Below are 144179 nucleotides of genomic sequence, written 5' to 3'. Positions count from 1 at the left end.
ACCCCAATCACAAGTTTCTACACTACACCTTTCATAGCAGGAACCCTGGAATCCTACACAAATCTCAGGGGTCCCAAAATTCTCCTGTTTTGAGCTCTCAGATCAGGCTTGCCACCAGTGGCAATGTTTTCTCCAAAGGAATTCCTGTTTCCAGCTCAAAATGCAATAAAATTAGTGTGATTTTGGGTTTTTAGCTTAGCACATGAGTTCTCAGCTTCCAGGAGGGCCATTAATCATCCTCTCCGTACAGCTAGATGAGAGGAGGTATTCCAAAACTATATGAGGAAGGGTCCAAAAATTTTTTTCTGATGTAACACACCATGGTATGAACAAAATTGAGACTCACCGGCCTGGAAATGTTGGGAGTTAGACACAAGGCTTCAGGGTTCACTTTATCAGGACACAAAAAACTGCATGCACTTCACTGGTACTTTGTGTCTGCTTGTTCTCCGTATCTGAGGGAGTTTAGTAACTGATTATTTTGGTAGTTATTTAATTGAGACGACCTCTTTATCAAGACCCTCTCCTCTGCTCCTTTTGAGGATGCAGCTAGTATAGAACAGAAGATCTGAGTTGCATATACATATCTTGGCTCCATAGCAGATGCAGAGAAGACAAAAATTATGCTTATTAGCTAATGCTTCTGGCCGATTTCTGCAGCTGCTTAATGCCACTGAAATGCAGTAGCTTGCAAGCTATAGTTTCTAATAGAGCTCTGGAAAATTTGCACAGACATTAAGAACAGAGAATTCGTTCTGCTGTCGTGTAGAATTAGTTACTCCTATGACTACATGGGGAAGAATAAATTCTTTTGAAACACAAAGAGGCTAGAGAAGCAGCTTTAATAACAGTGTATTCATGCACAGAGTGACTACAGGCAAAACATATGCACTGCTATACCAGAGCTACTCACATGCACGTACATACACACACACCTGCCATGTGATGCCATTCCTACCACACAGCCACATTCCCATGCACACAACTGCATTCACACACTGTCCCACACATCTCTGCATTTATTCAGATGTACATGCACATAAGCGCACACGCCTGCACACACTCCTACACATATACACATTCATGCATACTCAAGCCATAGGCACCAGATCTTTTGATGTCCATTGATAACGTTAGAATTTAAGTTCTTACTTGAAGGACATGGTCCAATGTTTTCCCAACAAGCCATATATGGTCAATATTAGAAGATCCATGCTAACAGAACATTCAAACAGCATTCTGAGTCGCATGCTATTTTGGAGCAACAGGCTCAAGCCACCCATTCTACCTGGAGACATCAGCCTCCCCATTCATTCATGTCTCCAACATTATCAGTTTTGTTTCGTGAGACAATGGGTCAGCTTCTCAGGCTTCATAAGGCACTTCTGTCTAATGGAGCAAAAACTGGCTTACGTGTTCATCTGAAAAGGACAGAGGGAAATCCTCACGTGGCATATAGTTTATTCCATGCCCCTCCCCTGCGTAGCCTTTGGCTTAAGGGAATGCTGCCGTGGATTGTACTCCAGCAATTCCTCAGGTGCCACAACAAGTCCACGTGGACTACTGCAGGTAGCTGTACATTATTTACTGCATTTATTGAAGCTGCTCTAAATTATTTTGGGGGCCAGGCAGACCCAACAATGGAGAAGCACAAAGATGGTATAAAGTCACCTTTCCTAGCCCCCAGGTCTTGCACCAAGCACAGCTTCGCCAGACCAAGGACTGAAGCCAATCTTACCACTGCAGGACAGTATCAACTTAAACATATCTCCTACTTTGGCACAAACACTTACTGGCTAGTAAATCTACATAATTTATCTATGTTATGTATTTATAAAATGGCCATTTATATATCTGAGTGCCTCCCAAACTTTAATGCATTTATCTTCAATTCCTCTGCAAGGTAGAACAGTTCCATTATCTCTATTTTACAGATAGGGAAACTGAGACACAGAGAGACTAAGTGACTTTCAAGATGTCACAGAGAGTGTTATTGGCAGAACAAGGGAATCAAACCCCAGCTAGCACCCCAACCACTAGATAATTCTTTTCCTCTTTGTCTTGGGGTCAGATGAAGTCTTATTTGCTATTTTTGGTCATTTGTTTCTGTGGCAAAGTTAATCTCAAATGCTATGTGGGTTGGTCACGGAGATTCCTAGCTTTTTATACATTGTCCTGCTGGGCTGATTAAGGCAGAGGCCAGATATGTTGCCTGAGAAAATGCAGTGATTCAGTGCTTCATCCAGGATATCAGAACAATCCTCTCTCTCAAACCTTTTCCCCAATTACTTGACCATATTGTATTTTAAAGTTTTGAACTCCTGCAAACCTAATTCTGCCTGCTACATCTTTGTGGTGGCTTCCAGAAGGGATTTCACCTGGGGTTGGCCATTATTGACCTGTAATGTCTGCATCTTCCTTTTTGTTTAATCTGTTTCACTTTTCATGTTAGACATTTCCTGGAGCTGCTGGAATTACTACGGTATGTTCCCATCATCAGTGATAGACTGGAAACAGAAATGGGGAGGCAGAAAGGGGGGAAACTCAGATTGCTGGTTGAGGTACAGAACTATATCCCCCTCAGCCACATGCAGCTCACATATGTAACATACCATAGATATCTGTGTGGTCAGTGACTGGGCTGGATTATTCATCATGGAAATGAGAGGAACTTGACAGCAAAAGAGGATGGACAGAGCAATAAAGATAAGAACCCATCCCATCAGCGAACACAACTGGACTATGGCTTATTCCACTGTTATTATGGCCAGATGCTATCTATGGTGACAGGCACATTAGGAAATACGTGAGAGAACATAGATAAGTTGAGACGAGTCTAACTGACTATTGTATATCAAGATAAACTGAAAACTGAGATTTTTGAATCTCAGGTGGCTTCTTTCTCTCTCTCTCTCTCTCTCTCTCTCACACACACACACACACACCTCCCTCTCCTTAATGGGAAGATTTCCTGATGTGGGTCATATGACAGCCCCTGTTCCCCGCCACAATCACCCTAGCAACTGTCTCCGGTACAATGACATCACGCCATCTCCTAGGTGACAGTTCCTAGTACAATGACGACATGACATCACCATAGCGATGCTCCATGAGGCCAGGGAGGAAATATTTTAAGTGGGTGGATTGTGGGGAGGAAAGCAGAAAGAGGCTTCTGTTGGAGGAAGCTGGATAAAAGATACCTAGGGAATGGAAGATAAAGCATGAGACTTGTAAGGAGAAAGAAAAGGGAGGAGGAAGAGGAGAGGGGGATGGGGAATGGAGTGGAAGTTTGGGGGAGGAGGAATCTAAGAACATTTTATGTAAAAAAATAAATAAATTCCACAATAAAGACACACTGATCAACCTTAACCGATGAATCATTTAAATCGGACTGTGGCTTGAGATATTGGAGCTTTGTGAGGAGGGGCCATGCAGCAGCAGGAGTCGCCATAGGAACTGTGAGAATTCCTCTAGGAAAGCGCTGACTGAAATGGGAGTGTAGTCACCCACAGTGCAGCAAGTCCAGTGCAAAGGAAGGGCTGCATCACAGTCCTACCCTTGACCATCCCCTCTGGGGAGCTGGTGTAGCAGTGACATTAACCTGGCAGTACTCATACTCCTAGGCAGGGCAACAGAGTGAAGGTTCAGTTGTCCTCCTCTCCCTACCCCTAGTGCATCCATACAGGACCAGGCACAATCTGACCAATTATTGCTAAAAATGTCCTGTTTCCATTGACTAGAAGCCCTTTCAGACCTCCACAGAGAGGGGAATAAAGAGGTTAGTTGTCCCTCTTTGCTCTTCCTTACCTTTCTAGATCTTTTCCCCCCTACTTACATATTTTTCAATGTTTGGGTTTGTTGAAAGTTTAACCTTAGTTCGGAATTAGCTTGCTTGTTAATTCTGGATAGTCTCAGATAGTGGGTAATATTGACAGCAGTCTCTTCAAGCTACAGATGTAAACCTCATGGGGAAAATTGCTTACCCTGGCACCTGGAACTCTCATACTAAGTGATACCACAGAGTGCCATCGGCGTACACAGCCTTGTGCAAAAGACAAAGAACAAATAACAGGTCCCTGCTTTTAGTCTAAAGCAATTAGGACAATGTCCTTGAATAAAGTTTAATGCATCAAGAGTTAGGGCCACCATAAACTTGCAGAACTCAAGAAGTCCTGACTTTAGCTTGGAGACAGAAAAACAACAATAACACATTTGTTTCTTAGTTCTAGGCTGACTTTGTGTTGTGTTGCTGTTGCACTGTGTTGTAACATCACAACATGATGCAAGAACATGGCAACAAATCACAACACTTTGGATATTCATGTTCTGAAAAGTAACTTAATCGTGGAAGCTAATTAAAGAAAAGATCCATTTATCCCCTCAAGCTTCTGAGATAGCAGATCCTACCTGTTTTTCAGCCTAGTGAGCAGACACTGTGATAAAAGCCATTTTTAAAGTGATGGGTTAAGAATGAGTGTATGCACATTTTTCCAGCCATGGAGGGCATAATAATAGCACTGAAGGCAAGGTTCTGTCATGACTTGAGGAAAATCCCAACTCAATTTCACACTCACACACACAGAGCTAATAAGGTTTCTGTTCACCTGTGTGCCCTGAAGATGCCTCCTCCACCTTTCCTTCCCACACGAGGGCTTAACAAAAGGACAAGAAAACTACCAAACAAATCTGTAATATGATAACGTGGCTGACTTCTTTGACCAAAAAGGACACAGTTCATTTCTGGTCATTAAAGAAACTCAAGTCACAGAATTCAGTTCCAGATTTCAACCACCACCAAAGTTCAGGACTTTTGGGATCTGAAGTTTTGGTTCAGGCTGTGGGTTTGGATTTCAAACGTGCCCAATGAGAGAGAGATTGTGGTGGTGATGCGGGGGGAGGGGGGGAAAAGAGGTTAGAAACAGGTTTTGGTTCAGACCTAACTCACAAAAAAGCAGAATGGAAATGTCAGTGCTATTAGAACTTGTGAAAATGTCTATAAATTTCAACTGAAAGTAAGATGGAGGATTGGGGATGAGCATATCAGATGTTTTGTAGCAACAATCAGTAACTAAACAACGTTACATCCCTCTGAACAGGTACTCCTGCACCAGACCATTATTATTTGAATTGCAGCAGTGCTTTTAACATGCTAGGCACTTTCAAAACACACACGCACACAGGCAAGTGTAGTATAGCCTGGCTCCTATGAGCAGTGCATTTTGAGAGACAGCCGTACTGCAGTAATTCCCACAAGAGTCTCATTGCGAAACTCTGCAGTCATCAGGCTGGAAGAATTCCAGGCGCTTAATCACAGACAGGGTGAGAGTGGAGAGAAAGAAAATCTCAGAGATAAGCAGCAGCACAAGGATGGAGATGGGGAATGATGGAGAAAAACAGGAAAAGGATAGGGGGAGAGAAAAGGGAGAAAAGGAAATCTCACATACTGTTGATGAACAAAAACAAACACCCTGTCTGAGAGACAGGGGCAGGAAAGCAGGGCCAGCTCAAATTCAGCAAGGTTATTTTTTAAGGCTTTCATTGTCCCCCTCCCTCCCTGAAAAATGCACTGAGAGAATAGCAAATTACACATGCCCAATGTACAATTTATGGCTATCCCACAAACAGAGTTCTCCTAGAGTTCTCCTAGCCCAGCCTATCACCCACAATTTTCACAAATTCCAAAAGCTGCCTCTGCAGAAGGAAAAGTAAAACGGAGATAAACTTAGAGAGCCCAGCACCAACACGAAGGGAGAAGAATGCAATAGAGAGAACAACAAGTGGGAGAAAGGGAAAAAAACATGTTTGACAGGTTTGAACTGTAAGGCTGCAGCAGCTGCATGAATGGAGACCTATGTTTCATTCCAGGCTGTTATATCTCCAAAATAGGTATTTTTAAGGACACAGAAATGGTGGCAAAATATAAGCCAGTTTCAGTTTTACTGCTGATTCCCTTAGATTTTGAGTTCCTATAAAGACAGACAACACCACACATGTGTACAACTAAGAATCTGCCAAAGGTTCAGCTCCTAGGTGGTGAGGAGAAATGGGCTAACCAAAGAAAAGAAAATTCACTACAAGGTTCTTTTAACTACATTTTCTTAACTAATTATAATAATGAATAATATATACAAATGCCTAATAAGTTAAAATTACCACAGCAAATACTACATTTTATATTTGCACATACAGGTATAATACAGCCATTAAGTATGAGCCAAATTCTGCTCTTATTTACAAAAGTGCAACTAAGCAAAATTTGGTCCACTAGATACCACAGAGAAAAATCCAACTTTACAAGTATGAGCAACATCAATTTAGTGTGATGTATTAATAAAGCCTAATAAATGTGGAGACTCAAAGCCTCCTTTATCAGTTGCTACAGTGCCTGTGGAGTTTTAAGTACACAGGAAATGTGGGTATATAATGCTAAGAGTTATTATTGTTTTTTTTTTCAGTAAGTGTGTATTGCAGTAGCAGAAAGTATAGGCTCCAGAGAAAAAGCCATTCTAGTTGGAGATTAGCACCCAGACATAATTTGTGACTGGCACTAGGATACACGGATGAAGAATTTGTAAAGTTTCCCACCAGATATACAATGCCATCAGCACTTCCTATTAAAGCCACAAGCAATCATTAGAAATGTTTTGGGGGAGTAAGCAATATACATGCCATATGAACAGAATAAATAAGCATTTCACACATGATTAAGACTGAAATACAAAGCAAAACTCAAAACCATCTCGGATACTCCCATTGTGAACCTTCTGCAACTGATACTAATCACAGTGACACTTCATGGCACAAATTGTGTGTCATGCCTGTGTGGAAACATATTGTGGAAACATATTGCATGAAGGTTATGAATAGCTATGTATCACTGTGGGCCAGGGATTATATGTAGCTCCAAGGGGAACAGTTGCCAGAAGTCTGTCAAAAAATGAAAACAGTGGGATGATTAAGGTGCATCACCCTAGGTTATAAACACCTAAGGAGGCACACATATACTGTTTCATTACCACCCCACCCACAAAACAGGCAAAAAGGGCTTTTGATTTTAAAAGGCTAGGTTTAAACTGACTCAGGTCCTTCTTTCTGAATCAGTAAGTGGACACGGCCCTCTAGCCAAGGTGGACTCCAACCCTTGCAGAAGTGTTGGAAAGACTTTTGTCTAATACGGCTCCACAAGACTGATGGATGACTCCAGGTATGTTTAGTGTGTGTCAATTTGTTTACTATTTTCATTATGTTTCTATTAATGCATTTACCTTATGAATAAATATACTTGCTTAGAAAGACGTGTGGTAACTTGTAACTATGAGCAATACACAGTTCACAGCCCTTTTATACTGTTCATAGTCCTTGGAGAGAGAGCAAAGGACAGGTACTGACCTTTTTAGGCAGTCTGGTTTGACAGGTATATCACAGTGTAAGGCAGGGAGCTGTGCAGCCTTAAAACCCCCTATCAGAAGGAAGAGATGTGGGACTCTGCCCAAAGAGGTGACAGCTGAGAGCCAGAAACCTTAAATGGATGTCTGTGAGGGTCCATAAGGGGGAATAGAAGTGTGGTTACCCTGTAACTGTAACACTTGTTAGCTGCAGATTCTTTCATCCTCAGACAGGCTAAACTGACCAGTTAAATATTGTAAATTCCAGGCTCTCTACATGTCCTACTGACTGAGAAGAACATGCTTGCAACAAAAGATTGCAGGTATGACAAAGTTCCTTCTCTACCTTGGTGGGTCCTGCTTTTATTGGCAGATTTGCTCACCTCAGTGATCTTCCCCCACAGTCTGGATCACCTCCTCCTGTGTCTGATCAGGAGTTGGGAGGTTTGGGGGGAACCCGGGCCCATCCTCTTCTCCAGGTTCCAGCCCAAGGCCCTGTGGATCACAGCTGTCTATAGTGCCTCCTGTAACAGCTGCATGACAGCGACAACTCCCGGGGCTACTTTCCCATGGCCTCCACCAAACACCTTCTTTATTCTCACCACAGGACCTTCCTCCTGGCATTTGATAACGCTCATAATCCTCAATGCTCCAGCAGCACACCCTCTCACACTCAGCTCCTTGTGCCTCTTGCTCCCAGCTCCTCATACACACTTCCTCTCCTCTGGCTCCCCCCTCCCTGACTGGAGTGAGCTCCTTTTTAAACCCATGTGCCCTGATTAGCCTGCCTTGATTGGCTGCAGGTGTTCTAATCAGCTTGTCTGCCTGAATTGGTTCTAGCAGGTTCCTGATTACTCTAGTGCAGCCCCTGCTCTGGTCACTCAGGGAACAGAAAACTACTCAGCCAGTGACCAGTATATTTGCCCTCTACCAGACTCGTGTACCCCACTGGCCTGGGTCTGTCACACAGGACAAAAAGGTAGGACATGGTGCTGACGGTCTGATTCTGATTTCATTTACACTGTGTAAGGGCTTTCCTACACTTGGAAATTTACTGAAATAGCAATTTTGGAATAATTATTAATTCCACTTTCAAAGTGGAGTAAGCTAAAATCAGAAAAAGGCACTTCTAATGTGGAATAAGAGTGCCCACACAGGGAGCTATTCCAGAATACCTATTCTGGTAAATTTCCAACTGTGAACAAGACTTTAAGGACTGACTGCACTGAAGACAATGAAGTTACACATCAGTAATACAATTAGTCTGAGATCAGATTCAGGCCCTAACATATCTCATTATGGAAATTTTGTTTCTGTTAAAAACTCACTCAAATCAAAAGAAAAAGTAGCATCTCTGAGGATATTACCCTGAAAAGATACGTAACATCTCAAGCTTAATTATCTATATCATATGAAATTGCTTAAAATTTTAAACTAATTTATCTGTCTTTTTTTGCTATTTGTTCACATTTTGCATGTTAATTTGGGCAAGAGAAACTTAAAAATTTCACTCATTTGTAGAGTTTGTTTTTAGTCAATTTCACTTTCAACTTCTCATTATAATCCAATATTGGCTTCGAAAAACAAGGAAACATTTGGGTTTTTTGTGGGGGTGGGTGGGCAGGGGGTAAAACTGATTTCCTCGGAATAAAAAAAGAAAGGCAGGAAATGATGTTTGTTTCTAATTATTTATTTATTTATTTTTAGAACAAAGCCTACACATTTGCCATCAAAATATAGCCTGACAATATTGCTAAGATACCCAGCTATTGGGCAGGCAGACCTCTACACCTGCGTGGAGCTCCTCTGAATTTAATGGGGTTCCATGCAGCTGAAGCAGTCCACGCACATGATATCACTTGCATGATCAGAGTCTTGTTAGACCCATAAAGTCAAACCTTCCCCTCTAGGTTATGGCTGCGCACTGTGTCAGAGTTTCAGGCCAGTAGCTGGCCAGCTGTCACCAAATATCAAAGAAAAGCTCAGGCATGGAAATAGGATAAGGGGCCTGTTGAGTTCATACCCTTTATTCTTCAGTTTCTAACTAGAACAGATAGATAAGCCTAAAACTGCACAATCAAATGTTTTTACACTCAATCAGGAAAATGAAATGGCTTAACTGTTTCTTTTCCAATCTGAATGTACATGTTATGGGATTTTCATAAATCCCATGAAATTTTAGATACAGATTGCCTTGTATTCCAGTGAGTGGCACTGGTTCATAAAATGAGGCAGACTAGTACTCTATGTTTGTAAACTTGAAATACTGTTGATTTTTATTATAAAGACATACTTTTTACAATTTCTTTTATTATGTTTGATACAATGTTAAATACAAAAATAAAAGAAATGTTAATTCAAGGAAAAAGAGAATTGCTAGGGCAAATAACTGAAAAGGGGAGAACTGCAAGACCTAAGATATGGAAGCCAGGACAAGAGTTAACTCAAGATGTCAAACCACTTTTGTGCACTAATGCTGGCAGATTCTTTTTATTTATTGGTATCATCAACCAATATAACTGATGAGAGCCAGCATATATGTTCCTTCCCTAAGGACATGCTGGATTTCCAACATGGCTACACTAAGTCACCATGCTGGCCAACGAACAAAATGCTTGGGAGACAGCTACACTATTTCCAGGCAAACATACTCATGCCTCCTGCTTCCATCTCTGAATTCAGGCTGCAGAAACAGTAATGTGAAATCTTTAATTCAGCACTGCTCTGGTTGCTATGGAGACAGAAAGCTGCTGCAGATGGTCCCTGATTGTCTCTTATAGTCCTCATAACACTCAGTCCCCTGGCAGCATACATCAAGAATTCACATATTCTGCTAAAGTATTGAGGTCCTTATTCAATTTATATTGAGCCCTCTCTCAGGCAAAACTCTCATTGAAGAATTGAGAATGTGCTAGAGTATAAATTAAGGATGCCAGAATTTGGGTCTCTAGTATTTTTTTAAGACACAGTAAACATGGAGACTATATGTTATTTTCTCATCCCAGATAGAGCACTTTCTCTGTATTTAATACAGCAGAGCCAGTGAATCTGTTTCTATGCATATTCACCAGCCATTGCCCTTTGCAGAGCTGGGCTTCAGGAAAAGACGGTTACTCACCTTTGTAACTGTTGTTCTTCGATATGTGTTGCTCATATCCATTCCAGTTAGGTGTGCGCGCCGCGCGTGCACGTTTGCCGGAAACTTTTTACCCTAGCAACTCCGGTGGGCCGGCAGGTCACCCCCTAGAGTGGCGCCGCCAAGGCGCTTGATATATACCCCTGCCGGCCCGCCCACTCCTCAGTTCCTTCTTGCCGGCTACGCCGACAGTGGGGAAGGAGGGCGGGTGTGGAATGGATATGAGCAACACATCTCGAAGAACAACAGTTACAAAGGTGAGTAACCGTCTTTTCTTCTTCGAGTGATTGCTCATATCCATTCCAGTTAGGTGAATCCCAAGCCTTACCTAGGCGGTGGGGTCGGAGTGAGAAGTCGCGGCATGGAGCACTGCTGAGCCGAAGGCCCTGTCATCTCTAGACTGCTGGACCAGGGCGTAATGGGAAGTGAAAGTGTGGACCGATGACCAGGTCGCTGCCCTACAGATCTCTTGGATCGGCACTCGGGCAAGGAAAGCCAGCGACGACGCCTGCGCCCTGGTAGAGTGTGCAGTCACACGGCCCGTAGGGATGTGGGCCAAGTCATAACAGGTCCTGATACAGGACGTTACCCACGAGGATATCCTCTGCGAGGAAATAGGAAGGCCCTTGACATGGTCCGCTATCGCCACGAAGAGTTGGGGGGACTTGCGGAACGGTTTGGTCCTCTCCACATAAAACGCTAGTGCCCGACGGACATCCAACAAGTGGAGTTGTTGCTCCCTGTGGGACGAATGGGGCTTCGGGAAAAATACGGGAAGGAAGATCTCCTGGTTAATGTGAAAGGCTGAGACCACCTTAGGGAGAAAGGCAGGGTGCGGTCTCAGCTGCACTTTGTCCTTATGGAAGACCGTATACGGGGGGTCTACCGTGAGAGCCCGGAGTTCCTACACTCGTCTAGCTGAGGTGATGGCCACTAGAAAGGCTGTCTTCCAGGAGAGGTAGAGCAGGGAGCAAGTCACTAATGGCTCAAATGGAGGACCCATGAGCTGAGCCAGAACGAGTTTGAGATCCCATGAAGGGGCAGGGGGATGGACCTCTGGGTAGAGACGTTCCAGCCCCTTCAGGAATCTTGCCACCATAGGGTGGGAGAAGACCGAACGGCCATCTCCTCCCGGATGAAAGGTGGAGATGGCCACTAGGTGAACCCGAAGGGAAGATATCACCAGACCCTGGACCTTGAGGGACCAGATGTAGTTCAGAATATTAGCGATGGAAATCTCCATAGGGAGAAAACCCTTCTCCGAGCACCCGCAGGAAAAACGCTTCCACTTGGCTGAATACGTAGCTCTAGTGGAAGGCTTCCTACTGCCCAGGAGAACCTCCCGAACCGGGGTAGAGCAGCGTAACTCGGAGCTGGTCAGCCACGCAGGAGCCACACCGTGAGATGCAGGGACCGAAGGTCCGGGTGACAGAGCCTGCCGTGGTCCTGGGTGATCAGATCCAGGTGAAGGAGCAGGGGAAGTGGGTTGGTTATTGAGAGGTCCAGCAACATGGGGTACCAATGTTGCCTGGGCCACGCCGGAGCTATCAGAATCACGCGAGCCCTGTCCCTGCGCACCTTGAGGAGGACCTTGTGGACCAGCGGAAATGGAGGGAACGCATAAAACAGATGGGTCGCCCATAGGATAAGGAAGGCGTCCGCTAATGACCCTGGCTCCCGACCCTGAAAGGAGCAGAATGCCTGGCATTTCCTGTTCTCCCTGGACGCGAAGAGGTCTATCCGGGGACGACCCCACCTCTGGAAGAGTGAGAGGGCGACGTCCGGGCAAAGGGACCACTCGTGTGAGCGGAAGGATCTGCTCAGGCGATCCGCCAGTGTGTTTCGTACTCCAGGTAGGTAGGAGGCCGTGAGGTGAATGGCATGGGCTATACAAAATTCCCAGAGCCACGTCGCCTCCTGACATAGGGGAGAGGATCTGGTGCCGCCCTGCTTGTTGATATAGTACATGGTCGTCGTGTTGTCGGTGAACACCGCGACACAGCGACCTTGAAGGTGACGGACGGACGAACGCTTGACAAGCAAGACGGACCGCTCTCAACTCCCGTATGTTGATGTGGAGGTCCAGTTCCTGGGGGGACCACAGGCCCTGAGTCCTCAGGGTTCCGCTGTGCGCCCCCCAGCCCAGATCTGAGGCGTCTGTCGTCAGGGACGCCGAGGGTTGGGGCGGATGGAACGGGAGCCCTACACACATGACTGACTGGTCTAGCCACCACTGGAGGGAGTCCAGTACCCCCTGGGGGATGGTGACAACTGTGTCTAACGAATGTCTGGCCGGCCGGTACTGCGCGATGATCCAAGATTGGAGAGGCCTCATGCGGAGTCGAGCATAGGCCATCACGAACGTACAGGCCGCCATATGGCCCAGGAGGGTCAGACATGTTCTTATGGAGGTCAGGGGGGCCGCCTGCAAGCGCAGAATGATGGCTGATAGCGACTGAAACCTGGGCAATGGTAGCAAGGCCCTGGCCAAGGTAGAATCCAGAACGGCCCCTATGAACTATATCCTCTGCGTGGGGAGCAGAGTGGACTTGTCCACGTTGACAATGAGGCCTAGGGCAGTAAAGAGGTTGCTGATCCTGCGGACGTGGTGGCAGACCTGCAGCTCTGATGTGCCTCGGACCAACCAGTCGTCGAGGTAGGGGAACACGTGAATGTGGCTGCGCCGAAGATGTGCGACGACGACTGCCATGCATTTTGTGAATACCCTCGGGGCTGTAGAAAGGCCAAATGGGAGGACCGCAAATTGATAATGCTTGCAGTCGACCACGAAGCGAAGGAAACGCCTGTGCTGTGGAAATATGGCGATATGGAAGTAAGCGTCCTGCATGTCGAGGGCGGCGTACCAGTCTCCAGGATCCAGCGATGGGATGATGGTCCCCAGGGATACCATGCGGAACTTCAACTTCACCATATGCTTGTTGAGTTCTCGCAGGTCGAGGATAGGCCTGAGGCCTCCCTTGGCCTTGGGGATCAGAAAGTATCAGGAATAAAACCCCTTGCCCTTCTCACTCTCTGGAACCTCCTCTATAGCTCCCTTGTTGAGGAGCGTCTGTAACTCCTGACGGAGGAATTGCTCGTGAGAGGGGTCCCTGAAGAGGGACGAGGGTGCGGGGTGGGAGGGGGGGGGTGATGAAAACTGTAGGCAGTAACCGGCCTGTACAGTGCGTAAGACCCAGCGGTCCAATGTTATTCGGGTCCACGTCTGGAGGAAAAACGGAAGACGGTTGGAAAACTGTGGGGAAGGATCCGAAGGGGAAACTGGTACTGCGTCCTCGGGCGCACCTTCAAAATGAAGGCTTGGGTCCAGGTGGGGCCTTGGAGGAGCCTTGGTTCTGCCCCCCTTGGCCACCCGACTGTCTGCGCCTACTGTTCCTGCCCCGGCGCCTATTAAGGTCCTGCCGCGGGCGGAACTGGGGATACGGCCGGCTTTGTTGCTGCTGGTTCTGCGGCCGGAAGGATCTGCGCTGCGTCACAGGTGCATGCATCCCCAAAGAGCGCATGATGACGAGATTGTCTTTAAGGCTCTTTAGCCTGGGGTCTGTCTTGTCTGAAAACAGGCCCTGGCCTTCGAAGGGGAGGTCCTGGATGGTATACTGGAGCTCCAGTGGAAGGCCAGAGACCTGAAGCCAGGATATGCGGCACATCGTAAGCCCTGAGGCAAGGGTCCGAGCGGCCGAGTCTGCAGCGTCCAACGAGGCCTGCAGTGAGGTCCTTGCGACCTTTTTGCCCTCGTCAAGAATCGCCGCAAATTCTTGACGTGCCTCCTGCGGCAACAGCTCCTTAAACTTGTCCGCCGCTACCCAGGAGTTAAACGAGTAGCGGCTAAGGAGGGCCTGCTGATTGGAGACCCTGAGCTGTAGCGCCCCCGCCGAATAGACCTTACGGCCTAGGAGGTCCATCCGCCTCGCCTCCTTAGATTTGGGCGCTGGGGCCTCTTGTCCATGGCGCTCTCTTTCGTTCACTGACTGCACCACAAGGGAGCACGGTGTCGGGTGGACGTGCAGAAATTCATAACCCTTAGAGGGGGCCATGTACTTCCTCTCAACGCCTCGCGCGGTAGGAGGGATGGAGGCCGGTGACTGCCAGATAGTGGTGGCGTTGGCCTGAATGGTCCTAATAAAAGGCAGGGCAACCCTGGTGGGGGCATCTGCGGATAGGATGCTGACCACCGGATCCTCGATCTCAGCGACCTCCTCTGCTTGTAAATTTAAGTTTTGCGCCACACGCCTGAGGAGGTCCTGATGTGCCCTGAGGTCGAGAGGGGGAGGGCTGGATAGGACGAGGTGCCTGCAACTGCCTCGTCGGGGAAGATGACGAGGAGACCCCTGGCAGCAGAGCGTCCACAGGGGGTTCTGTCTGGACCCGGCCCTCCGGCTGCGGAGGGAGCTCTGGGTCCTGGTGGGTGGACCTGTCCTCGCCTTCCGGAGAGGGAGGGGGGCGAGACAGCGTCGACTCTGGTGGTCGTCGGACCGCAGCAGGCCGGGGAGAAGTATGCTGCGGACCCTGGGCTTGATGGTACGCCCAGGGAGTCCAAAACCCCCACTGCTGTGGCCCTTGGTCTTGAGGTGGAGGGTCTTGGAAGAGGGCCGCGTGTCTGTCCAGGCCCAGCGTATAAATGCTGTCTGCTTGAGAGGAGACCAATGGCTGTCTCGAAGGCCATGGAGGTGCCGAACTTGGCTGATAGGTCTCCCTCAGTCCCGACGCCGACAATCCTCTCGGTGCCGAGGATCGGTACCGGGAGTCGTACCGGGAGCCATACCAGTGCTGGGACCGGGACCGGGATCGGTCTGGTACTCGGTGCCGGGATCCGGACCGCGATCTTTGTCTGATGCGGTGCCGGGATGGTACTGGGGACCGGGACCTGCCACCGGCTCGATGCCGGGAGGTCGACCGAGGAGTTGATCGCCGACGCGAACGGCTCCTAGAGACCCTGTGCCGATATGGAGACGAGCCAGACCGGGACCGTACCGACATCGACCTGCGCCGCGAGTGCGACCGGTGCCACCTAGGAGAGCGGTGCCGGGACTGCGAGTGGTGCCGAGAGCGCGAGCGTCCACGTCGTCGGGGCCTCAAAGGCGATCGATGCCTGGATTCCAGAGACGGAACTCTCAATGTCGGCTTGCCTCTGGAGATGACCGGTACCGGGGGTTGAGGCTGGGATGGCTCCGTCAGATAAATCAAGTCCCGCGCCGAGGCGAAGGTCTCCGGTGTGGACGGGACTAATGGCTCGACCCCAGATCTTAAGGGGGAGCTCAGAGTGGCCGGACTCGACGGACCTTCCGGACCCAGAGTCGACGGCAACCCTGCAGACGGTGCCGTGGCAGAGGTAGGTGCCGGGCGCTCCACTCGAGCCTGCCGAGATGGTGTCGCAGACGTCGAGGGTCTTTGGTCAGATCCCGGTGCCGGGGATGGGCGGTGCCGGGGCGTCTTTCCAGTGCCGGCGTGGTCCGGTGCCGGTGTAGAGGTGGTCGGCTGTGCGGACGGTACCGGATTCAGTGCCGCTTCCATCAAGAGAGTCCGCAGTCTTTGATCTCTCTCTTTCTTTGTTCGCGGCTTAAAGGCCTTGCATATGCGACACTTCTCGGCGATATGCGATTCCCTGAGGCACTTCAGGCTCGCGTCATGGGGATCGCTAGTAGGCATCGGCCTCTTGCAGGCCGAGCACTGCTTGAAGCCTGGCGAACCAGGCATGGGCCCAGTGCCGGGCGCCGGGAAGGGCAACGGCCCAACCTGCGAATAAGTTCTATAAACTATATACACTAACTACTAATTACTATACAACTCTAACTATATTATTAAACTATTTACAACTACAACTATTGACAGTAACAAAGGAGAGCTAGGGACGTGGAGGACAGCAAGCCGCACTCCACAGTTCCAGCAACCGACACGGCGGTAAGAAGGAACTGAGGAGCGGGCAGGCCGGCAGGGGTATATATCAAACGCCATGGCGGCGCCACTCTAGGGGGCGACCTGCTGGCCCACCGGAGTTGCTAGGGTAAAAAGTTTCCCGCAAACGTGCACGCACGGCGTGCACACCTAACTGGAATGGATATGAGCAATCACTCGAAGAAGAACCATTGGCACTACTGCAATGCTGATGCTGCAGCAACAAAGCTCAACCTGAGGGTAAAATTCAGAAGTTGAAATTTAGTTTCAGATCCTTAAAATGCCATAGATTTTAAGTCCCACTAATACATGCTCAGTTGGAATGGAGGCACTGGCTCAGATATTCGCTTATGCCATTCAGAACTCCAATCAATGCAACCAAGTGGGGTGAAAAAGTGGCTATGCAGCCATACGTGCACTCCCCCAATCACTAGGGCTGTCTCAGGTTCCTCTAAATTATGTTGGCTTACAACACCATCTCTAAGGAGCCATTATACCAACTACAGCCGCCTAAACCACAACATGCTCCAGCCACACACACTCCCACCCATGAAACGCCCCCTGCATTAGTGGAAGCTAGCAGAGTGCAGTGTGGAACCCACTTTACCTGCTGTGCACCAGCTAGGGATACCCCAACACTAGGAGATTCCTCACAGCTGCCCTGTTTGGACAAGCTTTATGTTCCCTTTGCAACACTGAAGGTGTGTAACAGTGTTGGAGCAGGGTCTAGGATCCAGCCTGTTGATTGCAGTGTGTCTTGAGCTACACAAATGTCTCATCAAAAAATGAAATTTACCTGCAGTAATGGTTACAACTACTGAAAGTATCACTGTGGTTTTTGAGGTTTCCACTATGATCCTACTGGAACACATGTGGAACCTGTGGATTTATTTCTTCCCTTAGACCCATTACCAGACAGCTTACCAGAACGGTCCAATTACACCTCTACCCTGATATAATGCTTTCCTCGGGAGCCAAAAAAATCTTAACGCGTTATAGGTGAAACTGCGTTATATTGAATTTGCTTTGATCCACCAAAGCGCGCAGCCCCGCCCCCCCCGGAGCACTATTTTACCGCGTTATATCCAAATTCGTGTTATATTGGGTCGCGTTATAGCAGGGTAGAGGTGTACTAGCAGGCTGCCTCCAAAGTGGGTTTGACCATTTTCAGTGGATGTCACAACACACCAAATATAGTTCACATTCCTTTAAATACGAAATTGCAGGCATGTAATCCTTCGGAAAATGGTCTTTAAGAATAAATGCATATATGTGCCAGTCATTAGATTGTAGATATTACCCTGCCACACCTTTCACCATTAATATACTCTGGGCTGTACAGCCAAATACCAAGCAAGAAATAAGCTCTCATGTGGCCACAGCTTCTAAATTGGGTCAGAAGAATTTATTTGCAATAGTGAAGTTTGCTAGAACCAGATATCATAGCAATCCAAAACATACTTCAACTACTGATAGCTATTCCAAACCTATGACCTTTAATATCAGTTGCATAAGTGCTGCCAGTGGAAGCTGATGTCTGCAGGAACGATGTCATACCATTAACCAATCAGAGCTTGCTGATGCTTAGGTCTGATTACAAGAAATATCTCTGGGAGTGGTACTTATGGCAATGGTAGCATGGATACAACATTGCCTGACTTACCTGGGGCATCTGAACACCACAGAATTTGGATGTTAACCATACTGTTTAAGCAAAGCTGCTTCACCATCCACTCAACCATCTGGAACTCAGGATTATTAACAGATGGATGGAAGGGTTTCTTGTATATTAATTCACATACCCAGCCTTTCATTTGATTGTGTCTTTAGATTGTAAACTCTTCAAGACAGGGATTCCCTTTTGTCTTTGTTTGTTCAGCATCCAGCACAATGCAGCCCCAATCCTGACAGGATTGTTGTGTGCTATGTTATAAAATATTTACTACTAATAATAATGAATAGAGAAAGAAAGATAAGGGAGAAACACTCAAACACACACACAATGTGGCAAAATCTAGTGGCAGATAACCTGCCCCTTATGGAATTAGGAGTGTCTAAATGCAGTCATATCCAAACGTTATAGAGGAAACATTAAAGGACTAGAAAACAACAACATATGTAAATACCATCCTTCACACTCATGCCCAACACTAATGTGCAACGAACTGTAGAATATTTAAGATATTGTCAGCTATAAGCAGCGTATCTTTAGCCTTCCCATTTATGACAAGAAAGAATAAGCATCTCTAATCGCAACAGACAGTGGCTCAGTCATGTCTTGGTTCCTATTGCCTCTAGTTTTCAACGGGGGGAAATCTAATAACTTGTTGATTCTAACTGTAAAATCCATCAGAGAGACTCCTGCAGGCAATGAGGATGAGAATCCTGGGCCTTGTTCCCAAATCAAATACTGATAGCCATGTGTCCTAGACTGATACGTGTCCCTATCAAACTAAGTTATTCTCAGCCACCACCCCAGATCTTCACAAGAGCCTGAAATGTTGAAGTCACAGTGGGACATACCCACACATTCTAGTATCTGCTCACGATTTTCTCCTTCCACAGGTTTTTACACTTTTTTCTTCTACATTATACCTTATGCATGGACACTCTTCCTGAACTGATCAATAGAGCTCCAGCCCTTACCTTCAAATCCCTCCTCAGGACTTACTTCTGCTGTGATCTCTACAACAAATCAGACAACATATGAAGCTAGGCTGAAGAGCACTTGGGAAAAGTCAATGTTTATGGAACTAAAAACAAAAAAAGCAAATGTGCATCAAATGGCATGTTTGATTTGTTTTCCTTCGCTTTCCCACCTTTTTATGCTGCTTGTAAGATTGTAAGCTGTCTGGGGCAGATACTCCGCCTACCACTCTGTTTGTACTGGGCCTAGCACAACTGGGCTTTGACCCCAAATGGATCCTCTGGGGCTTGCTGTAATATAAATATTAAATCATATATTGATATCAAATATGATTTCCCAACTGAGTACTTAATATGTCACAGAGGCATACCATACTACATCATTTTCTCTAACACGAAAACCTCTAGCAGTGACTGTTTTCCAAGTTGGTGATCCCATGTGAGGCATATAACATTTACTTTTCTAGGAAACGAACATCTAATTAAACTCTATCTTCTGAACAGCAAGCCTTATGAAAAACTGAAACAGATTGGAATTATACACAATTTCCAGTGGGAGTCAACTTTTACTGTGTCTAGCTTGAATACCAATGCAAAGTATGCTTGAAATAAATACCCCACCCTACTGCATAATGTCCTTAATAGTTTTCATGCTAACTAAATTGTGTCTTGTTTTCTCTTTATTTTGCAAGTGTGCAACAGGTTCAATCCTTTGGCCAATTTCTAGACTTGATTACACATTACAATCAGACAGTAATAAAACTTTCGAAGATTTTGCATGGTTCATGTATAAGATGTGTGTGGATGGCCAATTTCAAACAGGGACAAAATATGTCATTAAGATTGGTGCATCAAACTGCATCAATGAAAGAACAAGAGAGTCTTGTATAACAGCACCACTAGATGTGGAGCTGGTAGGCTTTTGTAACATGACTTTTAACCCCTGTGCATGTGTCCAGATTGGACCACATTCTTTTTGATATTAGAACACTGCAAGAGAAATCTTGAACTCTTATGAAATTTGGAGATGGGCATATTTCATCCTCTAATCTTCCTTTTAATTTCCATTTATAATTACCTGCTTAACATAAATCCCTCTTTTATATTGCTAATATAAACATTTCTGATGTAAAAGCAACGTTTCCAAGTTTAGATTTAAGTAAACACAACAGAAGGAATATAGGGCAAGGAAAACAGTTGATTTGCCGGTAGTACACTGAACAGGGAATATTCTTTGTCTTATGACATTTATGCCTAGCTGGATGGGCCTTTCACCTAAACAATTATTGCTATTTATATAGTACACTGAACAGGGAATATTCTTTGTCTTATGACATTTATGCCTAGCTGGATGAGCCTTTCACCTAAACAATTATTGCTATTTATATTGCAGTAGCACACAGAAGCCACAGTCAAGACTGGGATCCGATCATGACAGGCACTGTACAAATACATAGGAAGAGATAGCCTCTGCCCTGAAGAGCTTAAAATCTAAACAGAAAAAAACAAATGGAGAGGGGGCCGGATACAACTAGCAAAATGTTGGAGATACTAGTTAATGAAAAATAGTCTCAAACACAGTAAAAACATGAAACACTATAGCATATAGTCCCTCTACATACATTATGTTAAGTCTAATAAGCATGCCACTACCCCGGAATTACTACACTGACTGTAACCCTTCTATGTCAAACAAAAGTCAAAGACAAAACAAAATAAAACAGAAAAGCTGGGGTTAGTTATAAGCACAATAGAATAAGGCAAAAATCAAACAGATAGAAAAAAGGCAAATTATGATTTTTTTTAAACACATATTAGGCCAGGATTATTATTATTATTTATTATTTTTTTAAGACTAGAACTAACAAAATCTAATGGCCAAGCATCTCTCTGACCATTTGTCCAAAAGCTGAACCTAAAAGGGAAATCATTTTAAGATTGCCATGCTGCTAAGCTACAACAGGAAACCAGGATGGGATCTACTACTACTATTTCTCGGAATTCACTTACTCCTGAAGGCAGTCTGTGCCAAAAAAGTAAAACTTCTGTGCACAATATTTCAAAATTAAGTAAAATTCTGCAAAAGTTATTTGTCAAATAAATGTGAAGGCACCAGCATGGCACTGGGGAGTACAGGCCACTGGCTGCACAGAGGTAGATCACACTGCAGCGCCCTCTTGGGACATGGCTCAGCAGTGAGGCTGCACCCACCCTGACACAGCGCAAGGACCAAGCCTGCCCCAGAAACACCCCAGAGCCCTGCCCCTCCATGCCAGATGCACTAGGTGTGAGCAGGCAGGCTCAGCCGGGCAGTATAGAAGTGTGGAGGGGCTTAGTTTGGTGGGGGGAGGGAGATGCAGGTGAAGCTTGAGAGGGTTCTGTGTGGGGCCATCTGGGTGTGGAAGGCTCAGGGGGGGATCTGGATGCAGGGAGGATCTGGATGCACAGGGGCTTGTTGGGGGATTCTGGGTTCAATAATAATAGACTCTTCAGGGAGAGTTCAGGTGAAGGTTATTGGGGCTCAGCAGGGCAGGGTCTGGGTGTGGGAGAGGATAGAGTTCGGCAGGGGGGTTGGTGTGCAGGGTTCAGTGAGGAGCGATGCTGGGATAATGGGGCTCAGTGGGGTGGGGATCCAAGTGGAGTTTGTTGGGGCTCAGTGGAATGGGGATCTGGGTGCGGGTAGCTTGTTGGGGTGGTGCAGGGGGAGTGGAGTTCAGCAGAGCTTGTGTGTGTGTGTGTGGGGAGGTGAGACTTGGTGGGAGGGTCTGGATATGAGGGGGGTCTGGATCATGAGGGTTGGGGGAGCAGCTCCCCATACTGTGATCCCCTGCAGCTGAGGAGCGGTGGGTGGGGAGTTTGCAGAGCTTCCTGTAGCCTGGGGAGAAATCTGGGGGTGGGTCTGAGGAAGAGAAAGTCCTATCTTCCCCAGCCCAGCCAGGACTAGCAGCTGAGCCTGGTGCAGGGTAGGAGCCACGAGCTGGGTCTTCCCCAGTCTCACCCCCTCCTGCTCCTCCACAGTGATTTACCTCTCTGCCAGCTGCCCTGGGCACCCAAAATGTACTGCTAGGGATGGTTGCATGACTGCTTGTGTGGCTTCCCTTTGCTCCCCATCAGAAAGTAATTTTTCTGCAGGGAAGCAAATAAATCTGCGAGGGACATGAATTCTGTGCATGCGCATTGCCGTGTACTTTGCACAGGTGTAATTCGCTGTCCACTACCAAAAGAGCCATGGACATAATTAGAGAGAACTGAGGTGTTTTGAGTTTGTTGCCCAGAAAAGTTGAGAAATACCATTTTGAATGAAAAACTTGGTTTTCAAATATATTTTTAAGAGATGTGCACTTCTTACGTTTCAAGCTATTGGGTGGCTGAGTTGTGCTTAATGACTAACCTAAAATAGTTTTAAGCCTGAAGATGTTTCTAAATAATTGTTGTTCATCCATGTATGTTTTTCTTTCATTATCAGATGAAATGTCTCTTTTTCTCTAATAAATCTGCCCATTCAGCTGAGCTCTGAGGGAGCTTATTGGTTAAGAGCTAAAACAAAAGTATATTTCCTGAGCAAATCCTCCTATGGATGCCTCGAATTCCAAAACCAGAATCTATTTAAATTTATGTTAATGAAGTTTTGAAAACATTTTGGTTTCAAAACTGATGTGCACAAAGCAATAGCTGAATCATAGCAACGTAGTTAGAGTTTAAATGATCAGCGCCACCATCATTACCATGACAATGAAGTAACTGTCTGAAATAAGCCACACATAAAAAAAGCCTCTGCAACATTCATGGAGCAGCAGTAGACAGTATTCTGCTGCATTATCCGCTGTTAAAGCCTGGCCTGGCAACCCACTGTACAGTCACCAGTGATTTGCAAGTGGACCTAATTGCTGGGTCCCACGTGCTGCTAAAGCAACTGGGTCTGGATAGGGTCTATTCGCTGTTTCCAGCTCTGGGTCTATAGCAGTGGTCTCCAACCTTTTTACACACAAGATCCCTTTTTGAATTTAAGTGCAACCCAGGATCTACCGCACTCCTTCTCCAAGGCCCAGTCCACTCCACACACCCCCTCCACTGTTCGCTCTCCTCCACCCTCACTCACTGTCACCAGGCTGGGGCAGGAGGTTGAGCTTCAGGAGGGAGCGCAGGCTCTGGGCTAAGGGGTTTGCAGTGTGGGAGGGGGTTCCTGGCTGAGCTTGGGGCTGGGGGTAGAGGTGCAGGAGGGGGTAAGGGGTGTAAGCTCTGGGAGGGAGTGCAGGATGTGGGCTCTGGGAGTAGGGGTGCAGGAAGGGGCATGGGGTGCTGGCTCAGAGGGAGCTCAGAGCTGGGGTAGGGGCTTGGGGTACAGGAGGGGGCTTGAGGTGCTGGCTGTGGGAGGGGGCTCAGGGCTGGAATGCAGGCTTCCACTCGGGGGCACTTACCTTGGGCAGCTCCTGGTTGGCAGTGCAGTGGGGGTAAGGCAGGCTTCCTGCCTGCCCCGGCCCCACTCAGGCACCTCCTGCCCATCACGAGCCAGGCCACCCCCCCACACACACCTTGCCAGCCATTAGTGCACCACATGGGCACGCCGATCCTGGAAGGGGCCAACATGCCCCTGCAGCCCCTGTGGGGTGCACGTGGCTCTGTGTGCTGCCACTCTCTGCAGACACTGCCCCCACAGCTCCCATTGGCCACAGCTACCCATTCCCAGCCAATGAGAGCTGCAGGGGCAGTGCTTGCAGGCAGGAGCAGCATGCGGAGACCCCTGCCCCCTGGCCCCAGGGGCATGCTGGCTGCTTCCTGGACTGGCATGGGACTGTGGCAGGCATGGAGCCTGCCTTAGCAGCAGCAGCCCCACTGAGGTGCTGTGGCTGGAGATTGTGATAGACTGGGAGAGTCTCCAGGATCAACCGGTTGATCGTGATCGACTGGTTGGTGACCACTGGTCTATAGGGTACACTCCCAGGCGCAGACATCCTGTTTGACAATGACCCTCCTTGGGCCACAGCTGCTCAGCCACTTTACACCCCTCCCCACCTCAAATCAATGCTTGAGACATCCAAACCCTCCTAGTCACTTATCCAAATTTCCCCAGAGCTCCACCTAGGCTGTTGGCTCTCTGGGCTTCTAGATTAATCTGTAGGGGGAAAATACATCAGGAAAGCAAAGAACACTGGCTTAGCAAAGCAATTTGTTAACCGTAATCACTTTACTGTTAAAAAGCACTGAAGAGTTACAGGTCTTTGAAAAATAAGAAGGTCTGAATTACACTTTCCAATTCCAAGGTTTGTCAGCATTTCGGTCTGGGCAGAGTCCCTCTTGTCTTTAATCTTGCTCTTCCTGCCTACTTGTGGCAGTAGTTGGCCCTCTGCACAGAGCATCACTCGCTTTTAAAAGGAGCCTCTGTCTCTCTTGCCATGTGATCCACGTAGCATGCATGTCCCGTCCTCCTATGGACTCATATGTAGAAAATCCATTGTTCCATGGGGATAGACCAGTAGTTCAGAGACAGAGTCAATGGCAGGGCCGGCTTTAGAAAGTACGGGGCCCGATTCGAACAGTTTCAACTGGGCCCCAGCAGGGACGACTGAAAAAAAAAAAAAAAAAAAAAAACATGTGGGGCTTGTACTCACCAGGTGGCGCTCCTAGTTTTAGGAAGCGGGTCCTTCACTCGCTCCGGGACTTCGACGGCACTAAAGAACCTGCCGCCGAAGTGCTGCCGAAGACTTGGAGCGCTGCTGGATGAGTAAAAACTAAAAAAGAGCCTCTAGCCAGGAAAGGGATTCTCGGCCACTTGCCCGCCCTGGCGGCCATGACCCTAGCTAAAAGTGTCCTACCCATAGGAACCTAAACCCTAGCTCCAAGTGCCCTACCCATAGGAACCCAAAGGCTAGCTCCAAGTACCCTACCCTTAGGAACTCTAACACTAGATCCAAGTGCCCTATACATAGGAACCCTAACGCTAGGACGGGATGCCATACCCATAGGAACCCTAACGCTAGGACGGGATGCCATACCCATAGGAACCCTAACCCTAGCTCCAAGTGCCCTACATTTAGGAACCATACTCTAGCTCCAAGTGCCCTATCCATAGGAACCCTAATGCTACGACGGGGCACCCTACCCATAGGAACCCTAATCCTAGGGAGGGAAGCTCAACCCAAAGAAGCCCTAACCCTAGCTCCAAGTGCTCTACCCATAGGTACCCTAACCCTAGCTCCAAGTGCTCTACCCCTTAGGAACCCTAACCCTAGCTCCAAGTGCTCTACCCCTTAGGAACCCTAACCCTAGCTCCAAGTGCTCTACCCCTTAGGAACCCTAACCCTAGCTCCAAGTGCTCTACCCCTTAGGAACCCTAACCCTAGCTCCAAGTGCTCTACCCCTTAGGAACCCTAACCCTAGCTCCAAGTGCTCTACCCCTTAGGAACCCTAACCCTAGGGTGGGAAGCCCTACCCATAGGAACCCTAACCCTAGGGTGAGGCATCCTACCCATAGGAACCGTAACCCTAGCTCCAAGTTCCCTACTCAGAGGAACCCTAGCCCTAAGGTGGGGTGCCCTACCCATAGGAACCCTAACCCTAGCTCCAAGTGTGCTACACTTAGAAACCCTAACCCTAGCTCCAAGTGTGCTACCCATAGGAACCCTAACCTTAGGGTGCAGTGCCCTACCCATAGGAAACCTAACCCTAGGTCGGGAAGCCCTACCCATAGGAACGCTAACCCTAGCTCCAAGTGCCCTATCCATAGTAACCCTAACCCTAGCACCAAATGCCCTACCCATAGGAACTCTAACCCTAGATCCAAGTGCCCTATACATAGGAACCCTAACGCTAGGACGGGATGCCATACCCATAGGAACCCTAACGCTAGGACGGGATGCCATACCCATAGGAACCCTAACCCTAGCTCCAAGTGCCCTACATTTAGGAACCATACTCTAGCTCCAAGTGCCCTATCCATAGGAACCCTAATGCTACGACGGGGCACCCTACCCATAGGAACCCTAATCCTAGGGAGGGAAGCTCAACCCAAAGAAGCCCTAACCCTAGCTCCAAGTGCTCTACCCATAGGTACCCTAACCCTAGCTCCAAGTGCTCTACCCCTTAGGAACCCTAACCCTAGCTCCAAGTGCTCTACCCCTTAGGAACCCTAACCCTAGCTCCAAGTGCTCTACCCCTTAGGAACCCTAACCCTAGCTCCAAGTGCTCTACCCCTTAGGAACCCTAACCCTAGCTCCAAGTGCTCTACCCCTTAGGAACCCTAACCCTAGGGTGGGAAGCCCTACCCATAGGAACCCTAACCCTAGGGTGAGGCATCCTACCCATAGGAACCGTAACCCTAGCTCCAAGTTCCCTACTCAGAGGAACCCTAGCCCTAAGGTGGGGTGCCCTACCCATAGGAACCCTAACCCTAGCTCCAAGTGTGCTACACTTAGAAACCCTAACCCTAGCTCCAAGTGTGCTACCCATAGGAACCCTAACCTTAGGGTGCGGTGCCCTACCCATAGGAAACCTAACCCTAGGTCGGGAAGCCCTACCCATAGGAACGCTAACCCTAGCTCCAAGTGCCCTATCCATAGTAACCCTAACCCTAGCACCAAATGCCCTACCCATTGGAACCCTAACCCTAGCTCCAAGTGTACTACCCATAGGAACCCTAACCCTAGGTCCAAGTGTACTACTCATAGGAACCCTATAACCCAAGGGCAGGAAGCCCTACCCATAAGAACCCTATAACCCAAGGGCAGGAAGCCCTACCCATAAGAACCCTATAACCCAAGGGCAGGAAGCCCTACCCATAAGAACCCTATAACCCAAGGGCAGGAAGCCCTACCCATAAGAACCCTATAACCCTAGGGCAGGAAGCCCTACCCATAAGAACCCTATAACCCTAGGGCAGGAAGCCCTACCCATAAGAACCCTATAACCCTAGGGCAGGAAGCCCTACCCATAAGAACCCTATAACCCTAGGGCGGGGTCCCTTACCCATACAAAACCTAACCCTAACTCCAAGTGCCCCACCCATTGGAACCTTAACCCTAGCTCCAAGTGCCCTACCCATAGGATCCCTAACCCTAAGAAGAGAAACCCTACCCATAGAAACCTAACGCTAGCTCCAATTGCCCTACCCATAGGGACCCTAACCCTAGGTCAGGATGCCCTACCCATAGGAACCCTAACCCTAGGGCGAGGTGCCCTACCCATAGGAACCCTAACCCTAGAGCGAGGTGCCCTAACCATAGGAACCCTAACCCTAGCTCCAATAGCCCTAGCCTTAGGAACCATAACCCTAGGGCAGAGCCCCCTACCCATAGGAACCCTAACCCTAGGGCGGGAAGCCCTACCCATAGGAATCCGAACCCCAGGACGGGGCGCCCTACCCAGAGGAACCCGAACCCCAGGACGGGGCGCCCTACCCAGAGGAACCCTAACCCTAGGACGGGGCGCCCTACCCAGAGGAACCCTAACCCTAGGACGGGGCGCCCTACCCAGAGGAACCCTAACCCTAGGACGGGGCGCCCTACCCAGAGGAACCCTAGCTTCAATATCCCTAGAGTTAGGAACCCTAACCCTAGGGCAGAGCCCCCTACCCATAGGAACCCTAGCCCTAGGGCGGGAAGCCCTACCCATAGGAATCTGAATCCTAGCTCCAAGTGTCCTACCCTTAGGAACCCTAATCCTAGGGTGAGGCATCCTACCCATAGGAACCCTAAACCTAGGGTGAGTCATCCTACCCACAGGAACCCTAACCCTAGCTCCAAGTGCCCTACCCACAGGAACCCTAACCCTAGCTCCAAGTGCCCTACCCACAGGAACCCTAACCCTAGGGCAAGGTACCCTATCTATAGGAACCCGAACCCTAGCTCCAAGTGTCCTATCCTTAGGAACCCTAACCCTAGGGCGGGGTGCCCTATCTATAGGAACCCTAACCCTAACTCCAAGTGACCTACCCATAGGAACCCTAACCTTAGGGCGAGTGGCCCTACCGATAGGAATCCTAACCCTAGCTCCAAGTGCCTTACCCATAGGAACCCTCACCATAGGCCGGGAAGCCCTAACCAGGGCCGGCTTTAGCAAGTGCGGGGCCCGATTCGAACAGTTTCAACGGGGTCCCAGCAGGGATGGCTGAAAAAAAAAAAACCACCCTTAAAAAAAACAGGTGGGACTTGTACTCACTGGGCGGCACTCCTAACCTTCAGAGGTGGGTTCTTCACTCGCCCCAGGTCTTCGACAGCACTCAAGGACCTGTAGCTGAAGTGCTGCCAAAGAGCTCGAGTGAGTGAAGGACCTGCCGCCGAAGACCCGGAGCTCCGCTGGGTGAGTAAGAATTAAAAAGGAGCCTCTAGCCAGGGAAGGGATTCTCAGCCACTTGCCCCCCCTGGCGGCCCTGCCACTGGGTGTGGGGCCCTCTTAAGCATGGGGCCTGATTCTGGGGAATTGGTGGAATTGGCCTAAAACCAGCCCTGGTCAATGGCCCTTGATTGCCATCTTTAAAAACTGTCACCGAGAAGCCATGAAAAAGGTGTCTAGCCCTTTTCTTGGGTAGTGCATTGTCTGGAATGCATTACAATAAGTTGCCGTGGACAAGCTTATATATGTGATATGTGCAGTAAATAATACAAAATGCAGTTTATAATTGGCTATAGACGCATCCCACTGTGACACCCATCCCTTATGTGGTGAGGGTGTCACATGTTTAAAGGTAGAGGCATAGCTATTTCTTGCCACCTTGTCCTTATGTTTTTTTATAAACCTTTCTTAGAAATAAAAGTGTTGCAGATTGTGTGCATAGCCTTGATCTTGTTTAAGGTTTCCCTCAAATTGACAGAACCTACCTTTGGTCTTGGAAAGTTACTACACACCTGTTCCCTCCACATCTTTCCCAGCAAACCAATCAACACAGGAAAACAAATAGCTTCTATTTATTGAACCAGGTGGAGACAGTCCAGCAGAACAGCTCTCTCAGAACTTCAGCTTCTGAATGACTTTTATGGTGACAAAACATTTGCAAACTGATAGAGCCTTATCTCAAAGATCAGCAAAAATAAAAAAAATATATACACTTCGCCCTCCTAAACATGTAGCCATTGGGTGTGTCTGGTGATTTGCAAACACCTTCAAATAAACACAGAAAGCCAATATTTAAATTGGATTTTCAGTGACCTTTTCTATGCTAGAGAGAGAATCCCATACAGTGGAACAACAAATTTATCTAAAAGTTCTGAGTTTGATACTTTCAAGTCTATTCTACTCTATTTTACTGGCCAATGGCATTAGAGGTAGCATAGTTTATATTGCATGGCACTTCCACTAAACGAACTAGATTCAGATTTCAGTTATACCAAAGTAAAACCAGACTAACTCCACTCAAGTCAAAAGAGTTACTCCATTTACATCGTGAGATCAGCTCTGATCTAATATGTCCACTAATTTAAGCATCAGCCAAAGTATCAAGATATTAAAAAGAAACATTACAAAATGGCAGTTTTAGTAACTAAGAAGTAATATCAGATTTGAAAAATACCAAATTTGCTAATTTTCACTTTTGACCCTTTGGGTCACTCAGCAATTGTGCTTTTAATTTTCAGAGCTCTTTACAAACATTAACTAAATAACCTGAAGAACAAAATCAAATCAGTGATAGGGAAAAATGATTTATTTATACAAAAATAAACTAAAATTAGGATTATGGCTGTTCACAAGCACTACTCTAAAGCATGTTGCCTCAATTGGCTCTTGCCTCCTACGCTTTGATTTAAAGTTTTTTTCATCACAAAAGTTCTCAGACATCCAAAGTTTCACAATTTTGTTATTTTGAATGCAAAATGAAACTCAATTGTCATGTAGAGCCAGAGACAACTTTGTTGGCCTTCAAGCTCCCTACAAGTTCCCTGATAGCTTTCTTTGATAGGACAACGAGCCTTGTGGATAAGGGAGAAGCGGTGGATGTGGTATACCTAGACTTTAGTAAGGTATTTGATACGGTCTCGCATGATATCCTTATCGATAAACTAGGCAAATACAATTTAGATGGGGCTACTATAAGGTGGGTGCATAACTGGCTGGATAACCGTACTCAAAGTACTTATTAATGGCTTCCAATCCTGCTGGAAAGGTATAACCAGTGGGGTTCTGCAGGGGTCTGTTTTGGGACCGGCTCTGTTCAATATCTTCATCAACGACTTAGATGTTGCCATAGAAAGTACGCTTATTAAGTTTGCAGATGATACCAAACTGGGAGAGATTGCAACTGCTTTGGAGGACAGGGTAAAAATTCAAAATGGCCTGGACAAATTGGAGAAATGGTTTGAGGTAAACCGGATGAAGTTTAATAAAGACAAATGCAAAGTGCTCCACTTAGGAAGGAACAATCAGTTTCACACATACAGAATGGGAAGAGACTGTCTAGGAAGGAGTATGGCAGAAAGAGATCTAGGGGTCATAGTGGACCACAAGCTAAATATGAGTCAACAGAGCGATACTGTTGCAAAAAAAGCAAACGTGATTCTGGGATGCATTAACAGGTGTGTTGTAAACAAGACATGAGAAGTCATTCTTCCGCTCTACTCTGTGCTGGTTAGGCCTCAACTGGAGTATTGTGTCCAGTTCTGGGCACCGCATTTCAAGAAAGATGTGGAGAAATTGAAGAGGGTCCAGAGAAGAGCAACAAGAATGATTAAAGATCTTGAGATCATGACCTATGAAGGAAGGCTGAAAGAATTGGGTTTATTTAGTTTGGAAAAGAGAAAACTAAGAGGGGACATGATAGCAGTTTTCAGGTATCTAAAAGGGTGTCATCAGGAGGAGGGAGAAAACTTGTTCATCTTAGCCTCTAAGGATAGAACAAGCAGCAATGGGCTTAAACTGCAGCAAGGGAGATTTAGGCTGCACATTAGGAAAAAGTTCCTAACTGTCAGGGTAGTTAAACACTGGGATAAATTGCCTAGGGAGGTTGTGGAATCTCCATCTCTGGAGATATTTAAGAGTAGGTTAGATAAATGTCTATCAGGGATGGTCTAGACAGTATTTGGTCCTGCCATGAGGGCAGGGGACTGGACTCGATGACCTCTCGAGGTCCCTTCCAGTCCTAGAGTCTATGAGTCTATTAGAGTACCAAAAAGATTTAAAAACAGCAATCAAATGTGCATATTCACTCCTTAAAATAGATGATAATCAGTTATGTGATAACATCTGGATCATGGCTTCAGTGTAGTATCACAAATGACAAAATGAACTATCAAAACTAAGGAATTCATTTCTTTTGGGAGCAGCAAACAGAAGGCTGCATTGGTAATGCATAATATTTATAGAATAACTAACCCTTACATAATTTATCAAGCCTGTCCCCCAGCACAATATTTTTACCAACAAGAGTGGAACTTTCAAGGATTATTGTCCCAAAATGCACTTGTTGGACTTGTTGTCACTCACTCACTAATTTCTGTGCCTCTGATTGATGAGTCACCGAGGGTGTGGAGAACTATTAAAACAAACAAAAGAGAAATTGTGCTTTGATATTCTAGTATAATATGAATGGAGACTGGCAATGCAAAAAGATATTCCTTGCACTCTTCAGTACTTAAAGCAATTAGATTAACTTTATGTAAAGACAAAACCAGATTAATGCTTAAACTGTGGAAACCGACCATTTCCCTATCAGTCACACCACATTGAACCTGCCTTCAGTATTTAAATATGAAGAAAGCATGTTGGAAAGGGACTTCAGAGGATCACACTCTCCTTGAGATACTTTGGGGAGAGTTACCAACAAAATCAAAATATCAAAGTAACAAATTTGGCGTGACCACAGCAAAATATTTCACATTAAAGCAGCAACTGTAGTAAAGGTGTCACATACAGGAGGGCTGCCAAGACACTGATCTTTATTTTCTGTTCCCAGACACCCAAATTCAGATCAGGATTACAAAAAGAGTATACCCCTGTCACACAGTGGGGTTCAGTAACCATTGATTCCAGTGGTTATTACAGCAATGTACTTAATGTTCTGAGATTTTAAATTTTTTTAAATTAGCTGTAACTATCCTTTGGACGGCTTTTATAGCTATTTGTCAGCTCAAAATATATCAAATGCAGCCAAATAAGGTATTTCAGGGGTATGGCAACAATTCCAGTAATTAAAGGAAATGTGAAAGGGATAAGGAGGATAAATCAAAACTCCAGATCCTAATGACTGTGTAATTTAGTCCAAGTACACCACTGACATGGGACAAAATCCTTAAAAGAGCAGACTAGAACAGAAGTTCTCTCTATAGCCAGGGAGCCACATCCCTTTACCTTTCATATCCTATAAAAATCATCAGAGCTGACATCAGGCAGGTCCCATTCAGAGCTGGTGTACACTAGGAACTTATCCCTGAGACACATAGCTGTATTAATGTGTGAAAAATCCACACCCGAGAGATGTAGCTAAAACCAACATAATCACCAGTGTAGATAGTGCTAGGTCAATGGAAGAGTTCTTCATTGACCTAGCTACCACTTCTCCACGAGATACAGATGTGCTGCTGTAGCATTTTAAAGTGTAGATATTCTCTTTGTTCAAATATTTTACCCTATACATAGAGTTATATGACCCTTAGAGGACTTACAGACTCTCACAATCACATTGTGAAACTGAATGACCAGGTGCTGTGGAATAATATCCTAGTTGCATGCCATTACCAAGGAAACATAGGATATAAATTCTAGAAGCTAGCTCTGCGGAGGTGAATGAAAAGGCAGTTAAGGTCAGTTTTGGAACAATCTTTGATGAGAGAAAAACAAAACCAAATTTTTTAGTACACTGAAGGGCTGAGTACTTAACGCAAAAAGGCTCAGTCATCTTGCCAAAGACTGAAAAATATGACAAGTTACATGCTGTACAGTATGGTCTATCATGGGATCCAACTGCCAAATCGCCACACAAATTGAGGAACGTAAAACCATCAGAGTATTGGAATTATAGATGAGGAAACAGGTAAGAGTTACAACTCAAAGTCGCACAGGTTTCCACCCCGTAACTACGTACATGGCGGTTCAAGATATTTTGTTTCCTCCAGCATGTTTTTTTTTTCCCTATTGTTGCATTCTTGTACCATGAACAGTAGTATTGGAACCTGTAAATAAAAGTAATAATTTATGTTCACCTACCTGGCGGAAACTATTAAAGTAGCTATAGTAATATAGACAAGAGAACAGACTATTAGGACTACCTTTCAAATATGCTATTTGGTATTCAGAGGGATCCAAAGAGACTACCTTTACTAGAAAAAAATCTGAAAAAAAATTTGGTGACTGCTAAAATATAGACTATTCTACCTTGTAGTAAAATGATCGACCTAAACCAGTGTTTTCAGGCTGACATATTAGTTGCTGTCCTTCGTTATTAATCTTTCCACACAATATTGTATGGACACCTAGCCCCATAAAGAAGGAAATACCTGGAGATCCCAGGGCTTATAGTCTTGGAATCCAATGACTGGGTGCTTCTCTAGAGTCTCATCTTTAACCTTTTATTACTCAAAGTTTATTACTTTAACATTTTATATTGTTTTTTAAATTTCATATTTATAAATTATAATTTTATATCAAATACCTTGCAAACATGGATCTCCAGAAGAATCCTCTTTGTTAATGAGACTGTAACAAAGGAAGTCTGGTCTGGTGGTGCACACTTTTGTTAGCAATCTTATTCTCCTTAATAATTTTTCCCTTCCTACTATCAAACAGATTGCTTAGCTGCTATTTGCTCTTCTCTGAAGCTATTTCACTGGATTCCCACACATGGGTCCTGAATTTCTAGTGGGATAGAGGAGGAAATTCTCATAGCCCTTTAGGTTCCTTGCCCCCCTTAAAGTATTTGCCTGCACACCTTACACACGGACCAAATCCCACTAACGTTTCTCTATCTGAAAGCATAAGCATGAAGAGACCCCGGTGAGCAACTGACCTTTAGGTAGGCCCCATGCAAGTGGCCTTGAAGATCACATCTACATGTTATTCTTACGGACATGGTTGTGAATGTTAACCACCATTGTAAAATGCTGAGGAAATACCACATTGTGCTAGCTTGTCAGAAAGAGAATCATATCTCAGTAACGCACCTAATTATTTTCTTGTGAGGTACTCTGATATATCAGTGAATGGTGGATGTCTATAGTACCTTATTCCTCCAGACACTGGCTCTTTAACATATAAAACACTGCAAAGCCAGGAAGAGAGTTTTTGAAACAAAACACAAAACAAATTAAAAAATCCATCTATCCCAACACCCTAAGAAAAAGAAAGACTCAGATCTAAGACCCCCTTATATCCACATGGAGCTTTAAGTACTTCATGTTTTTCCATATTAATCTCTTCAAAAAACTGTACTATTACACCCGTAGCCCCAGATTTGGCAAAGATCGGCACATACGCTTAATTTCATACACTTTGCACATGCAAAATTAAGAATGTGTGCAAATCTCTGCAGGATTGGGAACCTAAAGCAGAGTATCTGATAATTGCTGTCTTTTGTTGCAATTTTTAAAGAGAAAAAAGTGAATATGATACATAAAAGGAAATGGTCATTATAAAATGTAAGTTCCTAGGCATTTATATTAAACCACAAGCATGGCATTTTTGAAGCACTTATTGTCAGATCTATGCAGTGGAAGTTGCCAGGGTCAGCTTTTACACTCTGGATGAAGGGTATGCTTTTGGAAGCAAACCAGTGTGATTTGGGGAGGTATTAATAAAACAGTCTATATTACACTTTAGAGAGACTATTACACGAGAAGGTTCAAGCATTAACGTGATTTGCAATGGAATCTAAGTTTTAATTCTATCTCCTTTAAAATAAATATTTGTTTCAGATGCATGTTACATTAGGTTTGATGTTTTTGCTTTATTTTGGGCAGCAGTGCTAAAATAGTTCAGTATTTATGGGTGTAGAGATATCTATACAATATTTTCCAAACAAAACAGGATAGAATATATATGTTGCCTTACAGGTGGAACCCAGAGCATCCAAATTCGTTTTTTCTCTGGTACCAACTGCCGCTGCCACCTCCTCCTCCCTCCCTTCCTCCAATAGGTATGCTTAAGGATTTCAAACTGGCCCCAAAGGTTACAGAATATTTGATAGATTACATTATCATCAGTTTTCACCCACACCTTAATTCTATATTATCATTTAAATTATTTTAATTGCATGCATTTTTAAAATCAACAACCCCTTTAGTATGAGCAGTCTTTCACCTCCAGCCATCATTCTGTGCAAATGCTGAAGTTCACCATAGTGGGCAAACAACATTCCCAGGACTAATATGCAATTCGTGCCAGATGCTGAGAGGTCCATGTAAGTAAAGACAATATGCATGCTGTCTCTCTTTGGATAGACAATGGCAGCTCTGTTCACCTATGAATAGACTATAGCCCAACCAACCCATATTTATGGATTTAAGTATCAGCGACTGGACTGTCATGTGGACAGGCTAGAAACGTGAGTTTTTATCCAACAGAAATACAGTGTTGGAGAGTTACTTCAGAAAAGTTGTTCAACAGAAAAAATAGTTGCCCACCTTACATTAACATGGTTCTTCGAGATATGTTGCCCACATGGATTCCATGACCCACCCTCCTTCCCTGCTACTACAGAGTCCTATTCCTTTGGGATTCTGTATGGCTAAAGGAAGAACTGAGGGACAGCTGGGTCCATTCTGTGCTCCAATAGGGAGGCCCAGCTCCAACAGACACTGCTGGCCAAAAAAAGTATGCAGCCCAAGAGTGACCATATGGACAACACATCTCAGAGAACCACGTTTACCATAAAGAGAATGGTGAGAAATGGGAGTCCTACTTAGACTACAGGACAGCCTTACCAGAATATTGTCTTGAAAAGTTGTGGACCAAGCTCTAAAGAGCTGATCTAGATTTCAGAAATAAGGACATCTGCCAAACAGACAGTAGAGGCTGACGGAGCTCCAGTGGAAAGTGCTGATGCAGTTAGATGGATCAAACCTGGCTAACTCACAACATGTTCTTATGCAGTGATCGGTTTTGATAATTTATGTTACTGCCTGACCCATAACCCTTTCAGCAAATGAATGCCAGTGTGTTCCTGAATGATTTTGTCCTGTTACAGGATCATAATACCCTTAAACATCATATATTTAATGTAGTAACTTTCCCCACAGCTGGATGAAGCTTGAAGACTAGATGAATGAATTGGTTCATATGAAACTCAAACAAGTCTGGGCAAGTACTTGGCATGAGGCCTCAGAATAACCCTGTCCTTATGATACATTGTATAAGGGGGACCTGCCATGAGGGCCCAATTCTCCCCTACCCTTCAGATTGATGCAACAGCTGCCAAAAAGCCAGTCTTCATTGGTAGGTAGTAAAGGGAATAGGTGAGTAAGTTTCTAAGGTCTCCAACACAAGGATCCATCAACCCTGTTAATATTACCCTGAGGTCACAAGAGGATTAGGAAAAAAAATTAATTTGTGAAATAAAGCACCAAGATGAGTACCTCATGGAGAAAAACAAGCATGTCTAAATTAAGAATAAAATGAGTTTTTAAATCAACGGTTTATACAAATTCCCTGAAAACTACTGGATGTAATTTACAGAGGCTTTGAAAAAGGTTTTGATAAAGGTTCTCTCATAAGGTCTCAAGAAAATAGTTATCCAAGGGCATTCCTTTAGTATTTGAAAAAAAAAGTGATTTTCCCCATATTTTTGCAAATGTTTAAGGGAAGAAGCATCACCACCTCACACATACCTCTCTCCCGTGCACAGCCCTATCTTCCTTCCCTCCAGCCAAATTGATGCCACACAGAGTATTCACGCACCTTCAATTATAGTCTTCCACTGTCCAGGGTAACTCTTGCAGGAAGTACTCTTCAATCTCTATAAGGCTGCTACCTCCCCACATAACTTCTTAGAGAACACCTTTTCCCTCCTCAAATTGCTCACAGATATGACCATACAGCTGCTGTCTCCTCCTGGAAACACTTGTAACCATTTTTAATAGCTGCATAGCATGCAGTTATAACAGTATTACTTGTATTACTAACGTTTTTAACTGTAGCATAGGCAGAAATGGAGGTGTTTTTAATACTGCAACAGATAAACATAGCTGACAAAGTGTAATTGAACTTCGTAGGTTTTAACACAGCAAGGACATAGGACGAAGCTGCTCAGAACAGCAGCCGTTTCTGAGATGACTACAGCCTTGCACAGTAGAAACTGGGTGGGTAAAGTATGCTACTCATCAGCTGAATATTCCTCCCTCTACATAGGACATTGTTAGCTGTGAGCAACTGGTGAGAGAAGCAGGGTGTCAAGCAATTCCTCTCTGAGACCTCTGTGGCTGACTGGTCAGTTGCTGAGTCAGAAAAAAGGTGTCTTTATTCAGCCAAGACTCAGCCAGCTCAACTCCACTTCAGAACGGGACTCTGCTGGCTTCTGCAGAGGCTGGCTAGATAGCACAGTGACCTCAGGCTGAAGTTAAACCATAGGGTGAGGGGTGATGGCCTGTTATGGATAAAAATGTGTCTGAGGTCAGAAAAGAACATGACTAAATAGGTTAATGCAAGAGCACACAAGGAATCACTACATATTAACTAATTTATAAGTGGAGATAAAGCAAATGAGTGAATTTGGGGGATCAGATTTAGGTTAGTTTGAGAGGAACTCCTTAAGATCCAACACTAATTAAGCAACATGATTGCATTTTGTTTGTATAGACAAGTCTAAGATAATGCTATGGTTTCTGTTAAAGAAATTTAATTCAAAATTCATTAATTGGTATAAGCAACTTGGCTGTAATTTCTAAGGAAAAAAATGTAAAAGTCAGCATGGACAGAAGCAGTACATACAAGTCTTTTCTTACCTAATTAGTATGTCAACAAGCAATACTCTTTAGAATCTTGTAAACATTGACCGGCAGGCTTGAATTACAGTTGAACTACCAAGTTACTGCACTAATTATGCAATTGGCAGCCCCACTGGGATATAGGTGAGCAACGTTACCTATTTAGTTTGGATTGCTACATTTTCTTCAATGTATTTAGGACTGCATTTGCAGGCTGGACACCTCTATAAATCTCCATTCTTATGAAAAGATGACAGGACAGCTCATGTTGAGATAATATTTCCGAAGCAGCATTTTATTTTATTCATTTAATTCCAAAACATTAAATTTAGAAGTCTGGCATCTCAGAGAGTCATCCATCTTAACATGGGCTAACACTGACATGGTGCTGTCAGAATACACAGACAACCAAACAGCCAAAGAGTTTACAAAAAATAAATTCATGATTTTTCAAAACAACTGCAAAGAAGGTTACAAGTATCAAAACTTTTAAGTAGATGCATTGCATTAAATGAAAGTCTGTGCACATCATAAGTTAGAGAGGCAAAAAGCAAGTTGCTACCAAAACCTCACATTCTGAACAGTTTGTAAACTGATAAATAGAATTAAGTTGTCACTTCACATCAGCTTTTTAACTGGTTTCATTGGTTGAAAAAGTTTTCAGGGTGGCTAATTTGCTTTGCATGCACAAGATGTACTGCTCAACAAAACACTATCAGCTCATTTTGAATGGAAAATTTAAGATTAGACTTTTGATTAATTCACTTTCCATTATTCTTGCCCATGTTTGATAATCAATAGGCAAACTATAATGCCTCTTTAATATGCATCTTTCTGCACCATTCAAGTGCTACTATGATAAACAGAGCAGATCAATCAATCAATCCAGCAATGCTCATGAAGACTTATCCAGAACTGCCTCCCGATAAAGTGGACTGCAGATCTGAACAGCTGTGCTGACAATACAGATATGCTTAGCACTAGATATTTAGTGAAACTGTGGCAAGGAAATATTGTGGGATGGTGATAATGGGGATGGTGGAGGAGATGATGAAGGGCTGGGACGAAAGCTCTTTAGTTATTGCCCTCTCCTGCTTCCTCATCCTGCTGGTCACTTGTCCAGAGAGTGAGGTTGTCTCGAAGTAACTGCATGATAAGTGTGGAGTCCTTGTAGGAATCCTCATTTAGTGTGTCCAGCTCAGCTATGGCATCATCAAAGGCTTGTTTGGCTAAAAGGCAGGCCTGCTCAGGTGCATTCTGGATTTCATAGTAGAACACTGAGAAGTTGAGTGCCAACCCAAGCCTTATCGGGTGAGTGGGCTGCATGTGCTCTTTGCTGATTTCAAAAGCCTCTTTATAGGCAGCCTCTGAAGCTTCCACAACACTGTTCTTCTTCTCACCAGCAGCAACTTCTGCCAAATAGCGGTAGTAATCTCCTTTCATTTTCAGATAAAAGACCTTGCTCTCATACTGGAAGTCATTGCAGTTCTTGATCAAGAACTTATCTAAGAGGGCCAAAACATCATTGCAGACTGTCTCCAGCTCCTTTTCTATCTTCTCCCTGTATGCTTTAACTTTTTCCAGCTTCTTCTCATTCCCATCCGCCATAGTTTTCTGCTCTATGCTGCTGATGACTCGCCAGGAAGATCGTCTAGCCCCAACAACATTCTTGTAGGCTACAGACAGCAGGTTTCTATCTTCATTGGAGAGGGGCTCATTCAGCTCAGTCACCTGCAAATATACATAGAAAGATCAACTGAAAATAGGTTGGCTTTGAGGAAGGAGAAAATGCAATCATTCAGTATGACTGATTTAGAAACTGCAAGAGGAAAAAATTCCTTCTAGACATGATGGTGTTCTTGTTCACGTTAACCAAAATTGAAGACCTGAGTGCAAGTCAATTCCTTTAAAAAATTCACATTTCACTTTAAAACTTTACCATACCATCTCCCTAAGGTATTTGTAAACATTTATATTACACTTTTAAGTCTCATCAAGGAGTCTTAAGAACAGCCACTGAACAGCGTGCATCTAACTGGCAAGATGAAGAACTATTCAAGAGGAAGACAACTGATTTGGAAAGTCTTTCCAAAAAGGCAAATACACTACAGGCTTTTCCTATTGAATTCAAATGTGTTATACTGCCCAACAGCCTAGTGGAAGTACAGGGCAGTGCCAGACAATGCAGTTCCTCTCCATATTCAACCCTGCTGTGGGGTCCAAGGTGCATGCTGAAGAAACCGTATGCTCAGCCACTAGAGGAGAACTAGGTTGTACTGCTCCACAACACGTCCTTCACTGCACTTTCGGGACTGTAATTCGCACAATCTGATTAAAATTTGTCCTGTTTTCAGCTAAAATGGTGGTTGCAACCCAGGATTTCAAAGCTGGGTAAGGGAAGAAATTATATAAAATGGAGTAAATTGGAAAGTTCAAAAGACAGAGGAATATTCCTTGGGAGTAAATTAAAAACACATATTGCAATAATTACACAATGAATTGTTACTGACTCATGAAGCTTCAGTAATATTTTTAAATATCGCATATTTATAATACATTTGATTCACTGCACTCTACAACAGTTTGTGAAGAAAGTTTCTAGACTCTATAGATTAGGATCAGTTCTATTTTAGCAAACAATTGGAGGTTTTAAACTGGGGGGTGGTTCTTGGTGAATGCAAATACTTTGACTTATCTGAGTCTACAATACTAAGCATATCTCATTAGCAACAGCATATTAAAAATTTGCGACAACTGTGGAAAAAACCTAATGTGGCAAAGCAAATTGTTGCTTCCCATTGCCAATGACATGAAGCCAACATGATATCATAACTATTAAAAGAAATTTAAATATTTACACAGCAATATACAGGCATGCTACAAATAACGAAATCAGAAATTAAATTTCTCCTCGCCAAATTCAAGAGGATAACTTCTATTTCTAGAGTACCGCAGTAACCCATAAACTATTCAAGAATGGTGTCTAGCTTTTCAGATATAAAATAGTTCATCTTAATGAAAAATCAGAATTCTAAATGTGATGCAACCATTATTGCCATTAGAATCTCTGTAGAGATAGTAACTAACTTCGTTAGTATGTGCTTGCTACCCATTCCTCCATACAGCTCCGTGACTCAAAATTTAAGAGTATGACAGGGAGCAGCATTTTCCAAGGCAACCTAGGAAAAGCTAGGTTCTCAAGAACCAACTACAGATCTCTTTAATGACATCTTCATTTAAACAGACAATTTGAATGATAACCAAAGCAAAACTATGTGTTGTGCTTGCTATTTAGAGAAACTATACACCATCTTTAGCCTCAGTTCATTGTATCTATAGCATATTTCTTAAAGCTAATGTAACCCATCAGCAGTCCAACTTCTTTCCATGCCCATGCTTCTCATGCTCCTGCCTTTATCTCTCCCTCCCGCTTAGTTTCTCTCCACTTTCCAAGGCCTTTATTTCCACTTCAAACTTAAGCATTCCTAATTTCCCACAACTGTGTGCGTAATGGAAATTTAAAAAATGTGAAAGTTGTAAATAAAAGTGCATTATAACACATGGATACTGGACAGCAAATTAGTACATATTAATTACAAAGCCATTTGACAAAAATAACTGAAGAACTCTCCCTCTCCAATCATAACAGAAACTCAAGTTATGTACATACCCTCCATTAAGCAAAAGGGTGAGTAACTAGAATACTTAGGGGACTGGTGCAAAAGTCAAACTGATGATCAGACCAACACAGGAAAGCTCGTAGCATCAAAAGACCTCAACTGAGAACACTTTCCTCCAAACCCCTGGCAACTAACAATCTTTAAAACTGACTTAAGTCTCTTAGTGGATCTTAATTTTCACATAAAGCATCAGTCTACACAACAGCCAGGATCCAAACCACACATGCTTTTATAGCTCAAAATGAACACAATTTATTATACCTACAAGAAAAATAGTAGGCTGTGCAACTTCCAGAACAGAGGTCTAACATGCTCCACACAAGAAGCACCAGTTAGTGAGCCACTAGATTCTGTATCACCTGAAGCTCTAAAAAGGTGTTTAGGAGCACAAACAAGTCACAAGCATGAAGCTAAATGGAGCATTTATTACACAAGAGGAAGGTTGTACCTTCCTCACCAGAGGCACCAGTGAGAAAGAAACCATTATCCAGGATCTTCTCACAGATAGGCACCTAATGGATTTGATTAAAAGATTGAACTGGGTATCACCAGCACACATGGCTACATAGCTCAAACTGTCTTAATATTTCTCCTAGTGGCTTATTATGTACTGACCAGGAGGAACTGACAGAACAGAATTTAGTGGTATACCACATAAGCAGCAATCTCAAGGCAAATAAGCAATTTCCTCAACACCACTCTCTGGAGATCTCAAGTCATTTCTGCAAGCAGGTCAACTGGAACAGAGGCTGCTGAAAGATATAGAAGCAGCAATATGGACATCCAATTCATATCCATCACTGTAATGCCACTAAGCAAGGAGACCAGCAGTGTCTTTGTATCATACTCCAATGCTACATTGAGTGAGGGGTTTCAGAAGAAATCAGAAGATTTTGTTCTGCCATACATACATTTCAAGAATTTTTTTCCTGTTAAAGGAAATTTAAGAACAGCTCGGTAACTTCAACATCCCAAAAATAGTATGACAAATAGGGCTTGCTTTCCACACAGCTGTTTTATAGATACAGTCCCTTTGCAAATCCATACTGGGGAAGTCATGTGGCAAAACATGAAATTCCCACAGTGAGTGCAAAGCCAGGGTCATGAAGGATAATCAGCATTCAAGCTGAAGGAAGCAAATACCTTGATTTCTTGTAGAAAAGATATTAAAAAGGTGATAAAAAACCTAAAAATCATTGTGGGTACTTTTTTGCTGCTTTATGATTTATTAAGGTAGCCTGAAAGGGAAGGTGTTTTTGTTAACAGAAGATTCATTCTGATCCTTTTTTCTTTTTAAAATGTTAGAAGTTTTCTGCCCTAGGAAGACTACAGATGGTGGAACAAGAAATAGGATTTTAAGATTGCAAGTATCAAGGAAGTGAAACCTGATTAACTCAGTTATTTTTATTCTTAGTTCAAAACGGTTAACACCACCTGTTTTTTTCTCAAATATTGTGGTTAGAGATCATTATCAAGGATTCAGCACCCATTCCTTTAATTAAGGGAGGAGAGAACTTCCAGAATACATCTGAAACCTGCAGTGTGAGAGAGAGAATGAGAGCTTTCAGGCTGTCTTTATACAACAAAGAAACTAAAAAAGTACAAAAAAGAAGTTTCTTTTTCTTTTTTAAACAGGGTACCTTTAACTATCTCACCCAGTAGTGGTCCCAACACTACTTCCCATTTGCCTTTGCCAGACATGAGAGGTATGGAATCTTGCAGGCTGTATGCTGAAGCTATCTACGCATCACCATGAATCTTCAACCTGGAATTATATTCTGAAAATGTTTTAGATGAGGAATACATACAAGTGAAAAACAACAAACCCACACCATTCCCAAATCTATGTGTTCCATGCCCCCCGCCTCCCACACCTCTTCACCACAGGATTATAATCAGATTCGTTTCATGCAGAAACTGACATCGACATGATTACCTTCAAAATAGGCGTTGGCACATTGACCTCTGTACACAATGGTGACTACAATACAGTATGTGGTACATACAGTGCCTTCAACTCAGTGTAGAATTAGTGACCATACACTGTTAAATCTCAACAGAGTTTTGGAAAAACCTGTTTTTTTTTTTATCAGGGCTGCCTGGGTGGAGTAAAACTTCACTGCAACCTCAGCTTTTTGGCCTGTCAGTTGTCTACAACTGAGGAAAAGGGACTCAAGATCTGCAACTCAGCAGTAGCTCACGCTAGGAGGAGGCTATTCAATGTACTGAGTTATTTCAGCACTGTTCTTGTACTGCTCATGGCAGGAGTTCTCTACAGTGTTTCTCAATCTTTTTGATTCCAGGGACCAGCTTGCTGCCTTCCTAAACTATGTAAGGGAAAATCTCAGGGACTGGCACTGGTCTCCGAAGCATTCCCTGAGAAACACTGCTCTACACTTTCTGAAGAAGCACTCCCTGCCTTCCCGTGATCGACTGATGGGTACCCCTCCTTTGTAATGTAGCCTTTCCCCTATGTCCCAGAATATCACTTTTTTCTGTCAATTTTCTTTTTCCTGCCCAGTTTTCTCATGTGTGTTTTTGGAAGGGGTTTTTTGCACTATTTTATTGTTCACTCACTCTGCTGTCCATTCATTTAGAAGGCTACCTGCAACTCTGGATGGGTGGGTATCTAACAGGAGTCTCAAGGTTCCAAAGCACATTACTCCTGTAGTTTGCTTCAGTGAGAGAAGCAGAGTGTTGCAGGCCTGCACATTTAAGTTTCTTCAGTGGCCAACCGTATTAGGGTATACGGTGGGAGAAGGTGGCTGTCAAGGTGTCACCTCCTGCTTTACCCATTGCAGGAATAAATTTTTGTTGGTGATCAATGACACAAATTTTGATGTAATGAAGAGGTCCATGGCAATGCAGACAGCTTCTCAACCTCACCATCTCCCACATATGGTTGAAAAACACTGAATTGAAGGACAGAAGGCAGCTTCTCTTACCCTATGCCCATAGCCATCTCTTCCTGGAGGTGGAGGGCTCTTGGGCTTCGCAGTTGGTAAACTTTACCTATTACCTGACGGTCAATTAAAAGCATGCTCTCACATTACCATGGTACAAGCCACAGCAGTGCTAGGAATATGAAAAGGAACCACTGACCGTGTGTCTTCATGCAGTTAGCTCAGTTTCTTATTCAGGTGTGCCCTTGACCCTCCTCCCATCCACATAAGATTGGAAATTTGACCAATCCAAAATTAACTGGTCAATTGCCCAGTTAAGCTTGGTCAGATATCAAAAATGGTCAAATATTTTCAAGCACTAATTTATTAGAACAGGATCAACTGTAACAAAAGGAATAAGACTTTATGGTCCCCAATAAGATTAGCCTCAGATAGATAGTTATACCTCATTTACAAAAAACAGGTTACTTAACGGAGTTATTTTAACTCAGAAAAATGCAAAACAATAAAATTCTAACACACTCCCCCCAAAGAAAAAAAGAATGGCACCATGATGCAATCAAAAAGATAGGCTGACACCTATATCAGGACATTCTTGCTGAATATTTGACAGTCCAATAATAGGTGGTCAAGTAACCCGACTATTCAACTGACCACCTTGCCAAGCCTAATTCCACACAGAAAATCCACTCACTTGAGTCTACCTGTGCTTTCAACTCAGGCTAGCTGGCCTGTCTGGGAGCGTAGATTAAAGTACAGGTGCCGATTTAACTCAGGCTGGTAACTGCCATATTGTGCAGTAGTTACATCGACTAAATCATGAGTACTGACAGTTCTCTAATGTCTTTCTACAATTTGACTCCCTGCCTCCCACGTCTTACCAACTGGGCACTCAAGTTCTCTCACAACTGACTCAGAAAGAATCAGAGAGGCTCAGCTTATCATAGCATAAAGAACATGGGATATGACCCCCAAAGTCCTAGAGAAACACAGGTGACAGCATCATCAGAGAGAACACAGTAACCTGGGTATGGCTTTGCGGTGTGGCTGCTCACACCTGGGCAAGGCTAACTTGGAAGCCAATCTCATGAGTTAACTCTGTATTGAAAACATACCCTTAGTATCAAACCAGCACAAACCACTAGATAGTCTTGCAGCAGGCAGGGGTAGCACTTAGATCAAAAGCATCCCTGCTTTTCCACATACACAGTACTACCAAAAACGGACAATCACTGGAAAGAGAAAAGAGCCAGACGATGTAATACTGAAAGTGCAAGTCTGTCAAAATTCTTTCACACCTTATATGAAAAAGGAAATTTCAAAAGCTCCCTACAAATTAAGTTAGAGCCCTATTATATATATAAAGAAATAAAAATAATATAACTGAAAATGGTGTATATACCATATTCATTAATGTTATATATTTTCTTTCCATCTGCAGTGAGCCTTGGCAAGGAGTTCAGTATTCCACATATCACACAAGTATTACTCAAGATTACTTCCTCTCAAATTAATAATTCAGTTCTACTTACACTAATTTGAAATGAATAAGTTATTATAAGATATGGTCACTATGTTGCTACATTAAATAGCAATACAGACTAATCAAAATCTTGAGCAAAATGCATAGGAATTCATATATTTTGAGTTCTACAGCTCATGGTGTAATTCAGCAGAATAGCTTAACTCCTTTTTGCTATTAGTCAGTATTTCATACCATTTCTGAAATTCATTTGAACAAAGCAGCATTTAATGCAATATTGCTTCTTCATATAATTGTTCAAACATCACGGACATGTGAAGTGCCATATTTAAAGTAAATAAAAATATGCTTTTAGTATATCTGTTTTTTTCACAGCTTTGGCCTGTTCCTGTTCTCTGTATAATAATTAAAAACATCAATATGGAAGTCCAGCACAAGTAGTAATGTTAGTTTGCTGGAGCCCTAGAGAAGGGTTTACTTAAATGAATGTACCACACCCTTTGGCAAAACACCATTTTACAGAGGTACATTTAACTGTATTTCTCATGGAGGGAACGTTAAGGTTCTGAAAGAAAACCAAACTCACTGTCTATGTCACATTGCAGTCTTATCTTCCTCTCCTGCTACTCATCATGGTAGGTGGGAAAGAGCTGGCATTCAGCCAAGAGGAAAAACTCAACAGCAGTTAATGATTGTACTGTTACTTTAACAAATATATAGTATTTCCTATAAGGTTTAAAACATTAGAATTTCTACATTAACTAGCTTTTACAAAACTACCATTAACTTGAAAACATACTGCTAAAGTCTTTAGTCTATTAGAAAACATGGGATGTATTTCTCCCACTATACACAAGTTTTTTTGCATCCTCATATCAAGAAATGTCTTAGTTTAAGACTATTCACATCAGTTTATATCTGTGTGTGTAATTGTCAGATAGCAAATATTTCCCTCTGTAAATTAGTTAATGTTTTTACAGGGGTAGGGCTACTTTAAATGATAGAAGCTTTTTGTTTAGGTTACATGTACTGAAATTAGAGGAAACAGTTGTGTGTAATTGTAAGAGCCCACGTAACACATTGCCTTTCATATAAAAATGTAAGCTCCCACTCTTTCCCCAAAACCTGCCCAAAATGTACAAGGATGTTCTAGAAGTTGCATCATGTTTTAGAATGAAAACCTGCAAAAAAAGTATCCAGCTAACCAACATTGTATTCAAAAGATACTTGGAGAAACTGGAGTTAACTATTTTTGTATTCAAAGAATAACTACAGTTTTCATCATTTGTAACAAAGTGGAAACATTTTAACTTCCATTTTAGGTATGTTTATAATTGTTTATGTGAGGTATATATTAAAGAAGCAATTAGCACCTTTGTCTAAATTCAATGCATTGAGACAAATATTGAAGTTAGAGCCCTAGAGGAACTGCACTGTCAAATGCATTATTGGAGGGTAAAGGAAATATGGAAAGCAAAGACAAATGATTTTGAAGCAGTATGGAATGATAAAAAAAATAGCAAAATATTTTTAAATTTAAAATGGTCTATTAGACAAACACTAATTATCTGCAGCATTTCCTGTAAGACGGTAGCTCCACTCTGCTTTTGTTTTCTGATTTCATGCATTCCAATATTTGAATAGGAAATTTTGAATAGTAAAAATATTTCAGCTGCATTAAATTTATTCCAATTTTACCAAGTATTTCCTGGGTCACCAATAGACTTCACTAAAACCTGTACATAGGCTTGGACAAGTAAGTATTTTTTTTAGAATAAGCAATGAAAGGTATTTCTAAAGGTAGAGTCATTCCCACTTCAATTAGCAAATCTAGTAGTGCCATTAATATATTTTCTCACTTCAAACATAATAGCTCTGTTACAGACATATCCAAATGCACTTCTGTGTAAGAATTCTATTAGCCATAAGAGGTTGTGCTGTACGAGATTACATACAAAGCAGACCAGAAAAATCAGTACCAAACAGAATGAGAGAGGTTCTTGAATTTTTATTTTAAAGGCATGTGATATAAACTGAGAGTCTGATGTATTATAACATTTTGGATCATGGATGGATGGCTTTTTTTATAATATGAACTCCACATGAAGCCCAGTTCTTTGGGGCAGGGTCTGTCTATTTAGACAGCACTACTGCACAACAGGGCTATGAATTAGCTGGGCATCTGGGTGCTAAGACAATACAAACTAACATGATCATAAATAAGAATTGAGTAGAGCAGACATGTTCTGGAAGAATACTGTATGTTAATTCAATATTTAATTTTTAAAAGCTAAAATACTCTTCACCGGATCTCACATATAGTTTAGACATAAGAAGTTTGGTTTGCTAATTTATTAGGTGTTCAGTACAAGTTACTGTTAAATGCTTCCTTTTAAAGGGGCTGGTTTAATCTACCTTTAAATACTATTTGAAAGTGTTAAAGTATTCAAAACGATGTACAGATTGTAGGCAATATAGCAAGCAAATTCTTCTACTGCCTCGAGAAAAAGAAAGGCATGCCTTGAAGGATCTTGTGCTGTGAGTGTTTATGTTCCTGGATCTTTGAATGAAAGCTTCCCAGGTTGGTGGGTAAGGCCTCCTCGATGCCACAGAAACATCTAGAAAGGAAAGGGCCCTCTTGCCATGTTAGGCTTCTCCAGACCCACCTCTAAGCACAGAGACTGACCAGGCCACACATACAGCACCATCAGCCCATGCCTACGACTTTAGGACTGGTCCCAGGTTACCTGGAGGCGCTAAACCAACACTCCAAGGTCAAACGCAGCATCTACGGCCCACCCCGGAGGACAGGGGGGCCCCGGGCCGGCGTCAGACAGGGGCGGGGCAGGATCGATGGGGAAGAGGAAGTTCCCCCCGGCAAACGCAGGACAAAAGTATTATGCCATCCGCTTGCCCCGGACACGCGCCGCTGAGAAAGAAAGAGGAGAGGCAGCCGAGCACACGCCCTCTGCGAGGGAATGTCAAGAGCGTACCGGGGCGGGGGCTCACACACTGCTGCCGGAGAGCGGAAGGGCTGGACACCCGCTGCAGCGCTGCGGAATCTGGCTCCGGCCGCTGGAAACGGACCATCCCCCTCCACTCCCAGCTCCGCCGAAACAGAGCCCAGGCTCCCCGCGCCGAGTCACAAGGCGCCACCCATGATTCCTGAGGAGACACAGCAGCGAGTGTGCCGTGGTACGGGACTCCACTGCGCCCTGCCTCCCTCAGGTGGGACCCAAAGGCCGGCTGCATCCCCCCACCGCGGGGCCCAACCCCGCCTTTGCCCAGCTTCCCGCTTTCCTTCCGCGTGGGACCCGCAGCCAACCCCTTGCTCCCCACTCACCGCCTTCATGGCTGAGGCCATGTCGTCGTATCTTTCCGCCTGCTCGGCCAGGCGGGCTCGCTGCAGCAGCTGTTCTCGGTCCCCCATGGCCGCTTCCGTAGTGACTGCCGGGCTGGGCACTCAGCGGCACCCCTCTCGCGCGGGGACCAAGCGGAGAGTTCGCGCTTCACGGGTTACCTAGCGCGCGAACGCGCTCACTCCGCGGCCGTTGGCGCCTCGCGCTCAGTGACCGTCGGGCTTTTCGGCAGCCGTTGGCGCGTCGCGCTCGCGGGGCAGTGGTTGATGGGTACCTCGGCGCCTGTGGCGGAGCGAAGATCGCGCGCTCGCTCTGTTCCCTCACCAGCGTGTACAGCTCGCCAGTCGCGCCTCTCTCTCTCCCCGCTCTGTGCCTCGCGCAAGGTTGCCGCCGCTTGCGCCTGCGCCTGCGCCCTGTGAGAGCAAGAAGGGGGCGGAGTTGAGCAGACCGCAGGGGAGGGGAGGAGGCGCTGCTCCCCCGCGTTCTATTTCTAGGTGACGTCACTTACTATAAATAACCACCCCAGGACGCAACTGGGGCAAACGCATGCGCACTACGAATGCTGCATTTTACTGCTGCAAAGGTGGAGGTGGGCGAGAGGGAGGGGGTAGTGCAGAGCAGTTGAGGAAAGGAGGCGGTGCAGGGGAGGCCTGCTGCTATGCATACACACTATAGCTATAGCACTGAAAGTAGCTGTTACTAACCTCTTGAAAGGAAGGGCCTGGCTGCCATGAAAGCCACTGACCACTCCAGAGAATCCCCACTAGCCAATGGCCGGGCCCCCCTCAGCTGGTGGCTAATACCTCACAAGGTCATACAACAGTGTTAACTGTATGCCAGCAGCAATCATACAACACATCATACGTTGCCTTACAAATGTGTGTAATTTTTCTCCTATGTACAATTTTGCTGAGTGTAGAATGTTTCTATGTGGTATTTTCTCCAATGCATGATTTTACCTGTGCATTATTGGCATTGTGTATGAGAAACAGAACACAGAGTTCTCCCTTCAATATAAGCTTTGTATTTTTCACATACTCCCCCCCCCCCCTTCACTGAAACTGGTGGTCACTGTAAATGCTGCATACCAGCTATTATGATCCTCCCATAATGGGAATATGCCAGTAACATTATGCTGCTTAAGTGATGGCACTAATTTATATTTTAGTATATATTTTATTTCACAGTATTAGATATTTACCAAATTGACAAAGTAAATGGTGTACATAAAAATTCTTCTAATGGGCAATATTACAGAAGTGCTGCAGATGCTGGCAGAGCCGGCAGAAATGTTAGCTACCACATTGTTCATTTGCAGAAATAAAAATTAAAATAAATATCAACCCAAATATATGTCTTGTCTATCCCTGAAGCTCATTGTAGTCAGGGCAGACCAGCAGTGGATTGTTATCCCACTTCATGCTTCCAAAAAGCTCAATCTCATTCATTGCAGTATCATTAAAAAGGTGTGTTCTTATTCCCTACCCACTCCCCAAATATGCCCATTTATCACTTTCAAATATAGATACCGTACAGTTCTTAGTATTCTGTTGGGGCTGCATTTCCTATAGTAAGTGGATACAATATTCTTCTTCTATTCACTTAAATAGCTCCGCTGCTGTAGCACTTCAGTATAGACAGTAACTACAGTGACAGGCGAAGTTTGCCTGTCAGCAAAGTTAATCCACTTCCCCAAGAGACAGCAGCTAGGTCAATGGAAGAATTCTTCCATTCACCTAGCACCGTCTACACCAGCAATTAGGCTAGCATAGCTCCATCTCTCCGGGGTGTGATTTTTCACAGCCTGGAGAGATGGAACTATGCCAGAGTGAGTTCCAAGTGTAGACATACACTGAGGCACACAAAGTTGAAAAGTGTCCAAGGTGTCTCAGAAGGTGAGTGACAGAGCTACTAGACACACTGCCTCCCTAAAAATGTAGGGTGACATCCAGGCTTTACCAACAAGAATGGGAAAAGCTCATCCATATGAGTTATAGGGAGGTGGTGAATTCTGCTTCCATTCATGCCAAGTATAATCCCATTGTTTTCAGTGGTATTTGCACTGTTGTAACCAAGAGTACAATTTGGTCTATTATGTCAATCTTAAATTTTAGCCTTAACTCCAAATTCCTAGGAGTTTAGGCTCGACCCTTAATGTTAATTGTAATATTGTAGCTAGTTTTTAAAAAGGACTAGACAAATTTAATGTCCAGTAACAACAAACTGTAATTAGGCATAAAATATGGGTGATAAAAATCTTATGTTTAAAGATATAACATTGTCAAAAGGATTTTGACTTGTCCCAATGTGGGCTCGGCCACCTTCAACAGCATCAAGGCACTGAGTTGGGATGAAGGGCCCAATGGCACAGTTGCATACGCCATCGCAGAGGGGAATATCGTGGGCACCTTTCACATAAACAGCACCACAGTTAGTAACAACTTCATCTCTTCATGCTGTTACCCTATTTCTCCCATTTGTTGGTTAGTTTCCCTCACACTAGACAACCCACCACTCGTGTGTGTCTTTTCAGGGGCAGATCTGCACTGTGAAGGAGCCTGACTACAAGATCAGCCATGGACACTACACCCTGGTTGTCACTGCCACAAACCAGTGTCCAATCCCAACACGCTGTCTCACCACCACTACAACGGTATGTAGCTGATATGGGAGCACTGTTCCACAATACTCTAGACCATTAGAGAGGGGTGGGACTTGCAAAATTCTGTGCAGCAGTGCCCCTTTGAGAAGTTTCATATCCCCCTTCTATGGAATGCAAATAGTTCTACACATCTGGGGTGATTAGGTCATTTTGTCTAGTAGTCCTTGCTCAACGTGTGGCAGCTGCATGCTATTATCCACAATGTTGTTGCAAAATATGGAAGTGAACAGGAAGGGGGCAAGTTCATTTTGATGATTCCCCCCTACCCCCAAAGGGAGCAGCAGATTCACACTGAATAAATGGGCTGAGACATGAGCCGTTTCTGACCCATCATCAGAGCACCTCACATGACAGGTGCATTAGGGGGTGAAGGATCAGTCTTCCTCTGAAGAATCAACCATGCACATATCATGGCTGGTGCCAAGACGTTGGTCTTGAGAGGCCAATGGTCTAATAAGACTTGGAAAATCCTGTGTTCTTTAGTGTAGTTCTTTTGTGATGTAATTTTCTTTTCTTGTTTAGCATATATTTTTAAGAGAAGGCAGTGTTATCAGTTCTAAAACCATAGGAGAATGAATACTATCAGTCCAATCCTTACTCATGCAAAAGTCCAACTGATGTCAAAAGGAGCTTTCTGTGAGTGGGATCAGGCTCTGAAAAAGGGGTAATTAGACTTTTTGGAGATATCCTTATTGATTCTTACATTAATCAGTAATAATAAAAGATGGGCCCAAACCAAAACCACAGATCAAATGCCCAAACTTGGAAAGAGCTGGATCCAGGGACAAACTTTGCAGCTTGGGTTATCCCTAGTAATAATTAACCAGCCCCATAAATTGTACCTACGCTTTCGGAAACTTGTACTTTCCAGGCGCGTGGAGCTGTTTCAGACATGTGAGGAGCATACATGAACATGTATTTTTAAAACAGGTACATTTATTTAACTGCTAAACCAGATAATCTGTATTAGACTGTCATATGAATGTAGATTTAGCAACAAAAACTAACACTCCCATGAAATGCCTTTTACAAAGTTGCTTCCCCTCTGTAACGGCCATTCTTCAGTCTAAAATATCCCAAGCATTGTGTAACAGCGCAGGACTCACCACCACAGTGCCTCCTGGAATTAGCTCAGTCCAGCTCTGGAGTGGCTGTCTTGCCCATTGTCTGCTCTACTCTGCTGTGTTCAGACCTGTGTTGCTCCCCCACTTGGCGGTGTCCTCTTCAGGAGGCTGCCCTTCAGCAGTGCCCACTACTTCTTTCTCACCCCTCTTCTGGGGTCACAGCACTCCTTTGGCTTGCACCTGCCAGGGGGGCCAACCACAACCCAAAGTTTAGCCCCTCACTTCTGGGGCAAGTTACAGTCTGTATTGGCCATGCTCCTCCCCAGCCAGGTGCAGTGCAAGGGAGAAGGCGGGGGGACACCCCGGCCCACACGCTACTCTGGGTCTTGACCCAAGGACCCTCTAGCAGCAGCCTCTCTGCCCTCCTTCCCCCCCCTCCCTTGTCTGCCTATCATCCCTGGACCACTTCCCCTTGGCCCTTGCACCTTCTTGGCCCTTTCTCTGGCAGGGGTCTGCAGCCTAGCTGGTGAGCTCTGGTCTGTTACCTCACATTCCCTTCAGCCTGCCCAGCACTGCTCTAGCTCAGGTACTATCCCTAGGAGCCAGTCCTCTTCCCTTGCTTCTCAGGGAGAGACTCCCCTCTGCTCTGCTAGGCAGCTCCTTATATCTGGGCTGCCCCAGTAGCTGCCTCCTAACAAGCCTCGCCCTAATTAGCTGCAGGTTTCCACAAACTCCCTGGCTGCTTCTGCCCCACCTGCACCACTACACATCTTTTCTCATGAATTTACAAAATGGCATGTCACATGATGTCAAACATCACTCCTTTAAAATCAAAGACCTTTCCGAGTCTGACAGTGGCAAAATCCAAAATCGGTCAAGATTTTATCTAGTATGTGGATAGTTTGATTATAGCCAAAGAAGGGACAGATAACTGATTTAAAAACACACAAGCTATTTGGGCAGGAACTGTCTTTTTGTTAAACATGTTTACACAGACTAGCACAACGGGGTCTCAGTCCCTAATTGGGGCCTCTAGGAGCTACCACAATACAAATAAGAAATAATCATTAATATGTCACTAAGGACTTGGTGCACTGAGATTCATTCAGTCACAATATCTAGGGGCTGAATTATGAACCCCTTGAAAAAATGAGACTATAAATGGAGATGCTGACAGACCCTTAACCAGAGCATTACATGCAGTGTACCATGCTGCAGAGTGCCAGGGCTTCCCACACAACTCAGACTCCAGGCATTTTGCATAATGCTGCAGAGCTCCAGGGTTCCCAGCAGAGCTCAGAAATATTGTTCTTATAAAATGAGATTCAAAGTTGTTGGCATGGTTACCACATAGAGCAGGGATTTATAGCTGGAGAGATTGGACATTTATGGTGCTGAGAATCTCACCACCACCTAGGGCAGCACCAGTACTTTGTTGGAATGTCAGACAGCTGTAAAGAACTGACATGCCACACGGGGCTGGCAAGAGTCCCTTGTTAAAATGTCATTTGTCCTCGCTGCTCTGCTACATATTGGAGCCATAGGAAGAGCAAAGCTGTTTTAGATCAGTTTCTTTCATGTTACTGACATGGAGCAGGAATGGAGTGCAGCAGATGGGGCAGAGCTGCAGGGGCCATTGGCAAGGAGGAAGCAGGTGGCAGGGAAAGCTGCCAGGATCCCCTTCCAGAACCATCTTCTCTCTCCCTCATTTTGCTGCAAGGCCAACCTCCTTGGTTGCAGGTGGTAAGAGGCTTTGAAGCATCCTCTTCCTTCCCTGTACCCTTGAGGGCAGCTGCAGAAGCAGATTGAACAGTGGAGGCACACACTTCTGCATGCCCTCTGCGTCATGGGAGCACCACAATGGCAGCCTAAAAGGTTCCTGCTGCTGAAAGCCTCTTCATCTCTGGAGCAAGCAGCCCTCCGTCTGTCCTTCCCCTGCAGTAAGGAGACCTTTTCCCCTAGGGACTCTGATAAGCAGAGAGAATAAAAGGAGCAAAGCACTGAGGAAAGGAGAGTGAGAAGAGGCAGAGTTACCAAGTGATGGGCAGGTAAGGCTAACTAGCTTTCTCCGCCCCCACCCCCGTGAAGAATCTGAATTTGCCAGGAAATAAAGACGGCAGAGAAGTGAAGAGGGCGAGAGAGGGAGATGTTGAGGGTCTGGACTTGGACATGTTGGGGAGTTCACCTGGGACTAGGGGGAATGGGTGATACTATGGCGATGGACTGTATAGTATAGCAGGCTAAGAGCCACCATTTTTACTGCACTAAAGTGAGAATTTCACATCAGCAAGGGCAGAATGCTGCAAGCAATGGTCGGGTCAAAGCAGAAGACAGGAGGGGGCATAGTTTAAGTATCACATAGAAAAATGGAATCTCTCAAACTAGGTAAGACTGTAAGTCAATCACATATTTCTAGTCAAGCCATACATCCCATTTTAACAACCTGTAGAGGCCCATAAGCAGTCATGGTATGGTCTATAATTCATCATATTTCACCTTGATCATAATCTGTAAGCCATTTGCATTGAAACGTCCTTACAACTGAAAAGGATGAAAGAGTGAAGCATGAGAAAGATTATGCTGGGTTCGACACAAAAGCATTACGGTCGTGCTGTGAGAACATATTCAGCAAATGTGGGGAAGTACTCAAGAGAAAAGGGAAGTGGATTCTGCAAGAACAATGAGGCTATTATTCACTAAGGTAGTGGGAAGGGAGGTCTGTATAGTATAGTGAAACCAGCCTGGGGTCATTGCACAATATTTAATAATGCTGAGTATTTACAAACAGTAGCCCTTTGCGTGTTCAAAGCACTATCTCATGCCTGGACAATGATAAACATCCCTCACAATGTGAAATACAATATTCTCAAGCACTTTTCACTTCAGCATCTAATGAAGAATGAGCACTATGTTTGAATAAAAGATTATGGCTGTGATTTCCCTTGCCAGAATGATTCAAAGATATGCACAGGGAGCTGTGAAGCATACTCAGTAGTGGAATGTTTGTGCAATGGCAAGCACATCGCAGCTAATGCAAAGCAGCTTTATCTTTAACTCTTAGAGGGCTGGTTCAGACCATAGTGCCCTCCACGGTCCTGTCGAGACAGGAAATTAAAAAAAAAAGTCAAGATCATGTAATTAATCAAAAGAAACTAATTAGAGATACAGGAATTAATAGGAAAACAAGCTAAATTGTCATCACAAAAATTCACTAGAACACACTAGGGAAGAATAGGAGAGAAAAATCTTCCTTCTATAATCAGCAAACATCAAAAGGGAAAAAATTAGGATATTTTGCATGTGTTTTTCCAGCAGTGCTGAGGACTTACAGCTTCCTTTGGCTTCATATGCAGTTTCAGTGTTTAGCATTTCTGAAAGCAGGTCCAAATTGACTTGGGTTGGGCACTCAAAACTGAAGCACTAGAAATCAGTGGCCACTTTAAAAAAATTGGCCCACATCTTTCACAAGAAATAATTTTTATGGCTGTTCAAACCTTACGATCTAGTTTGAGTCATGAAAGACCTTAGGGATAAGATGAATGAGGTGGAGAGACAAAATGAAAGTACTACACCCTACATTTTCCAAAATGGCTTCTTATTTTAGAGGCCCAGCTAGAGTCACATGGTGCCTGATTTTTAAAAGTGCTCCTCTGAAAACGAGGCCAAAGTTGACTTAAACTGAGCACCAAAAATTGAGCACTGAGTGGTCACTTGAAAATATTGGCTTTGGAAGCTGCCTCTTCTGCCATTTGTTTAGGATAGGTCTCTGATCAACCATTTCAATACAATTGCTGGCAGAGACTGCGCAGGGAACCCAAAGCAGGTAAATCTATTTCCCATATAATTAATTCTCTTTGGTGTTTCAGTTCAGTAGACTGAGTTCTGAGAAACTTTTCATGGGCAACTGCTGTGCAAGCCTACTCAAACTGCAGGGTAATGTACTTCATTCCTAACCCTGAGGACCACCCTTGCAAGCAAGGTGACAGCTCAGTCTCCATGTCCCACTCAGTCCTTGGCATCTCTGCTGGGACTGCCAGAGGTGCTGATTGTGATGGCTGTTTTGTTTTTGTTTAAGAAATGTGGATACTTTCCTATTTGGAAATGGATGGAAACCACTCGTCTCGTTGCAAGAGTGATGGATGACTAATCGGGATTTGCAGAAGTTGCTTATGGCAGATTTCCATCTCTTTTTCCATGATCATTTAATACAGTGGGTACGCAGAGACTGGGTTTTGTTCTCTGGGGTCATACTTACATTTTAACACAGAAATGCTGTAACTTTGGTTTCTCGATTTGGGGCAAAATCTTTCCTTTGCTAGGCTGTGCCATGTTATAAGGGTGGAGGAATGATAGCAGTACCAGAGCAGAGCAGCAACATGCTCAGCAGCACTTCTTACTGCTGCTTCAAACAGGAAGACCACATACACCCATATCCACAGCCTGCTACATATGGCAGCATATGCATGGAGGAGGGAAGGACCTGGCTATTCCCAAAACAGGTGTAGCACACTTCTTGGGTCAACATTGTGTTAGCTGGGTCCTGGTCTAGCACTGAAGGGAGCACAGGACTGTAATCCTACCCTGCTGTTGCACAGGTGAAGATTTTCTTTGCATCCATTTTCCTTCGAGCACACCTACAGTAGGCAGGACAGGATTTTGCCCTGGCTGGGCTACTCTGAACCTGTTTAGTTCTGCACTCCTGTGGTTTCTATTGACTGTATTGTATCAACAGGCAAAACCTTTAGGAAGCCACAGCAAAATACCAGGGCTGTAAAGCACAGGAAACTAGAACAAGGCAAGATGCAAAGTGGATGATTTTAATACTGACCCAGATAGTGCTAGATAACGTCATTTAAATAATTTCCCTGCCTTCTCCCTTAAAGACTTACTCCTCTCAGCACCACTTTTTGTAGGGCAGGGAGGATCAAGCAATAGTGGTCACTGATGTACAGTGCTGACTCATTGGCTTTTCTTCTATACCCTCACCATGGATCCAGTCTGCCAGTTTACAGATGGGGAAATGACAGCATATCTCTCAACTCCACTCTGCTCCTAGTAGGTCAACATGAAAAGCCAGATCCTTTGAGACTTTCTGCAAGAATGTCTTTTCCAAATACCTGTTCAACTGCACTTAGCTCCTCAAAGTCTCTCATAAAAGTTCAGTACTATTGAGGCTACATGATGCAAAGACTGGCTGGGGGTCAGATTGGGGTTCTGCTTCAGGCACCTGACTTCATGCATCTTGCAGATGAATATGAAGAACACACTTTTTTGATTTGTTGGGTACGATAGACTTAAATGATCAGGTAAGAGAAGTAATAAAATATTTCATCTGGGAAATGACCTAGAAAATTCAATTGTCCTCTGAAGAGCACTTGTGCCAAATTTGGAAACTTAATTAATTAAACAAACAAACTGTGAAACAGAGCGGTTTTATTCCTGCTTTAAGAGCAAATCGTCATGTAAATTTCACTATGGAGTAGCTACCAGTGCCTCCAGATAAGTGTACCTCAGGAGTTCTGAGGATTTGAGCTTCATTCTTGCATCACAACCCCCCCCCCCCAAATTCTTGGATAGTTTAAAAAAAATAAAACAATACAAGGTGGACTGCTGTTGTAAGGTAAGAGATCAAAGGATAATTGCCTCCAGCACTCAAAAAGTAGGATCTCTCAAACAACTGCAAGCCTTCGAATGTTACTTCTCTTAGAAAATGGTGTCTTTAATTGTAATCAATAAGAATGTAGGAATTGCTACACTGGGTCAGACAATGGTCTAATAATCCAGTGTTCTGTCTTTGACAGTAGCCAGTACCAGATGTTTCAGAAGGTGCCAGAAATATGCCTCACTATGGCACAGGCATAATTTTCCTTGTAATTCAAGGCATTTCTCTTCAGTAACAGTGACATGGAACCCTCCACAGTTCCATGCATATATATCACATACCACAGAATGACTGTATCATAGATAATGATAGCGGAAGATTATTTTGTTGGGGTAAATGATAAAATACCTTCTCTGTTCTGTGTCTACATTTACCAGGATCCCTCATGAATTGGGTAACAGAATGCCATTTCAACTCTGGATTTTACACCAGAGTCACTGAGATCACAATGCAGCCCTTTGTTCACACTGGAAATGCCTGTTAGAAGCAGTTTCTGGACGGGTGTGCTTATTTTTCCACGTCTTGTGAAGATTCCAGCATTTCCTCCAGAATATGCTTATTTATTCATTTGCCACTTGCACATTAGATACACAAGGGAAGTGCCCATTGCTTTATTGTTCTTGTAAGATACTGCAGCCTAATGTATCTGTCAGACCGAGCCATCTTCTGCTGTTGCTATGGCTCAACAGCATGCTACAGCCAATTGCGAAGGAGATGGATATATCTGTCTCTGTTGCTAAAGGCAGACCAGGATCCATACCCAATCAGGAGGCAGAAGGAAGCAGGACTGAGACTTGCTTTGAAACATCAGCTCTCTAAAGGGACCAGCATTTTCTTCTCTGTATTTTATTATTTATGTATTTTTTAAGAACGATGAGAGGCCTGTGGCAGCCCTTCCATGCTGCAAGACTATTCTACACATGAGAGGGATGGGTTAACTAGCCAGTGTTGAAAATGACAGCACAAAGCCAGTCTGTTACAATAGGAAGAACACATTTCAAAATGACCTGAAAGAGGCCCTCTGCCTCCACTACATCAAATGACTGCTTCCTTCCTGACCACATATACACTCCAATTCATCTAAATCCCCCTCATTAAAAAACAGCAACAATCGTATATAGCCCCCTCCAAACACAAGTGTCTCAGATGCAAAAGGTTTGGAAACCAAGTTAGAAAAAGCAATCAAATGCCAGCACAGGTACTGAGACTTTGGTAAGAACCACAGAGATGGACTCCTGAGGGAGCTGCCTGCACGCCCTGCAGTAGCACAAATATACCTGAGGCCGGGTGGAATTATGCTTTTTTAAAAGTCTTTTTATAACCACATAATATTCTACTCTGTGGAAAATGAACCATAGAGAGAGATGTCCACTCATAACCTTTATTTGCAAAATTACTTCATTACAAGAGAGTCAACGTGGACATCAGCCTTCCACCAACGAACCCTAAGCCTGGACTCTGGGCAAGGAGGATCCTCTTTTGTGATCCACAATCTTTTTAAAAAAAGTACACAATTGTGGTAAATACTTAAAAAGCTAAACAATGATTTGCCCCTCAGTGTTTTTAAGCCTGGGTCCAAATGAACTCCTCTCCCTTATTTCTCTCACAATTTCCATTTTCTAGCTCCGGGATGAGATAAAAGGAAAAGTGTAGGGCTCCTGATCTGTGATATAACAAAAAAAATACAATGGAGAGGGAGCAGAAGCAGATGGCTTGAAGTCTGGTTTGGGAAAAAGTATCTGAACAGAGGAACTGTTAGCAGTGTACTCCTCCGATCAGAGCTGTGAGGAGCCTCAGATATTTGCCCAAAATTCAGGTATTAGACTTCAGCTGAATACAGTTATCAATTTCTATTAGAGGCCACATACTCCTGCAGTCTGAGGGAATCTGGGGCTGCACAACCCAAAAGCTGCTTTGCAAGGCACTCGGGGACATACAGGGCCTGCTTCTCCACTGCCCTGCACCTCAAGCTGTCAATGTGTACCTGCAAAATAAACGCGAAGTCAATTTAATATGCTACCAAATGAAAATGGCAGTGTTCTACATTCACTTTGTACAGGTGTAAGTGCAAGGCAGTAGCGAATCAGGCCTTCATTTTCACTCTTCTTCAGACTGTGGGATAGGCAACCATTAGGACCAGTTGCAGAACTCCTGTCCAGCTGGAGTTGGGAATTCTAAGTGTGGATTGAAAGGGTTCAGATGTCCCTACCCTCTCCATTCCTCTGACCTTCATGGGGAATTCAAGGTCCACCTGCTACTGGGCCCTGACACTCTGGCTTTCCCCATCTCATCCTCTATAATACAGTTTCGTTGGGTGCTATGAATTCTATAGTGCTCCAAAATGTGCGATCTATGGCACTATGGGATTTGGAGTGCCCCATGGGATTTGGAGTGCCCCAGAATTCACAGCACAGGTGAACTGCAGAAGTGGGAGGAGACAGCTTTGTATCAAGGCTCAGCTAGGTCCCAAATTCTCCAGCCCTAACAAACCCACAGGGCATCCACACTGTAGATGACATTTCTGAGGTTTTACTCCCTTTGAACTGAGGGACTTTTTACACAACTTCATCAACAACGACAATTGAGGGACCCAGAACCATCTTGTCCAGATACACAGTTATGAATACGGGGTGACCTGAACAATTTAACTTCCATAGAACCAGTGACTAAATACTTGCAACGGCTACGCAGTTTCAAATTGTCCCAGTTAAAGTCTGTGATCTGCAAGAACCACAGGGAGCATTGCTTTTGTTTGTTACTTTTAAAACTCTTGATAAAACTGTAGCCAAAATGAACTTGGTAACAATTAGAAAATGTCTCCTTTCCCAGTTAACTTCCTTGTGTTATCCGACTGCCTCTTTTGGCGAGAAAGGGGCAATCACTGCAGAACCGCAGACCATCACACAGAGTCTCACTGCGCGAGTTACATTCGACCACCGACTGAGAATTCAAAGAGTAGCCATGCTGCCCAGAATGTGTCGCTGCTCACGGGATCGCTTAGTGGATTCTCCAGTACCTGAAAGACAATACAAGGACCACAAGCTTCATTGTACACTTCCTTTAAGAATGCAATTACCATCTGCAGAGGAGCTCCTGTTTTCCTTCTTGAGCAGAGATAGGAGAGCACAGATGTGTGTGAGAGTACTGGGGTGACAATGGGGTATATGTACAGAGGGGGCTGAATGCAAGAGGTATTCTTGTTCCATTTCCTGAGTACTGACAGGGCAAGTCATTACACAGAGTGAGAGAGTGAAAGGGAAAAACTGTTTACCCACAATGTCCCCCTTGCAGATGGGAGAAATGTGAAAGCTCTAGCAACAGAGAGACTGTGAGCCCTGGAAATCTTAAAAAAAACTCATTCATCATCAATGTCCGAAGCTTTCCTACGCATCTGGTTCATGTTATGGCTGTAAAAAGGTCATTTTCCAAGATAAAGATCTTCATCCTGCCACTCTTAGAGGCTCAAAGGGCATTTCTGTTACTGTCTTCAGAGCTGCAGCTGCCTCCCACAATAGAGTTAACAGACATTTTAAAATATATTTTCAAAACATTTGTTCCAGCACATTATCAGTATAAGAAAAACAGAAACTGACGCAAAGTGCTCTCTACGCTAATAAATCTGAGGCCAAGATATAAATGTGACAGGTAGTTCAAAATGGATGTCAGATGGAAATTTCTTAGTTGTATGTTTATTACCATCCAATTCAGAAATGTGTCAACCACAACTCTCAGCCCATAATGAATTTCTTGCTGCCATCCTCAAGGACGTTGCAGCCTTAAAAAGCAGTGTTAAAAAGCAGGTCATCTAGTAAAGAAACTAACTCATTTGTTTTGTTTACTATTTCCTATTGCAGCATTGCTTTCTGCTTCTATAAGATGGCTGTTAAGGGGGAAAAAAATCCCTTTTCAAGGGCAGTAAGAAACATTTTGTAATGAATGTCATATCTAAAATGCTAATGACACTGGGAGAATAGTTTCAAACTAGAGATGTAAATATTGTTTTTTAAAGAACCTATTTAAACTATTCAAATATCGGTTATATCGGTTAATGGCTTGATCGTTAACAAGTTTACAATCTACCCCACGTATATATTATCTTTGTCATTTTTCAGAGGCCGAACTAGCCTAGTACTGGCACCCAAGTGAAGATTTGTGCTTTAAATATATGATTTTTGACCTGACTGGATCCCTTGAAAGCCGCTGCAGACACATGGCAAATAGGCCAGCAGGAGGGGGTGTGCAAATGGAGGCAATGAACCCCAGAGCCCCAGCCTGTACAGCAACCGCAGGAGGCCATGGGGACAGTGGGGCTGGGTGTCCAGACACACCCATGACGAGCACATAGAGTCCTGAGCGAGCATGGGCTGCAGCTGTCCGAATTGTGTGGATACGGGGCCAGGGACAGGCTGTGGCACCACGAGGCAGAGTCACATGATCACACATCGGGTCATGCCAACAGCTTGGGTGGAGTCTCATGCGTCCCCTCCCTTCCCTTCCTGGCTGGTGACAACTGAGTTGTCATAGTAACATTAGAACTCAGAGGCTGGGAAAGTTCCACTTCTGCAGCCCCATCCCATTATATGACACCCCCACCCTCAACCCCAACCCAATGTTAACTGCAATATATTAACAGTGAGACTAATACTTCTGGTTAACGGTTTAACCATTTAATATTTCATATCCCTAATTCAAACCATACAGCTGCTGTTAGAAGGTGCATACCATTTAAGCATGCACAATCTAGGGTGGTTAGCAATACACAGTTCTGTGCAGACCCCTGACAGTGTGCATAAACAGTGAGTTAAATGATATGTTATAAGAATACGGGCTGCTGGATCAGCAGCTACAGTGACATATGTTTAATTTAATGAGGGTTGGATAAGCAATTTACGTGAAATAAAATCCCTCTCTAGTACTTGGTGGACACTGCCCAGGGAATTGGCTTCTGACAACTTGCCTAGATTGGGTTTGGAGACCTAGGGGCAGAGGGGCGTCTCTGAGCATTAAAAGGAGAAGAATTGCTAGGACATGAATCAACATCTTTAATATGCCACCAGGAGCTAATCCTTCCTGAATGCCTACTGGACTCTGTGACTGAATAATGGGACTGAGCAACAGGGGATTCCCCATAGCAGGCTTCTCAGTCAGAAACCCAAATTGCTGATCAGCTATTCCCATTTCAAGGATTTGCCTCTGAGCATGCAAAAGCCAGTAAGCAATGGACAGCACTGAAGGAGTCTATATTCTTCCTAGGAAGAAATCTTATCACACTGTAAATATCCTGAGATTACAGGCAGTTGCCCTAAATATCCAAGTCAATGTACATGAATGTCAGAGCCAGGCTAGCCTGCCTTACGCAGGGATCCAAGACCTTTAAGGGACACAGGAATCAAGATAATAGTAAAGGAGAAAGGAGAACACTAGTCACACCTGCCTCAAAAAGAAACACTCCAAAATGTACCAATATCTTCACTTTCTTTTATAGGATGGGACATGATGTCATGGCTGAGGGAGGAGCTAAAAACAAAGAGATAAATCCCACCTGTACTGAGGGAGAAAGCCAGTGGAAATTAAACCTTAGACAGTCAATGCTCAATCTCCTAAAGAAAATGCCACCTTGTAGAAGGCTGTGGCTGGAATAGCTAGGTGGCTCCCTTGCAAGGAAGGCTGGATTTTCTGAAGAGCTCAGCTTCTATACGGAGTTCAGCACCCTCTTTCAAAAGAGCCCAGCACCCAACATGTACTGAACGCGCTGAGCTCTTCTGAAAATGAATCGGAATTATGAGTGCTCAGCATCTATCAAAATCAAAGCACTAAGTTAAGTGCTTATACCAATTTTGGTGACTAATTTTAGGCAGCCACATTTGAAAATGTTGGTCAGGGGAGGGGACCTACCTCTGGCGGGAGAGCCTGGAAATAGAACACTTGCATGCATTTTTTCAGCACATCTTAATAATGTCAGCAATGGGATATGCTGTTGTTACCTATCCCATCATGATGATCCTTAAAGAAACCCCCTAGTTTCTATGTCACGTCTCCATCTGGAGAGGATTACGCTCTAGATGTCTCTTCCTTTACAGGTTGGGTGCATTCTCTTACCTGGCTGTGTCCCAAGGCCTGGATTTCCTCCAGATGGAATGTGGAAACTGGTGGGCACTGGGATTTGCCAAGCACAGCCTGAGGGGAACTGGAAAAAACATCAGAACAAGTTAGCTCAAATAAGAACCTGGGACCTCCTTGTGTTCCTTTTGCAATTATGCACCATCCACCATTTACTTTAGCCTCCCAGCGACAGGTCTGGAGGAACATTTGCAGGAGAAGGTTCTGTGCACATACTGGTGAGCACTACATAAACCCACACCCCCTCTCCACCCTTATTAGAATGATTAAACAGATCCTGCAGTGAGAGCATTCTCACTGCCAGAAGTGCTGAAGAGGGCTGGCACATAGATTCCAGATTTTGCTTATGTACCCAGAACACACACTACAGCAAGGAGACATCTACCAAGGATTGTGACTATCTTGGAGTATATGATAAAAACAATGATTTTAGAGTCAAAATACACAGCTTTTGGAACTAACCAAAACATCCTCAGTGCTGCCTCTACAGTCTTTCAAGGCATCTAGCGGAGAGTCTCAGATCTCAGCCTGCAGCTTGCCTCTCATCCAGACTTCACATCTGGGCTTTCCCAAAGGTCAGAACAGAAATGCTGGCTACGCACAGAGACACAGGTGCTAGGCCAAGGAAGGAAGAGGCCTGGCAGAGGGGATGAACGCATCTCTCCCTTTCTCTCAATAACCATCTCAAAGTCTCAGAGGTACATCCAGATCCTGCCTGCTGTGTTAGCAGCACTGTCCATCCTGCTCCCAGCAACACGCCTCACTGTCACTTGGCTTACAGCAGATGCAGAGCAGAGGACCCATTGCTAGAAGCATTCCCAACAGTCTGAGTTAGGGTCCCAACAATGCAGACAGCATCCACAATTTGCAATGAGCATCGAAGCATTTGTACATCCTAAACCAATATGCTCTCTGTAAAATCCAGCTTTCTTGCTTCATGAGGGTGAATGGGCTTTTGTTTCAAATGCCCATCACTAGGAAGTTTTGCTCTGCATGAATCATGAACTGTGCCAAATTTCACCCACTTCAACCAGAGGAGGAAGGAGGATACAGCAAGGTTGGCCATTGCTTGGGGCCCCACACTGAGTCACAGTTTACTTGCTGGACACAACTCGTCCCTCCCAGCAGCATGACCAGATAGTCCGATTCCTCCCCCACACTCCTTCCTTGCACCCCTGGGCCCTGCAAATCACAAAGCCGGATCTGGATACAGTTCAGGGGCTTAAAACAGACTATGAACAGATGCAGAAAATCTACTGGAGTTGTTCTAATGAGCTTTCAGGCTGAGTCCAGTCAGGGTGAGCTCCTTTACAATGAGACAGAAGCAGACTGAGGTTCCCTCGGTTGAACTGTTAATCTGTCCCTGTAACTGTCACCAACCAATAAGGGATAGAGGGTGATCTGGTAGTGAGAGCATGTGGTTGGAAGTCCATTCCAGGCACTAACAGCATTTGACCTTGGGTAATTCATGTCCCTCTCTAGGCCTCATTTTTCTCATCTGCAAAGTGAGGACGATGCCATTGACCTGCCTTACAGGGTGTTTGAGAGGCTCCTTTCATTAATAGCCGAGATCCTCATATGGAAGGAGCCAAGTGCAATATTAGTATTCATTACTGTTGTTCTAATTGGGTGGAAGGAACCGGAGCTTTTCCTCTGAGGCAAAGATTAGCTGAGGTTACAGTGGCCCAAAAGCACAAAGATATTCCCCTCTCACCATTGGGCCAGATGTCCACTGATTAGAGGTCTAGCCCATACCAATTAAGGACAATCCTCTGTGGCTTCCAGTCTCCATGGGTAACATTTTCAAAAGCATCTAAGTGACTAACGATCCCCTAAGTCCCACTGGCTTTTAATGAGACTCAGGTCCCTAAATGCCTACGTCACTTTTGAAAATTCTACATCTTGTGCCAATTTCAGGACCCTCCTGGGAGAAACTGAGGTAGGTAATAAGTCAATGTACAGCAGTCTCAGCAGGGATACGAGAAGAAGAAACTAACTCTGTCCTCATGACTAGGTGTCCTTGCAATCAGCAAGGGTTACCACTGCCAGGAGTATGATAAGGAGGGATGGCATGCAGCTTCTTGACATTGGTTATGTACCCAAGTCACATACTGAAACAAGGAGACATTTACCATATATTTCCCCTAACTGCAGAACATATTTAAAAAATAAATATGATTCATTCCAGAAACAGAACATATGGTTTTAAATCCAGCCAGAACGTCACCAGCAGCTCCTCTATGATCCTTCTTGAACGTTAGTTGCTATTTAAGACTGTGTGAATCCCAGAACTCAGCCTGCAGCCCTGCCCCATTGTGTCTATTACAATCCCCAGGCCTGGGCAATCCCAAACCACCCAATAAAGGATATTTGAAATGCTAGTTCTGGCATGAGCTGCAGGCACCAGGCCAACTGGGGAAGACAGGAAAAGTATCAAGATGTTTCAGCAGGGGACTGGGAATGAGAAGTTTTGAGTTCTATTCCCACCCCTCACACTGACTCCCTTTGTGCCCTTGGCAAGTCACATAACCTCTCCATGCTTCAGTATCCTCATCTATAAAATGGGGATAATAATGCTTACCTACCTACTAGGACTTCTATGAGAATTAATTACATAGTGTTTGATAATGTCATTATTACACAAACGGTAAAAAAAATGGAGGAGAAGGGCTAGGATAGGAGGTTGTTGCTTCTATTTTGTCCTGCAGGTCAGCAAACAAAAGCAACTTCATGATATTTGCTCTGTGGCATCTACTGCTATGTAAAATCATGATGGTACCAGGACATTTTTGTATCCCATGAGCTGCAAAACCTGCAGGGGGAAACCTGCAACAATGAAACATCTAGTACAGACAGAAACTCTGGCACAGAAGGAGACAGACAGCGCAGCTGGAGTTCAGGGGCTGCCACCTCTGATAGCCTGCTGTATGGAACAAACTTGTCCTGATGCTGTGCATCTCCAAAAGCTATTTCAGGTTGATTCACAGGCTCCATAAATCCAGCTGTCAGGATTGAGGATGGGCCCATCACAGTCAGGATGTGTGGCATCCACTGTTAGAAACAAGCTGGGCAAGCAGTTCAGGTGCTGAACCCAGTTCAGATGGGGGTGGGAGGGATGGATTTGTCCCTTCTTTTACAAGACTGAGGGCCTGATTCTCCTTTGCCCTGCACCACGTGGAGCCATTTATGCTGCGCACAGTGAGTGCAATTATGTAGCATTTCACACCACTGAGCACAGATGAAGACGTCAATACAAGTCCAGGGCAGTGGGAGAATCAGGCCCCCAGAGTGGGAAGTATCATCATACTGCTCCCTAAGCCTTACTCAAAGGCAGGGAGGCTGGAGACCAGGGAAAGGACTGATCACAGACCTCCATTCTCAGTTGTGTCCTCCGCTCCCGTTACCTGTGGGGAAGAATGGCTTCCAGGGACCCTAGCTGTCCTTCTCTAAGCACGAAACTTTCAATCTCTAATTCTGCCTGGTGACTGATGCTTTCTGAACTGGCCTCAATACAGCCACCTCGAGGGACCCTGCTCATAGAAGCTCTGACACCTGCTGGAGTAAATGCCAATGTTAAGAGAGCTGCAGATAACAAGGCTCAGCCCACAAACCCAGCCTTCCTCATCAGAGGCTGCATGACCGACGCACCACAATCCCACACCCGCAATTATGGCCAGCCACAGTAATTAGCTGGCACCTAGCTGCTGCACAACTGGCAGCTCCTCTCCCCACCTTCTTCCATCCAACTTCCCTTCTCGGCTCTGGAGACATGAATTAATGTGTCCAAATGAGACCATTCCAGAGAAGGGGGAGAAGACAAGGGGAAGCTGCAGGATCAGTGAACTACATAGGGTGAGACAGGATGGAGCAAGTGAGAAGGCAGGGGAAAGGAAGGGAGAGGTAGGAAAGACGAGGCGTTAGTAAGGACAAAAGAAAGTGAAAAAGGGGGTGCTTCTGAAGGACTGATACTCTCTGCTAGCAGGAGGGCTTGGGTACCCTGGAGTGACACACAGCCAGGAGGTGAGTGCCTGCTGAGAGGGATTGCCTAGCCAGTGCCAGGGCAAGCAGCACTCGGCTGTTGAGAACCAAGGGGGTTTAAATACTTAAAAGCCAGCAGCCGAGTAAGGTGAACAGCAAACAGCTGAAGGGAGTTGGCCAGAGGAGTGGCTAAGGAGTAAGTGTGGCTTCATAGAAGTGGCTGGAGGGCCAGCAGCCTGAGCAAAGAGGTACAGGGGTAAAAATAAACCCAGGTCAAGTCCAGTGGTCTAGATTTTCAGACTTGCTCCCTGACCTGTTGGGAGCAGGACCCAAGAGCTCAGGTTAAGCCCAGCTACCCTGCTTGTCACTAGACAGAGGAGCTGCTGATGGAAGCAGGAAGGTCTAAGACAAAAAAAATCAAGCAGTTTTCAAACCAACAATGGCTCTGAACAGAGGGCAGTTCCACTAACCTGCTGTACCAGGGCTCCACAGAGGGCACTGACTGCTTGCACCGGAGACCGCTTCTGCACTAGTAGTTGGCTGCCTTGCGTCCAGATGCTCTGTTTGGAAGGGATGTGAGCCACAGGAGCACAGGACAAAGTTCTCCAGACAGGGGCTAGTGGCAGTGTAACTTGACATCTGTCTGGTCTCCATGGTGGCAGAGCTAAGGCTTATTCCATGCTCAGTCTTAGTGCAGAAAGCTGCTGGCTCTTCACTGTTGAGAGGAGTCACTGAAGTTTTAGTAGACCTCATTTCCTGTAACTCACTGCTCTGCAGAAAGCTGTAGCGATACAGAGAATGAGAGGCTTGACTTTACTGCTCTACTAAGAGCATCATCATATCTTAATGGGAGAGAGAGCTGCTCAGTACCTAAAGCAGCTCCACCCCAAGCCCCTTCTCTCCTAGAAAGGAGTCACTGCCCACTGAACCCCAGAGCACCAGTCCAGGGGGATGGCGAGTCTGTGCCAGCTGCTCAGAATGGCTGAAGCTGATTTGGGGGTACTGATCACTCCCATCTATGAAAGGAGTCAAGGCTCCAAACTGGTCTCACTGGGCACTGCCAGCTTGATGGGAATGTTAGTCCTGTGCGGGAGGTTAAAGTCACACAATCCCTGCACTTCTGCTAAAATGATGAGTCTCCCTCATACATCACCTGGGTTCCAGCAATTCTGAAAAGGTCTCATCAGCAGAACAGTCCAGACCCACAGCTGACTGCTCCCACCCCGGACCACAGGGTCCAAGGGTAATAATCTCTTTCTGCTCTGAGCCAACACCTGCATGAAATGCCGCTGCAAGACATAGAACAGGGCAGGTGACACGAGACTCCTGGGAGCCCTAGGGTCAGTACAGCTGTGACACCGAAAGTAAACTAACAAAGGCTGCTGCTAGTGGGCAAATACAACCAGGCTCTCCTCATCGTTATTAATGACTGAATTCTGGTTATGACCCTGGAAGGGTGCAATGGAAATGCTCAGGTTTGGTACTGAGTTTTACTGGTGTGAATTGCGGGTCCAGGGTCACATGTCTGCACTGGGCTACCCCACTTATTAGCTTGCGGAGCAGGATTCCTCTACTTATAAACTATTATTTTGTTGCTAGCAACTCTTAGTATTCATGACCAAGATAGGCACTTTGCATCCAGTCCAACCTTGACAAAACATTTCGATAGCATGAGAGATGTAGGTGCAAACCTTCGGATTTTCACTTGCCAGGTTGGTGAAGGACAAGACATTAGGAAAGTGACATGCTACATCCATGGAGGTGTGGAGATGGAAGGAACCAGATGCCAACTGCACCAATGCATGAGCACTGTCAAGTGCCATGACAGCTGCTATACCCTCTCCAGAGTGGTGTCTACCATGGTAACAGTTAGATGCAGCATTAGGGAGCAACTCTGCAATAACCCTTTTGACACCCACTGTGTCAACAATGCCCAACGGGAATAGAGTGCTGCCCTCATTGCAAGGAGGAGGTGACTGATACAAACTCCCTATTTCCACACACTGATGGCTAAGGGGGGTTCCAAAGAGGATGGAGCTAGGCTGTTCTCAGTGGTGGCAGATGACAGAACAAGGAGCAATGGTCTCAAGTTGCAGTGGGGGAGGTCTAGGTTGGATATTAGGAAACACTATTTCACTAGGAGGGTGGTGAAGCACTGGAATGGGTTACCTAGGGAGGTGGTGGAATCTCCATCCTTAGAGGTTTTTAAGGCCCGGCTTGACAAATGCCCTGGCTGGGATGATTTAGTTGGTGTTGGTCCTGCTTTGAGCAGGGGATTGGAATAGATGACCTCCTGAGGTCTCTTCCAACCCTAATATTCTATGAGTCTATTATTCTAACAGCGCAAAAAAGAGGCCTGTGTACCAGAGCATAATCCTGCCATGTCTGCTTGATTCAGTAATGCTGAGTTACTGATCCCAAGGAAGCAGGGATAGCTAATAATGCCCCTCTGTTTATCATGAGATGATCCTAAAACAGGCTTCCTTTTGCCTGGACCCACATCCCAAGCCCACTGGGAGGAGACCAACCTGCAGCTTGTGGAATGCAGGATCCACTGTCAGGCTGATGTTTTGCTTGGTGAGTTGAAGGCTCCTCATCGATTGAGCTGATGAGCTTCTCCAGCCGACTGAGCCGCGTTTTTTGACGACGACGGTAATTGGCAAACCAGTTATAGACCTGATTTGGCTGCAGGTTCATATCCTGAGCCAAACCCTCCTGCAAATCCAGGTAACCAGGGGAAAAAGAATAAACCACATCCAAATAACCATGCTCGTCCCTCCAGTTTCCAAAAGCGATCAGACAATATGAGCTTCCAGACCCTCATGCAGGTTTTTGGAAAAACATGCATGGCTCCCACTGATTGATCAGCTCATAAGGAGGAAGAGAACAGAAAAAGTTAACTCTCCCTTTACATCCTATTTGAGAAAGGTAACCCCAAGAATTCCAATGGATTTTTGCCTTATTTGTAATTTAACTGATATAAATAACCAACTAATGGAAATAAGCAAACTTTTAAAGTGAAGGTAATTTACTATTGCAACATAAATTATTGGGCTCAATGTAGGAATCACTGGGTGAAATTCTATGGTCTGCCTTATGCAGACTGAACTTTCATAATGGTCGATTCTGGCCTTAAAAAATAATCTACAACAGGTTTTTAAAATCTCCTGTGTATCTCTTTAAAATCTCTACATTAAGAGAATATTTGATTTAAACAATCTAAAGTCCAGAAATGCCACAGTTAAGGTTGCACATATAACCTTTACTCTTCTCCTTTGTATATATTCATTACTATAATCTTTCTTTAAATGAGCATAGATTTCTTAACTACAGCATAACAATTTTTTTCTATGTTAGATACATGTGTAGCATCTTGTAATATATTTTCATACTTTTAAATTTACTATATTATTATTGTGATAATGAAACTATGTCTTTACTGATTTTGGCTATTCATATAATAGATTTTTTTCTCTCTCAAGTAAGTAGTTTAATAATTTAGTCAACACACATGTATTATATATTTTCTTTTCAATCAGAAGGGCAACCTTCCTGGGGTGTAATTCAGGGAACTAGGAAGTTAACTACAAGGCTAATTTAGTCACAAACTTGGGGGCCTTATACATGCTAGCAAATTTCACTATTATTCTATGTTGTTATATTTTATCAGTAGAATACTGCGTACGAATAGCTTGTCCTGTGCATTGCATAAAATAACTTTAAGAGACTCAAAGCAGTACACATGCACATATCTAAGGCTGCAGAAAAATTATTATATTAAACTACTAGATAAATTACATGATCATGTATCATAATGCCAACACACAACAGGACAACGTTATGGTCTAGTGTGCTACTTTCCACTGTCATTTCCTGACTTAAGTACTTAACTGAGCAACCGTAGCATTCTCTCAACACAGATTTTTGTAAGTTGCTGCTGTTTTAATGAAAAATATTTTAAAAAAAATAAATTTCACAGTGCAGAACTAAGCTAATCATGCCCAGAATAACCTGTTCCCCACACACCTTGAAGGAGGGAGCACCTTCAGTGAAGATTTTAGGAGTGCTGCAGTTTTTACCTTATAAAACCCACTGAATCAGACAAGGATTCCTGCCAAGTCCTGGCTCATCCAGAGGGTACTTTCACTACATTTGTCTCTGTCCAGCTAAGCTAGATGCATATATGCACAGGGCTGACTATCTTGGCTGCAAACTTTACAAGTCTAGCATGAAAACTCAATGTACTTTTAAATGGGTTATAACTCAGTCAAATCACAACCAGTTAGCACCAGAACACCTACAGTGCTTCTTAGTGAGAGCTATTTCCCTGCCAAATTTCACCCAGCCATTTCCACACCTACAGCTGTTAAAACACTATTATAACAGGGAAGACTTTTTCTCCCACTTCTTTGCTCCACATAACAACTGAATTTATTTTGCTTAAGCTTAAACAAAATATTAAAACGCCCTTTGGGCAACGATAAAACATGAGAAACTTCAGTCCAAACTGACTGAAACAAGGGATTAGATTGGAAACATTTAGGTTGCCTTGATCACAGTATTTGCTGCTGTTCCTGGGCAAGGCAACATTCAGCAACAGCCTGAGTAACACTGTGGCATATAGCATCCATACCCGCTGATCCTTGTTTGGATTCATTGTCACGTTTGCAGCAAATCTGTGCAGCTTTTGGCGCACTTTTTCTGGATAGTTTCGATTCTTTATGCCTTCAGGACACAGGGAAACTGGTGGAGGATTCCTGTGCAAAAAAGGAAGTATAATCACCAAGGTCCCAAAACTGTGCCTTTAAACTCAACGGAAGTTTTGCCATTGACTGCAATAGGAGTAGGCCAAAGTTTCAAGTTAACGGTGAAACCTGTTCCCCAAGAAATGTCCATCTTAGGATGCAAATACAGCCTTTCAGTTTCCATCCACCACACCCCCAAATCACAGTAAAAGGAAGAGCACCAGATCATCCCACTGCCAAGGTACCTCTTCCTGCACCGGAATTTCTGCACCGGTGTCAGGGAATCTGTGTGGTGTTTCTCCATGACTTTGTGGTAGTGGATCTCATTCCAAAGTTGCAGCAGCTCCTTCTTCTCTTCTGTCCTGCAACACTAAGACAATGGTAGGGCTGAGCACTCCCTCTCCAGACAGTCAACCAATGACTTTTACAGGGGGGAAAAAAACCTCAGCATCCTGAAATGTACTGAAAGGGATTCAGCTGAGTTGGCGGCATGCCCCAAAAGTATGAGTCTCTTGCATGGCCCACTGTTGCTTCTCAAACCTGCACAGGACAGCTCGTGCCAGAAAAGAGCTCATTATGCACCTATTGCCTTTTTAAAAAAAAATGGTGAATTTAGTCCTGGTGAATGGTCCTAAGCCGACAGCTCCGGAAACTAAAGTCTCTTCTCTCCACAGAACACACACAGCATGATCACTGGCAGCCCAAGCTTCCTCACACCATCCCACCCATGGGCTCAATCCTACAAGGGGTTGAGCACTCAGGACCTGATTCAGCAAGACACTTAAGGATGTGGTTGGTAAGCTTTAAGCACAAGAAGGATCCCAATTCCAATGGGAACTGCACTTGTGAGGTCCCTGGAGTCTTTTACATTCCAAAAATTGGTTTTTTTACTAACAGATGTTTTGTCCATGATTTCCCTACAGAGCTCAGCACTGTGTACCCCTCCCTCAAACTGTTGCTGTAACACTGATGTTCTGACCCCTGACAAGTATGTTATCATAGCGTGTCTAACACCACTTCCTACCCTCCCTGTAGTTTCACTGAAGTGACCAAGAACACAATCCTACCTCCAGGAGTCTGCAGGCTGTGTCATGCTGACCTCTGTGGATATGGACAAGCACACAGGCTCGGACTACATTGATGTTGGTGAGGAAATATTCCTGAAGCTTGCACCCCATCATTGCCTCAACCAGCTTCTCCAGGCTGGGAGACATGCTCTGAAGATCATGGCAGAGCTGTCCTGCTAGATCCAGCAGCTTGGCCTGCGGAGGGTCCTTGTTTTTATTTTTATTAAGCAGCGCCATGAACCGCTTCATGCTTACATTCCTCCGGACACCTCTTCTATGCAACAGAAAAACAGCATCTGATGTTTGAGCTGCTAGACGAACACGCCTCTCCCAATCAAGACACATTGCTAGCTTCTAATTATGCCTTATACTATATGTTAAAATACTTCGCTGCACTTCTATAGCACTTTCTACCTGAGTTTCTCAAATTACAAAAAGTAATTAAGCCTCTCGATCCTCCTGTAAGACAAGCAGCATTCCAGGTTTGCAAGTGGGAAAACTAAGGCACAGATAGGCGCAGTGACTTGCCCCAAACGACAAGACAGAGGAACACTTTGTCATCATCCGACTTAGAGAGCAAAAGCCCTTTCTTGCTAAAATACAGGGCAAATGAGCATCCGTAAAAGTCAGAGAGAGCTATACACTGAATACGTGGGATCTTTACAATAATTATTTATAAAAATGCTCCTCCCCCAAAACACTCAGTCTGCTACATAATTATAACCACCGACCAGGTTGTGCAAAATCTAATTACCTAGCAGAATGGAATAACTAAAACCTCAATCTGGATAGGTGAGATCAAGTTACTTACTGCCCATTGGAGCATATAAAATTCTACAGTGCAATAAATTACAGGGACAAGTGACCTGTAGCTGATTCACTGGTCACTTGTATTCTTGTAAATGCCATCAAGTGGTAACTGCTCTGCACACTGGACTCTGGAAGGGGTACCTAAAGAATTAGCCATATATGCTCCTCTTGAAGGACAGGATAGAACAGTGGTTCTCAAGTTGTGGGTTGGGACCCCAAAGTGTGTCACGAACCCATTTTCATGCGGTTCCCAGGGCTGGCGTTAGACTTGCTGGGGCCCAGGGCCAAAGCCCGAACCTCACTGCCCAGGTTTTGGCTTTGGCCCCTCCCCCCAGGCAGCGAGGCTTGGATGGGGACTCAGGCTTCGGTCCCCCTTCCTGGGGTCCTGTAGTAATTTTTGTTGTCAGGAGGAGGTCACAGTGCACTGAAGTCTGAGAACCCCTGGGGTAGGCTGCAACTGGCTAAGAGACAGAGAAAGAGTTTAGCTAAGTAGACTAGACCAGTGGTTCTCAAAGCTGGTCCTGTTGTTCTGGGACAGCCCCTGGCAGGCCGGGTTGGTTTGTTTACCTGCCCCGTCCGCAGGCTCAGCCGATCGCGGCTCCCACTGGCCACAGTTCGCCGCTCCAGGCCAATGGGGGCTGCAGGAAGGGTGGCCAGCACATCCCTCTGCCCGCGTCGCTTACCGCAGCCCCCATTGGCCTGGAGCAGTGAACCGTGGCCAGGGGGAGCTGTGATAGGCCGAACCTGTGGACACGGCAGGTAAAAAAACAGGACCGGCCTGGCCCACCAGAGGCTTTCCTGGAACAAGCAGCAGACCGACTTTGAGAACCACTGGACTCGACCATATGGGCAAGTCATCCATTGCTGACCCTCGGGCTTTGCCTTCACTGCAGAAAAGGTGAGGTTTTGCATCAAGGTGGCCATCTCACTGTATTACTCTAGTGGAGGTAAGGCACAGGTAAGTTTTTACCTTGATGGAGCTGGCAGGGGTTGATCTCAGGTTTCACTGAGGTGAAAACTTCAGTCTGGTCTCCACTAGGATTTTACATTGAGTTAATGACATTGATTTAAGCACACACTTTTTAATGCAGCGAAGACAAAGCCGGATGCCTTTTCTTGATGAGAAAAAGGGTGCATTTTTAAATTTGTTAACTAATCTGTGTTAAAATTCTAGCAAAGACAAGGCAGTTGCAGGTTTTAAAACATATTAGCAGGTCAAGGTAAACCCGAGCATTTAATCATTGTTGGCCCATGCTTAAGTCTTCTCCATCCCCTTCCCCCCTCATTTTTATTCAAATAATGCCTTTATTTGGCTGCTTAGTATTAGTTTTATTTTTAATCTGTTTCTTGAAGATTAGGGAATTCTACTGTAGAATTTACCTTGACTAGCTAAACATGAGTTAAAACTACAACAACCTTGTCTTCACCAAGATTTTAACACAGGTTAGTTTAACATGGGTTAACAAAGCACTTTTGTTTTCTAGTGAGGACAAAGCCCTAGTTGCATTTGCAGTGGTTCTGAACTGGGAGTCCAGTTTTCATTTTCAACCTCAAGTCAGACAGGAACAAATCCAACACCCACTGAAGTCAATAGAAATCTCTCTACTGACTTCAAGGGGCACTGGATCAGGCCCTCAGCATGCACAGGAATTTTAAGGGCTGACTGGCTCTGCAGCCTTGTCCTTCAGGTAGGGACATGTAATATCCATACAACAGATTAATTTTAATAACTCATCTTGGCTCCAAAAATAATCAGGACAAACACTTTATCATCAGACAACCACACTGTCGATCCCAGTTGTCCCTGGACAAGTCACCTTAAAATGAATTTCCTAGCCTGCAAACAATAGGTGAAAATTAAAATACAAAACCAAAAGCATATAAAGGCATCACTTAAAAAGACCCAAAACACACAGGTGGACAGGTGGGAAAAAGAAGTCATTCGACATGAGCCCACGACAATTAAAACCAACTGCACATCTGAAATTGTGTTTTTGAATATGTTCAAAGTTGTGAAAGAGTGGTATGGTGCATGTCCAGGGGTTGGAAGTCCCACATGCCAAGAAGAGTCTCCAGGGCACAATGGGGAAACCCCTACAACACCAGTGGTGTGAGACAGCTAATACTGTTCTGATAGAGGCTCATGAACTTCCCATGGGATATCTACTACATACAAATGCAGCTGTGAAAACTCCAGGAACTCAGGATAAAAAGGCCTTATCTTCTCACATGGCTAACAGGCCTAGGCCCGGGCATGGCAGAGTGGGTAAGCTAATGCCAGCAGGAAAAGCGAGGGGACTCAGGCCGTTCCATGACACACAGGCAGAAGCCCCCGAAGGTGTTTGGATGGGTCTGGAAAAGCACTTTTAAAACCTCTTTTCCAGACGCTTTTCAGGGGCCAGCAGAAGGTGCTGCGCTGCTGCCCCTCCCAAGCCCGCCTCCTCCAGCCCCTGCCCGCTCTCCCCGCAGCGAGGGCACGGGCCGCCGCGAGCATCCCGCCTGTCCCGGCCGGGGCGGGCTGCGTTGGCCCCGGGGAGCCGGTCATTCGCTGCCCTGCCTCGAGAACCCCCCGGGAGGCTGAGCCGCCCCAGCCCGCGCCCCGCGCTGTACCTCCCGAGGGCGGACATCGGCTGCCTTGGCGCCGGCCGCGCTCCGAGCCCCAGCGGTGCCAGCCGCCGCCGCGCAAAGCGCCAGGAGCTGCCGCGGGGAGGAGCTCGGGGCCCCACCCCGGCGCCCTCAGGCGGACACGCGGCGCCCGTGGGCTGCGCCCCGGGAAAACACCCACTGCAGGGAGCGGGGCTGGGGCTGGGGCTGGGGCTGGGGCTCTGCACTCCGGCGAGCGCTCCTGCTGCAGACCGATTTATTCCTGGTACAGCGCCTGTAACCGCTACAGTTCCCAGGGCCAGAGCGCTCGTCCCACTCCACAGCATGCAGGGGCGGGGTGCGCAATGGGGGATACAACAGCTCCCGCCCCAGGGCTGCAAGAAAAGCAACGCACGGGCGAGTAGAGACGGAGCAGCATTTTCATTCAAAGTTATACAATCTAACCACACTGCAGCGTAGACTGAACCTTCCAGAAATAAATAGAGCTGCTGAACGTTAGAAACCAACACAGAGCTGGGGTGGTCTCATTGAAAAAAAGTGGGCGTTTATAAACCCTGAAGTAAACATTCCAACCTGATTTGCTTCCCCCCTTCCACCTTCCCTGCACATAGAAAAAAAAAGCTTAGTTACACTAAGTGGCTTTCCTACCCAGGAAAGCTCAAGCTCCAAAAGGTCTGTCACTCTATAAGGTGCCACAGGACTCTTTGCTGCTTTTACAGAACCAGACTAACACCGCTACCCCTGTGATAAGTGGCTATTGTATATGTAAAATAGGTACTTTTCATAGTAATTCAGATGAGTAAAATAGGTGAGAGCAAGGTATGTGAATGGTAGGAGATAACTTTAAAAAAAATCATCTAATAGGAATCAGACATGCACTGGTAATTACAATACACTTAGATGAATTAAATGAAGAGGGTGGTAGGCAGCTCAAAGCAGACAGTCTTTTTTTCTACATGCTACTATCTGATATGATATAGTTACTCAAACAATGGGTCTTGGATACAGAAACTTTTTTGTGATAAAGACACATTTTTGTTGAAACAATGTTTATGATCTCTCTCTCCTGTCTGTTCACAATCTTCCTCATTCCTGTAATCAGCTGCATCTTATGTTTAGCTGTCATTGATTTCTCCCTAGACTTGGATCCTTGCCTACAGCAACTGATTCCTTGCTCCCGCAGCATCACACACATCTCTGGGTCCAGAGCCCAGAACAGCAAGTCCTGAAATCTTAAAGGGCAGAGACCCACTTCAACTGAAATGTAAAGTAATTGTGACCTTTTCCTGATCATTAAAGCTTCTTGCATGCCATAGGAAACAACTTCCTTCTGGCAAGGCTCCATCTTCTGCATACTCCTTTATTGACCTATAGAGCCCTGCAAATCCATGGATCGCAGATTGGATGAGGATACACATTTTGTATCTGTGCAGGGCTCTATTTACTCACTGCCTGAACTATGGCAGAACAACATTACACTTTTGATTTTCTGCATGTTTTTTTATTTAATATATTAAAACATATAAACGCTTACCATGACTGTATATTACAGTGTATCTTACATATGCACACAAACATACACGCCAGAGATGTGAGGCATGATTTTGCCTGACATGTCACAGGCTTACAACACCTGGTCATTTCCAAAGATCACAGAAATGTATGGCGACCTCTTCCCTGTAACAAACCCCGGGTCTCAAAGTCTTGCCTTCACTCAGTTTAGCTGAGTACTGGCAAGTAGGGGATGCAACTATTTGAAGCATGGCTCTGTTCAGGTGATCAGTATTGGTGTGACAGGAGTGGCCCTGGGATATAGTCTCTTCTCCCAAAAGCCTACTCAGATTCTATTGATTATCAACAGGAATACTGCTCAGATTAGGCTGGGTTCCAAGGTAAATTCACCCTAAGAATGGTCTTATCTGGTTGTTCTCTGCATCTTCTTCCTCCTCACACTCCCAAGCTTTTAATTTTCAATCCGGCAGATGCACTATGTCATGGTGCACTGGCATGCATCTTATCCAGACAGCCAGTCCAGAACAGGACGAGTCGGCCATCTTTGTTCCAGCAGAACTCTGTGAAGTCTTTCAGCAACCGATCTGCAAACTTCTCATCCCCTGTGGCACTGGACCTCCATGTTTTGGTCAGCATGGTATTGTAGGCCCAGTTGTAACCAATGCGCTCTTCACAAAACATGTTCTGATTGGTTGAGCTGGTGGAGTTGCGCCGCCGTCGTTGCTGCCCACAGGAAAATTTCCGCTTGGAGTAAGGCAGCTGCAGAGAAACTGTCCCTGTGGGAAATGGACAGGAGTTTAATCTGCGGTCAAGTCTAGGTCCTAGCATTGTCAGCTGACCCAAATGTTTTCTAAGGGAAAACTAGACTGAGTTTCATTTATTGTCTTGGGTAGCAGGTAAAGATGCACTCAGCATTACCTCACTGCTACCTGCAAGGGTAATGAGGCTCAGAGATTCCTTCAAGCAGGTACTCAACCTGCTGTTTTTACTAATGGCAAAAGTAATAATGTTTTATACTTATTGTAGGAGATGACTGGTCTCTCCACTGCTTTCTGTTTATGACTCTTTGTCCCAGTTGCTACAGCTATTTGCCAGCTGATCAGTGCTACTGAAGGAGAACATTGGAACTAGGAGTGCAAGGATGGCTCTCCCTTGCCTATAATCCCTCCATGGCTCTCATTGCTTACCAAGCATTGCTTACCTGTGACATGGATGTACTGCGGTTTGTTCTCAGATGGGAAGTTGAATGCAGAGGCAGAGTATTTATCTTGCACAAATCCAAATCTGGGGAAACAAACACTAGAAAGAATGAGCCTATTCCTGTTGGGACTCCTACAATCCATGGGATGGGAAAGCGTCGGGAGGGCGAAGGGGGTTATTTCCCCAACACATATGCACATCCTTCTCATGGCCCAAAGGGAAGGAGGCAAAGAGGGGAGGAAGGGATCCCCAGATTCTCCAATCCTGTTTTTTCCTGAGCATGGGGGTAGGGTTGGTCTCCTAGCTAATGTATGAAGCAATGGAACCGATAACCGAATCTGGGATGTTATCTGGCAGTCTGTTAAAAGGACCCAGCTGTGTGCGCGTGTACACACACAGAGAATTAGGAGAAAGCTACAGAAAGTTTTCTGGTATGGTGCATCAAGTTATAGGAATTGTTTGGTTAGGCTGGACAGTCCTGTCAGATTACTAGTACTGCTTTGGGAACACACAGTCCCCTCTGGGCTGAAGAAAACACCATTTTGAAGCAAGAAAAGGTCCATTCCAAGAGCCAGCTTCTCTATGATAGAAAGAGAGCCTGAGTTAAGCACTGTGAAACCAACTGCCAGCCAGAGACCACACTGAAAGCTTTGTGAAGATCCATAACAGGATGTTACACAGCCAGCCAAAGGCAGGAATGATCAGCACTGGAAAGCTTATTTGTGCCTTCCAATGACCTCCTCCACTCTTACTGGCCTGCCTCACTAAGTAGTGTTCAAAACAACACCATCAATTCCTCCTCAAACTGTTCCCAGCCTCTCACTACAGGTGTCAGATCTCAGTTACCTGCTTATTATCAGTCACTTAACCCAAAGATGGATTTAACTCTCATCTACCCTGCTCCGCACATACCTGTGTGCAATTGCCTCCTGGAGCAGATGCATGCGATCCCAGTAAGTTTCAGGTTCAAAGCCTGAAACAAGAGAACCAGACGAAGGCCAACTGAAACCATTTAATCTTTACCAACCCATAGCAGGCTTTCCCAGGTCAACTCCACTGTGTGCTTCCCCCTATTCCTTTAAGCCACCTCCTTTGGTACTATTTTATCTGTCAGCCCTTGCCCTGAACCCCCTGCATCCCATTAAAAGAGTTTTTTAAAAACACCAACAGTTGATTCATAAACTGAACCCTGGATTTGGCTTTTGTGACTCTGGAAGGAACATACACAAAACAGTAAATACATAGGATTTGAGAGGGGCAGTTTCACGGTTTGTTGCTCTTGTGATACTATCAAAATACTGTCCCATGTTTCCACTTTGCCCACCTTTGGGCATCAAGAAGATCTTTGTTTTGGCAATGGGAAAGGCCTGGGGTTAAGACCAACTAGCCCTCCATGAGGGTCCCTAAACCCAAATCATGAATACATTTTTATTTAGTGAGGATCAGAAAAAAAATAAAAATGAGCGTGACCACCATTTTGAGCACCACAGCATTAAAAATAGCCTATTTAAAGCCAGTGGGGCTACACTTGTACCACAACACATACAGAAATTCCTTGTTCTTTCTGCATTTACAGTCAGACTCCAGGAAGAGTGTTACCAGGGGTGAGAACAATTTAATCAACAAAATGACGACTTTTTAAAATTTGTAAACTGGGTTCCTTTTCATATCATCCCTCTGCACCAGCTGTATGATGGATCTCTCTGTGTGCCATGAAACTCTAACCTCTGGGCAAGGCTCACAGTTGAGGCTTATCACAATAGCGTCACTAGGAAGGGAGAGAGGTCATGCTGAAGAAAAAAAGGATTGCCGTTCCTAGCACTTAATCTCATGAGCAAACCTTCCTATCCAGAATGTAACCATGGCAACAAAAAGAGGATGCCAACCATGGAAGTCTAGCCAACGTAATCTCAGAGAGGAGGGAACAAACAAATGCAAGATACAACTGCAGATAGGCTAGTGGGGTGGATGGGAGCTGCTGGCAGAATAGGCGTTTATAATTTTTACAAAATGACAGCAGGGTAACTACCTGATATGGTTTCTATAGGAGCATTCAGAGTCATGGCAACAGAGGAGAATGAAGGACATGGAACTCTCCCTGATGATGGGCACCTCTCACTACCAACATGATGCTGTGGTGTGTGCCAACTGCCCTGAAGTACAGCTTCCCTCCTTCATGCTGAATGAGCTGTATCCTTCACAACAGATTGGGGAGAATGCAATGGCAGGCATCTTATCCAGCCAGTGAACATACTGTAGGTGTGATTCACATCCCAGTGAGAATTCTCCCTGCAAGAAGGTACCCAAAGCTGGCTGGGGAATATTTCTTACCATCAAACAGATGTTCACTGCCCTCCTTCAGCAAGCAGCTAACATTGAGTGGGATGAACAACTGTGCTCGAAGTGGGTCTCCATATAGGTAACTGGGCAATGCAAATGGACCCTCCAGGACTGGAACCAACAAGAAACCACAGGATGTAGCTTTCCGATGCCAACCCTGAACCTGTGAAGGGATTCAAATAATGAATCACATCATGTATAGCTGCATGGAAAGGAGTACTTATGTGCATAAGAGCAATTTGTCTCGCCAAGAACAAATCAGACATGCTCAATTACCAAAGGACTTTGCCTACTTTGCATACTGAGCATGCAATTATCTTCATAAGCAAAGCAGCACAGATACAAGATTTCAAAATTGTATTTTTTTAAGGCATGCCACATAAATCAGAATGATCAATTAGATCAGGCCGGTGCAGAGAAGCTAACTGAATTCTTTGCATCAGTCTTCACTGCAGAGGATATGAGGTAGATTCCCCAACCTGAGCCACTCTTTTTAGGTGACAAATCTGAGGAACTGTCCCAGACTGAGATGTCATTAGAGGAGGTTTTGGAACCAACTGATAAATTAAACAGTAATAAGTCACCAGGACCAGATGGTCTTCACCCAAGAGTTCTGAAGGAACTCAAATGTGAAATTGCAGAACTACTAAGTGTGGTATGTGACCTATCATTTAAATTAGCTTCTGTACCAGATGACTGAATGTGACAACAATTTTTTTAAAAGGCTCCAGAGGTGAGCCTGGTAATTACAGGCAGGTAAGCCTAACTTCAGTACCAGGCAAATTGATTGAAACTACAGTAAAGAACAGAATTATTAGACACATAGATGACCATGACTTGCTGGGAAAGAGTCAACAAGGCTTTTGTAAAGGGAAATCACGCCTCACCAATCTATTAGAATTCTTTGAAGGGGTCAACAAACAGGTGGTCAAGAGTGACCCAGTTGATATAGTGTACTTGAAATTTCAGAAAGCTTTGACAAGGTTTCTCACCACAGGCTCTTAGGAAACTAATTAGTCATGGGAGAAGAGGAAAGGTCTTCTCATGGCTCAGTAACTGGTTAAAGATAGCAAAAAAGGGTATGAATATATGGTCAGTTTTCAGAATGAAGATAGGTAAATAGTGGTGTCCCCCAGGGACCTGTACTGGGACTAGTGCTGTTCAACATATTCCTAAATGGTTTGGAAAAAGCAGTAAACAGTGAGGTGGAAAAATGTGCAGATGATACAAAACTACTCAAGATAGTTACATCCAAAGTAGACTGTGAGAGTTACAAAGGGATCTCAGAAAACAGGGTGACTAGGCAACAAACTGGCAGATGACATTCAGTGTTGATAAATGCAAAGTCATGCACATTGGAAAACATAATCCAACTATACATACAAAATGATGTACTCTGAATTAGCTGTTACCACTCAAGAAAGATCTTGGAATCATTGTACATAATTCTCTGAAAACATGCACTCAATGTACAGCATCAGAATATTAGGAACCATTAGGAAAGAGAGATATTATAAGAGACAGAAAATATCATAATGCCATTATATAAATACACAGTACACCCACACCTTGAATACTGTGTGCAATTCTGGTCACCTGATCTCAAAAACAGATTTATTAGAATTGGAAAAAGTACAGAGAAGGGCAACAAAAATGATGAAGGATATGAAACAGTTCCCATATGAGAAATTAAAAAAAGACTGGGACTTTTCAGCTTGGAAAAGAAGTCGGTCGGGGGGCTGGAGGGAATATACGAGAGGTATCTAAAATCATGAATGGTTTGGAGAAAATGCATAAGGAAGTATTATTTATCCTTTACACAACATGAGAACTATACGTCACCCAATGAAATTAATAGGCAGCAGGTTTAAAACACACACACACACACACACACACACACCGACCCCCCCCCCCCCCCGTGGAACTCATTGCCAGGTGATGTTGTAAAAGCCAAAAGTATAACTGAGTTCAAAAAAGAATTAGATAAGCTCATGGAGGATAGGTCAATCAATGGCTATTAGCCAGGATGATCATGAATACAACCTCATGCTCTGGATGTCCCTAGCCTATGGCTGCCAGAAGCTGGGAGTGGATGGCAGGGGATGGCTCACTCGATGATTGCCTGTTCTGTTCATTCACTCTGAAGCACCTGGCACTGGCCACTGTTGGAAGACAGGATACTGGGCTAGATGGACCACTGGCCTGACCCATTATAGCTGTTCTTATTAATGCACTTAAAATGGGATATTTCTAAGGAAACTGATTTAGCCTGATTACAGTGAGTGGCCAAGGACTGCTTAACTGGAACAAAATTTCCGTTTGAAAGAGGATCTAGGTGACCAATGCCGAGGGGTTGAATGGGGAGTAAGAAGTCTGGGATTTCTGAATGCCAGTCTCTTGATACAGAAGTTGCCACATAACAAAAAGAAACAAAAGTTAAAGTAAACAGCAAATGTAGAGAATAGTTTTTCTTGTATTTTTATCCTTGGTGTTGTCAGTGGGTTTTTAAAAAGCCTCTTTGCTGAACTGGGACAACAGGCTGCCTACCTAAGGGACTCCATTAAAACGTTTTCACTGCTTTTCATTTTAAAATTCAATGCACAGTGGGTTAAACTGTGCTGGCTCTCTGCACAGGGTCAAAGCCTACACGCAGTGGCTCAAGCGAGACTTAAAATGATACCTTGGCCTCGTGCTGGCCCTCTGCACAGGGTGAATTTAACCCATCAGAAGTAAGAGAATGCTACAGCTAGGATAGAGTGACTAAACACACTGATTTATAGCAATGATAAGAGAGACTCAAACTCAGCAACACATGCATAGCAGTGGCAACAATCAGCAAAATTGTCCTTCAAAAAAGATACAAACTTCACTCCACAGCATCTGTCCTAGAACTTCCCACTAATTGCCTTGCTGAATTTCCCTGCGGACTCAGGTAAGGACACACATTTAATCAGTCTGGCAAGTTTGAGAGCATCCAGGACACAAGGACCCTTACCATCTCAAAGAGAACAGCTGCTGTTACTGCCATCCAATGCAATTTGATCTCGAAGGCCGCATTCAGCGAGAAATTGCCATGGTAGTAACAACTGCACCATTCCAGGCGGTCAGTACGGTTATTCACATCCACATCCAGCGTCACTGTCCGCTGCTCGGGTACTGTGGCAGCTATGCAGATATGGAGTCAAGATTTTAAAAAAAAATATGTATCCAGGAGGGGAAAGGGGAGAGAAAGAAAATTAAAATGAGATGTTAGTTTTAGGCATGGGTTGCTTCATCTGCCTGCCTTGCATTTTAGGGCCAACAAAAATAGTCCAAGAATCTTGCTAGCCTAAATCACAAGAATGAAAAGGAGAAGAGAATTCCACCCACACCAGGGAACTCTGCTGCCCCAATACCTTTCCTCCAGAAAATACTACTCTAAACAGTCCAGTGACATCTAAACTGGGGTAGACAGGGATTCTCTCCTCTAGGAAGTGAGCCAGTCCCTGAACCTACCAATTAAAAGTGGAGTTGTTCTATAATTTAGTAGTATTCCAGTGTGGAACAGAAGGTGCTATGGAGGGTTAACCGTGTAACATTTGCCTCTGAGGCATTCCAATTTGATGATAATGTTCTTTACATATCTCCATATAAATCACAACACTGCACATTTTTACATCAGGGAAGGAGTATTCCAGAGTCCCACAAAAGTGGTCTACATTAATGCAATGTTAAGGCGGCACATTAAAATTTTTAAAAAGGAAAAAAAAACAAAAAGGTTCCTACAGCATTATCATCTTTAGCTTATTGCATTTAGATAACATTCTTTTCCTTTTTTAAATTAGTATTTTTGTAGTGCCTAGGGGCCTCCTCCAAGATCAGGGCCACATTGTGCGAGGCCATATAGTACAGTCAGATAGTAAAAGAAGGTCCCTACTCCCTAGAGCTTACACTCTAAATAAGCGAGGGCTTGTGTACACTTACAACTAACTCGGCATTGCTGCGATCGATGCAGTGGTGTCGATTTAACAGGTCTAGTGAAGACCGCTAAGTCGATGGGAGAGTGCTTTCCTGTCCACGAAGAGCAAGGTAAGTCAGCAGGAGAGTGTCTCCTGTTGACACAGTGTGGTGTAGACACCTCTGTAAGTCAACCTAAGTTACATCAACTTCAGTTACGTAACTGAAGTAGCATAACTTCGGTTGACTTACAGCTTTAGTGTAGACCAGCCCTAAAACACAAAGGGTGGGAAGAGAAACAGAGGCACAAGAAGGGGGAGGGACTTGCCCAAAGTCACACAGCAAGTCAGCAGCAATGCCAGGAATAGAACCGAGGTCTCCTGACTCCCAGTCCAGGGCCCTACCCCTTAAACTAGGCTGCCATTTCTTGTTTTTCTTATTACATGCCTTAGTTTAATATATTTCTATGCTGTTCAATACTGGACATAAAACACCAACGATATGCACTACGGCTGTGTTAACATCTCTGTGACATTTCCCAAACTGCATATTTGAACTGTCTTTCATTAACTGTTTGGTATTTTTAAAGCAGAGGAAAGGAATTGCTCATATTTTGTAGTCTTAGCGTTTAAAAGTTCCCAATTAAGTTTTGAAATTCACCCCCAAGATGGAAGGAATTGGGGCAGGGGCAGAGTTCCCACCTTTGCTTCTGTTCTAATTGGTCTGGAGACCATTTTCTGGGAGGCTGGGTTAACAGTACAACATCCTATTGTTTATGTGCAATTACTTTAGCTTGGCAACGGAAAAAGAGAAAGAAAGAAATAATGATAATAAATGCCAGAGATGTCATATTGGAGAGCATCATGAAGATGCTCTTTTGTAAATAAGTCTCATCACTTCCTGGCAAAGATTTATCTCCTCCAACTCCCATCTAGGCCAGGTATTGTCAGACATACCAAACGTCTTATTCTTTTATTTTTCTTCCTGCTTTTTACTCAGATATCACTGAAGATGCACTGTTGTGGGTGGCTTGGGGGCTCATCTTAAAGTTACAATACCAGCTTTTCAGGAGCCATGCAATGTAACGTAAATGATGAACCACCACAGAAACCCAGTTTGGGATGTTTGAGGGCAGCATCCCAATAGGAGGTAAAGCAGAAGTAGCTCAATCAGTAAGGAAGGCATGTGCTGTCTGCCAGCGAAGCCGCCAGACACAACAATACACCAGCCAATTTGTATAAATTAGCACACGCTGAAGAATGAACTCCCTGCTCCACTGGTAGATGGTTCTGCCTCCAAGTTACTGGTAACACAGGACTCTCCATCAAGACTGCAAACTGTCTTGTTCTACCTTACCCGGTGCCTCTATTCGCAGACCAAACAACTGGAGGCAAATCCCCATAGGAACACTCCTAACAATCCCAAAACTATGACTGGATTAGCACCTTAAGTGTCTCTAAATTTAGGAGACTCAAATGGGTTCTTAGAAAATGGTCCTAATTAGACGTTATAATAGGAGACCTCTGACTTTCCATACACTTGGCTGATTTTAAGAGAACTCACCTGCTTCCCAACTGTGTCTTGTACCAGTATTAACTAATGAGTTATAGTGCACATTGGAGAGGAGCAGACAGGTTATTCTTCAACCACAGATTAACTATGTACATGGTTATAATTACTAGTGCAGCATGCATTGCTATAAATCAAAAGGGACAAGATTACGTATATCACAGATCAGATTTTCATTGGGAAGGGAAAGGGGACAATCATCAGGCAAATCAGAGGGAAGTTGGCAAGGATAAGGATTTTACGGGTACACAGAGCTTGTTCCAGAGCTCCCAACACTTGCATGCTGTTTCATATCACAGGCTGACATTTAGAGAAGGTGGAGGAGAGGAAGAAATCAAATGCAGCCAAAGCCAAGAGAGGAACAAATGAAGTCACGTGGACCGGCTGCCATTGGGATTAGTAAAGCTTCCTGCCTCAGATGTACTGGTAATGTTTTTGGAGTCTTTAGATGAGAAACAGCACTAAAGCGGCACACAAACTTGTTTCCTTCTGAGAACAGGTAACACCACATTGTTTACTGCAGGAAAATCCAATCATCCTTTAGAACAAACCATAATGGACAACAGCAGCAGTATGGAAGCGCTTTTCATCCCAGGACAGCAAAACTGATTATGGATCATTATCCCCATTTTATGATGGGGAAACTGAGGAACAGAGAAGTGAAGTGGTTTACCAAAGCTGCACAGTGAGTCAGACATAGTTTCAAGAGCAGAACCAAGGTCTCCTAAGCCTCAGTCCTCTGAACCACACACTATCTGGACACCAGGTTGGGCTCAAGTTCACCTGGCTGATTAATTATGCCAATAAGGTTTTGTACTGGCCAAAATGATAGCATTAGTGTGTAGCAGATAAAGAGCCTCCTGCTCACATGGTAGCTTAAGATAATAGAATTGTTAGCTTATTGTTCTAGGCCCCTCCCCTCATTTTTCTCTTTCTTATGCTGTTCCTCTTCGAAAAAAGCTTTCAAAAATATAGACAGATTACCATAGCTTCAGATTTAGAAGATACAGTTACTATACAAGGAGAAGGGTGATGTCACTTCTCTTCAGAAGAGTCAAACATATCATAGAAGAGCATTGGGGATTCTCTCTTTCTAATTTAGATGGGACTTTATAAGATGCATCTTATAAATCTGAAGTCATGGCAATGACTTTTCTAGCATGTTTTACAGGGAACAAATAGCATATGGCAGGAGCAAGTGACTCAAGCTGGCCTGGAAATGCAACAAGATGACAAAGCACACATATTAGGACATATAACTAGTGAGTTTCACTGGCTGTTAGTGGTAGAAAAGGCACCATGTGGTCTCTGTGGCACTCCAGTGAGAAGTGCTTTACAATGTAAGGAGGAGATTTCAAGATTGGATAATGATACTCCCATTGCATGCCCTGATGTTCCAGATTCAAAACCCCAGTTCATTCACACTGCTGGTATCTTTTGTAATTGTGGTCCCAGGTGCCTGACCTGGAGTTCTTCCCCATTACACAGGGTTTCAGCCTAGACTGATGCCACCACAGTCTCCAAGTGTCACAGTACACAGGACTCTCCTACACTCCACTCTTCACAGGTGGAGTATCACAAGGGCTCTTACCACTGGCAAACACTTGTTGAGCAAGTGTTAGACTTTAGACTTAGTTAAGTGAAGTTTTGGGGCTCTGTTGTTCTTACATGTCATCATTTCCATGTGCACAGCAGGGACTGAACTTCATCATGCGGTTCTGAAGAGTCACACCTGCTCCCCATGAAGATGGGAGATGAGTATTAGCTCTTCCTCAAACTTTAGAGGAAGGTGGGATTATTTTACTTTTAAATAACAGAGAGTACAGATTATTCCTCTCAGCCAGTGAAACGCATCCCAGAGACATGACAATGAGATCACCTGCATGACAAATGTACGGCCAGCATGAGATCTGCAGCGTGTTACTGGTCCACGTGAGATCATACCCTTGGTTGGCTGCTATTCCCCTTCAAAACTACTCCCTTGTACTTCACCAGATGTCATCTGTGTTCCGCATCTACCTAATAGTGCGGCTGCCTGGCTCCGTCCTCCGAAACTGCGGCTAAAGGAACTGTGCCTACTTGCATAAGAGGCTGGGCGGCTGGGAAGCCAGGGCAGGAGGAATGCTGGGATTTCTGAGTGCAAGAGCTCTTCTGCCACAAATGCCACCTCAAACCATTTCCTCTGGAAAGTGGAGAAATCGTCCATTGCTGCTGTGTGCCACATGGTGGGTGGCTGCTGCATACCCACTGGATAAAGGCAATGGGAAACAGTTGTCAGTCAAGAACAAGGACCCCTTAACACACAAGGTTACCATTACACTTCCTGAGTTTCTAGAGCCTAGGTTCAGAGGGAGCTGGAGATACCACATTTGTCCTCCGATTCCCATCCTATGAGTTGACAGGTTAAGGAAATTTGGTGATCTTTTCTAAAGGGTATGTGGTGAGGAGGGTGGGGAGAGCTGAATTGCCCATCTGTCATTAAATTACCCTTTATTTTTTGGTGTTCAATTCACAAAGGCTAGGGCATCTCTTTGGATCCCTATACACTATCCCCCATCCTCCAAACATTTATTTAAGAGTGCTCCCCTTTTCAAATCTCTTATCAGGATAAACTTCTGCTGCAACACCTACAACTCAACAAAATTCAAGGTCTACACTGAGGGGCAACAGTGGAAAGCTCAGTAGTTACATCAAAGTCTGACCTCGGTCTGGCTCCTTATCAACGACAATCTTGTAGAAGTAAAACCCATAGATGAAGGTGCGCAAGGCCTCTCCAGATGCGTGAACAATCAGCTGCTCATCCAGCATTTTCTAAAGAAAAAAACAAATGAAAAGCAGCTTTCAGTGATGAATCGGGGCTTTGGGGTGGGAATGGGGAAACATTAGGAAAGCGAGTCTTGCCTTTGGAGACATTAAAGGTTCAAGCACCTCACCTGTAAAGATGAGAACGGCAGAAGTGCTTCCCTAGACATGCCGAAAACACAGCAGGCTAGTAGTGAACAGGGTCAGAAGTCTTCATCTTCCAGATAAATTGTGTTTTGTCCCTTCAAAGTTCCCTATTAACAACTAGTCTCTTTCCAATCTGCCTACTACCTCCAGCGTTTGCCCTCTTACTTATGTGCCTTTGTCTTACATATGGGTTTTCAGGGAGCTGCAAGTAGCCATCACGTGGCTTCAGGGCTCAGAAAGGTTCTAGGATTCTCTGTGCTAACTGATGTGGAGTCTCAGTAAAAGTGAATTCTAGAGCATTTCTGAGCCTCAAAACACAAACCCTGATGTGGTTCAACAGGGAAGAGAAAAACCTACCATATGAAAAAAAAAAAAAAAGAAAAAGTGTGTGTGTGTGTGTGTACGTGTACGTACTTATTTAAGTATCCTTGAACAGAACAGTTTTATACTCACTGTTCTTGTGACAGCCCTAGTACTCACAGCAGTTAGAAGAAAATACAACCACATTGCAGTGACTTACACTCCCAGCTAAAACTAGGGCTTTTGATAACCACCAGTCAGTGTGAGACAGTATGTAAAACTGCCACCATCACACCAGCAGGGACAAAAATGCAACACCTATTGCACATCATGCTGCTCTGTGATAGGATATCTAAAATCAAACCATTGAAGAAAATATTTTTTCCAGCCAGTATCTGACTTACAAAACAAACATTGTTGTATATTTATTGTGATCTCCATCTAAAACTAACACTTATTGGGGGAAGGAGAGGTATAAAAACCTGGTGAAAGAAGGTAACATTTCCTTACATATACATAGTAGTAGAGACACTCTTGAAAAATATATTACTAAGAGGATTTTGAGAGGAGAGAGAGAGAGAGAGAGAGAAAGAGAGACTTTCCCCAGTTAATGGGACATTTCTGGCTCATCCACCAGCCCTCTTGTCAATTCTCTCACCTGCATTATGTCAATGGCCATAGCCTGGGTCTGCACCCCTTCCAGGTTGTTCACCAACCAGTGGACTACCTCAGCACTGATGAAACAATACGGAGAGAGGCCCTTCTGTTCAGATAGAAGCTGGATCCCTGTACTGAATCCCAACAAGTTAAGCATGTAATTAACATGAACTGACATCACACAGAAACACAGAAAAATTACTACTGCAGTGGAGGAAAACCCAGAATGAGAACTCTGAAGTTCTCTGTAGCTTGTGTACCATTAGTCTCTGAGACTGCAGAAGTTTGTATTTTGCAATGGAGAAAGCTCCTAAATTACTCCCTCTACAGTGGTTCCTGCTTAGGCACGCCTGGAACTGTAGCACCTGAACTCTATGCAGCCACATTTGTACCTTAATTTCTACAGTGACTCCTGCTGGGAGAGGCTAGAACTGAATAATACAACGATTGCTAAAGAAAAGTTATTCCACCATAGATCATGAAACTCTTCCATTGGATGCCCACCCATCAAATCCTGCTTCAAAGTCTCACAGTGAGATTTGAGGCATGTTTTGACTCAAAACTTACGTGGGGTGCTTCATGGCTTCAAGAATCTCGATCAGAGTGGAGGAAGAAGTCAGGGAGCTTGCAGAAGACTGCTGAGAGCTGCAAAGTAAATAAAATTGTGTTTAACAGTTCTGTAGCTGCCAGTCTAGTTTGGCAGATGTTTAGGAGAGCTGCTGTTTCTTCTCTTCACAGCAATAATTGTTCCATGTTTTATCTTCGGTTGTTGGTGCATGTGCCAGTAATTTGCAAAAGGGAGGAGAGTCCACGTACGTAGCTCTCGCCTCAGGAAACCTCCTTAGTGAAGCATAGAGCAAAGGGGAGGAGTTAGTTACCTTTAAGGAATAAACAGAGATGACGGAAGAACAGGTGAAAGCTGTAAGCACATTTTTGCACTGGATTTACTCATGCTATACAAACCCAATTGAATGCACTGTAGTTCAGAAGCAATTTAAAACACGCTATTTTAAAGATACTAACATGGGAAACAGGTGCTACTATAGTTTATTTTTAATACCACTTCCCCCACCGTGTTTCACCACCAGATTGGAACCCTTGGTTTCCAACAACCCACTTGATCCAACTATGCACTGGAGGGACCCCTTTCTCCTCAGAGAAGAGAAGGTATTGATTTCCATGTCCATTCAAACCCTGGCTTGGTGCTCCCCTAATAGACCACAAAAAAGTTCTGGAAGGAGCAGACTGCTGGGGTGAGGAAAATCAGGCTCATGTCCATTCAGTGCTGGACAACTGGGCTAGAAGACTCGTTTTAGTGCCACTATTCAAGGACAGCATTCTTCATCTAAGTCACAGAACATGGTCTTCAAGTGATATGTGCCTTCCAGTGCTGACATGCTGACACTGGCATGAGCACAGCACATACTGTCCTATATTTCCTATGCTAAGTACCCCCACCCCTGTTACCAACAAGAGGAATGTATTGAACAGAATATCATTACAGAACTGCGGTGCTCTTCTTACCTGTTCTCAATGGAGCCAGTTGTGGCATATCCCTGGTCTCCTACATTCTGGGAGCCTCCAAGGGGCTGAGTGCTGCCCCTATCAGCTGACTGGCCTGTGTTTATCAACATGTTGCCATCTAGGGCTGGAGGAACTGTCTGATCTATAGAGACCTGTAAGGACCGCAACATAGCAACACCTTTATGTAATTCACAGCACAATCCTTTTTCCACTACCCCAGCCTCTCGTAAGCACCCCAGCTCAGACTCTTCCTGGGGCAAGCAGTCCTTTATGCAACCATATATATGCAACAAAGACAAACACAGTCTTGTTTTGGTCAGAGTTATTGACAACTCTGCAATTCATTACATCAGTGTCCCAAATTGACCCAGATTAACAAAGATCATCAAGTAAGCAGCAACCGTGCTAAGAGAACTGGTGGCAAGGCAGCAAAGCTGGCGGCAGTCTGATATTTTCAAATTTTAAAATGAACAAGAAAGGATTTAGATTTAAGAGAATAAGCACCACCACACAGCCATGGCAACTGATAGAACAGGATCTCAAGTCACTGAATAGAAGTGGTGAGCAATTTAAAAGATAACCTCAGCTCTTCCTTTGAGATTGAAGCAAGTGAATTCAGCAGAGGGATTGCAGCTTTCATTATGCAAAACAAAACAAAAAACACTCATGCACACATATCTCTCTCTCTCTCTCTCTCTAAAAAGAAGCCATAATCCATCTATCTTTGATTTTTTTTTTTTTAGGGTAGTATCAGGAGACTGATTGGCACTCGCCCACAGCCATGTCACTGAGTGATACTACAGGACACTTTCCTCCCGCAGGAACACTTGTACTAGTCCATGGCAGACTGAATAGTTAGCAAAAATTAACATAAAAGCCTTTCAGAAAGAATGGGAATGCAGAAAGATTCAGCAAAAGACAGGCTGTAATTATCAGCTGCCATCTGCCATTAACACATATGGCTTAGGGAAAGACAAATTATGTAAAAGCTACATAAGAGGAGTGGGTGAAGGAGACGAACAGCAGAGAAAGTCTAACTCAAACAGGTGTACAATTAGGGCTGATCTGCCTTTGTGATTCCACAGTGCCCAGATTCAAGCACGGGGCCTGACTGACGGCATACAGCTCCGCTTGGCAAGGAATTTGATGGAAGATGACAGGCAATTCTGGGGGGTTGGAGAAGGCTTTACTCTGTGTCACCTCTCCTCACTGCCACCACCCAAGCTCTCACACTTTGCAAAATGTGCCCTTTCGAAACAGCCAAAAGTGGCAGATGCTCCATACTGAAGTTACAGCACATTCATCCCTCCCAACCCCAGAGCTGGCTTGGACTAGCAGCACTCTCTGAGGATGTATTACCCTGTAACCAACTACTAAGGAGTGCGCAAATGGCATCTGACACTACTACCCCATGAGACCATAGTGAATTCCACAATGTTTCCACCCCTGAGTGACCTAAGAATTCTAAGGTGGCACCTTGACCTGGTTCTCTACAGCACCAGCTATCAAGCAGATACCACGGGTGATATTTAACAGAAAATTAAACAAGAGCTATTGCCATCCTTGTTTAGTGAAGGAAGGTAGAAATCAGGAACTTACTAACTATGTGAAAGCAAAAGTTTGAGAATTTGGCAAGTAAACAACAACAAAGAAGGGTACAGGAGTATCCAAAACTTAATACAAATACAGAGCTGTGGATGGAAATAAGTGCATTCACCAGCAGTCCCTTTATATTAATTACTGTCCTTTTAGTGCAATGCACATCTCACCACTGCAGAAACCAGTGAGCACATGTGGTAACTAGCCCAGGCCCAGTTTCCTCAGTTACAAGTTCAGGACCTGAGATGCACTTCATTGTTTCAGTCCTGATGCCAGGGATGGGAAGATCTGATTCAGAACTGACCTGTGGGTGGAAGGTCGAAGCCGTGCGTGGGCTGCGAACAAACTCCATAAAGAAGGCCCCATCCTGAAGGCATCGGAGGAAGTAGAAGCAGTAGCAGCGGCAGCAGTGACAGGAACAAGGAGGTGAAGAAAAGCAAAGACAGCGTTGTGCAAATGTGCAGTCACCACAGGGAAGGAGTGAAAAACCAAAAAGACACCTCTGTCCAGATAGGCAGGCACGTCAGAGTTCAGAGCATCAGCAGACTCTGCTCTGAGATATTCTGCCTCCTTGTTACAGATGCCCCAGTCAATCACATTAGACCATCACACTGATCATGGGCCTGTTCAAGCACATGCAGCTCTGAGCACAGCCTCAAATTCTATTACAGTGCAGGGGAGCGGGAGAGAAATTCACTGTAGAGAAACTATTTCACCAATGTCAAAGCATGCACAAATTAAATGGGCACTCCCCCTCCTACACACATACCTGGCATGGACTCTTCCCTTGCTGCTAACCAAGGACTTGTGCCAAGAGCCTCCTCCCACAAAAGATAAAGCAATTGATCCTCTCTAGGTTTTCATTTGTGTTTTCATTCTTTGTTGCCTTCTTTAGGCACAAGCCTTTCTCCAGTCTGAAGTTACTAAGCTGGGTCTGTATCTGGGGTACATGTATACATGACTTATGTCCTCAGGGACTTCACTACATGGTTATAAACCTGGCACCTTCTTTGGTGCAGGAACATGGCAGGTGAGCTGTGGCCCCAAACACACATGCCAATGAAAGCAACTTCACAAACTGCCAGGTGTTCCCCAGATAGTTTTTGTACCAAGCTAACTCATCATGCTAACCACTCATGGTTGTCTGAGAACTGCCTGCTGAATTGATCCACCGTAGTGTCCTGCAGCCTGGGAAGGTGCACTCTGGTGTAACTGACTCAGAATGCTCCCTTTTGTCTGTTGATGTAACACACAGCTGTGGTAGTGTCTGTCAGCACTTGTTGTTGATCGTTGATCCCAGGGGTAGCAGCAAGGATCCCTTGCATGCCAGGTGGATGGCTCTGAGCTCTAGGATGTTTATGTGATGCATGAGGTCATGTATTCCAGAAGTCTGAGACATGCTCGTATTGATGTTTTTGGGTGAGTCTGAAGTTGCATGATGACATTTGCTATTGTTTGGAATCTTTCATATACAAATGGAAACATTTAATTGTAACCTGTGAATGTGAAAATACCCGTTGCTTTCTTTAAAATCTCTATTTGTAGGTATTTATAAAAGAGTTTATCACTGGAGTATCCAAGCACTGCCAGTGACTGATGAACTTGTCTGAACTCTACACTAAATCTTCCATGAAGGACAGATTTTAATATGGTTATGGCCAGCAGCATTTGTGCTTAGAGCAAGGTCTCCTACATAGCATGTGATAAAACATTTTGCCAGCGGAGTCAGCAGGAATCACTGACAGCCAAGCTATTCCTTCCTCCATCTGTAGAGCATGCTGGTTCCCCATATCGCTCTCCTCCCCCGCGTCCTGCTATGCGAAATCCCAGCAATGGTGCAAAAAGCAGTGTGGTTTTTAAACTAGGGAAGAAGAGTGAAGAAGTGCAGGTTACTATGCAGTAGAGGTTTAAGATGAGATTTTATAGCACAAATTAGGGTCTGAAGGTTTGCAAATGTACTTCAGTCTTCATATTCTGCACCTAGCTTTTCCAAGTTTAAGTGTATCGATCTTCTCCTCTCAGGCAGCTCAGCGAGGTCCATGTCTCCAACACAAATACATGTTTATTAGTGAAAAAGTCAAAACTTCAGTGCCAGTTCCACTGGCAATACAAACTACATTCAAACACAGATCTTTAGGGGGATGCTGTATATGCCCCGGGTACTGTACCATTGACACTTTCTTAATGGTCCGTACGAAGGTACCAAAGGGGCCCTTCTCAGGCTGTTGGCTGCCCCTCGACAGTTAATCCCAAGACAGGTCAGACTTATGAATCTTGTGTCTTGACTCAGTAGGAACCTGTGTCTCAGCTCTAGAGCAGTGCTCCTTCCAACCCCATCAGACGTCATCAAAGCCAGAACGGAGGCAAATAACTGTAGCTTCTCCGTCAACATAGCTCTGGAGGCTTAGGGTAGAATCTTGGCTCCCCGGGGCTCTGGAGAATGACAGACTGGAGGACTGAGGTCTAGAGTGGAATCCTTCCTTTCAGTGTCCAATGAGCTTGCAGAGTGCTCCAAGAGGAACAATTTTAAGCAGGTTTTTCTAACTTTGAGTTTGCTTAGAAAAGAGGTGATACATGGTACATCGCTCAGGAATATGTCCCTCTCCTAAACAAAATAGACACTTAAAGAGCTCATCATTAAGTGGCATTGAAGCTTCCCACAAGGGGCAGGTTTCAAACCTCAGAGATTTAGCTTCTGATATTTTGCCAGAGCCCCTGTATGGGGCTGTGTATGTGATGTTTCTATCTTAAAACCTGAACCTGTCTAAAATAACGCAAAACAAGTTGTGTGTTGCCAATGGGCAAGAAGACTAACTTAGCACAGTGTACAGAGCAGCAGGCCAACGCCGCAGGGGTTCTATCTGGCTGCCACAAGTGTTAAGAATGAACTGAGGGACAGCTGGACCTGCCCCACCCTTTCTGCCATTTTGGGGTGGGGAGATGCACAAGGACATCTAGGATGCAAAGCAGCAGCCCCAACAGACGTCGCTAGCTTTAAACATATCTGATCTCACATGCATGGCACATATGCAAATCAAGAGTGGAATCTATGTGTAACAGAGTTCTTGGAGTGATTGTAATTTCAGAAGAGACTCTCTCAAGTATCAACTAGAGACTGGGCCAGAGTGTTGTTACCTTGCGTGGGCTGTCCACATAGGTGGGAGTGATGGCAATGCTCCCACTCTCAGCAGGTTGGGAAGAGCTCTTCCCAGAAAGCATTGCTGCTTGCTGCTCACCCAGGGTCCTAAAACAAAGGATAAAAAGCCATAAAGATTGTACGGTCCAACCTGGGACACTATGTAACACTGGCTGAAAACTATTGTTTTGGGAGGAAGCATTGCTGTGCTTTCTAGAGACAGATGCTTTCCCATACACTCAACCTCAAAAGGGTCTATCTGCTTCTTAGAAAAGGATGATTTTACCCCATATACACAATACCTTGGAGTCCTGAATCTATTAACTGCTTCTCCTAGTGCACAGTACTTGCTGCCCTCTGAATATGTTCAAAGCTCTCCCCTAGTACACGAGCATCAAACTCCTTGTTTTCAGTGGTATATCTGGTACCAGCACTCTTGGAATTTACTCACCATCATTCCTAAATTATTGCTGGTAACACATCTACTTAGCCTCAGTTTTACAGCCATTTTAGCCAGACACTTTTGTGCAAATGCAGCTATCATAGAGCACTTTCCATAGGGATTTGCAGAAGGAATAGTACTAGAATTTATAAAATGCGACTAACTCTGTTGTATTATGATGGGAGTTGTTAGAGTGAAAATCTCTTACAAGTACTAAGCATTTTGTTTGTTTTTAAGAGGAAAATGGCAGTTGGGGCTGCCAAAATATATCTTTTTTTTCTTTTTCACATGAACCTATAGACTATTTCTGCCTGAGCTGATGAATCTCAAATATGGACATTCAGTCAAAACAGAGCCAGTATGAACTGACACAAACATTTTTGAGATACAGAAAAGAAGATTACTTGACATTTCATGTACAATGAACAGGTACTTGCCCTCATCCCACAATGTATTGCTAAGCCCAACACAAAAACAGAGGGAAGAGGTAGCTAGGAAGTTTGAGGCCTTGGTTATGCTGAGTTATTAGCTACCAGTGCAGCCACACCCATAACTAATCTTCAGCGCGGATGTGATTTAAAACAAGGTAGCTCAGTTTCTAAGATGCACCAATATAAATTGTATTGCACCAGTGCAAGACATGTCCATTCCAGAGGGTTTGCACTGGTGCAGCTACACTGGTGGCTGAAATCTCAGCTGTGGACAAGGCTTTAGTCTTGCAATAGAAAATCAAACACACTGAAGCTATTCCAATAGAGAAGGAAGACAGCTCATAAAGCTAGCGCGCAAACATAGTTAACCAACAGTGTCTCCTACAGTCTATGAGCTGTGGCTTCAAAAATCCTTCTGCAAGACTCACCTCCCTGCTGGTGTCACCTGCTCAAGGACTTGAATTCAATTCTCTCCTCTTGCTGGAAGGAGCATGCGAGTGTGTGCGTAAAACTGATTAGCACAAGTGGGCGTTAACAAGGAGTTAGAATGTCTGTGATAATGGGACTTACTCTCAAATCCACCCACAGCACTGAGAGCAAAGCAGCCTAGTGTGATAAAGTGCTGGTGTCATGCCAAATTCCAATTCCCTGTTTAGTCTCTTTCCTCCCTGTACGTTATATTTCCTGAGTTGAAGTAACTTTCCTACCACCTCCTCTGAAGTGTTTTAGTTCATAATGAAGATTTTGAATATTCTAACAACATTAATCAGGAGATTCCAAACAAATTTCTTGTGTCACTAAAAATCTTGGTTTAAAACCATAAAGATCTCTATGGTTTGGGATCTGGTTAGCTTAGAGACTGCCTCTCTCCTACACACTCAATGGATAGATCATCTGAGTAGCTATGGCTGTCAGTCATAGATGGGTACTAACGGATTGGAAGCAGGGTGTCTTCAGCAAGGGTCTGGAAATAGTTTTGTTTGCACTGACATTGGTACAGCCTTCCTGCTAGCTTAGTCTTAATATATCACACACATTCCCATATAATGTTTAGTACCCTCAGAACAGTAACAATAATGGATATAAGCAAGCATGAACACGAGCTTCATTACTGAAATGTGAGTGCTGTTGAGAGACCTGCTGATGTCTGATGTTATAACTCAAGGATGTTAATGATATATTACTGGACTCGACAAACCATATCCTCAAATGTTTTATGAACAATTCTATACAAAGTAATGTTATACTGACTGTGTTGTATCCTACCACCTGGATGGTAGTATCTCAAATGTGGAGCTCAATCCTTCTGAACTGTTAATGTCAGAGATGATCATCCTTCAGAGCCCGGTGCAAGGCTTATCTTTTTACCCAAGACTGTGCTGGGTGGATCTAAACGAAGGCACTTCCTTACCACTTCCTCCACTTTCCTTATTTCTCTCAGAGTGGGTAGGTGATTCATTCGGGGGTAGGGCCAGTATTGTTGCCTGTAGCAAGTGGTACAAACATGTTTCACGTGTGATGCACCAAGAAACTACGGTGATGATGTCCTTGTAAATTACTAATATAATCTTATCTCTTTGCTACCCTTGCACTTGTACAGATGTAACATATCCTGTCCTACTGAAAAGGATGGCATTTCCTCACTGTTGTAACTCCTCTCAGGGAGCAAAATCTGAGGTGTTTCTTTTGTTTGATGATAAATTCCCCAATGTGCTGAAGCCCGTGCCAGGTGGATGCTCTGTGATAAGGGTGTTTATTAACTAAAGTATTCAGACTCACTTCTGACTGGCTTCCATTTCCAATAGGGCTGAAAGGGCTGAGGTTCCCTTCTTCCCAACAGGAGGCCCAGAAGGCTCCAGAGAGTGAGAGGAGATTGGGCCAGCTATCTGCAAGCCTTTCATAGCAGCCCCTTTCTAAGTAAAATGGAACAGAAGAGGAAACAATGAGTCAAGGTCTTCAAGGTTCAGCTGATCAACAATAAAAAGTCACACCTTATAACAGTGATAATACTTTGGAGACAGCACGTAACAAAAGAGTAAGGGCTTCTCTACACGGGGAAACTGACTAGAATAGCAATTCCAGAGTAGCTCCCCATCGGGTGTCTTTTCCAAAATAAAAGTGACTTTGTTCTGGAATAATTACCGTGCTCACAAAATGGAGTAAATATTTCAGAATTTATTCCAGAACAGTATCTCCACACAGGCGAGTTATTCTGAAATAGGTATGTGGTTCATTCTCCCCCTTGCAGACAAAACCTAAGATGGGAAAAATAATTAGACCCCCCTGAACTAGAAAAGTTACTAAACATACTCTCCTTCATTTATACACTTCTTAAGCAGCACAGGACTCTTCGGGTGAATTTCATATACCTGTAAGCAATAGCTAATAGTATTGGCCATTTGGTGACTCTCAAAGTACAGTTATAGACAACGGATCCACCGACCTGTATGACTTCCTTTACTCGAGCTGTTGAGTGCAGCACTCAGCCTGCTCAGTTCAGAAAAGTATATCGTTTCATTCCATAGAGGACGGGGATCTTCTGAGCATCATTCCCTTAGAAGCAGGATGCACAATGCCCCCACATTCACTATTGCCACAGTACAAAGCAGTGAAAGAGTCCTTCAGTGGATGGTGGTTCCCAAATATCAGGCTTGTTTCAGCAACAGACTGTCTCTGAGCAGAAAACAATGAAGCCAACGGGCGTAGTGTACAGTACAGCACTGCTTACTGCAATGCCAGTCAATTGGGAACGTTACTAGAGGGCTAGAAGTGCTTAAAAAAATTCAGCCTCCCACCCCACTAAAGTTTAGTTACAACACTGACTTACCCTGATCATCCGGTCTGATCGATGGCGCCGACGAATGCGATTCAAACCCTCCACAAAGCGGATGAAGCCATCCAAGAGCTGCCATTCCTCTTCATCGGAGCGGGGCTTGTCTCCATACACATCACAGTGTGCTTCACCTTCTGTAATGCGCTTTGTGGCACTGATGCAGGCTGGGAGCAGCAGAAAGCGCGTTCTCCAGAATTTCAGTGACTCAATAAGGCTGGAGGAAGGAACATGGTGGACAAATTAAAAAAGCAGACAGGGTACAGCATATCTCACAGCTGTGAATGACAGATTCTATACAACATGGTTGTGTGCCAACTTGCTTAGAGTCCAACAAGCAGATTACAATATCACTGAGTTACAACTGCAAAGATCACCAGGTCCCCACTGCATTCCCACTTCAATTAACAGAGTTAATACTTGCTTACATCCATGGTTTTAATGGATCTCATGGCTGTGCCATTAAGCATCAAATGACCTACATGCAATGGGGCATTCAGCAGGATGAATGTCAGTGGGAGGTATTTACCACAAAGCATGTTGAAACAGTACAGAAAAACTAATTTCCAGGTTGATAATGTCACATGGACCTTCACTTTTAATGTAACGCATTAGGCAATGCTGTAACAAGGTTTTAGTGTAAAAAAGAAAAAGGAAAATAAATTTCAGAGATACAGGCTAAGGCACAGAGGATTTCAGCTGAGACTTGAAATGAGATGGAAAGATACAAGGAGGCTGGTTCACCCGACAGATGATACAGAGGAAAAGGCGCTCAACCCCTTTGGAGATACTCTGAAGGGACAAAGAGAAGGCCAGTTTTAAAGCCGACAGAAGGGAGGGAGCACAGTCAAGCAAGGTCTGTAATTTGAGCAAGTCCACAGAAGGTTTTAAAAACTAAGGAAAGAAAATTTGAATTTTATCTAGAAATGAATGAGAAGTCAGGGAAACTGTCCAAGGATGACAAAACATCGTTGTACTTTTTTGCATGCACGGGGGATGGAGGCGGGTAAGAAACAGATCACAAATACCAGCATGCGTGAGACTTTGCACCAAAATCAGGCAATACAAAAATGGTGCTATGTAAAATTGAGACAAGGGTAACAGAGCTGATAATAGCATATAAATGAAAGCAGGTCAAACAATCCCTCAAGTACCACGTCACCACAGCTATTCAAGCCTTCACAGGGAAAAATGTTGGGTCAATTGTAGATCAAAAGGAAAAAGAAAAAAAAATAGGACACAGAGCAATCAGGATGGAAAATGAGATCTCTCACCTGAAGTCTTCAGAGCCAGCAGAGCAGATATACTGATCCAGGTAATTCCATTTGTATTCTTCCAGCCGCTCGTGGGAGAACTCGACCCAGCAGGAGACAAATTCAGAGTCAGAGTGTGAAGGGCACAAGCTGTAGGTGTAGTTTATCTGAGCAGACTCATAAGGATACCTGACAAAGACAAAGCAAGCCTCACCAATCCTGGCACTATCAACGGCAGCTCCTTGAAACAGAAGGCACGGAATACAGTCATCCAAGCAAATACAGGTAGGAGGAGACAGCAAGTCCGCTGGACAGGTGGTGCTAACTTACTTGACTGGAGAGATACTCACTTTGGCAGATATCGAGTGACTGTAATTATTTTGTCCTTCAAGATGACTTTGTGGAACGTACGGCCCATGCTCAGCCAATATTGATCTTCCTCCTCAGGCTGATTTCGTGATACAAGGCCTATAAGTAATACATAAAGAGAACATCTTTCTGTTCACCTATGTTAATAGTCACAGCTTTGTTGCACAAACTGCACCTATAACATAACATTCCATGAATGAGCCTCCAAACACGAATTAAACCAAGTGTCATCTTTAATACCATTTCTTTGAGGAAGGCTTGCTCAGCAAGATCAGCAGCAGACATGCTGCAGGAAGTGTTGTGCACCTAACTGATGGGCTGGTAATTTCAGCACCATTTCCCATCCTTCTCTGTGCTTCATTCCTGGAATTAATCCCTTAATGTGTTTTTCCAAACAAGTCTCATCATTTAAGCCTCTCCTTCCCACCCAAAACCACGAAGGGTAATAATTCTCATTCCTACTCTCACACATTCACCTTCCTCAAGCCTCCCCTTACTTTAAACTTTGTCCAAAAGACATCATTAACAACATTTTAAATGCAGCAAAGAGTCCTGTGGCACCTTATAGACTAATAGACATTTTGGAGCATGAGCTTTCGTGGGTGAATACCCACTTTGTCAGATGCATGCATTCACCCACGAAAGCTCATGCTCCAAAACGTCTGTTAGTCTATAAGGTGCCACAGGACTCTTTGCTGCTTCTACAGATCCAGACTAACACGGCTACCCCTCTGATACTTAACATTTTAAATCAAATCCTGTACTTAGACTGTGATTCCAACACAGGGAAGCGGGACCGCATTACCTCACATAATCTAGAGACCATCTACACTGGGTATTAAACTGCGTTAGCTGAAGCATGGTTTTAAGACATTTCTGGCTAACCCTGCCCACTCTGGACTAGACACAGCCATTTTAAAGTCATGTTTCAAAAGACTTATTCCAGACTAAAATTGAAAAAAAAAGTTTCAGAAATAGCTGTACCTGTTCTACAGTGACTAGGCAAATTGTATTTAAACCTGTGTTAGCACGAACTATGTTAAACAGGCTCACCTACATATTTCAAATCCTAGTGGGTACAGGGCCCATTTCTTATAAGTCTCCAAACAGAGTTCAGAACTACTTTCCTGGATACACTCTGCCCTACCTCCCCAACCCCATATCCATCTCCTGCAATCACAGCTGACTCTCCACTGTCTGCACTTGTGCTGCTCCCTATCTGGAAATCTCTCCCTCCAAGTAACCAAACTACATAAGACAAAGTAAAATGTGAAGAGAAAAAATGAGTCTGACTGATCACTGTGGAGGCTGTTGGGGGAAGAGGAGTGAAGGAAAGACAGGACAGAATTTATTATGGAGTAAAGGAGCTACAAAGCAGGTTACACTCACCTCGGCTGTAGAGGGGGCTACTGCTCAGAGGGGGTGGTACAGTGGTAGTTGGTTTCTGTGGTTTGGGATGCACAATGATTTGATATCCTTGCATGAGACGCTGACAAATGAACTCCTCAAACACTTGTTGGGCTGTCATCTGCACACCTTCCTCATCTCTCCTGAGCACAAGGGGTTAATCACAAGACCAATCAGCTAAGGAACTGGCCAAACACCTGCTCTTGTTTCCACTTTTCCCAACTGAGGCCCTATTACTGCAGTGGAATCTGCACAGGTGGAGCCTTGTGCCTGCACAGATCTACTTGCAAGATCCGGATGTAAGACAGCTGCACTTCTATCAACAGTTCATGGGGATGGATATTACCAAACTGGCTGGAAATATTAGTTGGCATTTTGCAAACAATTCTGAAGCTAGTGACAATAAGAGGCATTATGACCATCAAGATTTATTTACAACAGGAGCAGTTAAACTTCTGACAGCTGTATTTTTCAGCACTTGTACTATTTAGCAAATATAGTCATAATGATATTCACTTTTATAAGACTTTTCATCAGACAGTCTCAAAGCAGCTCAGTAACATGAATTTAAACTCAAACACCTTTAAAATGGTGAGAACACTTTCCTTCCTCAGAAAGGGGCAATTTAAGGCACAAAGCGGTTAAAAGATTGGCTCATCATTGCCAATCAGCAGGAGAGCTGAGAATAAAACCCAGAAGTCCTCACTCCTGGTGCTCTGCTGTAGCCAACAGCCCCTATATTCCCTTCTTCTCCTGAATACTGCTATCCTGCTCCCAGAGGGGCAGACATTTCTCCAAGCAGATTAATTTACTTTAATAAACCCATTTATTATACCTTCTAAGTGCCTAAAGTGTAATATTTTAGTCTCTCATTGCAAGAGGTTTTATTCCTTCCTAACAGGGCAGTAGCCAATATAGCTCTGTTTTGTTACTTCATAGTTGGTGGGAAGTTTCAGAGACGTTGAAAGGAAGATGCATGGTTTTGGGAAGAGTATTCTGCTATCTGGTGGCTACTGCAGAATTGCAAGAGAATCTCAGAGTGTCTTTTGGTTTATCACATCACGATGGTTTTCCTTTCAAAAAATTCTCCCAACAAAGCATCTCTGGAAATGTGGTGGAGGAGTGTGCGTGTGTGTTTTTTTTTTTTTTTTTTTAAAGAGATACTCTGTATTCCAGGACATTTATCACAAGAAATATGGGGGTTGTTTTTTTTTTTTTTTTTTGTAAATAAACAACCATGTCAAAAGTTTTCTACCCAAACTAATTTCTAAATTTCTAAAACTAACAGATGTTACCAGTGGACAAGGTGCAAAGCTGTCATCTACAGAGAAAGGCTATCTATTCCACCACTAACTATGTTGGCAACTCTATATATTGTATGAAAGTCACAAAATGTTCATCTTCTACCAGATCATCCCTGCCTGGGATTATCTGGAACTTTTTGGTTCAATGCAACAGACTGTACAAGAGGACGTGTTGGCACAAACCTGTCAATGTCAGCTTCTGGGAGCAGATCATAGCAGCCCTCAGTGTAGTCATTCTGCAAGCTCTGGCGGTCTGGGAAGTAGTCCGTGGTGAGAGGAAGGCATGCCGGAGTAGTGAGAGATTTCCAGTCCACCCCAACTGTACAACAGAAGCCTGGCACTACGGGGGGAGCAGACAGTGTCAGAACTGCCTCGTTGCATCATGGGGAGAAGACAATGGGGGTACGTGTGGTCACGCATGAAAAATTAGGGGTGGGGAGGGAGAACGAGGACGTGTGAAGAGAGGAAAGTTGGAAAGAAAGGCAAGTGTAAGATATGAATCAAAGCACCAGCAGGTTGGATGGGGAGGGAAGGAAGGTGAGTAAGAGAGAAAAGGGGAGGGAGAGAAAGACAGTTTGTTAAACAATGCAGTGCACATGCTAATTCAATCCCATCATGCAAATGGGATTCAAAGTTAATACCTTAAATTATCTGTTGATTGTAAGCTAGAGCTGAAATAGCTGCTGCGCTGCTGAGGTTACTGCAGATCAGGTGCAATTTCATATTATTAAACATATAAAGGAAAAAAATCAACATTCCAAGTCTGGACAAGCAAATCAGACCAGCTCCTTCTCCTGGATGATTGTAGGAGAAGTTGGTGAGGGAAAGAATAACAGCCTGTTTCTGGAATAGGTAGCATACAACAGCAGAAAAGAGAACATTTCTACAGTTATAAAAATAGAAGACAGCCAGAAGACGTGGGAAGAAAGGAAAATTAGTATCTTATAACCTGCTTTCCCCCCATTCCCCTCTAAATTTAGGCTATTGTTGTAAGATTCTGGAGATCTAAAACACAGATAATTCAACATCAAATAATATACATCAATCATTTGCCCAGGGATGCCTGAATCAACCAGCCCTAAGAGCTCTGGGCGATTACCGTTACATAAATCATTGCTGCACAGATCTCATCGATAAAGCTGTTTCGCTTTACCTTAAACATTTTAGTTTAACATTAATGAGGGGGGAAATACTGTTGCAAGAAACTGATACAAGACAAACTGTTGCAAGAAATGTTCTCTGAAGCAGAGTCACGCCCTCACTCTTGTAACAGATGGAGGCATATAAGCTTCAGTAAAGGCTATCTTGTACATAAAATGCTGGCCTTCCTTCTCTTTCATTAGATTGCCCAGCTGGCACCAAAACAGAACCTATATGGTTCAGAGGCAGATCAGGAGAGTCCAACAGCCTCTTTAGCTCTTTATGTAAAATTATGGGCAGAGGATGAATTGAGGAAATGGTACAGCTATTAATTTAATGAATTCTTAGACAGGAACAAGTAAAGCCATAGTATATAAGGGCTCTACAGAGAGCCACTAACAATCACAGGAAAGCAGAATGTAAACCTGACTGCTGCCACATATTCAGGGCATAACTTCACTACAGCTGCAGTGCCGTAGTTTAATGCTGCATCAATGGACGTGGTTTTTCCATCAGTGAAGTTAGATTAACTACACTGATGGAAAACTCTCTCCGAGAGGTGGAAGCTAGGTCAATGGAAGAATTCTTCTGTCGACTTGCCCTCTATACACAGAGGGTTAGGACAACCTAACTACAGCGCTCAGGGCATGAAATTTTCCCCAGCCCTTAACAACATAGCTACGTTGGTCTGATTTTTAAGTGTAGACCAGGCCTCACTAGACTCCCAACTCCTTGCTCACCAACCCCTATTGCCTTTGCATGTGCACACACCCCAGCCCTTGTCTACCCAGGTCTCCTGCCCAACCCTCCCATCCCGCTTACTTGGATCCAGAGAGGTGGAAACAGCATCTTCCAATGAATCTTTGTTCTGCGATCTGAGGTTCATCCCTGAGAGGCAGACATGTATTTTATTACAAATAATCATTTGTGCATAACATTCATTCCTCTTCCCTCCAAGAGAAATTCACACAAAAGTGCGTAAAGCTCAAAGTAATTGTATAATGCCTCTCTCCACCCCCAAGATATTTAGGGCACTGCATAACATAAAATATGTAAATACAGCCAACACATAAAAAGCCACCATCTTTAAATTCAATTAAAGTGGTCCAGTACTAAAGTGGATACCATGGTGATGGGCAGCTTTATAAATGCTTGCAATAAACAATAATTGAGAGTTACCCATAATTATTTAGCTTGCTAACCTCTAGATTTTACATTTAAAGGCTAACCCAATTTTTCCTAAATTGGGCACTTTTTTTGAACACGCAGGATGTTTCTATTTTTTTCTTACTTAAGGAAAAAAAGTGAGACGAATTAATATATATAGAATGTATCGAGGAAGATATTAAAGTTAGTAAAAACAAACAATGGAAACTGCCACAGAAATATTTATATAGCAAAAGAGGAAAAATAAGATTTACTACAGAGTTCAAATAACTTATGAGAGTAGATTATGTGGATTCAGGATAGCCCAGATGTTTTAGACACAGACTACCAGTGTACATGGCTTTCTGAAAAAACAAAAGAAAACCAAAAAACCAAAAAAAACCGGATGGTCCTCTGGATTCAGCCAGTATAGCTCTACCTGGCTGCCTAGGCACTTACTGAGCTGGAAATCTGGAAAGCGATGACCCTCTAAGAATTATTGCAATAGATTACATCTGCAAAAACAAACCACTGCTAAAATACCTTTAAGTGGAGAATATTTGGGGATGATAAAAGTAACCAAGGTGCTGAAAATATGGACATTCATTTATAAACTGTACTTTCTGCACCATTCTAATATAACGGGGAAAAAAGACAATATATTCATGATCAAGAGGGAAAAATTACAAGTGTTGTGGGCATTTTCAGATTTTGAGCCAAATCTTCTTCTGTGCTAGACTTCATCAACACTAACATTGAGTTAAACTGAGTTACTGTGGATTTATGCTAATGTAACTGACTGCAGAATTTGAACTTTTGTGTTTAACATCTTAACTATAGTGTTAATGATATGAAATAGACTCATAGTTCAGATAACTTGGAGAACGCATACTGGGCAGAGTTTCTAAATATTCACAGGGGCTGTTTTTATAAAGTTGGAACCCGCCGCTTTATCCAATAAATGAATATCCAAGAAAATCATGTTCTCTACATTATATAGCAATTACTGAAAGAACAGATGGGTTTTTGATTCCATGATGGCAGGAAATCAGAAGAGGAGGCAAGGACAAGTTGCCATTAATCTTACGTCAAACTCATTAATGACATCCGCCATCCACTTAGGAAAATTCATTAAGACTTGTTTTCTCTAAACTGTCATCTGGCATCTGCTGGACAATACAGATAACATGTTGAATGCCAATGTAAATAGTTGGGGTAATTTTTTTTCTTTTTTTTTTTTAAACTAAGGAGGCACATGTTGTAATACCTGAATGAACTATACTGTAGGCAGGAGAATGATGCCCTGATGTGATTCACTAAAAATCATTGTTGGAAAGATCTGTTCTGAATCACAGATGACTCATACCATAGGAAATGGAAAGATATAGGCTGGAGTCACATCCATGAAGTAGTGGCTTCAGCTCATTAGAGAGTTCAGTTATGAAGAGATGCTAATAGGGAATTTGAAGAAGCATGATAACTAGAGACATAATTTTGCCTATAAATCACATATGTAGTGGCTACTACAGGGGTTTTGAGGCTTCTCAAAATAATACAGTTGAAAAAGGAAAAAAAATTATTACTAGGAAAAATTATATATTCTGTGCATTCATGTTGCACAAATTATATACAGTATTTGAGGTGCAACAACTACCAGGTGCAACAACTACCAGAACAAAAATATGAAATCAACTTGGAAGATAGAAAAGTAAGGTAAGAAAATTAACCAGGAATTCAAATGAAATTCAATTGTTCAAATGAAACCCTGAGAAGGACATAAAATAGAAATAAATTTACAGTGGACTAGTTAACTGATATGGATTTACACACAATTAAAGCTGCAAAGAAATGTTATTGGCAGTAAGTTTGCTAGCAAATTGTTTTGGACACTGTGGTGTGCGGAGGGATGTGTATAGTAAGTGCAAAATCGTAACTATACATTGGAAGGCAAAAACTCAAAATGAACCTGTGAAATCAGAAAGAAGAAGAGAACAAGGGGAGTCTAAAATACTCTGCTCAAAGTGTTGGGAAATTCTACCATTGATCACGTTTCATCTAAATAGTAGATGACACTTTGAAAAGTTAGGCCACAGACAGACAGTTACGGCAACAGAATGCTTAGTTTGGCAAATCTGTTTTATTGGCTTTAAGAGAGTCAGAAGAAATTTTCAGTATAAAAGACACACTCCTAATAATCTGCAATTTAACGTTTAAAAGTGCATTTTATTTCCTCAAGTACAGATTCTCATCCAATTGTTCACAAAGGCCCAAATCCAAAAAAGCAGCTGATCACATTATGTAATCTTGTTTAAAAAAAGGCACATGCTTAACTGTTTAGTTGGATCCGGGCCTTAAAGGCTGTAAAAAGCTCTGCAACCCAGAACCTACAGTTCAAAATGGAAAACCTTATTTACAACTTCTCAAAAGCCTATAGCTCACTACAAATTATCACAGACTTTATTCTCTGAGAATTATTAGAAAGATGGAATCATCTCAAACAATCAACTCAGATATTTTAATACATATTCAGATTCATTTTGCTTTAACCCAAGAAGGCAAACACTCAGTATAGTATAGCACAGTAAAGCACATCATGGAGCATTAGAGAAAAGTTTGCTCTGGTCTCCCCCATGTCTGGACACCAGATTTTGCATTAATGGAACAGATTACCTTACTTTCAACTGAACACACTGTAAGAGCTTATTTGTTAAGCACAAACAAACAATGGACGTCTTTTCTATACCATGACATTTATAAAATGTAACTAGAGGAGCAGAAAGACAGATACAAAACAATGAGGGGATAATGGACATTAATTGCTCAGTGTACAATTGTACATTAGTTTGGAACTATTAAGTGCTTAGTGTTATTCATCACCTGTATCCTGTAGCTCCTGGACCCACCCATGTTCCATGGTTCCTAGCTCCGTTACTTTGTGACGGTTATCCTCTTACATAGCATCCTCCCAGAGCTCCATACCACTAGTCCTTTCATGCTTCTATTTAAAATCCCCAAGCCTGCTCTGTTGATTAGTACTTTATTACCTGCATCATTACTGCCGACCAAACTGCTTGAAAACTCATCCGTTCCACTAAAGCTCAGGAAAGAGATGCTGTCACCTGGATGACGAGAAGTGATGTGCCTGGAGAGAACAAGATGCTGACAGATTAGTTCACTACAGGGAAACAATACCCCCTCTCATAGTTAGGTCAAGTCTTTTAATCAAAAACTCAGATGCAAAAGCAACCTGGGGTCTAAGCTCAGCCTTTGGTGAATCAATGCTCCATGCAACACACAGGGACCAGGACAAACCTGGAGGGATTTTAGATTCTGTACCAATGCAGAATATTGATCCCTATAATTTGGTACCCAATTTCTGGCAGTGACCTATATTATATTCTCACAGGATAATGGATTTCATAGATAACTAGCTACCCACGCATCCACTAGGAGACAAATACAGCTAAACAAGGCTGAAGAAGATTCCCATGTTATGCGCAGGTGCAACTTTAAAAAATGGAAATTCCAACCAGGTCCAAATCTATCATGGATCTATATATATTCAATAGGGAGGAACCAACTGAGACTATGCGAGCAGGAAAGCCTGATGTTAGTGACCACAATTTAACAGGTAAGGAAAAGCTTCATATGAAGTATCATGCAGCGTGTATAGATTTCTTTTTTAAAAAAGCAAAATTTGGGAACGAAAACTTGGTAAGCGTAGAGTAATGGGAATATTAAAATCCATCATGAGTGGGAGGAGGCTAGAGAATTGTAGAAGACACCATTGTTTAAAAGGTGAGACACAAAATTGTCTGGAAAAGAAAATTGCAAAGAAGAAGAATTAACCAGTGTGACTTCCTGCAAAACTAATTCAAGATTGGAGGGTGAAACAACGCTGTACTGGAAATAAAGAAGGGAGAGGAAACCAAAACAATGAGGGTCAATCAAAGTGAGGGCTTGAAGAGAAATGCCAGAGCAGCAAAAAGTAAAAGTTCATGTCAGCCAAGAGATGAAAGGGGAACAATATGGACTTTTACAAAGGGTATGTCTACACTACTCGCCGGATCAGAGGGCAGTGATCGATCCAGTGGGGGGTCGATTTATCACATCTAGTGTAGACACGATAAATCGACCCGAGCGCTCTCCTGTCATCTCCTGTACTCCACCGTTACGAGAGGCGCAGATGGAGTCGACGGGGGAGCGGCAGTACTCGACTCACCGCAGTGAAGACACCACGGTAAGTCGATTTAAGTACATTGACTTAAGGTATGTTATTCACGTAGCTAAAGTTGTGTAGCTTAGATAAATATCTCTCTCTCCCCCGCCCCCAGCGTAGACCAGGGCTAAGACATAAGAGAAAGTAATGCTTGAAAGGAAACAGACCCATTAAAGTTAATGATGGAGGAAAGAGATTAGGTTAATGATAATTCTAAAGAGATTAAGTTACTGAACATTAAAAAAACTTTAATAAAAAAAGTGAAAAACATGGATACAGGAAATAATAAAGACCTTGTTAATAGAGATGTAGCTAAAAAGCTAGTAAGGGAATACCTCGGTGGGAGGAGTGGGGGAGGGTAACTCCACAACTCAGCAGATAGACCCCTCACGAGATCTAGGCTAACTTCCGAAAGAACTTAAAAAAATAAATAAATCATATACATAGTGACTACTGAATGATTTTAGCTCTCTCAGGGGGCAAGATGCAGTGACTATGCTGATACTGCAGGTCTATGTAAGCTCCCAATACTGTTTGGTGCATTGAATGAGATTTGTAGGTAAACAGAAATCTTTAATTTAAGAACAGCTAGCCATTCTTACAAGCAGTCCAGCTCTTGCATTGCATTTTTCACATTTCCCTATCCTGTCAAACATGGCTTTATTTCTCACCAGGTCTCAGCAGTGGGGGAAAAGAGGGGTAGGGCTGAAATTGCTTAAACAGTACTATAAGGCAAAGCCTTTTCCTATGCTTGAAATACACTTCTCTGGAATGGCAAGTTACAGCTTTTGAGCTAGCAAATGCTTCCCTGCACTAAGTAGTAAGGTAGTTACTGAAGGCCTAGGGCACCTGCCGTGGCCATTTCCTGGATGATCCCAGGGGCGATACATTGGCCTGATTATGGGTCTCAGACATTCAGCAAGAAGTAACCTAAGTATGGATGGACTATGGGAAAATAAGACCCATTTCCATGCTTGCTCCTGGGGCCTCATGCATGACAATAAAAATTGTGGCATAGGTACACAGAGCTGACACTGCATACTACAAAATATGTATGTCCTGTACCTTTATTTTCTTTATCCGATATGTGGCTAGCTTTTCACACACTTTTTTTTAAAACTCAGATCAATTTCTTTACTTGGGGGATGGCCTTACCTGCCAGTTGCCTCATGGTAAGCTAGTTCCAGCAGCTCAGCAGAGGAGTGCGTCAGATCCCGCTGCCCGTTGCCCTGCATTTCTGCCATGTTCTGACGAGTCTGGTGGTGGATCTGGATTGCTTCTCCTGATGGACCTATCCAGTTACATATTTATTAGTCTCACCCAATCTTCTCTTGTTGCGTTAGTTTTCCCCAATTCACCCCCAACTCCTCCATAGCAGAAGCACCACTAATTGATACGGAGGACTACAATGTCCCTTGGAAATTTTGTAAGACACAGTCCTCTCAATCTGCAGGAAGTATCAAATGAAATACTGAAGTTTCTCATTCTAAAATACAGACACACTTTTTGGAAGGCCTTTTTACAAGACTCAAGGCAAGCTGGCCATAGTTCAGAATTTGAATCTCAAACCTGGAACATAAACTTGTGCACTTCCATAATAATTCACTTATTGAGCTCAGTCACAGCCCTGCCAGAACCTCCTGTCTAGTAAAGGCCACCAGAAATTCCCATCTGCTGCCGACAATAAAAAAGGAGAACTCTGGGCTTCCATATCCTCCATCTTCCATAAACTTGCTCCATGATATCCAAGCACTGCAGACACTAGCAGATGACAACATTCTTAAGAGACAACATGGCATCAGGTTGTGTCAGTACTTGGCTCAGTCCCCACTGTGCTGCATTCTACCTCAGGAAACCAGAACAGTTCACTCTGCCAGCTTATCTCTGCCCTCCCCATGTTAAAGCTCAAAGCTTTAACAGTTTCAAAAAACATACTATAAGACTCACCCACAGGAAAAGTGTGCATCCAACGCCTCCTATTGGATGTGAGTTTCATGGGCATGCGGGATGGTGCAAAGGGATTTATTAATGCCCGCTGTGGCGTATACCCCCCAGGACGAATGTGCAGCATGGATTCTGCACTGCCTACATGAAATCTCCCTGGTGCGCTAGAGTCTCGCTGCTGTGACTCTAGCATATTCTCAAGGACATCTGCAAAACACAATTTTCAGTTAACATAAGACCAAACAAGAGCCACACAAAAGAGGGTGCACTACTTAGTAAAACAAGGGCCACTAGGACAAGTGGGGATCTGCAGAGGGAGGCTGAAGGAGGCAGATGGTACTAATCCAGGAATTACACTATAAATGAGAGTACAGACAAGACAGAACCAGGATTTTCTGCATTTAAAAGCATTAAAGTAGGAAAGCCAGAGAGGAAGCAATTTCTAAACAAGCCATGAAGAACTGTTATTTCTTCCTATTTTTCAATAATAAACAAAGGGTTCTCACCCAGAACTCTAGACATTCCTGACAAGTTATAACAAAATATTGATGAAGCAGAAATTTAAAGACAGCAACTGCAGCGAAGTTATAGGAGATTGGGCAAAGGGGAGATCTAAGGAAGTAAAGTACTGCATTTTTTTTAAAAAATGGGCAGTTTCAACTATTGAAAGAAGTGGTAAGAATCATTACACTACAGCATGCTTTCACCACAGGATACAAGATCTTGGTGAGCTCGTTTAAGTCACTACTATCTGATGCACAGCACAAAAGCATCTATTTAGAATTAAGTGTAAATGAAGGAAAGAAATGAAGGAAGTGGTGAGGACTGGAGAACACAGAAGAAGTGTCTTAGACAAAGGCATACAGGGCACCTAAGGGAAAGTTAGTGAAGAAGTTAAGAATACAAAAAGGTCCAGACTATGCAAGAGGAAACTCAAGGCAATAAAAGTGTGGAATGCAGAGGAAACTGCAAACAACAATGAAAGAGGATATTTAACAAGAAAACAGAGTTCCCAAAAGCAGTAAAACGAAAGATCCAATTAAAGAAGAAAACAGGTGTGACAGAAATACAAATGGAAGAGCTAATAGAATACATCCTGGGCATAGTTATAACAAAAAATGAGAAGGGTGAAGAAGAAGCTTAAAGACCCTACCCATATGTGGCAGACACTCCTGTATCAGGTTTAGTGAGGCAAGAGGGATAGTTTCCAGGTTACAGAAGATGACATACACTGATATCCATCAGTACGAGCAGATGGGCTCTACTGCAGAACTCTTAAGAACCCAATAATAGCTAGCTAGCTTATATAACCCTTTTCATCCATAGATGAAGTACATTACAAAAAGGTAAGTATTAATTATCCCCCATTTACAATGGGTAAACAGACTCAGAGAGGAAGTGACTTGCCTACGGTCACACAGTTGGTCAGTGGTAGAAAGGAATAGAATCCAAGTCTTTGACCCACTCCCTCAGTACAGTCCCCCCAGATATTGCTTTACTTTTAAGGAAACTATTTATATATTGCTTGATATAGGGAAAGTACTGGAGAACTTAAGCAGCAAAAGCAGTAGTAAGTTTTTAATAGGAAAAGAGGCAGTTACAGGCCAGCATGTCCAACTCCTATCACAGGGCTGATACTGGTGTCAGATGAGATGGCAAGACCTCAGTGAAAAGGAAAGCATAAGCAGCCTTCATTAAGAGCAGATTGAGTTAAAAAAAAATCTGACTGATTTCTTCTAAAGAGCTTCAAAATACTGGTGAAGGGTGGACAGAGAGTGCAATTTACCTAGATTTAAGCAGGGCTAAGGAGAAGGCACCACATGCTGTCAGAGGACGAAATTAATAAAAAAGGGCAGGCACCAGTGCTAACATAGCAAAATGGCTCTGTTAGCTGGCAGGAGGAAGAATCCAGAAAGTTATAGTTAATGACAGCAAATCTTCATGGAGAGGAGTTGTAAAGGGGGTCCCGCAGGACCCACTGCTGAGAGCAACTGTATTACACAGATTCATAAGTGGCTTGGAAAATGAAACAATAGTTGCACATATCCACACCACAGATGATCCAAAGGTAGGAGGGGACACAGAAGAATAAAGATCTCTTTAAGGAAGATGTTAACAGGGAAGGGAAATGGGCAGATCAGTGTCATTGCCTATATAGGAAAAAGAACGAGGAGTACTTGTGGCAACTTAGAGACTAACAAATTTATTTGAGCATAAGCTTTTGTGGGCTAAAACCCACTTCATCGGATGCATGCAGTGGAAAATACAGTAGGAAGATACACACACACACACACACACTGAAAAAAGTAAAGCAAAACAAAACCTATTTCCCCATGCTAATTTTTCCCCCTACTGTTACTCACAGCTTCCTGTCAACTGTTGGAAATGGGCCATCCTGATTATCATTAGAAAAGTTTTTTTTCCTCCTGCTAATAATAGCTCACCTTAATTGATTACTCTCATTACAGTTGGTACAGCAACATTCATTTTTTCATGTTCTCTGTGTATATATATCTTCCTACTGTATTTTCCACTGCATGCATCCAGTGAAGTGGGTTTTAGCCCATGAAAGCTTATGCTCAAATAAATGTTAGTCTCTAAGGCATCACAAGGACTCTTGTTCTTTTTGCGGATACAGACTAACATGGCTGCTACTCTGAAGCCTGCCTATATAAGGTGAGCCAATAGAAACACAAAAGGGAACTGGACAAGTATAAAGGGAGCGACAGCACTGAACCCAGAGCGCAGAGGTGTGCACTGTGGATAAACACATTTTCAAAGCTGTAACATGAATGCTGAAGTGAAAATTGCCCCCTCTGTGCTGCTTTGAAAGTGACCGATTTGAACTCAGGACCTCTCTCTTCCTACCCCAAAACCAATGCACAGCGAAGGGACTTCCCTATCTCCATTCGTGCCTCAGTCTGACCTCGGGTGCTGGTGTAGCCCAAGGAGCTGCTGACTTCGTATTGGTGCAAATGAGGCCGTGGGATCATCAAGATGTTGGAGATCTTCCCCAGGGAGCTGTCATCGGAAGCTTGGCTCCTCACCTCCTCTGGGAGCAAGGTGCGGCTCTGCATGGAAGGGCTGGATGAGACATCATAAGAGCTAGAACTCTTCCTGGTGCGGCTCTCTCTCTCCCTCGCGGACCTACTGAAGGATACATAGGTTCAATAGCACTGAAGTGAAATCCCACTTCCTGGGCAAATCAAGAGGATTCAACAGCTTCTCACTTATCCAGGAACCTGTAGATTGATAGCTGAATCCAAGCATAGTGCTAAAGGGTTAGCGTCACCATCTTTGAATATATGAGTGCAATGGCACATTTGCCTTCCATGGCTAGCATATTAAACAGTTATCCATCAACACAGGATACTGAACACTAGAAATCTCCTAGCTAGGCAGCAGTGCTCCAAAGGAAGCCTGCTCAGCACCTCCCACAATTCTGCAGCCATCAAGCCAGCCATGGCATTGATGGGATTTGGAAGGAACCAGGCCCAGCCCTACACAGCTAGAAAACCAGACTGGCCAAGAAGTTCTAGAGCTCCCTTAAAATTAAATTAAAGGTTTTTAGAAGATACTGGCATCTTTTCAAGCTAAGCTCTATCAGCTCAGTACATTGAGTGAATGAATCCATGTATGCAGATGTTTGTGTACATAGCTCCCCTAGACCAATACAATGCCTCCCAAGCCCTGAAGCAAAGATAACTGACGACATGCTGAAGCAGCCCCATTAGGCCCATCTTCATGAAACTGCACCAGGAACTTAGGGAGATTGAATGTAATTAGCCAAAAAAAAGCATCTGGCCAGGACATCAGGATGAACGCCCTACTCAGGAGGAATGCCACAGAAATTTTCAGTGACCCCATGGTCATGAGCTCTATTTCAATTCACATCCAGAAATTAACCCTTTGAGTTATTAAAGGATTCCACACCCCCTACCCACCCTGTTTGGCATCATCTCAGAGGACAGAGCACCAATCTCTGAATGACCATTTCCACTTGCAGCAGCTCCGATGTGTTCCTCAAAAGTCATCCAAGTATGAAACCAGCCTAACCATGTTTAGCTTGCAAAATCTGACAGGATCACAGGAAAGAGAAAGATGGCTACAATAATTTTTCTGTTTGAACAAGCATGCAAAATTTAAATTGGATGGAAATATATTGATAGTTATTCCTTTTACTAGTTCCCATAGCATTAATATGGCTTCACAGTAGCATGGTGCGAGGGCCGCCAGCAGGAAGCTCACTGATATCAGCTGAAAATATTAGTTCTAAACATTATTCTCAGATAAGTTTTAAGCTCTTAGTGTTCAGCCTTCCCCATCTTTTCCAAGAGCATTTTATATATGTCAGCAAATGCACTTAAGTGGTGAAGCTGAACCAGAATCAGTTTGCTTAAAAGCTTCCTACCTGAAAGTGGTACAGCGCTGGGCTCGGGATGGGCCAGGCAGTCTGAACACTTGGGCATCATAGCCATCATAATCAACTTGAATGGGAAGGGCATTCTCAGCATCTTTAGGAGCCCCTAGTGCTGGAACACACAACATTTAATACTAGCGTCTCATTTACAATTACTGTTAAAGATCTGAGATTGCTGGACAAATTATAAGCAGCCAGAGACAAGGAACTGTCCGAAAATATATGGTGAGGAACCGCAAAGAAGAGTCTCATGTATAGAACAACTGAAACAGATCCATTGGCTCAACTGGGAAAGCAATCATCTGGGAACCAGCGATTTAGACCCACTATTAATTCCTCCCATACATTCAGTCATTCGCTGACAAGTCTTCCTATTTGTATGAGCTGTTGTGACCACCTCCAACCAGGATGTGCAGGTTTGTAGAAATGACCTCATGTGTAAGGACAAAATAACTTCCCCTTCTGTTCACATGCACATTCCTGAAAAAAGGTGGTATTGCAGTATGAAAGCCAGAGATTATGTAATTCTGTATATAAGGCATTTCTAGCCCCTAAAGCACGGCAGTCAAGGCCCATCCTTCCCTCAAGCCACACTGCTAGAAGGCCAAGGCCTATACGTCAACTTGACACCATCTCCTCTAGCCACTGACAAGCAGTCAGGGCTAAGAACCTACCCCACTGATCACATGCCAGGAAGTCAGCTTAGATACCTATACAAGCACCCCAGGACACATGCGTCTTGTTTTGCTGCCTTTTGCCGCAATTATCCCCTTTTCAGTCCCATCAATAGTCGTTTCATTGCAGTTTCATTGCCTTGTTAGAGTCATTTATTGTTTTTTAAATCAACTGGGTCATTCCAGTACTGAATTACTCACAGGGATCTCGACCGTTTTTCACTTTCTCTGTCAGCAACTGGAGGAGCAGACACAGGAAATGTGATGAAGAAAATAAAACAGGTCAGCAAGTTCCAAGGAAATTTGACCCCACAGTGACTGAGGGTCAGACTTAACACTTGGTATCAGACTACAGGGTTTATTCTGCTGACTCAGATCAGGCAGCCAGACCATCTCAGTGATGCAGAAGTTTGACACCCAGTCACAATCCCCACAGACATTTTTTTCCTCCTCCCCAGTGTCCCTTCTCCCTCAAAATTTTCCCATGATAGACAGAGGCTTTTTAATATCCCATATTATCTAGAACAATTCACTTTTAAGTACCATGAGCTTCCCTTCACCCCATACTGGCAAGTGCAAGTTTTCAAACTAGCCCCCCTTTCATAATCGCTATCACACCGAGGGTACATACTGCAAAGTAAGGTGCAACCAGCGTAGTACTGGCATGGGTAACAGCAGAAATGAGGATATTGCAACATGGGCTTCCATACAGGCTAGCTGGTCAAGTACAAGCCTGCTGGATACTCTAGCTACATACTTAAGTTGCTGGCCTGTGCTGGGTTTCATGATGCCACATCTACACTGCTATTGTTGCCTGCACTAGCTAGATTAAAGCTGTCATGCGTATGCCTACACCATGCTATTATTACACATTAATTTCCAGTGCAGATGTACCCCAAGAATCACAGCTTTGAATTCTGTCACTAGCACAGAATCCAGTTAGTCACCACTGACAGAGCTAGAAAAGGGCTCTGAAGCCTGGCACCAAAAAGAATTACAAGTCCTTTTGAACGATAAGGCGGCATGGGTTCCTTTAGCTCACAATTGAATTAATATGGACTAGGGGCCATGTGGAAAAGACAAGGACTGTACACCATGCCTCAAGCTAAGGAGATACCAGTTTGTCCAGATGACAGGAAGAAGAGAGCCCAGTGATCAGCCTACCTTCCTTCCTGCCAGTTTAATCCGTGGGGTGAAGCTGTTACATAGGAGCTGGCTTTTGGATGTGTAGAAACTAGAAAGGAAAAACAAAAGCTTGTTTAGTTAACTTTTAGGAAATGAGCATTTTAAATAAAAGTGTTGAGTTTGGCTTATTTTCTGTCTGTACAGGCTGGGGAAAAGGGAAGGATTTTGAGCCAGGCTCTTTCTGGAAAAAAGAGATGAAGTAGACATCAGGAAAGATTTGGATAGATGGTTACAAAGGTACTTTAGGTCAAGAAAAAGCTGGACTCTATAAAGCCCCACCCTTAGACTCTCAAATGTAACTTAACTCACAGTTCACCTCAATAATCTAACAATTATAGACTCAGACTCACAGACTTTAAGGTCAGAAGGGACCAATGTGATCATCTAGTCTGACCTCCTGCACAAAGCAGGCCACAGAACCGCACCCATCCACTTCTATAACGAACCCCTAACATATGTCCGAGTTATTGAAGTCCCCAAATTGTGGTTTGAAGACCTCAAGCTGCAGAGAATCCACCAGCAAGTGACCCATGCCCCACGCTGCAGGGGAAGGTGAAAAACCTCCAGGGCCTCTGCCAATCTGCCCTGGAGGAAAATTCCTTCCCAACCCCAAATATGGCAATCAGCTAAACCCTGAGCATGTGGGAAAGACTCACCAGCCAGCAGGAAAGAATTCTTTGCAGTAACTCAGATCCCATCCCATCCAACATCCCATCACCGCCCACATGGCATACTTATCTGCTGATAATCAATGATCAATTGCCAAAATTAAGCTATCCCACCATACCATCCCTTCCATAAACCTATCAAGCTTATTCTTAAAGCCAGATATGTCTTTTGCCCCCACTACTCCCCTTGGAAGGCTGTTCCAGAACTTCACTCCTCTAATGGTTAGAAACCTTCGTCTAATTTCAAGTCTAAACTCCCTAGTGTCCAGTTTATACCCATTCGTTCTTGTGTCTACATTGGTACTAAGCTTAAATAATTCCTCTCCCTCCCTAATATTAATCCCTCTGATATATTTATAAAGAGCAAGCATATCCCCCCTCAGCCTTCTTTTGGCTAGACTAATCGAGCCAAGCTCTTTGAGTCTCCTTTCATATGACAAGTTTTCCATTCTTCGGATCATCCTAGTAGCCCGTCTCTGAACCTGTTCCAGTTTGAATTCATCCTTCTCAAACATGGGAGACCAGAACTGCACACAGTATTCCAGGTGAGGTCTCACCAGCGCCTTATATAACGGTACTAACACCTCCTTATCTTTGCTGGAAATACCTCACCTGATGCATCCTAAAACCGCATTAGCTTTTTTAACGGCCATATCACATTGGCGGTTCATAGTCATCCTGCGATCAACCAATACTCCAAGATCCTTCTCCTCCTCAGTTGCTTCCAACTGATGCGTTCCCAATGTATATCTGAAATTCTTATTATTAATCCCTAAATGCATGACCTTGCACTTTTCACTATTAAATTTCATCCTATTACTATTACTCCAGTTTACAAGGTCATCCAGATCTTCCTGTATGATATCCCGCTCCTTCTCTGTGTTAGCAATACCCCCTAGCTTTGTGTCATCCGCAGACTTTATTAGCACATTCCCGCTTTTTGTGCCAACATCAGTAATAAAAAGGTTAAATAAGATTGGTCTCAAAACCGATCCTTGAGGAACTCCACTAGTAACCTCCTTCCAGCCTGACAGTTCACCCTTCAGCACTACCCTTGTAGTCTCCCCTTTAACCAGTTCCTTATCCGCCTTTTAATTTTCATATTGATCCCCATCTTTTCCAATTTGACTAATAATTCCCCATGTGGAACCGTGTCAAATGCCTTGCTAAAATCGAGGTAAATTAGGTCTACTGCATTTCCTTAGTCTAAATAATCTGTCACCTTCTCAAAGAAGGAGATCAGGTTGGTTTGGCAGGATCTACCTTTAGTAAAACCATGTTGTAATTTGTCCCAATTACCATTGACCTCAATGTCCTTAACTACTTTCTCCTTCAAAATTTTTTCCAAGACCTTACATACTACAGATGTCAAACTAACAGGCCTATAGTTACTCGGATCACCTTTTTTCCCTTTCTTAAAGATAGGAACTACGTTAGCAATTCTCCAGTCATACGATACAACCCCCGAGTTTACCAATTCATTAAAAATTCTTGCTAACAGGCTTGCAATTTCATGCGCCAGTTCCTTTAATATTCTTGGATGAAGGTTGTCTGGGCCCTCCAACTTTGTCCCATTAAGCTGTTCAAGTTTGGCTTCTACCTCAGATGTGGTAATATTCACCTCCATATCCTCATTCCCGTTTGTCATCCTTCCATTATCCCTAAGCTCCTCATTAGCCTTATTAAAGACTGAGGCAAAGTACCTATTTAGATATTGGGCCATGCCAATCCTTAACCTCCTTTCCATCCTCAGTGTTTAGCGGTCCCACTTCTTCTCATCTCTCATTCCCTTCCTCTTTCTCCGGAAAATTGTTCACTTCCGTTAACTTTTGCAAGATGTGATGCTACGTGCCATTGGTGACTCTCTCCCTAACTGACTTGCCCCTAATGATTGCACCATAATTGTTTATAAGCTACTCCCCACCCAAGCTTCTCCCATCTGAATTTGCAACCAGTCAACTATTTGCGATAATGTGTATCTTGCAGTAAGAAAAGATTCAGATGAGACGTCCTAGAGCACTCTTTCTTATAAGGCAAAGAGCTACCAGAAGTTCAATCTACTTGGAAGGACAGAATATGACAGAATCTGTGTAAGTGGTTACTGGTCAAGACACCCAGGCATGTAGAGACAGGAAGAGAAAACTTACCTACGCTAGCAGCAGCTATATGGATATTGTTGAATGTGTGCATGTGTGTGTGTGTGTGGTGGGGGGTAATTCAACCTCTGGCCCAGCCTCTTATGAAAACAGAGAATATTGTCAGAGTACTTAACAAAAAGATACTTGAAACAATGGAATATAACCATACCATGGCTTGGTGGTTGAGAACATCACACTACAGCCCTCAGTGTTTTATTAGGATCATATACCTGCTCCAATCTTTACCCACATCAGACCCACTTTCCTTACCCATCACAGCTTATTCAGGATTTACTCCTGAGTTGGTTGAAGTGATCTGACCAGTCCATTCTGATTTGCTTAACTTTCAGCATTTGCTTAACAAACTTCAAAGACAGAAATGAGTCTGCTGGACATTGAGCCTCAGCAAGCCTCCTTCCTTTACAAATTGCTCTATAAGCTTCTAAATTTTGTATGTATACACTTTGCTCTACCTGTGCTTTGCATGCATAGCAGGAGAAACTAACAACATGGAATGAAATGAAGAATTCAGCAGGTCAGTAGAGAAGAACACGCAGCATGAAGGCTCAACACTAGCTGATATTTACCTATAACCCCAACAACACACCTACCTATGGTTTATCCAGTGTGGAATATTGTAGTCATCTCCTAAGCGAGAATCTCCAAGACCACTGCGATTGTGCAGCTAAGAGAAGAGAGTTCACAGATGCAACAATTACTGAGAGTTTTGGCCAACTAGTCTCATAACAAGCAGCACTTTCAGGGGAGCCAAGATTCTGTTACCTTGAAGAGTGGAACAGCATGCAGTGGTTGCTCCCCCATGCATACTAAATCTACACCAATCCCTGAAAACAAAGAAACGAAGGGGTTAAGCCACATACGATCCAGAACTGTTGCTGCTGGCCTAATCTAAACAAGTCATAAGTCTGAGATAACGTTACATAAATCTGCTGTATTTGAACCAGATTTTTAAATCTGATTACAATAAACTGCTAATGATCCCATGCTTTCTGCGCATTAACTACCATGAAGCAGAAGTAGCCTTCTTTATAAGCAGGCTGCTCTTTCTAGTCAAATATTTAACACAATGCATTTGCTTCCACGACAGTGATCTGCAATACCAAAAATGATGGCGAGCACAGGTGTGCCCAGATGTTGTTATTGCTGTGGTTTACCCATACAGAGTGCAGGAAGGGAGATATGCATTAGTCATGGGAAAACTTCCTATCAGATAAAATTGTCTTTCAACGGAAAATTCCTCCTGGCCTGATTTTAAGAAGTGCTGAGCACTCACAAATCCCAGTGAAACTAAGTGGAGCTGCAGGTGCTCAGCACCTCTAAAAATCAGCATATTACTGCACTTAATTTGGAAATAAGTCTTCCAGCTATAAACTGTCTTCAAGATGGATACAGGACCTTGCGATGGTGCCTTTGGGAGAGCTAAGGGAAGCAAAGGATCTAGATGAAATTAAGGTTGTTTGCATACACAGAGGTTGTAAAACATTGCCAGTTAGTTACGAAAACTATTTTACCATTATCTATCATGCGCTGTTTGGTCAGGATCATGAGGAGACGGTCCACTTCAAACACACCCACCCCAGGTGTGATAACCACAGACATCTGTCCAGTCCGGTCAAAGTTGCGGTTTATGTAATGCTTGTCAAACACTATGGAGATAAATCAGAATCAAGGAACACACATATTTTAAAATAAAATCAAGTTAAAGATTTCATGAGTGCTCAAGAAATAACGAACTCACTATTGATGGTGGTAGGAAGCAACCTTCCCCAAACACGAGCGCAGCCAGTTAGTGGCTACAAGACCATGACCAAAAATGTTTTCCCCGATTTTGAAAAACATGGTGGATTGGCAGTAGAGGTAGGAAGAAGGGCAAAAGATGATGGGTGTAGGCATGCATATACATGGGTGCCTGTCCTGTCTGCTAGAGTTTGCTTTATTGCCACTTAGACAAGATGTCAAACACAGTGAGCAACAGGTCAAATAGTATGATATGCCTCTCTACAAAAATATAAAGCCACTGCATTATGGTGACTGGAGGACTCTGATGTATAGAAGCCACACTGATACACATTAGACAAAGGAAAACGAAATATTTAATGCAGACAAAGCTTTGCAGTTGGTTCCAAGAACCTAAACTGCCCAACTTTAGACCTTTCATCTTTAATACCAGTTCTCATTGAAATAGATACAGACTAGTTACTGTTGAATGAAAGACGTAACACCTTAAATAGTTTTCTCCTCCTTGCTTTCCCAGTTAGTGCTAGGCAAGCAGCACTCCACAGAAATCTACTGGCTGTAGCTTTCTGTGGTCCCGCCTCTCCATACTTTGCACAAGTTTATTCTTCATTACTCACCATTGAATGAAAGATTTATGGCCTCCAGGTAGTTCCCTTGTGCTGAGGTAGAATTATACCCTGCGGGAAAGCCATCTGGACAAGAGATTGAAAGAAATAATTTCATTTTTAATATATGCAGACAAATGGACATTTCCTGCATGTTAGAGTTATTCTCACATCTCTCCCTTATACAGAGTAGGAACTTGTGCTTCCCAGGCCATCTCAGACAGAGCCACAAGAAACTGGAAGCAGCAAGAATGTCATTTGTGGCATAAGCACTGGAACAGACAACCTCAGTGTAGAGTGTTGCTAGACCCAGAGCTATAAGCTTTGCAGCTAAGTTTCATTTAAAAACACGAAAAACAAAACAAAGAAGATCTCCCTACCTGCCTGTTCCAATCGCACCAGCACTGGATACTGAATAAAAAGTTTTTTAATGGTCACAAGCAATGACGTCCACTCTTCTCGTCTCTCATTCTGTACTACAACCCTGAAAGGAACATAACTTTTGAGGACCATAGAAGGAAAGAGAGCATGAGGCTTCTCAGAGGAAGTTTTAGAGAGAGAGAAGGATGCACAAGTTACAGCTTGAGGAAATGGATAAAGAGGAGAGTGGATACGTCTACGACTCTGTCTCCCAGGTGAGATAGCTATGACACATCCATCTTATGTGTATTAGTATCCATTCATACCTATAATGTGCTAGGTGCTGTACAAACATCAAAGCAGACAAGGTCCCTGCCCTGAGGACCTTACAATCTGTGGATTATACAAGATCTTACATTATAGCCTACATGTAAGAGAGAAATATAGTAAAATGTTCTATGTTTAATATGAAAAAGCATCATTTCTTTTTAAAGGAGGAACTGGCATTCCAAGCTAGACCAACTTTACCAGCTGGCAAAAGCTTCAATAACCATATCCCATCCTGATCAGCAGACACAGGACTCAAATACTTAACTGGAAATATAATCAAAGTTTCAGCATTGGCACCCCACAAAGGGTCTATCTATCTTTTGGCTACTCAAAAAAGTAAACATTATAAAGACAGCCAAGTCTTACACAAAATGCTACTATTAGCACTACAGAGAAAGCCCTAAAGCCTCTGAAGTTTGTCATCGATTTCTATAACTAAGTAGCAGCAAAATGTGAGTGTGGCGAGAACTGGTCAATTTGCCAGGACTCAGAGAGGGATGTTTCTCATTGTGCTAAGATCTTGCCCTTGTGATGTATTCTAGCAAGAAACGTGTCTCATTAATAAGAATTACATATGCGTTTGTTCAAAAATATCCCTTAAAACGCAAAACTGTCACAGGGGAAAATATACTTGTAGAAATCTTCATAAAATCTTCCCTCGTGATCCTGCCGAATTGAGCCACGGTGTATCTCAGGAAACTCATCTGAAATGGAGAGGACAGCAAGTATGAAGATGGTTCATTCAGAAATCTGAAGAGGGGCCCCAATATGCTTACTCCCTTTTTTAGCAAAGAGAAGTTATTTCTAGAGAACATCTAAATCTGTAAGAAAAAAAATCAGATCTCTCCGACAATATTAAATTTGGTTTACAAATGAAGTCACAGAGATCTTTCTACAAGAGTGAGTACTTTAGGAACAATTTGCATATAAGCCCTACACCCTTTCATGTATCAGAGGGGTAGCCGTGTTAGTCTGGATCTGTAAAAGTGGCAAAGCGTCCTGGGTCTCAAACTCAAATGACCAGGGGTCTCAAACTCAAATGACCACGAGGGCCACATGAGGACTTGTACATTGGGCCGAGGGCCACATTACTGACACCTCCTCTGCGCCGCCCTCAGCCCCACCCCCCCTTCCGTGAGGCCCTGACCCTCCCTCACCTCTTCCCACACCTTCCCTGCCCCCATTCCAACACCTTCCCTGAAATCCCCACGCCAACTCCGTCTCCTGCAGGGGCTCAGGGCAGGGAGTTGGGGTGTGGGGTGCAGAAGGGATGAGGGGTGCAGCAGGGGGTCAGGGCAGAGCATCGGGATGCAGGGGGCTCAGGGCAGTGGGTTGAGGCGTGGGGTGCAGGAGGGGCTCAGGGCAGGGGGTCGGGTGCAGGGTGCGGCAGGCGGTTCAGGGAAGGGGGTTGGGGTGCAGAGCGGTGTGGGGTGCGGCATGGGGCTCAGGGCAGGGGGTCAGGGTGCAGGGTACGGCAGGGGGTTGGGGTGCAGCAGGGGGCTCAGGGCAGTGGGTTGGGGTGCAGGAGGGGTGTGGCAAGGGGTTGAGGTGCAGGGTGTGGCAACGGGCTCCGGGCAGGGGGTTCGACTGGAGGAGGGGACAGGGTAGGTAGGCACCCTGCCTGCCAGCCCGCCCTGCCCCTGCACCACTCCAGGAAGCGGCTGGAACATGGGGGTAGGAGAGGCACAGGGGTGTGTGTTAATGTTGCTTCAGGCACCGCCTCCAGCATCTCCCATTGGCTGGGAACGGGGAACTGTGGCCAATGGGAGCTGCTGGGGGCAGTGCCTGAAGCAACATCAATACACACCCCTGCGTCTCTCCTCCCTCACATTCTTTCCACCTCCCGAAGCGGCGTGGGGGCAGGCAGGCAGGGAGCCTGCCCTGCCTCTGGTGCGCGTCAGGCTGGAGCCACTCTAGGTAAACTCTGGGGGAGAGTGGGGGGACCGTGAGGAGCTTGCAGGCTGCAGAAAAATAACCTCGTGGGAAGTATGTTTGAGATCCCTGTTATAGACTAACAGATGTATTGGACCATGAGCTTTCGTGGATGAATACCCAACTTCATCGATGCATGTTAGGTTTTTCTTTAAAGGATTCCCACAAGGACTGATCAAGCACCCACTGTGTTTGGCATGGACTCCTTTGGACCGAGAGTGCATCCACTTAACACAAAGAGGGAAGCTGTGCTCACCTTGTGAAATATACCTGAGTTAAGGTACAAGGAAATAAGGTTCTCTGCAAGTTTACAGATACACTGATCCCTTCTCTTCCCCACCTGATCCCTTCTCTTCCCCTCCATGTCTGAGGAGAACAAGGACTGAACAGAAATCTTAAAAACAGACTCAGAGTTATACAAGTTGTACATATGCAATATGAAACCATGGAAGACAGAGGAACGTCTGCATCTCCTGAAGCATCCACGATCACTGATACTCCCTGCGTAACACATTCCTAATGAACTACAGAACACAGTACCCAATAATGAAATTAAGTTCCCCACTGGCACAAACTACTGTTAGCTAACACCAGCCTCCAAGAGATAAGGGGGACAGACTGAAGGCAAGAGTATGGAAAGGGGGGGAGGGGGGAAGAGAAGGAAGGGAGGAAAAATATTATTCAGTAGCTTCTTACCTATGGACTTTGCATCATAAAAAGTTCTAGAAAATAGAACCACTGTCACCTCATGGCTGCAGTTCTTCTCCTGTTCAAGAGGAATAGAAAGAAGTGGATGGGGGGGAAGAAAAATAGTTCTTCTCCCTGCAATCACATACTCATCGGTAACTAATAGTGCACACACACAAAAGAATAGGGAGCAGAGATTATCATAAACAAAAGGAGAGCAAACACTGATATACTTGTAGTAAACAGTGCACAGGGTTTATATGGCTGTGCAACACTGCTGTGTAGGTCCTATAGTGCCAAGCTATAACAAATGGCACCAATGAGCTGTAGAGAGCACCTTGACCAGATCTCCCAGTCTCCCTTCAGAAGTGAAATATGGGCCCAGGTGAGGAGTGAAGAGAAAAACACTGAGATATCCAATAGGATAACCAGAGGGCAACTTCTCATCCTCTTCCCCCATTCCCAATATGAAAACAAAATATACTCACAATAAAACAGACATCTCACATAGTTTCCAGCTGCATAAAGTCTTACACGGCTCCTATCAATTTCATAACATTGCCGAAAAGCAGCATGGAGATAAGATCACCCTAACATGCACACTTCTTGCCTCCTGGACACCTGGCAATTTCAGTCACACTTTGCATGCATTTGACACTTTCAAGCTTTAGAGCTTTTGCAGATTTAAATCTATCCTTGCCCTCTAATTCGTTGATTTCACATTCGCCCCCATCTTAAGTGTCTTATTCAAGATTGCTATGATTTTCCTATTTAAACTCCACTTTTTGGTGCCAAGGCCCTTGTTTGTGAAGGTCCATGGCTAAGGGAGTCATGGCCACTGGAAATTACAACTGATGACTCAGGAAATGTGCATAAATAAATAAATAAATAAATAAATAAAATCAGGGTCTTAACTTTGAATAGTCAGTTTGCGGCTCTTTTTAAAGACGCTATCAGCACATTAGATAAACAAGTGATACTGGAGAATGGACAAATACATCTCTACCTCAATATAACGCTGTCCTCGGGAGCCAAAAAATATTACTGTGTTATAGGTGAAACCATGTTATATCGAACTTGCTTTGATCCCCCGAAGTGCACAGCCCTGCCCCCTCAGAGCGCTGCTTTACTGCATTATATCCGAATTTGTATTATATCGGGGTAGAGGTGTACATGGGATGACTTGTTCTTTCAGAAGCAGGCTCTATATGAAACTGCAACAGTACCTTCCATTTGGTGAAAAGATCAGCAAGGAAACCGTTCACAGCTTTCTCAAAGTACAGGTCCCCTGCAAAAAACAAAACAAAAGCAACACAAAGGCATCAGAAAGCTGCCATTTTTATTACACACAAACCCACACACACCCGTTTTGAGGTAATTTTACCTTGAGGGTTCCAGTACAAAAAGTTGTATTAGCATCAGGGCTGCCCACTTTACAGGCATTAAGAGTCACTACTGATGTTACCAGAGAAAGGAACATGACTAACGACAACAGGCAGGGCCAAGGTTTTAGATGATGGGAACAAAAGCACAGCTTTGGTGTCAATGGCAACTGACCCTTACTTCATATTTCCAATGCATTGTCTATGTACAAGGTAGAACATTTAAATCTACATACCATAGATGTCAAAATCCCACATCTCACAGCTCATCTGGATAAAGATGTAAACCATGGCTGAAGTTGAGCGGAACACCACCTACCAAGGAGCGAGAGAGAGTGTCAAGTGGTGACATACCTGGTGAAGGATTCATAAGGCTATTAACTAGAAAGAAGTTGTTTAGCTCCTGAGCAGTTATCCCAGCATCCCTAACATGGACATGAACTATCAAGCTATACATAAGCTCTGCCTACTAGATAGACAGCACTGCAGTCACTTCAGAGGGGTTTGCTTTTCAAAGTCCTGTGCAATTCTTAATGTAGTTGAACTCATTGCACTGATGGTGTTAATCACGTGATTTATGGAATTTGTTACTATTCCCCACATCCTTCATAGCCAACAGCACGTGTCACCATTAATTTGTGATCAAGCAATAATGAAAAGGAACTTCACTTAAAGCAGTGGGTCTCAAAACTTTTTTACTGGTGACCCCTTTCACATCACAAGCCTCTGAGTGCGACCCCCCCTTATAAATTAAAAGCTTTTAATTTATAATTTAACACCATTATAAATGCTGGAGGCAAGTGGGGTTTGGGGTGGAGGTTGACACCTCATGACCCCCTGAGGGGTCCCAATCCCCAGTTTGAGAATTCCTGACTTAAAGTATCTGTTAGTGAATGAGGCAGCACATTGTCCCTTGGTAAAATTCCATTTTGTTCAGAGTTTACATTTCAGCATCTGTGTTATCCTTTCTGCCAGTTCAGAAAACAAAGAACTGTTAATAAATGCTTTCTGCTAGGGCTGTCAAGTGATTAAACAAAATTAATCATGATTAATTGCGGTGTTAATAATAGAATATCATTTATTTAAATATTTTTTAATGTTTTCTACATTTTCAAATTATGGATTTCAATTACAACACAAAATACAAAGTGTACACTGCTCACTTTATTTTTGATTACAAATATTTACACTGTAAAAAACAATTGTATTTTTCAATTCACCTAATACAAGTGCTGCAGTGCAATCTCTTTATCATGAAAGTTGAAGTTACCAATGTAGAATTATGTACAAAAAACCCTCTGAATTCAAAAATAAAAAACAATGTAAAACTTTAGAGCCTACAAGTCCACTCAGTCCTACTTCCTGTTCAGCCAACTGCTCAAACACACACATTTTTTTACATTTGCAGAAGATAATGCTGCCTGCTTCTTGTTTACAAAGTCACCTGAGAGTGAGAACAGATGTTTGCATGGCAGTGTTGTAGCTGGTGTTGCAAGCTAGTTACATGCCAGCTGCACTAAAGATTCATACGTCCCTTGATACTTCAACCACCATTCCAGAGCACATGCGTCCATGCTGATGACAGGTTCTGTTCGATAACGATCCAAAGCAGTGCAGACCGATGCATGTTCATTTTCATCACCTGAGGTGAGATGCTAACAGCAGAAGGTGAATTTTCTTTTTTGGTGGTTCAGGTTCTGCATTTCCGCATCAGAGTGTTGCTCTTTTAAGACTTCTAAAAGCATGCTCCACACCTCGTCCCTCTCAGATTTTGGAAGGCACTTCAGATTCTTAAATCTTCTATTGAGTGCTGTAGCTATCTTCAGAAATTTCACTTTGCTACCTTCTTTGCATTTTGTCAAATCTGCAGTGAAAGTATTCTTAAAAAGAACAAAATGTGCTGGGTCATCATCCAAGACTGCTATAACGTGAAATATATGGCAGAATGCGGGTAAAACAGAGCAGAAGACATACAAGTCCCCCCAAGGAGTTCAGTCACAAATTTAATTAACGCATTATTTTTTTAATGAGCACCATCAGCATGGAAGCATGTCCTCTGGAACAATGAGCAAAGCATGAAGAAAAATAAAAATCTTTAGCGCATCTGGCAAGTAAACATCTTCCGAGACCAGCTACAATAGTGCCATGAGAACGCCTGTTCTCACTTTCAGGTAACATTGTAAATAAGAAGTGGGCAGCATTATCTCCTATAAATGTAAACAAACTTGTTTCTTTTAGCAATTGGCTGAACAAGTAGGACTGAGTGGACTTGTAGGCTCTACAGTTTTACATTGTTTTGTTTCTGAGTGCAGCTATGTAACAAAAAAATGCCTACATTTATAGATTGCACTTTCATGATAAAAGAGACTACAGCAGGGGTTCTCAAACTGTGGGTTGGGACCCCAAAGTCGGTCACAATCCCATGGCTGGTGTTGGCCCTGGGCCCCAGCAAGTCTGAAGCCCAAGCCCCACTGCCTAGGGTGGAAGCCCAAGCCCCACCACCCAGCGCGGAAGCCCTTGGGCTTCAGCTTTGACCCCTCTGCCTGGGGGGCGGGGCTTGGGCAGGTTTGGTCTTCGGTCCCCTCTCCTGAAGTCATGTAGTAATTTTTGTTGTCAGAAGGGAGTCACGGTGCAATGAAGTTTGAGAACTGCTGCATTACGGTACTTCTATGAGGTAAATTGAAAAATACTATTTCTTTTGTTTATCATTTTACAGCACAAATATTTGTATTAAAATAATATAAAGTGAGCACTGTACATTTTGTATTCTGTGTTGTAACTGAAATCGATATATTTGAAAATGCAGAAAAGCATCCAAAATATTTAATAAATTTCAATTGGTATTCTATGGTTTAACAGTGTGATTAACTGGGATTAATTTTTTGAATCGCGATTAATTTTGAGTTAATCGCGAGAGTTAACTGCGATTAATCAACAGCCCTACTTTCTGCTCATTGTAACCTCAGTCCAAAGGAAATCAAATAGAGAGAACTCCCATTTCACACAGTAACATATTAAACATCAAAACTGCTACCAAACCACTAATATGGCTACAGCCAATGGCATAGTGACCAGACAGTGGTTTGGAAGCCCTGAAACATCAACTGAAAGAAAGGGAGAAAAATGTTTTAAAAATCCTACCCGGGTATCTTCACTGATGTACCCACATGTGACCTTCTCACTCTTAACCCATAGCTCGCCCACTTGTGCCCTATAAGCAAAACAAAAAAAGGAATTAAACACAAAAATAACCTTTGTTAAAGAGAGCTGGTACGGAGATTAGAGAAGTAAATGCTGTGCTCCAGCTAGATATACGACAAACATTGCATTCAATTGGGACATGAATATAGCCCTTAACTGACTGTGAGTAAAATCCATCGAAACAAAACATACTTTAAATGGCTGCTCCTACATGGCACCAGTGCCAAGTGACCTCCCACTGCAGCTCCCTACCACAACCACTCTCTCTTATCACCTCAACACCAATCCAAAGGAGCCCCTCTTTTGCCCACTCTCACCAAATCTCTTGTCACAACAGTATTCCATTACCACCAAATACCAAAGGCAAACTATGTGGCATTCACCTACGCCAAATGAGTAGATTTCTCTCATCACTAGCTCCCTCTTCAATTAGATCAAGTCACCAAATGACATAAAGAAGACATAAAGAAGACCACTTAAATGGGGAGCTTTAAGGTCTTTTGCATACTGCTCAGAATTCCTGCCACAGGCTTAATTTTTATTTATTTATTATCAGGTACAATTCATTCCTTTTAGTTCCAGACCAGAAATGAGCAGCCTGCACTACACCCATGAGTGACCAGACAAAGAATTATGCCACTGAATCAGTGTCAGAACACAGGGACACAATGAAAATTCCAGGGTAGTATAAACCACTGCGTAACCATGGGAGATAGGCTTTATGGCTCTCTTGGAACAGAAAGCGCTCAAGATAATTTCAGCTACAGACATATATTCAGTTATTCCTGTAATGAGGTCCAGTCTTGCTCACACAAACAGGTCATGTCTCATTTGGTACACTTCCCTCTGCCCAGGAAGTAAAGGAGGTTAGTGATCAAACAGCTCCAGAAGACTGGAAGAAAGTTAATGCTGTGCCAATATTTAAAAATGGTATATGGGATGACTTGGGTAGTAAATAGGCGTGTCAGTCTGACATTGATCCTGGGCAAAATAATGGAATGAATGATACAGGACTCAATTAATAAAGAATTAAAAGGAGGGTAATATAATTAATGCCAATTCACATGGGTTTATGGGAAATAGATCCCAGCAAACTAATTTGATATCTTTTTTGATAAGATTAGAAATTTGGTTGATAAAGATAATAGTGTGGATTAATATATTTGAACTTTTGTAAGGCATTTGATATGGTACTGCACAATATTTTCATTAAGAAACTAAATGATACAAACGTAGCATGGCACATATTAAATGAATTAGAAAATAGGTGACAGATCTCAAAATGTAATTGTAACTGGGGGACATAGAGAGGATATGGTTCCAGTGGGGTCCTACAGTGATTGCTTCTATATGATTTAACATTTTTATCAGTGACCTGGAAGAAGACATAAAATTATCATTGAAAGTTTGCAGATGGTGCAAAGAATGGGGGGGACAGTAAACAATGAAGAGAACAGGTCACGGATACAGAGCAATCTGGATCATTTGATAAACTGGGCGCAAGCAAACAAAGAATGTAAACCATACTTACCAGATGGGGAACTTTATCCTGGGAAGCAGTGACACTGAAAAGCACTTGGGGGTCTTGGCCAATAATATCAGCTGAATATGAGCTCCCAGTGTGATGTTGTGGCCTACAGGGCTAGTGGGATGCTTGGAAACTGTGCAACCTTGAGTAGGAGTAGAGAGGTTAAATTATGTCTGTATTTGGCACTGGTGCAACTGTTGCTGGAATACTTTATCCAGTCCTGGTGTCCACAATTCAAGAAGGATGTTGATAAATTGGAAAGGATTCAGAGAACAGCCATGGGAATGAATAAAGAATTGGAATTGGAGAATATGCCTTAGAGTGAAAGATCCCAGGAGCTCAATCCATTCATCTTAACAAAGAGAAGGGTAAGGGGTCACTTGACCACAGTTTTTAAACTACCTAACAGGGGTGAACAGAAATTTGATAACAGAGGGATCTTCAACCTCCCGAACAAAGATAGAACAAGAATCTATAGCTGAAAGCTGAAGCTAGACAAATTCAGACAAGAAATAACGCTCAATTTTTTTTAACAATGAGGATAATTAACCACTGAAACAACTTACCCAGGGCTGTGGTAGATTATCCATCACTGGTAATTTTTAAATCAAGATTGGATGTTTTTCTAAAAGATATGATCTAATTCAAATAGGAATTAAGTCAGGGGAAGTCCCATGGTCTGTGTTATCCAGAAAGCCAGACTAAATGATCACAGTGGTCTCTTCTGGCTTTATAATCCACAAGTCTATTAAATAGGTAAATTGGGGAGAAAAGGGATTGAGATAGGAAGAGGCAATTACTAGGGAATAAGATATTCCAGAGATTTGAGTCCAGAAAAATATACCTACCCTCTGTTTGTTCTCATATTGGGTGTGCTGAGCTCACTGATTTAATGGCAAAGGCAACAACAGATAAGTTTTCTGTACCTGGGCAGGATGGCTAAAAGCAGCAGCTTTCTGCCTTGACATTTTAATTAACTAATGGCTAGAAGAATTAAAAATATGGTATACAAACCCCCAAAGCATTTCTCCTTTCAGTTACTTGCGCAGCCAAATATCTCTACATATAAACACTTCTCTACGTCTACTCATAAGAATAAATCATGACAATTCAGCACTCACCGGATACCAGCAAATTCCACCTTTTGGGTGACATAGGCACATGTGCTGACCTAAAACAGAAGAATTATAGATGATGGAAAAAGCAATAACTCTCAAAGCAACTAGAATGATTCACAGGAAACAGTTGTTAGAACCCTGAGATCCTGATCCCACTCCCTAAAGTTCACCTTAAAAGCTGGAGGCTGCTTAGCACATTTACAATTAACATGTCAACCCAGAGAGTATTCTGCTGGGGCTTGTGTAGGTAAATGGACATAGTTTAATATAGCAGAGAGCAGCCGAGCAAGAGAAACGGCTATCATTTATCTGGTATACTGCTCATCTGATTGGACACTGGCTGCACTCCAGAATACAGAAATGTGGGAATCCTCAGCTGTTGTCTAACAAGTGGCAATGTCATGAAACAGTTATTTCTAGCACATTTTTGGCTGACGTTCACTTGGACCCAACTCTCCCAAATACTCTTTGTTTAGTCAAAATAATTTAGAAAATGACCAACAGCCATTAACACTGTTGGGTACCTGTGATCTACGGGAATGAACACTATTTTCCAGAAGAAAGTTGTGAAGCAACTTAATTAAATACTGTAATATTGTTAGATAAAGTTCTCACTCAAGTCCCACTCACTAGTGCACAGAAAGGAATGAGGCAGATTTCTCAGAAGCAATTGCTCTTGAGCTTTTCCTCAGTGCTCCATAGCTCTGCATGGATAACCATGTTCATGCCTCGTGAACAGTGAAAAAAGGCAGTGTCCCCTCCATCCCACACATTACACCCATAGGCCTTACCAAGCTTTTTTTCAGTCGCCACATATCCCCACGCCCAATGTACTGATCCTTAAAGGTCAGCTCCACCAAGTCAAGAGTCACATCCTTAAAAAGGAATCGGTACATAGATTTCAGTGTGTGTTCTCAATACAACACTCTCTTATATGACCTCATGTTACACGAAAGGCCCTTTCAAGGCAAGGAAATGCTCTTAAGAGGGAAGGCCTAACAGCACAAATACTGAAAAAGCTCATATGGCTGGAATGCAGGGACAATCATGAGTGGAAGACTGGCATATTCTGGGGATTAGTGAAGTTCAAAGTAAAGGTCTAAGCACACGCTCCACCCCCAGCGCTGATCTGAAGCACAAGAGAAAATACCATTTAAAAAAAAAGGGGGGGGGGCTTTACTCGAACTCTAATGCAAATAAAATACCTGAAGGACTCCCATTTGTGCTAAATTAGGGGTAGTCAATAGGCAGACCATGAGCCAAATCCAGACCACAAGATGCCTTTGAACAGACCCCAAAATCTTTTTATTTACTTATCATTATTGTTATTATTTTTATTATTTTCTCTGGAGTCCGGACTTTGACGAAGAAATATGCACCTTGACAAAAAAAACCTGACTGCCCATGTGCTAAGTGCTGAGGCATATGGAAATATTGTTATTCACAGTTGTAACATTACACACCTTTGGGTCGACAACATTCACATGAACATCCTGGTATGGTCTCAGTCGGAATACCTGAGCTACAGTCTGATCCACACTTATAGTTTCTGCCATAAGGAAGAGAAAAATGGGAGAATACTTATTCCCATTTAATCCATCTCTTGCTACAGCCCCAATGAGAGAACAGGCCCTTCTCATGGACATACAAAGCAAGCCATTATTTTGACAATACATTTTAGATTTAGGTATACCCGTTCCACTTGAACAGTGTGAATGGAAACTGCCATAGTCCTGAGTCTTCCAAGCAGTTTCCTGCAGATAGTAGTCATGCAGTCCCCAGTTGATCCATGAGAAAAGCAGAGATTTGATAAGTTGCAATAAGGAGAGTCATTTAAAAAAAAAAAAAACTAGAAATTGTGGTTAATTTCATTGTGATTTCCTCTGTTAAACCTTATAGTCACACTACAAGAGTCTGGAATCTTACCTTTTTGCAAATCTTCCTTAAGCGACTTCACTTGCAGGAGCAGCGGGCTGGAACACAGGAGAGAGAAGGTGAACAATGACACGGAGAAACCAGCCACCTATCCTGCTATCACCAGGGAGGGTTTGAATACCTCCATCACAATAAAGGGATCTAGTTATATTGCATAGGGGATAAGCTAGAGCATTAACAATACTCATCTAGCAGAAAAGGTACTCAGAACCTGATAATTTCTAAGAGAACAAGTTAAAACATCCCTTCCCCTTGATCTGATCAGCCATTACCGTTCTTTACCTTAAAAGAGCTAATTATTATTATACAAACCTATTCCTCAGGACCCATGGGATTAAAGGACCATCGCTATTTAACAGCGAGAAAGAAAATAAAGGCCTGAGGAACTGCTTCAAGAACAGCTGCTAATTATCCCAAGTATGGCCAGCAAACCCTCTAATGCCACATGACACGGAACATGTCAGATTACAGAAGAAGGCCATTTGACAAAGTCACCCCTTTATTTCCTGTCAAACAGAAGATATAGCTCTATGCTGCAGCAAAATATCTGTATGGCATATCCAGTGGTCCCTCAGTGTCTACTCACTCTTCAAGTTGTTACACACTACAGGAATGGAGAGATTAGTATTTTAGGTGCTCCAGCTAGACTTAGTGATATTAGCAGAAAGACAATTCACCTGTACTCATCATTAGGGTGTGCAATCTCAACAACATCTCCCAGCTTGATGTGAAGAAACACTTTGGGGTTCATCATTAATTCATCATCTGGAAGACAGACAGCAATTCAGTGAGGCAGCCTCCAAACAACAGATGAAAATGGAAAAGCAGGAACTTATGCACTGTAATATGCTGCACATCCACCTGTTAATTTACCACTCAGCACATCCTTCACACAGGAACTACTTTGACCAGACTGAAGAGGCAGGATAATTCTGGGGAAAAAAGACCTTCCGCTGTTCTAAGTCATAGGTTGTCATACAATATTTGTTTGCGAGAGGAACCAGTCTTGCCTTAATATTCAAAATCTCCACACTTCTTTTCTTTTTCTCAGTTTTAAAACGTTGGTGGGGATACAGTGAATTATAAAGGACTACTAACAGAACTTAATTCATATGCTGTGATTGTGATTCCAAAGTGACAGTGGGTAAACAAAACAAAGAGGCTGGGCAACTGAGCATCTAAGTCTCCAGAAAGTACATTTATGAAATGCTGTTTTTGAATCCTATGTAACTTTAGGCCTACTACATGACCATGACTTTTATCAAGGCAGCAGTGAGAGCTGTCTGATCAGATTTTTCTCAGGAACACATCAATACCTTTTCTTGACTGACCACTAGGAAACATTCCTGGACAAATGAAAGGCTCCATTCGCACACAACCTGAACAAGAATAAAGTGGGAAACCCTACACAGAGCTCGTAGATCCTGCCAGTGGGACCGACAAACTCTGAGTCCACACATATCCATGAGCAGCAACACTAGTGGGCCACTACAGCCTCTCCCAATTCTGTGGCTAAGCAAGAGGCAACAGGGATAGCAAAAAACGAGGACAAAATGACAAATGAAAAGCAGAAAAGGTGTCGAAGATATTTTCTGTCACAGAAGCTAACATTTTTACTGTAATCTGGCACTTGTGGATTTTAATTTATATTCTACAATCAATGGGCTTTCCACCTTCTGACTAATGACACTGTAGGTTACACAAAGGCTTATCCCTTAATATTTTGTTTGAAAAAGACTAACAAAAATGAAAACCAGCTTTGTCACTGTTAAATTAGAAATGTTATGGAAAACTGCTGATTATATCACTGTTCATGAAAAACAGCAGCCCTAAAAACACTTATGACCCAAGGGATACTGACCACTGCCCCCAAAGCCCTTCTTATGTATGACGAGTTTGTAGACCTTGTTGGTTCTCATTTTGAATCCCGGTTCTTCTCAGCTACTCCAAGTAAACAGAACAGATGACATCTTGTCTCCCTGGTAAGTAAAAAAAAAACAAAGAAACTCAGCTCTTTCCTTATTATAAAACTCTTCAACAGCTCTACGTTTCCAGAGGAAACCTTAGAGGCAGTGGTTCCCAAACTGGGGTTCGTGAACCATGTTACAGGAGGTTCTCAGGGAAAAATTCCCTAATGGTGGACAGAGCTGTCCCTACAGACTCTGGGTAGCATGGGGCCAGCAGCACGGAGCCCCTGGACTTTCAAGAGCTACGCAGATCAAAGCAAGTGTATCTATGATACTGAGGAGATTTAAACTTCAAGACTCCTTATAAGAAATGGAAAGGCAGGTGGATATTTTTTGCTTTTTTTAAATTAAATAGGCAGCTAGTTCTGTTTTTTAAATTATTATGAAGAACAAGTTTAAACTTTGTTGTAACCTGCATTGTTTGCCTGGATTGTTCAAGACCTGAATGCTTATATAGGAGAAACAATTTGAGCTGGCTTCTTAAATACCTTCATGCTGTTTCACATTTGATACTCCTTGATGAAACATAGGAGCCTTGTCTTATAACAGACTTATTTAAAGTGATACAAGCTACTTAAGTGAGATCTTGGAAGACTGTTGCCATTTTCATAATGTAATAAAAATACTGTAATGATAAATAAATAATGACAAATAGTGTGCAATAAGCATGTCATAAAAACAAATTTTATATTTCCAAGATCATGCTTTTATAATTTATACTCAGGTAAAGTAGAAACTCCCTGGAAATATTCATTTTTAGCAGGGGGTTCATGAGACACAACATTTTAGTGAAAGGGGTTCACAGGTTAAAGTTTGGGAATCACTGCCTTATAGGTTCCAGTCTCACAGAGCAACACTGATGCTCCACAAACAATGCATTTATACCAATTCCATAGCTGCCTAAGATTTCCTATTTGTCAATATGCTTCACGCTGGTCACTTCGGACTTTACAGTCACTATTATGACAGAATTTGGGTCTTTCACATGAAAAAGGCAGGACGTCACACCTTGAACTGAAGAACAATTTCTATTAACTGTTGACAGTACAACACAGTTCAGAAGCACTTTCTCTCTCACAAACTCACTCACACACACAATCCAGAATTAAAGTTCAAGTCTCACTCTTTAACCAAAATGCTGCAGCTTTTCTGAGCTGCAAATTCTCCATAATCCCACAGATCAACCCCTGCTCCCCACCATGACAAAACCTGGGGTCAATACCTCATCTCAGTGACACAACCCATTGCAGAATGACAAGCCCCGGACAGCAAAAGGACCCCAGCCAGCACTGCCCAAGACTCGGACAACTACAGGAGTCAAGGAATCAACAATTAGGGGTGTCAGATCTCCTGTGGTCGAAGGCGCCACCCTGCTCGTGGGAATGGGTCCCCTGTGGGAGCAGACACTCCCCAGCAAACAGAAACATAGAAATGAAGGGATAGAGGGGACCCGGTCCAGTCCCCCTGCGCTGAGGAAGGACCATGTAAACCTAGTGTCTCCATCCCTGACAAGTGTCTCTCCGCCACCTCACCCCAATGCAGTGACCATGCCTGAGGGTGGACCCATCGCCATCCCCTCCCCCAAAGAGAAGAGAACCCCCCCCCCGGCAATCTAGGGAGGGCGCACATCCTCCCGTCCCCATGACAACCACACCCCCAAAGGGGAGGCAAAGTCCCCTCCTCCCCGCGGAGAAGGAGATGAGTGACAGGCAAAGAAACCCCCAAACCAAAAACTACGGGCCTGGGGGAAGGGCAAGAGCAGGCCCCGGCTCCCCGACTCTTACTGGTCCTGGCGGCGGCTCGAACCAGGGCAGGGGGCGGCTCCCGAGAAGACGCACCAGCACGGCCCACAGAGCCGCCTCGCTTCCTCATCCGGGCCTTGCAGAGAGAGCGCGTGTGACGTGCCTCCCAGCGCGGCACCATAGAGACGGGAGGGGAGAGAGGGGCTTCCTGAAACGGGGCGGTAGGAGGAGCCCGTGTTGTGGGGAGGTCATTCCCCATAGGTCTATGTCCTGGCCCTGGGGTGGGGGCGGCGGGAAGGAGTCCTTCCTGGCTAGCTCCCTCGCAGGGCCCGGGTGACAGAATCAGTCAATTTAGTACACCTCTCCTGCTGGCCTGACTTCACCACATCACGATTTACCAGGATTAAACAATGAAGCACATAAAATCAGCAGTACTTGCATCACATATTAATGGCTTGTAGTCTACAAGCAGGTAAAACATGCCCTGGTTCCATGCCGATGGGCATAAACACTCATAACAACGTGCTACTTGGTGGCATGATATAGGGGAACACATGCCAACTCCTGCAATAAAACAAAATTTGTTCTGTTGCACTCAGCATGTGTGGATGAAGAGACATCAAAAAAGTTAAAATCCATGCAAAGTTTGACTGTGCATTTCTCAGAAATGGACAAAGAAAGGCATGAAAACTTTTTTAACATAGCCACTCATGTTCCTCAGAAAAGATACATCACATACATTCAGATTTAGGCTCTGATCCTTTTTCCATTGAAAGCAATGGCAAAATTCCTATTGAGTTCAGTGGGACCAAGTTTCGCCCTTTATCTGAGACTTCACACTTATTATTTATGTAATTAATTTGAACAAGAGTGTTGTCAAGCTTAGAAAGAACAAGAGTATTGTCAGTATAAGGCCTAAAACTTCCAGAAGCGTCACAAAGCAAGCCTTGTAGAATTAGCTTTAAGAAGCAAGCTTTGAAAAAGGAAAGACTTGTGATCAAAATGCTTTGCTACCAGTTATCACAGTATGCTAACTCCTGTAAAAAATTTAAAAATTGAATATTTAATTTCAACCTAACAACCAGATGGTGCTTACTTTCAATTAACAAGTAACAATACCCTGGTCTAATAAATTAATTGGGCCTTCAATATCAGAATTTATTCACTCCACACTGTGGTTATTTTATATTCTAAACTGTAAACTCTTTCTAGTTACCCCATTAAAGCAGCCGAACAGGCAGCACCCATGGCTGTAAAGTTCTAGACTAATTGATATTAGGAAGCTAAATGCA

The 144179-nt window shown here is 43.8% G+C and overlaps 3 protein-coding genes and 1 long non-coding RNA gene across 21 annotated transcripts; 1 reads left to right on the top strand and 3 right to left on the bottom strand.

Annotated features, from left to right (window-relative positions):
* Nucleotides 1-38181: 38181 nt before the first annotated feature.
* On the bottom strand, nucleotides 38182-49737 carry YWHAH (tyrosine 3-monooxygenase/tryptophan 5-monooxygenase activation protein eta). Its single transcript, XM_050924533.1, has 2 exons — nucleotides 49323-49737; nucleotides 38182-39644 (listed from the first exon to the last, which is right to left on the bottom strand). The coding sequence occupies exons 1-2, from the start codon at nucleotides 49407-49409 to the stop codon at nucleotides 38988-38990; spliced, it is 744 nt and encodes a 247-aa protein (XP_050780490.1). The 5' UTR covers nucleotides 49410-49737; the 3' UTR covers nucleotides 38182-38987.
* LOC127035060 (uncharacterized) lies at nucleotides 48580-74700 on the top strand. Of its 4 annotated transcripts, none has more exons than XR_007769546.1 (4): nucleotides 48580-49207; nucleotides 51872-51991; nucleotides 74244-74365; nucleotides 74605-74700. It is a non-coding gene; the product is annotated as an uncharacterized LOC127035060 (long non-coding RNA). The 4 variants fall into 4 exon arrangements; XR_007769547.1 differs by having other exon boundaries at nucleotides 74493-74643; XR_007769545.1 differs by having other exon boundaries at nucleotides 74244-74643.
* LOC127035019 (anomalous homeobox protein-like) lies at nucleotides 61107-77015 on the bottom strand. Of its 3 annotated transcripts, XM_050924503.1 has the most exons (8): nucleotides 74637-77015; nucleotides 73815-73939; nucleotides 73458-73581; nucleotides 71353-71539; nucleotides 69978-70113; nucleotides 69295-69605; nucleotides 64826-64913; nucleotides 61107-61742 (listed from the first exon to the last, which is right to left on the bottom strand). In XM_050924503.1, exons 1-8 carry the CDS (start codon nucleotides 74979-74981, stop codon nucleotides 61724-61726), a joined length of 1335 nt encoding a protein of 444 aa, XP_050780460.1. In that variant the 5' UTR covers nucleotides 74982-77015; the 3' UTR covers nucleotides 61107-61723. The 3 variants fall into 3 exon arrangements, with proteins under 3 accessions (XP_050780460.1, XP_050780461.1, XP_050780458.1); XM_050924504.1 differs by lacking the exon at nucleotides 61107-61742 and having other exon boundaries at nucleotides 64822-64913; XM_050924501.1 differs by lacking the exons at nucleotides 61107-61742; nucleotides 64826-64913 and adding an exon at nucleotides 67139-68401.
* Nucleotides 77016-79535: 2520 nt separating this feature from the next.
* DEPDC5 (DEP domain containing 5, GATOR1 subcomplex subunit) lies at nucleotides 79536-143079 on the bottom strand. Of its 13 annotated transcripts, XM_050924321.1 has the most exons (44): nucleotides 142930-143078; nucleotides 142031-142159; nucleotides 141040-141157; nucleotides 139856-139943; nucleotides 139170-139216; nucleotides 138707-138792; nucleotides 138035-138118; nucleotides 137247-137296; nucleotides 134538-134607; nucleotides 131633-131711; nucleotides 131241-131302; nucleotides 130024-130093; nucleotides 128027-128099; nucleotides 127086-127189; nucleotides 126718-126792; nucleotides 125875-126009; nucleotides 125126-125187; nucleotides 124954-125027; nucleotides 121516-121585; nucleotides 120553-120589; nucleotides 119669-119789; nucleotides 118184-118407; nucleotides 115261-115464; nucleotides 114469-114604; nucleotides 112139-112236; nucleotides 108771-108836; nucleotides 106992-107175; nucleotides 105487-105647; nucleotides 104079-104196; nucleotides 103750-103917; nucleotides 102473-102692; nucleotides 101425-101558; nucleotides 98772-98880; nucleotides 95941-96003; nucleotides 94038-94189; nucleotides 93081-93158; nucleotides 92515-92647; nucleotides 91310-91418; nucleotides 90627-90854; nucleotides 86098-86267; nucleotides 83094-83265; nucleotides 81675-81735; nucleotides 80764-80846; nucleotides 79536-80338 (listed from the first exon to the last, which is right to left on the bottom strand). In XM_050924321.1, exons 3-44 carry the CDS (start codon nucleotides 141095-141097, stop codon nucleotides 80043-80045), a joined length of 4812 nt encoding a protein of 1603 aa, XP_050780278.1. In that variant the 5' UTR covers nucleotides 141098-141157; nucleotides 142031-142159; nucleotides 142930-143078; the 3' UTR covers nucleotides 79536-80042. The 13 variants fall into 13 exon arrangements, 12 of the variants coding, with proteins under 12 accessions (XP_050780278.1, XP_050780277.1, XP_050780282.1 ...); XM_050924320.1 differs by lacking the exon at nucleotides 142031-142159; XM_050924325.1 differs by lacking the exon at nucleotides 142031-142159 and having other exon boundaries at nucleotides 90687-90854.
* Between the last annotated feature and the right edge of the window lie 1100 nt (nucleotides 143080-144179).

This window comes from Gopherus flavomarginatus, chromosome 15 (genome assembly GCF_025201925.1).
Source record: "Gopherus flavomarginatus isolate rGopFla2 chromosome 15, rGopFla2.mat.asm, whole genome shotgun sequence".
Taxonomy (NCBI): Eukaryota; Metazoa; Chordata; order Testudines; family Testudinidae; genus Gopherus; species Gopherus flavomarginatus.
This window is presented reverse-complemented; position numbering and strand designations above follow the sequence as displayed.

Coding starts and splice junctions, on each gene's coding strand:
- YWHAH (XM_050924533.1), bottom strand. CDS start 49,409: ATGGGGGACCGAGAACAGCTGCTGCAGCGAGCCCGCCTGGCCGAGCAG. Junction 39,645..49,322: donor TGGCCTCAGCCATGAAGGCG/GTGAGTGGGGAG, acceptor GTATATTTGCAG/GTGACTGAGCTGAATGAGCC.
- LOC127035019 (XM_050924501.1), bottom strand. CDS start 74,981: ATGTGTCTTGATTGGGAGAGGCGTGTTCGTCTAGCAGCTCAAACATCA. Junction 71,540..73,457: donor ATCCAAACAAGGATCAGCGG/GTATGGATGCTA, acceptor CTGGATTTGCAG/GAGGGTTTGGCTCAGGATAT. Junction 70,114..71,352: donor CTGCATTCCACAAGCTGCAG/GTTGGTCTCCTC, acceptor TATGTCTTGCAG/CGGCATTTCATGCAGGTGTT.
- DEPDC5 (XM_050924321.1), bottom strand. CDS start 141,097: ATGAGAACCAACAAGGTCTACAAACTCGTCATACATAAGAAGGGCTTT. Junction 125,028..125,125: donor ATGCTGTTCCACTCTTCAAG/GTAACAGAATCT, acceptor CTCTTCTCTTAG/CTGCACAATCGCAGTGGTCT. Junction 94,190..95,940: donor CTTCGACCTTCCACCCACAG/GTCAGTTCTGAA, acceptor CGGTCCTTACAG/GTCTCTATAGATCAGACAGT.